Consider the following 138,014-nt stretch of genomic DNA (forward strand, 5'->3'; position numbering starts at 1 on the left):
GTTGGAGCCACTGTGTGGACGTCCAGGTGCTGCCACCTGACGGGGAACAGAAGACCCCAGAGATCCGCAGGAAGCCCATGCTGTGGCCCTGGGCGGGGACTGGCACCTCCCTGCTCTCGTCTCTCCTTCCCGGAGCTGAAGCTCAGCTGGGAGAGGGTCCCGGGCGCTGGGCTGCCCTGAGCCCAGGCCCTTAGCAGGCCCATAGGATCCCCCCAGCACTACAAACCCGTGACCGAGCGATGCCCCACCTTCAAAACTTTGGAGCAAGCAAGGGCAGTTGATAGTGTGTTTAAAAATTCAAGTTCATGCCCATGAACACGAGCCTGTGCTCCATCCCAGCCAGCAGTGCGGTGGCGTCCAGCTGGCAGGCGGCTGGCCTGGCTTTGCAGCAGGAGGCTGGCGCCCGGCGTCCCTCTTCCATCGGACCCCCATTTAACAGACAGTCCCGGGCTCTCTGAGTCCCAGAGCTGCAGAGACAGCAAATAATTACCAGCAGCAATTTTAGGATGAAGCCGCCTAAACGAGCTCGGTGAGAGTGTGCCGACCCGAGCGTGGCGTCTTCACTTCACGGCCTCACTGACAGCAAACCCAAAGCCCGATCTCTCCTGTGCCCCCCGCACCCCCCAACAGAGAGACGCAGCCTCTCACCTGTGTGCAGAAACCTGCACACCACCTTCCACAGGGACCCCCTCAGGACGGCAAACTTCTGTTCTAAGGACGCCACATAAGTCATTTCCTTAAGATCATATGGCAGATCTATAATTAATTAAACCCACCATGATATCACGGCAAAATAATTTTGCTTTTCTAAAAAGGTAAATGTAATTTGCCGATCTAGTACTTGGAAGAAGGCTTTGCCCAAAATCAATTCCTTTCGTTTCTAGAGAATAGAAACGAGGGGCAATCTCGTTTTAATTATATCTCTTTATTGCTAACAAAGGAATGATTTATGCAATTAAATTAACTGGCTAGAAAATTACCCTCAGCTGGGCTGTCCTGGTTCTTTGCTCTGTGAATTGCAGGCTTTTACACTCTCGTGTGTAGATTAATTTTTCTGATATGCAAACAATGCCTCCGTGTTCGCCTTGCCCGTTTTTTTATTCAGAAGTCCCATTTCTTCTTGCCAACGACAAGAGTAATATTTGTTGAACTGCTTGGCTCCGAATAGTTTTTTTTTTTTAATGTTAAAAAGATAAAAAAAAAGATCTTTTCTTTCCAGCCTCATTATCCCAGAGCAGAGCGAGGTCCCGGTCTTATCTGCAGTCCCGGAAAACCAGCAAATCATGGAAAACGACGAATGTGTCAGAGCTACTCTGTCGGGCTCGGGTCCGGGGGCCCCAGAAGGTGCCAGCGAGCAAACGCCCCAGGGGCCATCCTTCCTCATTGCTCCCCGTGTCCCTCAGCCTCCCCCACCCATCTGAGGCCCTCTCTGCCCCCCGGAGCTGTTCCCATTACATGGAGCAAGTGACAGCGGTGTGCGCCCCATGCCATGCCTGCGCAGTGTTGGGGACATGTCACATGGGCAGCGGACATGTGAAGAAGCAAGGGCCCCCCCGAGAGCAGTGGGGGCTGCCCGTCTTGGGGGTGACAGCGAGGACGGTGGTCAGATGGTGAATATCTTCTTTAGTGTAAATTAGGGGGTGGCACGTGGGGGGTCATGGTTGTTTGCAACACAGGGGCTCATCTCTTCCTGAAACAGAACGTCTCTCCTAATGGAAGTCACGTGCCTTTGTGTTCGATCATTAAGGCGAGGTTTTGGTTGTTGAGTGTAGCCGCCCTGAGATGGGTGGGCATCCGAGATTGGCACAGCGGCAGGGACATGGTGGTCGAGCCTGTGTTTTAGGGAGATCTGTGTGGGGCTTTGCGCGTGGGTTCCAGCATGGGAGCGATATTATCATCTCCTTAGAAGGAAAGGAAGCCACACCGAGAGGGGGGCCGGGCGAGGCCTGGGTCCAGTTCCTAAGTGAGTTGCTCCCTGTGGGGTGCCGGTCTCAGGACCAGTTGGCCCACCTGTTTTAAGAGGTGTATGGAATCTGAGCTAGAAATCCAGAACCGGGTGCCCGGGGGGTAACCTAGATAAAACAACCTAAAAAAGATGAAGTAGAGCCAGACTTGGAGCTTTGGCAGACAGACGTCCCTTCAGTGAACTCTCAGAAATTTTAAGATGCTAGTCAGAGCCTGTTTCGACATAGACAGACGGCCCCTCCGTCCCTCCCCACACCCTGCGTTGCTCCAGCCGCCTCCTGTGGCAGCGAGGGGTTCAAATCCGCACCCCAGGGGCAGTGAGGGCAGGAAGACAGCGCGTCCCTCCGCCAAAGGGGGAGCGCCAGCTTAACTGAAATAGCAGGCAGGACCCGAATTTGAAACAGAATTTCATATAAAACTTTGCTGGCCATTCTAAAAACAGGAAATTCCCGTTTGGCTAGTAGATGCATTGACTTCAGCCCGCAAAGCGCCTGTTGCAGCCTCCCTGGCTCTGTCCTGAAGGGACTGGCTCCCTGAAACGTGCCCGCTGACCTTGCCTGTTGGCAGCGAAGGAGCCGCACTGGTCAGGTGACTGAGGTCCGCCCTGCAGGGGGCGTCCTTCAAGGTCAGGCTCAGCCTGAGCTCCCTGTTGGCCCTGGCGATCAACCTCCCTGTTTATGCAGCCCCCATAGTTGTCGCTCTCAAGGAGGTTTGGGGGGGAAAATTCTAGGTTTTCTAAGTGACTCTTCAATCAAAGCAGCCGAATAGAGGTTTGAATGTGGAAGACACTGAGGGTTTCTGAATCAGGCTTCTGTCTGGGGCAAAAACAGAGAGAGAGAGAGAGAGAGAAGCTATGGAGCTGCTAGCAGATACGTTGACATTCGGTGTGACTGCGGGATTAACGTCACCCAGCCCCGTGACGGCCCCGAGAGGGCGCACCGAGCCCTTCGGGGGTCGGAAGTGACCTGGCTGTGCCCCCGCCCAGAGAACACAGCAAACAGAACTTGGCATCGCGAAGCTGGTGGGAGGATCAAACAACTGAATGGGCAGGTGTTTAACAGCAATAACACGGGCACGGAAGGAATATTCGTATCGTGCTCTCAAACAGCATGTTACCGACTGGGTGTGTGTGTCTGTCGGCCACGGGGGTGGGGGCGGCCTTCAGCCGTGGGGTCAGTTTGGACTTCGTGGTCTCCGTTCCTTCTTCCATAACGACCTTCAGGTGATCGTGGCTTTCACCCCAGCGAACGCCCAGAGCCCAGCTGCGAGAAGACGCTGGGAGGGCGGGCGCGGGGCTAATGTGGGACTGGAGCTCTGCCCCGAGCGGGCGGCTTACAGAGTGGCGTCCAGCACGGAGCAGCCGGCCCGCCTCCTTTACAAACGTAAAATACTCCCTGGGTCCCCTTGGGCCTCCTCCAGCCCCCTGGAGCAGGGTTTGAAAATCCAGAGGACTCGGCACAAGTCACCGAGGGGAGCTCATTCGCTGCTTAGAGCACCTGAGGGCTTTGCAGTGTCCGGCCTGGGGGGCAGTGAGGGAGCGTGGCCGCTTGGCCAGGTGAGCCATGGTGACCAGTACGAGGCGGGAGGCGTGGGGCCCGACACGGGTCCAAGGCAGCTAGTGATTCTCTCCAGGGTGTGCTAGCATGTCAACTGTCCTGCTGGGGTCTTACTGGTCCCCCCTGCAGGCCGGGTGTATTCCGTGCACGGAAGACTCGGTTCTGCAAGGGCCTGGCTTCCCCTGCGGGCCAGAGGGTGAGAACGCCTGCTGGCCGTGAGACCGCCAGGCTGGAGCTCCGGAGAAGTGGGACAGTGGAGTTAAGTGGGCACAATGGGGACAGGCTGCCCAGAGGTTTAACGTGGGACTGAAACCAATCCCGGGTCCCGGCCGACGCCTGGAGACCACACATAGGGGCATGGGGGGCAGAGAAGGCGGGACAATGGCGAGCAGGAGCAGGCAGACTGAAGGCAGCCAGGGGAGGGGGCGGAGCCCAAGGGAGGAAGCAGGAGGGAAGGTCGAGACTAGGTGTCCAGGACCTCTGGTGACCAGTTGCAGCTCGGGGACCTCACACACACGGTGAGTTGGTCTGGACAGTGCCGTGATGGGCAGGGGGTGGCGGAGTCCCAGGTATCCATCAGGTGTTGTGAAAAAAAAAAGTGGTAGCTGGTGGAGAGCGTTCCAGTGGGGGGTGGGGCTTCTGTTTTTTAAAGATGAGACGGGGCCAAACTATACCTGTTATCTGGCACGACTATACCTGCTGATGGAGAGACATCACACACTCCCGGACCCGAAGATGTGGTATTATCGAGACGGCGACCTCTCCAAACCCATCTATGCATTCAGCGTGATGCCAGAGCCCCCGCTGGAGGGCTCTGAGGGCTGTCGTCCCCACCCCCATCCCTGTGCCAGCCATCAGCTTGTCCTCTGTCTGTGGGTCTGTTTCCCTTTTGTCTCCTCACTTTTTTCCAGATTCCACATGTAAGTGGAACCATGTGGCACCGTCTCTATCGGGCCGACTTCGCTGAGCCTAATGCCCTCTGGGTCCTCCGTGCTGTTGCAAACGGCGTTCTTCTTCATGGCTGAGGAGCAGTGCTCCCCCGTGAAAGGCTCCCCGTCTTCGCTTCTCTGCGCCCGTCGATGGCACCTGGGCTGCTTCCTTCTCGGCCATCGTGCGCGACGCTGCACGGGGATGGGGACGCGTGGAGCTTTTTGAAGGAGTGTGGTTTTCCTCACGTGAACACCAAGAGGTGTGGTTGCTGGGCCACGTGGGAGCTCTAGCTTCAGTATTTGGGGGACCTGCTGTCCACAGCGGCTGCATTCCCACCGGCAGGGCACAAGGGTCCCTCTTGTCCACGCCCTCGCCAGCGCTTGTGTGACTTACTGATGACGGCCATCCTGACGGGAGGGAGGTGACCCCTCATCGTGGTTTCGATTTGCATCTCTGACGACTAGTGATGTTGAGCATCTTCTCGGTGTCTGCCGGCCGTTTGCGTGTTCTCCACCCCATCTCTTTGGGGAAGTGTCTGTCCGGGTCCTCTGCCCAGTTTTTGATTGGGTTTTTCTTGGGGGCGGGTACTGGCTTGCTGAGTTCTTTGTAAATCTCAGCTGATGGAACTAGCTCACCAGCTGCATCACGGGCGAAGGCGCTCTCCCCGGCAGTGGGGTCTTTCCTTCCCACGGTTTGCTGTGCGGAAGCTTGGTAGTTCCATGTGGTTCCGGTTGTTTAGTTTTCTTGTTTCCCTTGCCAGGGGAGGCTCCCGCCTCTATGGTTTCACACCTTGCATGCTCCTTTACCCCACGCTGAGCCGGGTTGTGTGTGTGGTGTAAGGACACGGTCTGGTCCCCCCAGCCCCACTCACTGCAGAGGCCGTCGTCACGGCGCTGGGCATCCCCACCCTGGCAGGACCCAACCACAGACCCGACTTCCAGGCTCTCCAGCCCACTGGTGTCTCTATGCCAGTGTCACACCGTTTCGATTACCGTTGCTTTGGAATGTAATTCGATCTCAGGGAGCATGCCGCCTCCACTTGTTCTTAACTGCCCTGGTCTCTGGGGTCACCCGTGGTGCCGTCTGAATTCTGGGGTGAGCTGCTCTGAGAATACCGCTTGTTTGCTCATGGAGTTGCCCCGGGCACAAGAACATTTTAACAGTAATGCCTTCCAACCCATGAGCAAAGCACGGCCTTCGTTTATTTGTACTTTGTTCAACTTTCCTTCAGCATCATACCTTTTAGAGCGGGGGTGTCAAACTCATTTTCCCCGGGGGCCACATCAGCCTCGCGGTGGCCTTCAAAGGGCCAAAATAATTTTAGGGCTGTGTATACGTGACTCCTCCTTAACTGCGAAGGAGTTGAGATCACATTCGGCCCCTTGAAGGCCACTGTGAGGCTGACGTGGCCCCGGGGAAAATGCGTCTGACACCGGTTTTAGAGGATGCGCTTCACCTCTTCGGTTCACTTTACTCCTGGGTATTTTACGCTCTTTGAGGCAACTGTCAGTGGGACCGCCCTCCTCACTGCCCCCCGACACACCGCGGGGAACGGAAGCCGACAGGGGCGAGCGGCTGCGAGACTTTATTGCGGGTCGGCAGGGCGCACACCAAAGACATCGCCCTGCCGACCACCACCGGGAAGCACAGGAAAAGCGGCCGCTTCAGCACTGTTTGCCGCTCGTGCTCCTGCCACGCGCTCCAGCGCCAGCCACAGACAAAGCTGACACACGGCAGCGCGGGCTGTGCACGCAGACGGCCCACACGCGGTCAGGTCAGGTCAGGTCAGGTCAGGTGGGCAGTCGGAACATCCTCCTCCGCAGCTCGGCCGCCTTCTCCTCCAGCTCAGCGCAGCCCTCCTGTGCCGCCTTCTCTACGCCCTCGTGGTATTTCTCCAGAGCCCCTTTCAAGGCCAGAAATATGTCCTGGGAGGGAAGCGAGAGGCAGTCAGTCCGCGCAGCGACCGCAAGGAGACACGAGCTACAAGAGTCTGGTGTGGTTCACGTTTACTGTTCGGAGGCTGCATGGGCTCCGTGCCCGCACGCGTGTCTCCTCTCCTTACTGAAGCTCCACTCTGCGGGCCGACAGCACGTCAGCAGAGTCGCCCCTGAAGCGGGGGCATGAGCACTGCATGGGCTCCACAACGGTAAGAACATACTTCTAACTTTCGAGAAAACACCCGCGGACGCACACCCAGGTGACGGGGAGCAGCCAGACGCCCTGCACGTGACCCCGGTCATCACTGTGGAGACACGGGGACAGATGTCCAAGAAATCTAGGGACCAGAGAGCTGCACTGCTGCTGGGCAGCGCCGTCTCAACCCACGGGGGCCAGGCGGCTCGACAAGCGACAGCGTCTGCGCACAAACCCACGCGGATGCGCGGAGTCGACAGAAAACGAAAGCGCGGCAGTTTCTACACTGAGCGTAATTTCTCCTCTCAGACTTACGATGCACTTTTGATTTTTTAAAAGGAAAACACGTCAGATGGTTTTTTTATTACTATTCTTGATTTAGAGAGAGAGAGAAAAACATCAGCTTGTCGTTCCACTCACTGATGCGCCATCGGCCAATTCTCGTACGTGCCCTGACCGGGGATGGAACCACCTCCTCGGTCTATGGGGACGATGCTCTAACCAACCGAGCTCCCGCGCTCCCCGGCCAGGGCCATCTTTGATACTTCGTTACTCATTTCGATTACACAGAATTCTCAGACCTGCTGCCAGAACGAGTGGGACCCGGCTACCGGGGGTGTTTCACCCCTGAAATGCAAGAGCATCCCTTTTCCAGCAGGAAGAAAGGGCAGCAGGTGGGCCAAGCCCGTCCAGCCATCCTCAAACCTGCACCCTGGCCCCCGCCCGTCTTCGCTGGTGGTCAGTGCAGACGCCGACTGAGCCCACAGACCACGGCGAGGGCGGCGCGCACTCCGGGGCTGCTGCCCAAGGGCACCCGCAGGCTCAGCCCCGAGGCAGGGGCAGGCGCCTGTGTGAGCATTTCAAGGCTCTACAAGTGGGAAGGGAGATGAACCATTAGGAAAATAAACCAAAAATTTTGTAAAGCTTTGTTTCTTAAATCTTGTAGGAAAATTAGGCGGATTAGTTGCTAACATGTATAAATACCCTTTTAAAAAATTAGCACATTCAGCATCTACGATCAATTTAACTTCTATAGGTATGTATATGTGCATACATGTATGTGTGTGTATGTATGTATATGTGTGTACACACACACACACACTAAAAAAGCAGCTGAAACAACGTGGTGTTATTGGTGGTAAGAGACCCCTCCTGGCCAGATAAAGGGGCAGCCGGTGCCCGTCTGAACCAGCGGTCCCGCGAGGCCCGCCCTCCGGCACACCTGTGCCTGGCACAGGCCCTGCCAGGCGGCGGTGACCTCCCCAGTGTCTCAGGTAACAGCTCAGATGTACTTAGCACTGAGGATAAGAAATACTTCTGAGGTCCTTTAGCAGGAAAAAAACCAGACATTTTTTAGAGGAAATTACTTGAAATCACAATCTAAGTTCATTTATCAGAAAATGCAGGACCACCACGGACTCTGAGTGCTGGCTGCTGTCGGGAGAGGCCAGCAGGGCCTCGGAAGGTGCTGACCGCAGCGCAGGCCTGACCCAGCCAGCCTTGGAAACTCGAGAGGTGACCCGAGGTTAATTCCTTGTCGACACTCACCTGGGACTTCAGTTTCTCCCTCTCGGTGGTCTCTCTCAGCTGCTGGACTGCAAATTTGATTTTCTGGATTTCTTGATTGATCGTGGTGATTCGCTCATAGACAGCCCCTCTCTTTTCTTGAACCTTATTGCAGTCTCTGGCGGAAAGAGACACGGCCAAGCTGTGATCCCCTGCGGCACCTCAAAAAGGAAACACCTCACTCTGATGTCCACACAAGGCGGCCCTGCGTCTGCCACACCTCGGCCTCTTCTCTGGGCAAACAGCGAGCGGAGGAAGGCCCCAGAACCACGCAACGTGGTGTTGGGCACCCGCAGGCCACACAGGGTCTGTGGCCACAGCGCCACCCTGCGTGCGCCCGCCTGCTGTCGGCGGGCCTGGGTGTCAGCGCAGCTCTGCTGCGCGGCAGAGCCTGGCCGTGAACCTAAGCTCCCAGGCTCTGCCCTCTGCTCCATCCGCAGGAGGAAGAAAGAGCAAAGGAAATCAGCCCACGACCCCTAGCGCACCTTTGAGAGGCTCCAAGTGACATCTTGGACGCCCCCGGGGCCTCGACTGTTGTAAACACTCACTCTGAGAGCCGCGGGTGGAGCCCCCACCCAGGAAACCCCAGGAAACTGCCGACAATGGCGACAAATGCTCGACGCCGTTCCTATCTGAACACAAAAGCAAGGCCTTTCCTCACACCACCGGCGCCACGAGGGGCTACGGGCGGCAGGACTAGGGGGTGGACCAGCCGGGCAACGTGGCGGAGCCCCAGGCTTGCTGGGGTCACGCAGATTCCGGAACTGTGACCCCCCGAAGGAACACCCGGCACCCGAAACCTCTCTGAGCCTAGACGCGCGCCCTAACTCCACCACTGACGCCGACTCGGCTGCCGCCTCAGCGCGGAGCGTGTGCCTCGTCAGACAGGCCCCACGCTCCCGGGCGGGGGGACGACAGCCTCTCGCACGCGGAGGCGCAGAGCAGGCCGTACTCGATCACCGTGCGCTTGTACTGCTTGACGTCCTCGTGCTTCTTGTTGATTCGGAACTGCATGGTGGCCAGCTTCTCCTTCTTCGCGTTCGTCAGTCTTCGCAGGGAGTTCTCCTCGGCCTTCAGTTTCTTCAGCTCCGACTCGCCGCTCTCGATCTGGTCCTCCAGGTTCAGGTTCTGCGTGCCACGAGAGGGGCTCAGAGGCGCACAGCCAGGGAGGGTTTACAAACCACGACGACGGCCGTCTAGGAAGAGCTACAACTGAAAACCGCGGCTCTGACCCCCGGCACCCACGGACACAGGCAGACTGCACGGCGGGGACACAGGGAGGCACGGGCGTCTCGTGTCACCTCATCAGCAGGGATGGGGGAAGGGTGCGTATGAGACCCACCACGAGGTGGGGGTGGGGGCTGAGCTGGGGGGATGCGTGGGGAGGAGGGGCCCAGAGCGGTCAGAAGCGGGAGCTCCACGCTGTCCCTCGGGCCGTGCAGCAGGGGGCGGACACCTTGGGCGTCACCACACTCCAGCCCCCCCGCCCCCCGTCCCTCACAGAGGAAACCTTGTCACGAGCACAGTGCCTGCCCTGGTGACAGGGGTGAGGACATAAGGGGGAGAAGGGAGGGGGTTCTCAAGGTCACAGCCTGAGAAACGGAGCACAGGTGGGCCCCGGCTCCAGGCCTCGGGGCCGGCTGACACTGTCACCAGCTGACACTGTCACTGGCTGACACTGTCACTGGCCTCGTGGGATCCCAGGCCGCGCCTGTGCATGCTGCTCGGAGGGCCATTTCCACCGTCTGAGTGAGTGAAAACCCCCCTTTTCCTGAAACCCGGGCAAGGCACTAGTCAGAGACGCCACCCACCCTCCCCCTGGGGTGAGGCGGGCCTGCAGACAGGCAGGGGGCCTCTTCTTCCCCCTATACGGGCGACCGGGGCGGGTCCTGCCTCTCCCCCGGCAACGGCACCGCAGACCAAAGCTCGTCCCAGGAGCAGACGTGCAAGGTCCCAGTGAGGGCAGAACAAACCTCCTTCAGGACGCCGGCCAGTCTGTCCCGGTTCTCGGCCAGGTCCTGTATTTTCTTCTGGTACAGCTGCACCTCCAGCTGGCAGGAAGGCAGGCCGTCCACCGAGTCACGGTACAGCTCGTACTTCTCCATCACCTCTTGCTTTGAAAGGAAAAACACAGAGCCTGGTTTGGCGGTCTCGCCCAGGAGGTTGCCGGGGTCTGAGTCGGCTCCACAGGCAGTCGGGCCACTGGGACACAGAGGGCCGCCCACGGGCAGGGCAGGAGCGAGCACCGTGGGGCGTGGGTCGAGTGCCACATGAGCATGACCTCTCAAGGTGACCTGGAGAGACTCCATCTCTGCCTACACCCCAGCCACTCCCGAGGACTCCGGCACCCGCGTCACACGTGCTGACGCGGCCTCAGTCCTCTGTAAGGACGACTCCTCCAGCTCCTTTCTCTCCATGAGAGAGAGCACTTCCTCTTCCCAAACCAGAAACAACCAACACAACGACAAAGGCTCCTCCCCTCCCCGCCCACCCATCCTGGCTGGGCCCCGTGCCCGTCACCTGCACGGCACAGGTGTGCCACAGCCACACTGCTCTCTGCGGCTTCTGGGTTTGCGAGCTTAATGTAAAAACTCCATCCCAGACCAAGATTACACAAACGTTCTCCTAAGATTGCTGAGTATTTTTCTTAATGTTAAACCAAGTTAACGTTTATTTTCACACCCCGCTCCCGGCGGCCTCGGAGGGCCTGCCTGTCCCGCACCCTGGGCCCGGGCACCTGTGCGCAGACTTTCTGGGTGCCCCGCCCCCTTCAGAGGCCTCGTCAGCACACCTGCCACGCCCAACGTGCAGGGGCTAACTCGGCTCCCTCCTCACCGACCGGAAACACCCTCTGCCATCTCCTGCCTGCTTCTCTCTGTGGTTCTTTTAAACAGACAGACGTCATTTTCTGGAGTTTTAGGTTTTCAGCAAAACTGAGCAGAAGAGACAGAGCGACCGCCCATATGCATCTGGCCCCCGCACAGAGCCGACGCAGCTTCACTGCGCACGCTAGCATTTGCCGCTACGCGGACATGTCACGTAAGTGTAGTTTATAGTAACAACATGACAAACACACACACGGGTGTAACAGCAAACGTTAGCGCCTCCCCCCTGAAATCACGCACCCGAGTCTCAGGAGCTCACCCCGCACAGAGCCCCGGAAACATGCCGCGCATGTGAACACAGGCCCTGGAACTCGGCGTCGTCACCCCAGCCCAGCCAGACAGAGCGGCACGCGTGGCCCGGGCCTCCGGAAAGCGAGGCGTGATTAAACTACAAACTCGTTACAGTGAAGCGGAACTCACCCTGGAACTTTTAAGCTTCTGGACTGTATCTTTCATTTTTTCTTTATAATTCTTTAACTTCTCTGGAGAATCCACAACTTTGGTTTTCAAACTCTCTTGTACTTCTTTCAAAGACACCACCGACAACTTTAGTCCATTCTGGGGAGGAAACACCCGTCTGTGTCGGCTGCAACAAGAAGCTCGGCGACTTCCCGTCGCAGGAACACACAGAATGCAGAGGCTGGGCCCCCGTGCCGCATGTGGGGTGAGGTTCAGAGGCGCCCCCACTTCCCACTTCCCATCTGAGGCTCCCGCTCTGGTCTAGGCCCAAGGCCAGGCTCCCCGGTACCATACGCAGGGCAGTCCCTCCCGTCCCCCTGTCCAGTGTCCTGGCCACACTGGTGCGGCGCTGGGGCAGGGTCAGTGGGTCCCCCTACGCTGCCTGAGGCTCTGAGTCCCTGGGACCCTGCCCGACCTGCTCCACCCCCGCAGTCAGCGGTGCGAGGACTGAGCCACACAGGGGTGTGGCCAGTCCCCTTCCTCTCCCAGCCCGGCAGAGCGACAGCACCGAGCAGGTGCGGGAGAGGCTCCGTCCCACTTTAAGGGAAGAGGACACGGGACAGACGTCCGACCTCGGCGCGCACACTTAGAGCTCCGCACACACACTCTGCACCCTCAACGCCGCCCACACGAAAGGCGCTCATACCAAGTGCTTGGCTTTCTCCGACAGGTCGGCCTTCTTCTGCGCGTGGCGCTCCTGCAGCAGCGCCTGAGGAAAAAGCAAACAGCCGCGTTTCCGATGGTCCAGAGCGAGATTTCAGCATAGCCTCCGTGCTTCCTCATACAGCAGGGACGGGAGTTAAAGGGTCGGACTCTGCGCGCGGGGCCGGCCGCCCGGACCTGCAGTTCCCTTCCCGGCTGAGTCCACAGAGGCGCAGGAGCTTTTACGTGCTGACACCCCGGGAGCCCCAGGCGAAAGCAAGTGCTAACTGCCTCTCATCCTAAACACGCAGGACCGCCAAGCGGACACCAGCCTCAGACACAGCCCACTGACGCCCTCAGGCCCTGTGCCACCAGGCCCTGCCCACAGCGATGCCGAAGGCCCAGGCTCGGGCACGGAAGGCAGGGGGCAGGGTTCACGCTGAACCTGAGCCCGCAAGAGCTGGAGTTCGAGCAGCAGGTGACAGACAGACGCTGCACTTCCTGTTTCCCTGGAAACGGTAAAGTGCCCAGAAGCCTGCGGGGGTTGGACCGAGGACAGCCCTCCAAAGTCCCAGTCTACAGAGAGCGTGTGACCTTGGCACCACCAGTGACACGGTGGCCACACGTGGCTGACGGACGTGCGTGTCCCTCAGAAGAGCCCTCGTGGGCACGGCAGTGGCAGTTCAGTCACTGAGCCCGTGGCCCCCCCCACCAGATGGTCCGGCAGATTGGCCGGTCCAGGGCTCCAGAGACAGGTACCGTCTTCTGCCGGAAGTCCTGGTTCAGCAGCTGCTGCAGCTCCCGGATCTCCTCGGACAGCTGCTGGAACTCCGCCTGCTCTTCGGCTGGAACGGAACTGAGCGCAGGGCGTCCGTCACCACGCGCCAGGGGCTCGAGACCGCAGGGCCCTCGCACGCAGGGAGCGAGCAGACGCACTCCCTGGGCTTCCCGCCCTCGGGTCTCGTGGGGACTGTCTCCCATCTGCCACCCCACCTGGGGACCGCTCCCCGCCCTCCTCATCCTCACTAACAGAGGCTCGCCTGTCCCAGCCTCTCCCACAGGAGGGTCTCAGCACTGTCTCCGAACGTCGCTGTGATTTCATTGGTTAATCTCCTACTTACTCGAGTTTCTCCAGTCTCGCCAGCGCCTCCTGGTGGGCCATATTCAACTGCTGCATTTTGTCCACTGAAGATTTCTGCAAAGCAATTCCAGTGACTTCACGTTAGTGCTTCTCAACACTCAGGGACGCGTTTAAAAACCACCGACCGCAGCCTGCAGCTCCCTCACCACCACTCTCGCTGGGGGCCGCACGCTCAGGCTGACAGAGCCCGGCCTTCAGCAGCTCAGCCCCCTGGAAGAGGCAGACCCAGGAATCTGAACCACGACACAGCTGTCACCGTGCCGAGTACAGTGGCATCCGACTCGGCTGAGGTGACGGCTGGGGAGTGTCAGAGGGCGTCAGGGCTGCGTCTTACAAGCGAGAAGAAACCAGCTGAGCTGCGTGTGCGCACATGGAGGCTTAGAGAGCACACCACGTCAGGAGACGCATGCTCGGCATGACCCCTGCAAGGGTGTGTCCACCGACCCGCAGCCCAGCGAGGCCAGGGCACACATTCTGACCGTCTGACCCCGGGCTTCTCTGGGGGCACGGGCCCCCCTCAGGACAGAGGGCCCGCACCTCCCCGAGCGCCTGACTTGTGATGGAGCGGGTTTGTCTGCGGTCTCCCTGGACCGAGCTGTGCAGTGTGACACTGGTCCAGCACGAGAGACAGCAACACAGCCCGCGGGGCCATCACTCGGGAAGCAAGCACAGGCCTGGAGCCTCAAGGACCTCCAGAACTCTCCGGAACTCTCCTCTGTTCCACTAAGCATCAGGGAGAGACGGGGGTCCTCACTGTTCCCTTCCCTACACTTCCCAACGCAGGGACAGACGCCTCAGCCACACGACTGGAACAGGAGACCCAGCCTCTGCCTAACACCGCCACGTGTCAAAGAAAATCCCCCTCGGAGACGCGCTCCGGAACAGAAGCCTGCGACTTCCTCTAGGGCAGGGGTTCCACACTCATGTTCCCCGGGGGCCACGTCAGCCTCTCAGTGGCCTGCGAAGGGCTGAGTGTGATCTCAACTCCTTAACTGTTAAGGAATAGTCACATTTATACAGCCCTAAAATTATTTCGGCCCTTTGCAGGCCACCACGAGGCCGACGTGGCCCCCGGGGAACATGAGTGTGGCACCCCGCTCTGGACGTGAGAATAAACGTGGCTCTGCCACGACTGGCGTTCCACGACACCCGCTCCAGAGACCGCTGGTCTACGCATGGTGCTGCCGGACCGCGGGGTGACCCCAAATGCTCTGAAACCTCACATATTGCCAGAGGAACTCCATGTACGTGTCCCGGCACGCTTCCCGGAAGTGGATGAAGTTGATGATGCCGCTCAGAAACCGGCAGGTCCGTTTGGCTTCTGAAACAGAGCAGGAGTCCTCCCGTGAGGCTTCAGACAGCACAGCACAGCACTGACCACCCTCCCGGCCCGCCGCGCACGGCCCACAGGGACAGAGCGAAGCTGGGCACGAGCTGCCGCCCTCCAAGGGGTGCAAAGCCCGCTCCGACTCAGATACCAGGATCCTCCTCACGTCTGTGACCCGAGAAGACGCAAACCACTTCCGGCCACGAGAGTGTGGCAGGAGCCAATTTCCCCTCGCATCTCAACCGACGAGAACACCAGACACGCAGACTGCAAGCAGGTGACCGAGGACAGCGGTCCCCAGGGGAACCCCGGAGGTGAGCGACCCCACGGACCACACACAGCGTTTCTGCTGGACGACACTCCGGCATCAGGGTGTAAAGCAGCCCCCCCCCCCCCTCCCGCCCCAGAGGGACGCCCTTTCCTCCATGGTTTCCAGAGGGGTCGCGTGCAGCTCCGCACTCACTCGGGTACAGGATGTCGGCCGTCTCGAAGTCGTTCACGCGGCAGATGGGCAGGAACGAGTTCCTGGAGGGCGCAGGGGAGAGAGTGCTCAGCAGCACACTGTGCACCACGCACGACGCTGAGGCGAGACCCCTGGACGCGTCCTCCGCATCAGAGGACCACGCCCGACATCCACCAGGAAGCACCAAAGGTCCCCTCCTGCCCAGCGCCCGCGTGCACACCCAGGTGCAGTGACAGACCAGAGACAGCGCGCACTCGGGCGGCTCGGGGACTGCGGAAGAGCCCAGTGGCCTCCCACAGCTGCCCAGCCATGTCCATGGACACTGCCCCGGGTGGGCCAGGAGCTGCGAGTGCGAGCGTCCGCCCTTCTGACCACACGCAGGGCAGAGCGGAGAGGAAGACAGCAGGAACCCCTCTCCACAGACACCACGTCATTCAGACAGCTGAGCGTCACGCGGACGCGGCCGTCTTGAGAGTGAAAGGACGCCCCACTCACAGGTAGATGAACAGGTTGCTGACGGGCAGGAAGCCTTCCATCAGATGCGGGTACATGACGTCTGAGTTCACCGGCATCTACAGGGGAAACGGGGACTCCTGAGTTACGCCGACCCGACAAAGTGGGGACATCTCCCACTGCGAGAACCCCCAGTCAGAGCGAGCGCGAATCACGCTGGCTTCCCATGGAAGGGGAAGCGCGACCCACATCCAGATGCACGCACAGACCAGCACACCTTCAGTGCCAGTGACTCCAGGTGACACTGGTGACCGTGGTGCTCATGAGCGGTCCCAGCAGGAGACAGGGCAGGGGCTGGTTCTGGTCACTGACCAGCAGCGCAGCCCCGCCAGCTGTGCCCTGGGCACTCGTGACCCTCAGGACAAGCCCAGGGCGGACTGCTGCCTGTCTGCCACAGACGCAGACGCAGCCTCAGCCGGGGCTCCCGGCATGACGCCGGGCACGCCAGCAGACATTCTGTCTCAGCACACCTTCCGAGGATGTGCCGATGAGGACGGGACCTTCCTGCCAGAACTCCCTGGCCTGTGAGGGCCCCACTGCCCGAGCGCGGCTGCTCTGCCCCAGCGCCGCCGCCCACCCTGACTTGGGGTCCATCCCGAGAGCAGTCCGTGACTGGCCTCTGGCCTGCAACTGGGGACACCCGCATGGCATCAGTGACATGAGCCCTCCGTCTCTCAGGGCAGCCCCTGTCCACCTGAAGCCGTCAACACGAGCCACCATGGTGCCTGAGACTCTAAGTGATATGTCACAGCGGCCTCCCCTGAAGCAGCCAGGCCTCACGCCCCGCCCGTCTGAGCCCTCGGCCGGCACCCACCATGTAGAAGTGCTCCAGGCGTGTGCCGTACACCATCTGCAGGGCGCGCAGGTAGATCATGTGCAGGACCTCGGGCTGCGGGGACAAGCACCTGTTAGTGACGCGGATGTGCCGCCCCAGCGGGGCCCTCACGGCAGAGGACAAGGACGAGACCGGCGCCTGCTCCCCCGGCTCCCGCGACAGCGCCCTGCACCGCTCCACATTCTGGAGCCCCCGCATGCTCGCCGGGTCGCTCAGAGCAGTGGGGGGTCGGCGAGGTGGGCTGTTCCAGGTCACAGGGTGAGAGCGAGACCGCCCGAATCCATCTGGCAGCCCGGGGGCATGGGGAGGGTCAGTCTTCCACACGGGCGTCCAGCCTGTGTGGGGCCCCTGGGGCAGGCTGTCCTTCGGAAAGGGGACGGCCGCCCGCCGTGGGGACCCGAGGCGGTACGGCCTGCTCGGGTGTCGGTCAGGTGAGCGCTGGGAGCGGGGGTGTAAACATAACAGGGCAGGACAGGACGTCTAGGAGTCTCGTCTTCTGAAGGCCCAGTTTATTTTTGAGTTTTAGGGAGGGGAAGGGAGGGAGAGGAGCATCGATGTGTGAGACACTGTCGGGCTGCCTTCCGCATGCGCCCCGATGGGAAAGGGTACGGGAGACCTCCCGGTCCGGGGGTGAGCCCAGCAGGGCCATCCGGGCAGGAGCATCCGCCGTTACCAGTGCTGGCCTGCGGGACCGCTCCGTCTGTGCGTAAGTAAGGTCATTTACTGTGAGAGGTGCACTCTCACTTTCAAGAATTAAAGGGGCCCGAGATCAGAAGGTCAAGTTCTGCATCATTAAACCAGGTCGTCCTATGTCATCACTTCGAGACCAGGGCGGGACACCCCACAAAAGCAATTCATTTCCACACTTCACAACTGCGGGAATTAAGAACATCTGTCCCAGCAAGTCAACCCCCCCTCGGGGCAGAACGCAGGAGGCTTATTAACCTGTGAGCCTCCCAGAGGGGCTGCTTCTCCCGCTCTCTGTGCCTGGGAGCCCCTGGAGGAGTTCCAGGCAGACCCTCCCCACCAGCGACCCCTCAGCACCCTCCCTAGACAACGGGAAATCTGATGTAGGTCAGTGTGTCTGTGGCTTCGAAGCCTCTTCTCCTAGAACACAAGGACCACGCCGAGGACCCGCGTTCCCAGTGGGATGCAGCAGTCGCCCCACACCGACTCCCTGTCACTCAGGTGCAGGAGCGGGGCCTGAGCAGGAAAGGGCTGGCCCGGATCGGAGGCGGGCGGCCGGAGCCTGTGTCTGGGGCGCCACGCTCGCCCCCCGCCCCCCACGCGGGGCCCACACCTCCCCTCTCACCTTCGGGTTGGGGTAAAGGTCGCTCTTGGAGAGGTTTTTGCCGTCGGCCCCCGTTAAGATCTTGTTTCGAACGTGGGTGACAATCTCCGCTACATTGTATCTGGGGAAAGACAAGGTTTCCATCCCGGGAGTCTCCCGCGGGCCTGGAGGGAGAAGAGCGGGTCAGAGGCGCCGAACAACGGCGGCGAGAGGCCCGGCAGGTGCGTTAGGGGGCGTCTGCCGCGTCCACGCGCGCTCAGTTTCCCCCCCACCCGAGTCGGGGGCGGAAATGCCGCCGAGAAAAAGACCGGCCCCGGGAGGCTCCGCAGGAAAGCCGCTCGCTCGCCCGAAAGGAGCCCCGCGCGGCTGGGGGACCCGGCAGCGCCGCCCTCCCCGCCCCCGCGGGCCCCCCGGCGGACCCCGCCGCGCTCACCGCCCGCGCCGCCGCCCCGAGAGATGCCACGAACGCGAAGCTGCCGCGAGCCGAGCTGCCCCGGCCGTTGTCCGGTTTTGAAAGCACCGCCCGCCCCGGGAGCCCCGCCCCTTCCGCCCACTTCCGGTAACGGTCGCGGCGGAGGCCGGTGCGGCTCAAAAGGCTCGAGCTGCGCGGGCGGCCCGGGCGTCGGTCGGATTCGTCCCCGCAGGAAGTGGGGCGCGGCGGGGACGGCGGGGCGCTGCGAGCTCGCGGCTGCGTTCGTGGGTGCAAGCCCCTCCGCGGCCCGGGGTCGCACTGGCCGTCGCACGGCTTACGTGCAGTTAATTGTGAACGGACAGATGAGCAGGCAGAAGGCTTTTCAGCGCTTAGCGCTGCGGCGCACGGGCGCGTGTGCAGAATGTGTCCTGTTTGGTGTCCGCGGTGGGGCCGCAGCCTCGCCGCAGACGCGCGGGGACGCGAGAGAGCAAACCCCGGGGACGCGGCGCGTGCGCGGCGCGGCCACTGGGTGGCGCTGTTGCACCGACGGAAACCCGACACCTGGCGGTTTCCTTTCCTTTCCTTTTGCACGTAAACAGTCAGGCTGATGCACACCGAACACAGTGTTCCAGGTGGAGCCCACCACGCGATTAGTCTAAACGCAGTGGCTTTGCGACGCGTGGTTAGTGCTTGGGCTCAGGAAGGAAGACGACGTTGGATTCTGCTCACCTGTTAATACCTGCCCACCTGCTCCATCCTGCCACGTGTTCATTTTCACTCGTGGGTTTGAGAGCTGAGTCAAACAGCGTTTGAAAGACTCAAAGGGAGCTTCTAGTTAGAAACGTTAAAATGCATGTCCTTTGCTAAGCTCATTTGGGATAAGCTGGAAACCAGGTCCAAGGAAGCCAGAGTGGGGGTTGTTTGACTCTAACCCCCCTGATCCTCTCCCTCAACTTCCACCTCCAGTTACATGATTTTAACATAATCAGTGGAGAGAACCTTGGGAGTTAATGACCCTTAGGAGTCGATGAAAATATTTGTCCCACGTGACTTTCTTAATATAATTGTTATGCTCTGGGTGTTTCAATGGTGGTTTTATATGACCCTGTGGTGTGCCCAGTTAACCCAGGGGAGTTACTGAGATTCTCGGGGAAAACACTGATGTTAATGCACCTTGTTAAGATTAATCATCTATCACATAAATTTTGAAAGAAAGGCAGTTTTAAAGAATGAAGCCAAGGATGGCAGTGTCACAAATCAGAGCCTCCGGGAGTAACCGGCTGCCCGTCCTGTGCAGTCCTATGTGCCCTGGTTTCTGTCACCTACAGTCAGTCCGGGAGGAGCCTGGAGGGAAATGTCTTCTAAGTTCTCGTCCACTTTTCATGGCCCCGAATCCTGTTTTCTCTCAAAAAACGGAGACTAGTTTCCGCAAAACATTTGTGTAAGTACCAAGTAACACCTAATTTCATCCTTAGTATTTGGACAAAAAAAAAGTCAATTTTCACCCCCCACCCATTTTTTTAAGCAGGCTCAACCTGGTAAACAGGTGGACCATATAAATTCAAGATTGGGACCTGAGCAGTGTTCCTGGGAGCAGCTATTAAGATGAGTTTTATTTACAATTTGCACACGGTGCTTAACAACAGCACCGGCCGCTCCCATTTGCAGATGTCATCCTAGGTCCCCCATGGGTTCCTTCACTTAATTCTCACTGCAGCGGCAGGCAGTAGTTTTATTTCCGTTTGTCAGGTGAGGAACCGAGAACAAATTCCTTAAGAAAACTCAGTGTGCTCATAGTCACACATCTAGGAAACCTACGGGCCAACATCTGAACCTGAGCAAAGGAACGGCAGAAGCTCTGACCTTGGCTGCTTACCGCGCTACCTGCTCTGGAACCCCCCCCCCCAGCACAGGGGTCGGGCCAGTGTGCACATTTGTCACCTGCAGGGATGGTACCCCTAGATGCCTTCTGGCCCCTAGCACCTCCCACCACACGCACACCACCTGTGAACACAGACCCTGGAGGGCAAGCGGATCTTATGGGAAGGATTTGGCCCATCAGTCGTGATCCAGTCACTGTGCTCCCTGGTGGTGTCCCTGGGGTGTCGGTGGGTGGGCAGCCTCTCCTTCTCTCATCTGATCCTCTCTCCCCCAAAGTGGCAGTGTCTGGGGTCTCTCCCGGCCCCGGCCCCCTGGGACCCGAGACCACTGCGAGGAGAAAGGGGGTCCCAGGCTCTCTGTTTCCTTTTATCTCACCTGGAAGCTTCTCGGCTTTGGCTGTTCGTGGGTTGCCAGCGGCCCGGGCTCTGTGCTCCGGCTCCGCTCCTCTGCAGGTGTTTTCCAGTTGACGCGCTTCCTCTGCCCGCAGCATCGATTTCCTGAGGGAGCCGCCATGTGCTCCCCCAACAGAATCCACACAGTGTTCACTTCACGTCGACCTCATTTCTTAGGGACAGACCAGACTGTGTCACGCTGGGCGATCACTCCCACCCTGTGTGACAATGAAGGTGTACCTCAAAATCTCCTTATCTCCCCCCTAACCACAGCAGGGGTGTAGTAGCATGGGGTGATGGGGACATTTCATTCCAGGCCCGCTACAATTTCGTTTTGGGCTTAGACACAGGAACTAGGTGTTAGCAGGGCTGGTTCCTTCTGAGGCTGTGAAGAACCTGGTCCCAGCTTCTGGGGGTGTGCCGGTGACCTGTGGGTCCTTGGCTCATAGAGGCGTCACCCCGATCTCTGCTCCATCTTTGCGTGTGTCTGTGCACGGCGTCCCCTTTCTCACCAGGACACCAGTGACTGCATCAGGGCCACCCTGACCACCTCACCTTAACCTGCTCACCTTCATAAAAGACCCTGTTTGCGCACGAGGCCCCACCCTGATGTTCTGGGGCGAGGACCTGCCATGTCTTTGGAGGACACAGTTCAGCCCACGACACCGGACTCGCCGCAGGGGGGACCAGAAGCCCTCCTGAGCAGGATCTATAAATAGCCAGAGGGCTCCAGCAGGACGAGCGTGCCAGCTCCCCTCAGCGCGGAGTCCGGCCCCGGGTTTAAATTGAGTCCTAATCCCTTATTATGTTTCTATTACTAATGTCCTTTGAGGGCCACATGCTCAGCCCGTGTGATTCATTCCATTTCAGTTTTCTTAGAACTCTTAAAAGGCGTGCCTGGGTGGCTTCGGGAGGAATAAACAGAACGGTGACACTCTGGCTCTCGGTCACAGAGAGAAGCGAGGGCACATTCACCGGAGCACAGAGGGTGACAAATTCACCGGGACTGGCCGAGCGCGTCCTAACACTGAGCGCTGAGTCCACCAAGATGCACGGACAGGGGTGTGACAGAGGGTCAGCCTAGAAACCACGTGCAGGACGTGCCCAAGCCCCAAAGCGCAGATGGGGCGGTGGCTTGCCGACGGTGGAGACGTCCCTCTTGGTGTCAGTGATGCTCCATCCACGTTACTGTGTACATGTCTGCCCTGAAGGGGTTTGTCTGCGGGCGTTGGGCAGTAGGGGGGGGACATGGGGGTGGCACCTCGGCATTATAGCGTCTCTCAGGGCCGACCAGCTCCGACCTGCCTAAGAAAAGCATGCAGAGGGGACCGTCAAGTAAGGGGGCAGAGAGAGAGACGCCAGCGACTGGTCTGTGGAACCGACAGGCCGAGTGGGCACACGGGGTGGGGAGGAAGGGGTGCGTGGGGACTCCCGGGAGGCCTGAGAAGGAACTCGGGAGGCGTGTGTGTGGACACCTGGAGGGAGGGCCTCTTCCTTGCTCAGATGTTCTGGAAGCAGCCAGGGCCGGTGTCACCCACGCCTGCATGGATTAGAGGCACGGAGGTGGGGACACGGGGGAACACACCCATGATTTGAGGCTCCGTGTGAGGGGTGCTCTGGCTGGGTGGGGCAGGGCCTCTGGGGACCGGGGAGGGAGCCCCCCGGGGGCATCGCATCAGGGCTGGAGGGAGACTGAACAGCCAAGCCCCCAGCCGCACCCCGGTCCTTGTGCTCACAGAGCCCGCCATCGCGTGACCTGGACGCCCTCCCGAAGGCCAGCGCCATCCACGACAGGGAGTGTTCAGAAGCCTTCCACTGGGGTGGGGGAGCGGGCGCCTCTGCAAGATGGCCTCTGACCTCCCTGCCCCCAGCTTCAGAGCAATAGACCTGGGGGGGGGGCACCCAGTGGGAGACAGCTTCCCGCTTCGCCCCCCTGGTTAAACGGACAAGCCTGCGCTGTGAGAACTGGACGGGACAGCGCGGGACGGGGGCTGCGCCGGCCTGACACTGCTGAAGAAACGAAGAAGAGCGAGCACAGCTGGAGGACAGTCAGCAGGACACAGCCCTTCACCGCCCGGATGCCGTCCTGGGAAACGCTGCGGAGCCACTGACGGCTCACCCCGGAGTCGGCCAAACCACCCGTCGGACCCCGCGGCTCTAACGGGCTCCGTTTGGCTCTTCTCGCTGCTTGGCTTTCCAGCCGTTAGTCACTGTGGGGGCTGGTAGACACTCAGGAATCCTGTTTAAATAAATGTATCCGGGACGTGACGTAACAAACACGCAGACATTGCTTACCTCTTGTGAAGCGGAGGCTGTGTTAGGTGCCAGAGGCGGGAGTGTGAAGGAAGTGTTGCCCCGTTCTTGAAAAGCTGTGTGTGCATGTGTGAACACGTGTGAGCACGCACAGCTGGCTACACCTCAACCAGGGAAGCACCGTCCTAGAGGGCTGAGGTGAGGTGGGGGCTCTGGGAGGAAGCACTGGACCCCCCACCCCCGGAGGTCGGTGGGGTCTTCCAGGAGGGTGCCCTCTGAGCTGGGTCTTGGAGGCGGTGCAGGTTAAGCCTATTAAACCTGTGTCAGCCTTTAGCACCTTGCTCAGGCTGGCTCATCAGGTGTTCCCCCCACCCCACCCCCGCAGTTACGGGGGAGCAGGGCTGGGAGCTTCAATGGGAGGAAGACAGACCGAGGGAGGAGGCCCTGCAGGGGGAGGAGCGGCGGGCAGGGCTCCCAAGACTCCGGGGGGCAGAGGCAGGGACCAGGTGGTGGTGACTCAGGTTGTCCAGGTCTGTCTCAGAGGTCTCCTTGGAACCGTACGTCCCTGAGCCTGCGGGACAGTCACCGAGCCTCAGGACTTCACAGTGTGATGCCAGGTCACTGAGCAGTGGGACAGGGGTGGCCTGGAAAGGGTCGCTGAGCCCAGAGGAGTGCACTTAGCAGGCTCGCTGGCTCGGCCAGTCTCAGAGAAATCCGTCTAAGGAGAACCCTGCAGGGAGAAGGCCCGGCTCGCTTATCACTGATTGTTATCTCGGTGGTCACAGCACTTTCTAAGCTGGCTCTGCTGGGAGGATTTGCTAATTACCCCTCTTCCGATTTGGAGAATGTGGAGGAAGTTCCTTCACCTCAACACTGTCTGGCAGCACAGCTCGTTAAATTTGAACTTCAGATAAGGAACAAAGACTTCTGAAATATAAGCGTGTTTATAGTGTTTGAATGTTTTGAACATCCAAAGATTACACTTAAAATAATTCTATTTGAAATTCAAGTGTAACTGCATTTTAATTTTTTTAAATCTGCCATCCTATTAAAAGCTGGTCTCTGCGGAAGGTAAAACAGGGAACCAGATGTAGATTCCATCCGAGCTGGAGTCAAATGAGACTCACATATAAATAACCGCATTGCCCAGTAAAAAAGCGAGGTTTACGAGAAATATGCAGCAAGAACGCTGTACAAGTGCCCAAGAGGAAGAAGTTCCTCCCTCCCCTGGAAGGAGGGGCCGCGGGCGGGTGGCTGGGCTGGGATGGTGGCAGGGACCTGGGGGCGGGGGCAGGGAGGGCGTTTTGAGTCCGGCTTGGGGCGGACAGCAGAGTATGAGGACCACAGCTGGTCACCCACTTCTCCTGCGCCCCAGGCACGTGACAGGAAATAGTGGCAGAAGAAACCAGAGAGGTGGGGTCCCCTAGCACAGGCTCGGGCTGGGGAGGTGGGGGAGGCAGGAAGGCTGATCAGGGTGCACGGCTTGCCTTGCAGCTTGTGGGCTTTTGGTGCAGGTGACGTGGCCCATGCACCTGGGAGACCAGGAGGGTGGGAAGGGTCTCCCCAGACCCCGGCCTCCAAGGAAGCATGGCCCCAGGGCTGGTTTGTTCACAGAGGAAAGCACCGGATTTGAACACACCTAGGAGCTGCGTGGGAAGGTGCTAATGTGGGAAAATCACACACTTTGGCGTAAAAACATTCTGAGTGCACATCGCACCCCCCCTACCCCGTGTGGTCTGGAGGTATTTCCCGGCCTGAGCGCCGTTTTCTGATCTACTGGGATGTCAGGCCATCTGCCCCCACCTCACGTCAGTGCCAAGCGAGGTGTCACCTTAACTACGGAGGGTCCGCTCCAGCCTGCAGAGCGTCTCATTCCTTTGCAACGGGTGAAGACGCTCTCGGGAGATAGAAAACTTCCTTCCAACAGCCTCGTTGTCTCACCGTGAAGAAATAGCCTTTCAAAATGAGGAACAGCATAATCTGAACCGGAAACAGGAAGCAGCAAGAAGCCAATGGTTGGAATATTGGGACCAAGTATGTGCTCTCAATTGCTTCCCTCAACAGCCACGTGCTGACAAGGAGCGTCCTGGGGAGAGGTCACTCAAGGGCGGGCAGGCATCTGCGAACAAGGCGCCGAGCTGGGGAGGCTGAGGGACCTCCGTGACAGGCCCCCTCCTCGTGCCAGAGCAGGCAAACCCCAAACCCTGCCCCACCCTCCACCCCACAGGTGGTGGCCTCTCGGGGCTGTTCAGGGTCACTCCATTATGGTGTGGCACAGCCCTCCGGTTCGGGGACACGCAGATGCCCGCCCGCACGTGGCTCCCTCACCCTGGGGGCTTCATCATTCTGTGACCCGAGTCCCAGCTTCTGGTGAGGCACAAGGAAACAGTCAAGTGGACGCCCTCTCGGCTGGCTGCCTCTGTCACAGAACCCTGAGTGTCCTTCCAAAGGGAAGTACGGATTTGTTTTCCAACCAGCAACCATAGGTAATTATCCATTTAACCTGCAAAAACAAGTCCTAAGAGTAATTTGGAATTGAACAAATTTGCATGTATATACATGCATGTAAGCGTCCTGCCCCTCCCGATGAAGGGACACGTAGAGTATGCACCTGATATTTCTATCTTCTTCCCCTCACCCCTCGCACGGGGCCTGAGTGAGCGTTAGTGCTGAATAAATGTTTGTGGAATCAGACATGAAATGCGAGAACCAAAAAGGCCGGTGTGCAAACGTGGCCACACTCTTCCTCGGGAAAAACAGATCACCTGTCCCCAAGCAGAACCCACCTTGGGGGCGTTCCTTAATCACTGGGCCATCAGCAATTCCCCCTTGGGAAAACAAAGTGAGAGGAGGCCAAGCATGAGCTTGGCTGTTACATTGTCTGTTAGAATACTTGGTTCATCCCGGATCCCGTTAGGACTGAGTCGCGTTGTTACATTGTCTGTTAGAATACTTGGTTCATCCCGGATCCTGTTAGGACTGAGTCGTGTTACATTGTCTGTTAGAATACTTGGTTCATCCCGGATCCCGTTAGGACTGAACTGTGTTCTTATGAAACCGCTGGGCAGGTATTTCATCAGCTCCCTGTTCTTGAGGGCTCTTCTGGCAGGAGGAAACTTTGTCCCCGTTCCTTTTCTCTTCTTCTGTGAAAAGGGAGATCTGATTTTTTTCTTTTTAAAGGAAGAAACTGGCCAAGCATAATAACATCATCAAGAGACTTTTTTTTTCCTGGCTTATCAGTGCCACGCTGTGAAGAATTTAAGGACAAAAACAGCTGCATTTCTGAACGTTTACAACATTAAGCTGATGCCTCCCCGTCGAGCCTGGAGCCAGGACATTTGCTGAAAGCCTTGAGGTTGCGAAGGTCCCCCCACCCCACGGATCTGAGAACCGGGGGAGGGGCCCGGGGGCAGAATCAGGAGAGAAGAGCCGGGAGGAAGGCCCGATGCAGAGGGAGAGAGAGAGAGTGGCTTGCATGTTGCCACCTGGGGAGCAGCTGGGCAGCCTTTAACAGCCGACTGTCCAGGACCAGAGGGCCGAGGCCTGGCCTGCCACCTGCTCACACAGGGAAGACCCCGGCTCTGCTGTCACAGAGCTGTTTTAAGGACTCAGCTCACGTGTCCACGTACATGGGGTGGCAGGCTGCCTGGCGAGTGGCAATCACTTTGTAAACGTGACCCATGTCTTCCGAGTCAGCCTCCAGTGCCTCGGTGCGCACCGGGCTGCGGACCGCCCGACACCTCACGCGTGGTGGATCGGCCGAGGGGCTGCTTCCCAGGCGGCCACCGGGACACTGGCATGGCCCTGCGAGGCCTCTGATGGTCGCGAACGGGGGACCCTCCCTGCCTGTGCTCTCTCCCCGCCTCTTCCACGGAAATCGCAGCTCGAGCCCCCTATTCCCAAACCGACATCATCCGCTTATTTCTGGAGCCAGGTCCACTGACGGAACAGGTTATCTTCCTACTTTTGGTTTTCAGTCGTATTTTTTGATATAAAATCTTCTGTCTTCTGTACTCAGAGTGCCAGAGGGCAAATGCTCGTAGCACACCACCAAGCGTTTTGAAAGGCAGGACACGGCACGGTCTGCCCCGGCGAACCCGACGGTTATACCGGACTTGCCTCCAGAGGGAAGATTCCGGGCAGCTCGCAAGTTTGCCGACGCCCGGTGCTTGGATTACTGTGCAAGCAGCTAAATCAGTGTCTAACCGTTGTGTCGCCTCCGGAACGTTACTGGAACGAGAGGGAAGTTATCGGGAGTGGCTGTAAACGCGGAAGCAGGACTAGAGAAGAGCCTGCCTTCCCTGGGACTGGCCTGCGGCCGCTCAGCACATTCACGGCAGATTGGCAGAGGGCCTGGGCGCGAACTTGCTTCGGGAGTTCCTGATTGCAGCTTCAAGTTCATTGCTGGAGTTGGGGTTTTGTATTTCTTCCTCGTTCATTCGGAAGGTGATAAACTGCGGAAACTCTATCCATGACTTTTAAATCGTCGAGTTTGCTGGCATGTAATTGTTCGTAGTATTCTTCAGGATACTTGGCAATCCTTGGTGTCCGTTGTGACTTCTGTTTTGTCTATGATTTCATTTATTGGGGTTTTCTCTTTTTATTGATGACGTTGGAAAAAGCTTTGTCTACTTTATTTATTTTTCAGAGAACCAGCTCATACTCTCTCTTGTGTTTATTCTGTATTTCTATTCTGTTTCCGCTCTGACCATAACGACTTCCTTCCTTCCGTGTGCTCTGTGTTGGGTTTGGCTTCTTTCCCAGCTCACCTAGCTGTGGAGCCGTGTGTGGTTCGGTGCGGGTCTTTCCTGTCTTGGACGTGGGCCTGCGCAGCCAGGAGCCTCCCTCGCAGCACTGCCCGGGCTGCGGCTCGCCAACGTTGAGTTTTCCTTTGCGTGTGGTCTCGGGGTAGCTTCGGACCGCCCGTGTGCCTTCCTCTTTCGTTCTGGGTTGCTGAGCGGCATGTGGCCCAGTCTCCGTGTATTTATTTGTCTTTTCTCCAGCTCTCTTCCTAGAGCTGCTGTCTGCTTCCAGGCCGTTCTGGTCGGAAGAGAGGCTGAAGGCGAATTCTGTGTCCCCGAGTCCCTGGAGGCTGTTTGATGCCCCGAAATGTGCCCTGTCCCCGAGAATGTTCCCCGGCACTTGGGAAAAGGGGTCTGCTGCAGTTTGGGGGGAAATGTCTACTAAGCCGATCTCATCTGATACGACATTTAAAAAGGTGTCATTTTCTTATTGATCTTCTGTCTGGAAACAGCCCGACTGCCCGCCACCTGGATTGGAGGTGATTGCAAGTGCATGTCCTCCCAAGAGCTCGCCGCTCCGCGGTAAAGGGGAAAATGTTCGTGGTACACGCGGCAAGGTGGGTGAACTCACACGCGTGTGACAGGAGTTGCACACGGAAGACTTTGTGGTCCGTGGGTCCATTTCCGTAGAACGGTCAGAAAAAGCAACGTTACAGAGACAGAAAGGAGCGTTTGTCGGGGAACACTGGGGAGGGGAGGCGATGGGAAGTCCAGGAGCTTGTTGGTGGCAAAGCTTGTGAAACTCTAGAAATTTACTGAAAACCATTGACTTCTGTCCTTACACTGGGTGAATTTTAAAGTAGTTAAATACACTTCCTAAAGCTATTTTAATAAGGGCTTAAAAAAGAGCGGAATGGCAAAGGGCAGGGCCTCTGGTCGGGCCTGGTTTTGTCTGTTTAGACAAAGCTGCGCCCCACGGCCCTGCTTTCTCTTCCTCCGACTCAATTAGCTCCGCTCTCAGCAGTAAAAGTTTATGGGAAATGTGAGCGCTTCCTCCCCCAGAGGACGCCTGACATTCCTGCTGTCCTCAGAAGAGAAACTTCCAAGCCGCGGATGCATGCATTGCATTCAGGGTGAAAACTGCAGAATTTTTTGAAATGTCTTTTGCAGGACGATGTGCCCATAGTTCTGTTTCTCTGCCCAATAATCTCCCTTCCCGACAAGTAAATGCGCTTTCTGAAGCCCCCACAGACGAGGTCAACCGCAGGGCTGCGTCTTAGCCCGTTCGGACTGGACGGGGCGACCGCGGCAGTGGACGGTCGTTTCTCACCATTTGGGAGGCTGGGGGACTCCAAGGTCAAGGGGCTGGCCGCGTCCTTTCCTGGTGAGACTGTCTTTCTGGCTTATGGGTGGCCCCAGTTTCTCTGTGACCTCACAATGGGGGGCTGATGCTTTCTGGCTTGGGGAAGAGGCACTGAAGACAGAGTTCTGTGCATGAAAGAGAGAGAAAGGGCCCCTGTCCCTCCTTGTCTGGTACGGTCCCAGGAAGGCTGCGTGAGGTCTGGGGGCCCTAGGAGCACGTGGACCACTTTGGAGACAGAGCCTGGGAGAGGGGACAGGCCCCCAGTGGGGTGTGGGTGCTGGGAGAGTCGAGGCGGAGCCCCAGAGGTGTCTGAAGAGCAGTGTGAGAATTCCTGCATCCCTACGCCCAGGCAGGGGGGCCAGGGAGCCGCCTGCCCTGGAGGACCCGCGGAGAGGGGCAGAGTTCACGCAGCAATGGAGATTTGGACAGCGTGTGAGGTCGGGCAGCACCCCAGGGGCGAGGCCTGCCAAGCTCTCCTCAGCCAAGTGTGGACTCGGGCTGGGGACAGGAAGGAGGCACATCCAGTGTCTGCCAGCCTGGCGGCAGCACAGAGACCAAACCCCAGCGAGGTGGACAGAGGAACGTTCGGTGCCCCGCACACCGGAGTGCAAGCCCAGCTTCGGAACCATTGTTCAGCAGCTCCTCGCCCCAGTCCCCACCTGGACACGCTCACGGAGACCGTCAGGTGTCTCACGCGTCCTCAGCTCCCGCCAGCGTCTGGTGGTCATGTGGTCATCGAACTGGTGCTCGTAGAGCACCTGCCAGCGTCCACAGCGGCGTTGTGCCTGAGCACTCGGCCTTGAGAAACCCCGAGCACCCCTCTTCCCGTGCAGGGGATGGACAACATCCGAGAGGACCTGGCAAGTCAGGTGCGCCGGTGCCGGCAGAACTGCGTGCTCACCAATTTTGAAAACGTAATATTTGCTCGCTGACCACGTTGAATAAGTCGACTGGAACTCATGTTCTTTGAAGCGCTGCCAATAATTTCCACAGGCAGAGAACGTTTTCTCCCGAAAGCCAGCGTAGGCGAACGAGAGCAGCACATGTTTACACAGGGCTCAAAACTGGAACAAACTCGCCAAAGACCTCATTAGCAAGAAGGGAGATAGAGACAAAAATCGCCCAGGACAAGAACATAATTCATTTTTATTTATTTAAGCGCAAGTGCGTCAGATGCCAAAGCGAGTGGAACGTTCTGGCTTTGGGTCTGAATTCCTGCTCCCAATCTTTCTCGTTCTGCGACCTGGGGCAAGCTGCTCGGGCTCCCTCCCTTTCCTGAGCTTTGGTCTTTGGGCAGGAAGGCAGGTCAGTGGTCCCCCCTCACTGGGACCTTGTCGGAAGATGTCGTTAACCGATCGTAATTGCAAAGTGTGAGGACCACGTTATCACGTCAGACCCCCATTAACCATGGAGGCAAACTTGCGCTCCCTCCCCACTTCTCCCGGAGTCCAGGCGGAGGGCGTGGTCAGCCCGTTGTTACCTGAGAACCTGGTGCTCGCTGCTCCCGCCCCACCTGTAGGCCCCCCACACCAGCCGCCATCCCCTCCCCTGCCCCGTGGGTCTCCCACTCGCCCAGGCGGAAGGAAGCATGTTCCATTTTCCCTTGTGCACGTCTCCAAAAAACCCCAAACCCACAGTATTTTAACTATTCTTTGGGTGTCCAGCGTGGACGAGGCCGGACGAGGGTGACGGCTCCTCGCGTGGACGGTGCTGCTGGAGAGACTCTGGGCCCAGACACAGGGCACCCACGGCTGAGTTACCTCTCAGCTCCCTCCAACCCCGAGTCTGTTGAACTCTGGTCCGAGGGCCCCGTGGTTCCCTACGTTCAAACGCGGTTCTGGGAGGGTGCTCTTCCGCCAACCCTCCCGCGCGTTTTCTCCTAGGTCTTCCGCTCGCCTGTGTCTCCGCCTTTCCCTCCTCCAGCACCAGAGTGTCAGGTGCTCAGGCAGAACGTTGCTGTGTCCCTTTGCTCCCGGATGCCAGGCGGGGAGAGAAGTGCCCTTTGAAGCTGACTCTCAGATCGCCTGGGGGCAGGACCTCTGCGTGTGCCGGTCCTCTGGGGCAGGGGCGCTGCCGATGGGTGGTAAACCAGTCTCTGGATAGGCAGGTGTGGGTGTCACCCCCCCCCACGCTCCTCCCTCCCCCTCTCCAGCCTCCCCCAGCTCTAGGTAACGTTAGGAAAGGTGGAAAGGTGAGCGCATTCCGTCCTCACTTATTCCTGAGCGCCGACTTCCAGCGTTGATTCAGAGGAGAAATAGAACAGAACCAGTGTGCAGATTTCCGAGCGTCCCAACCCGGGAAGCCTGGAGACGCCGGAGGTTTTATTTAAGGCTCTGTGAAGAAACAGAGGGGAACCCCTCGTCTCTGCGTTATAAACGGGGTCGCCCCGGGAGCTCCGAGGGTCACGGGAATGCAGCCGGTGCTGAGTGAGCCCCAGCAGAACCCCAGACAGTGTCCCCGTGCTCGAGACCTGCATTTCCAGACAGGCGGCTGCTGCGGTTCCCTGTAGCTGACCGTTAATCTGCTCCAGCCCCCTCGTTCCCCCCCACGAGGAACTCGGTCTGGAACGGGCGGGCTGATCCAGGGTCACCCAGACCGTGAGCAGCAAGTCTAGGATGACAGTGTCCATCTGTCTCTCTTCCAACAATATAGTCTTTCCATTTAGCTCCCAGGAGACTAAAATTCCCACCTTTCCAACATCTTCCGGCTGGTTTGACGTTTGTCTCCAGAAGCCCCTGACAAATGTCCCCTGTCCCCAGGGAGCAGTCATGCCGTGGACTCGGTTTTCAGATCGGCGCCAACCCTGGCGGACTGACGGTGGGACCAGAGAGAACCGAGTGTGTCAGGCAGGTGCACCTGGGGACGCGGCAGGTGATTCCAAGTCCGTGTTTTTGTGGGAAAGTTGTAAGGGGCTAAATGGCGTGATCCAGGGCAAAGCCACTGAGAACTGTTGGAATAAACAGTCAGGTGGGATGTCTCGCTTTCGCTGCACAGACGACCCTGCAGAGAGGGTGGACAGACCAGCTGCAGACGAGAAAATGTTTGCCAGCCTCGTGTTTGACAAAGAGCCAGCAGCCATAAAATGAACAACACGGTAGGAAAGTGGGCAAAAGACGTGGAGACGCATTTATGTCATCGGGTGGCGTTCAGCAGCCGGAATCCGTGTTCAACGTCGTCTGCGGAACGCAGACCCCACAGCAAGATGCCCCTGCGCAGGCACTAGAAAGGCCAGCTCCGAGGGGACAGGTGGCACCAAGTATCGGCAAGGACGTGGAGAAACCAGCTGTCCCCTAAGTGCCGATGGGGATGTGAGAGGGGACAGCCACTCTGGGCAAAGGACGTGGCGGTCCCTTCAAAACCCGAACTTGCACAACGTACCCCCCACAGTCACATTTCCAGGCACTCACCCGAAGAAACGAAGTGTGTGACCTCACAAACCACGCGTGTGGGGATGTTCGCGGCAGCTGTCTCCGTAACCACCAAACGTGGACGGCTGTTTGCGCGGGTGCTGTTTAAAGAAATGGGGCTCCCACACCGATGGGGAGGAGGGGACTTCCTACCCACGGCAGCTCGGGTGCGTCTCGAAGGAGCAGGGGGAAAGCCGGCCTCAAAAGGTTACACGTACGATTCCGATTGTGTAAAATTCTCAAAACGACCAAATTATGGAGGGCGTGTTCGTGGCTGCTGTCGGCTGCGCAGGGGTGACGCCGTCACCGGGCAGCTGGGACCTGAAATCACCAACCCAAGGGTTGGTGACACCGAGGACACCGTTCTCAGAGAGAGTGGACACAGAAAAGGTGAAGCAGCCGAGGACGAGCCCTGGGCCCGGACACATTTAAGAATCCGTGAGGAAAGGGAGAAGGTCCATGAAAGAAACTAAGATTCGGCCACAGAGAGTTCAAGTGAAGGGACTTGGGGAGGTTTTTTTCCTTGTTCTTATTTTCTTCATTGTAGTGTTATTTATTTTTTTAAAGATTTTTATTTACTTACTTTTAGACAGGGAGGGAGGAAGAGAGGGAGAAAAACATTAACGTGTGGTTGCCTCTCTCGTGCGCCCCCTACTGGGGACCTGGCCCAAAACCCAGGCATGTGCCGGGACTGGAATTGAACCAGTGACCCTTTGGTTTGGAGGCCAGTGCTCAATCCACTGAGCCACACCAGCCAAGGCAGTTTTATTGCTTTAAACGTGGAAAGTGTTCAAAGGAAAGTTTGGATGTGTTTGTGAACGTCTTGGAAACAGGGCACATCTTCTCTTGCTTGGTCTGGGGTCCTTTTCGCAAACCCCAACTCCACTGGGGAGCCCCCCTTCTCAGAGGGGGAGCCCATTAATTCACAGAATGCAGCAGCCAACAGAAATGTAACGGGGGGGAAAATATCAAAACTCTATCACTAGACAGCATACAAGATTGGACTTTCCCTCCCAGAGACACATGGCGTCCAAAGGTGAGGGAGGGACAGACCTGCCTCTCCACACGGCACCGCCACCTCACTAAGCTTCCCTCCCAGAGGAGGCGTGTGGGCCAGTAAACACCCAGAAACGCCCCAAACCTCACCCTCCTGCAAACCCCCTTGCTTGTGACGGCGCGGCGGGCAGAAACCGTCTATAAATTTTATGCCCAGATTTTTTCCCTTTTATGGGTGGACTTGAGCAGGTCGTAAATTCAAAGGCCCTGGGAACCTTAGAGGCTGTTCGTTCTTCTGCTCTCTGCCGACCGCCTGGTGATGAATTCCTGGCCCTACCAGCTTCGCTGGAGTTGGCTCTTTTCTAACACTAACAATAGTTTCCATTTTTTCAAGGTCTGTGGCCAAGAGCATCAACACTGTGAGGTGAGCAGGAAAAGGCCTTTCCTGTCCACAGACCGGGTTGTGGGAGTCTGCCCCCGGCGCCGGCCACAGCGAGGGCCCCCGGACCCTCTGCAGCCACCCACAGCCGGTATCCCGGAGCAGAGGCGGCCCTGGGCTAGGTGACCCACACCGACAAGGCGCTCGGTCCCTGTCGAGGCTGTACGGACTCGGTTCTAATGCCGTCCACTGCCTCTTAGGCCTGCTGGGCCCTGGGTCACTGGAGACGCTATTCCCGAGACACACGGGTGCTCACAGGCCACTCGCTACCCTAGGTGCAGACGTCCCTACAGACTCGGCATCGGCTCGCTCGTCCGCACGCACACTGGTGTCATTTCGCAGCCGCCCCGACCGTTTCCACAGGTGAGCTCTGCAGCTGGCGTCTCTGGTCTCTCTCCCTGCAGAGCATCAGTTTCACCGGCCAGCGGTGGTTCCCGTGCCCTCAGCCTGAGCCCCGTGTGCGGGTGGCTCGGGCTCAATCGGAAAACCCAGTGGGCACCTTGAGACTTGGCGTCCGGGTCAGCCGAGACCCACTGGTGGTTCTGGGAGCTGCGGTGGGGCCGTGCCTGCCGACCGGGACGCGTGTCCCAAGTGGGGAGGGCAAAGCAGGACACCCAGCACTCACAGGCGCTCTGTGACCTTGGCCCACTTCACCCTCACACACCCGCACGGCCTGCCATCGTCCCCCAGGTCATGGGACAGGGAGCAGGTGGTCACCTCTGCTGAAGAGGTGGTGCGGTTTCATCTGCCGCGTTCTCCCGACTTAGTGTTGTGAGAGGGGCAGGCTTCCCACCCCTCCTCCCTCGTAAGCAAGCAGACAGGCAGGTGGCCCCCACCTGGCAGAGGTGGGCCACCGTCCAGCCCCTTCCTCGCCCCTGCCCAGTGAGTGAAGCGGACTGTGCTCTGTCCCCGCACCCGACCTGCAGACGTCCCCAGGTCAGCCCCGGGTCCCAGCCACCACCTCCACTCCAGCCCTGCTGACACGCTCTGCGTTTTGTGCTGTGCTGACCAGCTGCCATGAGGCTGAGTCTCCTCCCGTGTGTCTCCCGCTCACGAAGAGCCCACAGAGAGACGAGGCGTGGAGCGCCGCTCGTGGGGGTGGAAGGGAAGGCCTCGTGCTCGCCGAGCCAGGGAACCGGTCATTCCTGACGCGCTGGGGTCCCTCTCGCCCCGTGCCCGGAACAGGAGGCTGTTCCCCTCTCCGAGTCCTCAGTCCTCATCTGAAGTGAGGACCAGGGTGGGCTTACTCGGAACAAGAGTGGTGGATGCTCTTCCCTGCCCACCCGCTTCTGAGGCTCCCCGCAGGCCACCGCAGGGCCTGGCGAGTCATCTGTCACCTCGTCCTGCACGGCCTCCGAGCTCCATCTGGCTCCAGGACACCTGAGGGGTGTCCGCCGTCATTACGGGAAAGGGCTGAAAACAAACTACAGGAGCCTTTGATCCGAGGGCCTGGCCATCGTCCGCTTCGGGACTCAGGACCTGCGCAGGACGCTCTCTAACCACATTAGAGGCAGGGCTCAGCGTGTGTTGGGGGCTGCTGGCCTGGCCCAGATCTAATAAAGAAGGAGATCATATCTCTGCTCTTCCCGCACCGTCCGCAGAGAGCGCCGGAAAGCCAGGGCCTGGAGACCAGCCAGCTGCGGTCTGCACGTGCCCCTCGGGACACACGCACCGTATCGCACGTCTCCTCTCTCCCCCAGTCTTTGTTTTCGTACAATTTCAGAGACGCAAATCCCTCTCTTCCGTGGAGGAGACGAGGTGGAGCCCAGAGACGGGGGGAAGACACGCCCAGTGTCACAGCCCACGTGGGTGACAGAGCAGGAGAGGCTGAGAAAATGTGTCAGCCGATGGAGAGAACCGTGGCCGATCATCAGCGGGGCCTGGGCGGAAAGAACAGGGTTAAAAGACGAATAAAAGTTAGTCTCTGTCTCCCCCGGAGCAAATGCAGCGTCTGTCGGGCTGTGACAGGCAAGGCGGTCCCTCGGGGGTGGCATTTTTCCAGGACAGGGTTTTTATAATTTCATAGACGTGAAATAACCCGCTTCCACCCAGACGCAGTGTAATTCTGTAACTAAAGCAGCACGTAGACGGTTTGAAGCCGGTCTGGTGGAGTCCGATGGCCTTTCATGGGTGGGTTTGCCGGGCAGCCAGTCTGAACGGGGGCTGATCGTGTTCTCGGTTGTTCTGAAACCGGGGTCTCCGTGTCCCAGAGCACGGGGCCGGGAACAGTGGCCCCAGACCCATGCCACACCACAGGGCCCGGCAGGCCGGCCAGCTCACCGACCACTTGGAACTCACCCTCTCCCATCACACGCCTGCCCCTTAAGCCACCCAGGTGGCTGCTTGATACATCTGAGAGACTCCCCGAATTTTGGGACGTTTATCGCTGCCGCAAATTCCCCGGCGTCAGCGGGGAACCTGACTGACTCCTCGTGGGCTGGGTCGCCCTGAGGCACCTCAGAGAGCTGGTCTTCTGGGGGGGGGGGGGTGCTAGCAGGGGCCTGCGTCTGTTCTTTCTCTGGAATGGCTTTCCCGCTGTTATCTGCTGCCCACGGGGAGGGCGTGACCTCGGCGAGCTCCCTGGAGAAGGGAATCGTCAGGGCGCGACCGTGCGGGACCCAGAAGCTGCTGTTCACCGAATGTGCCCCTGGTCAGGTGCTTCCGCACAGGGTCCGGCAGAGGGGGCCCTGCTGGAGGGTGGCTGGTCGGGCAGCAAGATGGGTGCGATCATTTGTAGTTTTAATTTGAACCTTCACCTGTGATGTCCTGGGGTGTGCTTGGGTGTGCTATTGCTGCGTTACACAATGACGCACTCATGACCTTGTCATCAGAAGAGTTTGTGATAAAACTGGGGCCGTCTCTGTGCCGGACTCTGTGTATCACCGTAGCTGGTCCACGCAGCTGCCCTGTGAAATCAGTATTATTCTCATGTCTACAGGGGAGGAGCCAGAGCTCCGAGAGGTGGGACGGTGTGGGGGCTGCACCCACACGGGCAGCTGGCATTCCCAACCACAACGCGGGCAGCAGGGGCCAGCCGTTCTGGAAGACGCGGCCGTGTCGAAGTGGGGGTCCCTGACCTCCAGGGTCCCGGGCCTGCCAGGGTGTCTGGGGCCCAGTGTTTGCAAGAGTGTCCATGTGTCAGAAGCAAAGTCTTAGGGGTTGTTTAACAGGAGAGGCAGCGGGAAAGGCTCTCTAAGGAGATGTGGTTTTGTGAAGCATCCACAGAAGGACGATTTCTACAAGTTATTGAGGGTGAAAGGGAATCCGGGCCAATGTGTCGGTGGCTTGGGCGTCCGTGGGTGGTTGGGTGGACAGGGTCCCCGTGTGCAACGGGCAGTCAGAGAGAAGGAGGCTTTCCGGGGGGCAGTGGGGAGAGACCAGGACTGCAGGTTAATTCCTAAGGAAAACGCTGGACAAGTTCAAAGTCAGGGAAGCTCTGCTGTCGGGCCGGATTTTCAGGCAGAAGCATCTTCACCGTTGCTGCCGTTCTGAGGGAGTCGATTCAGTAGCGTGGATTCCGTGGTGGAATCTAAGTGTTATTTCTCAGGAGATCTCTCTCCGGTCCCCTGTCCCCACCTGCCTGGGTGATTCGGAGTCGAGAAGAAGGGACGGGAAGGAACTCGCACCTGCCGTGACAGGGACAGGCAGTGGGGAGTCTGGGGGCAGAGTTCGAGGTGTCTGCTGGGAGCCAGGCCCTTCCTGGCGACTGTGAGGCCTGGGATGGGCTGTCCTCTCCCCGTCACTGGTCTTGTCACAGGTGGGCTGTTGTGACGAGAGCCTGTGGGTGAGCAAAACCCCGGGGGTCCCGCAGCCTGCTCCCGGGACCACTGCCCTCTGCAAGCGCGCTCGGCGGCTTACCCCGCGATTGGCACCAGGCACGCTGTGAACAGACGCCAGAGCTGGGGGGACAATGTCCCTGGCCGTCCCTTCTGAGTTCTTTAATTTGCTCGATTTTTTAATGTGTTGTACGTGGCCTTGTTTCTGTGGCAGCTGTTTTCTTAATGCTGCTCTTAAAAAGTGGGAGGGTGGCTTGTCACCCTTGCAGCTGTCCTTCTCCACGAGCCGGGGAAGCCGTCGAGCTCCAGGCAGATGTCGGGGAAGAGGGTGTTTGGTCAAACCTGCTGCTAGCTGCTGGGAGGGCCCTTCCTGAGCCTCTTGGGACAGTGACGTGGGCTCAGAGCAAGGCCGCTGGAGAGAGAGAGGGACGGAAACTGCTCACTGGGCCGATGTCTGGGAGGGACACTTGGAACGGACCTGGGCAGGGTCTGTGTCCTGCGCATGGATCTTGTGTAGAAACGTGAGCAAAACCGGTGCTACGGGCAGTGCGGGCCTTAGCTGCCCGCGTCCGCAAGCTTCCGGGTGCTTCTGGCCCACGCTGTCGCCAGAGCCTGGTGGGCGTGGGGCGGGACGGCGCCGGCACCTGATTACGCTGACTGACCCGCAAGGCTGTGCGGCAGGTCCTTTTAGCTCCATTTTCTGAGACAGTTTAAGCATCTTGAGCAAAGTCACCCGCCCGTGTGGGCCCCAGGCCTGTGTCTGTGTCGGGTGCCACATCTTTGTAACGCCGCGCCCCTGAGCCGTGCTGATCTTCTCCCAGTCTGGATTTTCTCCAGGCCGACCCCCTCGCATTGCGTGCTTCTGGCAGGCGGGGAGGGCGCTTCACTCACCCAGGTGAGTGTGTTTAACCCCCACTGAATCCAGAAACCCGGGTCTATAGACTAACCGCATTCTGTAGATAAAGGGACTGACTCAGAGACACTAAGTACCGCGCCCGAGGTCCCCTAGCTGGCGAGTGACGGGCTTGGACTGAAGCCAGCAGCCGAGGCCCGGGGCCTGTCCCTCACCCCCGCACACTGCGCCCTCTCGACAAATGGCTTCGGTCCCCGTCACGGGGTGACAACGTACAGACTTCCAAAGAAGGACCCAGATGACTGCAAATCAACACGGAGAGACCTCAGGCAGAGTCGCTCCGTTTTACGTGCAGTTTAAAACAAACACGCATGACTGGACTCGTGGTGTTTTTGGAGAGACACACACACACACACACACACTTGTATACAGTGAAACACACCCGAGGAAAAGCTGTGATTATGTGCAGGAAGGAAGGAGTGGCGATCAGGCAGTCTCACGTGGTTTCCTGGGAGCGGACAGACACACGTCTGAGACGCAGAATAACGGACACCAACCTCCGTGTGACGGCCAGGGTGTTTAAAACCACACGGTGCTGAGGCATCTGAGAGGTCGGGGCCACATGTCAGCCCCTGCCGCGCCCAGGCTGTGAGGGTGAGAGAGCGTGCAGACGCTCTCCCGGGACACTTCCTGGGGCCTTGTCTGGGAGGCCACTCAGGGAGGGCTTCCTGGCGGTGGCGGGGTGCACAGGCCGGTGGTCTCCTGAGGCCCCACCATCACCTTCACCAGGCTGCTTGAGCAATGGGTCTCGGGGAACAGGGATGGGTGCCGGACCAGGGAGGGCACAGGTCTGAGGTGCTGAACGGGGAGCGGCTTCTGGTTTGGGCACAATCCTGAGTGAGCCCTTGGAGGGTGAGACAAAGCCGCTCAGAAGTGAGCTGGAATGATCTTTTGGGGTGCATGTTGACTGGCCCCCCACCCGGTACAGACGTCCCAGCACCTGACAGCTAGAATGAAGGGACAGTGCAGGGGGTGGGGGGACCAATCTGCCCGGCCACGATCCCGGAGGATCAAGGATCAGCAACCAGAGCTGCCGAGACGTCACCGAGCCCGCAAGGACCCTCCCCTGGCGTTGCGGGAAGTCCGTGCAGACGCCCTCGGCGCTCACGCCAGCCCCTGTCCCCCCCCCCCCCCCGTCTTTACCGTGTGGGCCTGCGGTGACCCTCGCTGACCCCGGGTCCCCGAGACCCCGGCCCACAGCCACGGTTGTCGCTTCGGGCAGACGCAGGGGTCCCCCGAGTGCCGCCCCCTGCCCAGGGACTTCCGTCTCCTCCGCACGAGATAAGACCCTGTATCTGCGCTGATGGACGTGCCAAGGGAAAGCTCATTTTAACTGCATGAAAAGCTGGGCAGCTACGGGCGTTCCGCTCAAAATCAGCTTTCTGTCTGTGTAGGAAAGCGAGAGGGTGGACGGCATGCGGGAAGCTGGTGGCCCGGCCCCAGGTCCTACCAGCGGGCGTGAGGCTCAGAGCGGGGTCCACTTCTGGGAGCAGGGACGTGCCTTAATCTCCAAGCGTTAGTGCAAGGAAGGGAACCAAACCACCTCCTGACCGGAAAGCCGTGGGCTGTGAGCAAACAAACAAAAATAGGAAAAAGTCCCTGAATCTGAGGGGCAGTTCCGTTTCAGTGAAGTCCGGGAAGCGGCAGGGATGACGAGGGAGGAGGCTGAGGTAAGGGAATCGAGCTGGTTTGCAAAGATGGGGGCCAGAGGCGTGGGGGAGGGTCAGGCCAGCCCAGGGTCGTGAACAGCGAGGCTCAGCCGCTGAGGGGCCTCGGGGGAGGGTGTGTGTTTGCCTGCGTGGCCCAGTCTAGGTGCTGAGGTCCGTGGTACCGTAGTTCCCAGGACAGCTGGGTCACATGCAGACCTAGCGGGGGCGATAGGGGGCCCGATTCTCACGTCTCTCAGGAGGTCGTGTGGACGTGCTCTGCACAGGAGCCCGTGACCGAGAAGGGGGCTGGATGACGCTCGGCTGGGGTTCCAAGGTCAAGCAGGCCACTGTTCCTTCCATCTAATTCTCTCGACAGTGGCACCCTGGGGCGAAGCGGCCGTATGTGGATGGACTGGCCTTTATTTAACTATCTCACCTCTACAGTCAGAAGCAGAGAGTTCCTGAAGCAAGCCCCCCATCCCACGTGCTTTGGGGCCCCAGAGACAGACCGTGTTCCCTAGTTAACCTCAGGATGCTGAAGCCACACTGTGGGTTTAAGGCACGCCAAGTCGCTGTGATTGCCGGAATCAGAGCCAGCGTGTTAGACACGGCAGGGAGCGGGCGGCTGTCCATCCAGCCCCTCACCCGGACCCGGGAGCCGCACCTGCAGAGGATGGAGGCCGAGCTTCGCCAGGCCAGCCTCCGTCCACGGGGCCCTGCCTGCTCGGCGGGCAGGGCCTCCACTCCAGGGCACTTGGCTCAGAGAGATCAAGAAAGGTCGAGACAGGCTCTGTTTTTGAAACGTCCCCCAGCGCTCGGTAGGATGATATTTGTGGTGGGAACATGGACTCACAGGATGTTCTTGCAAAGGAAATTATTTATCTGGAGAGGACCGCCTCCGCCTGTGGAGCGGCCTGCCGACCTCGGGGACAAACACCCCATTAGGGTAATTACACCCGAGGAGCAGCTGTCAGCACTGTGCTCACTGTCTGTTCCCTTCGGAGACAGGAGGGGGCTCCTTGTTTTCAGCGTCTTCCCGAGGCAAAAAGCTCGGAGTGGGGACCCGACTCCCCCTGACGTCTGACCTCACATGGGCAGAGCAGGGCTCCCGGAACGTCCACGGCGTCGTCTGGCCCGGCCGCGCAGCGGTGTTTAGAGAGAGGGAGGCCGTCCCTGCGGGAGGAACATTTGCCACCTGAACAAAATGCGGAGCCCCCAGGTGCAGCTCTTCCGCAAACCCAGTGGGAAGAGCCACTGAGCGTTCCTCCGAGGCGCCTGTGCCCTCCTCTCCTCCACGGGGATGACTGAAGCCACCGCTCTCTCCGTCCTTGGCTTCCGTCCCCGTCACCGTGCATTCCCTTAGAACTGCCCTCTGTCCTTGACCTCCCACCGGGTCCCCTCCGAACCTCAGCTTCCAGCTGCACAGCTCCTCCTACCATTGCTCTCTCCCAACCACCCCCAACCTTCTGGAAAGAACTGTCTATTCTTTGCGTCACCTTCCTCCACCCCCATTCACTAGTGAATTTCTCACAGTGGGAGTTCTGTGTCATCTTCAGGTTGAGCTAGTGGGAATAAAACCGGAAACCATGTCAGCTCCCCTTCTTGCGCTCCCTCCTGCCTCAATTCAGAACCCCCATGCCTTCATGTGGCCTGCCGGGTGCACCATACGGTCCAGAGTTAAACGCTTCGTCCCCCGGCTCCAGCCAAGTCCCCAGCACACACCTGGTGCGAAGTCCGACGCTGGCCCGTCACGCCGTCTGTGGCACCCAGGACACGCTCAGGAGACCATAGTACAAAACACAGAATCCCAGGCAGGGGTTAAAGACCAGGAGCAGATTCAGTGTCGTGGAAAACAAATTAAAAACTGAACAAGAGGCTGCTCTGAAGGGAACCGTCAGCGAGTGCTTCCGGAACACACAGGTGTAACCCTGGAGCGGTCCTCGCCTCCTTCGAGCTCCTCTTCGTGAAACACACGAGCTGCCGCAACCCACGTGACTCGCTCAGTGTCACAGACAGCGGCAGGGCTGTGTCTAGTCTGGGCCCAAAACCACGTGTCACACTGCCCTGCTGGAGGGGCCGGCACAGCCCACAGAGGACAGGTGTTTTTAAAAGTGTGGAGGCGCAGCGACGCCACTTCTGGGTGTTCGTCCAAAGACACCCGAAACACCCGGGTGTTCATTCACGGCGGTGTGAGGAACGACAGACAGGCTGTGGAAGCAGCCCCAGGGCCCCGCCGGGGACAGCCGGGTGAAGACGGGCGCCTAGTCACAGGGCAGCGCTCCTCGGCCGTGAGCAGAATGAGCATTTCCGACAGTATGGATGGCCCCAGACGGTGTTGTGCTCAGCGGAGGGGGTCACACAGAGAAGGGCGAACACCGTGTGGTTTCACTCGTCAGTGGAATCTAAGGCGCAAATAAGTGCACCCACAAAAGAGAGATGGACTTGCACATGCAGAGAACAGACCGATAGCCATCAGAGGGAAGGGGCTGGGGGCTGGGTGGAAAAGGTGGAGCGATTGAGAAGGACAGATGGGTAGTTTGGGGTTATAAAGTACAGCACAGGGAATAGTCAGTAATATTGTAAAAACGGTGTTCGGTGCCAGGTGGATACTGGAAATATCGGGGAGACCACTTCGCAAGGAGTGTGGTTGTCTAACCCCTGGGTTGTACACCTGTCGACTGTAATTGAAAAAAAGTGTATCAAATGTAGAGAAATGTGAAGGCAACGAAACAGTACATTATATTCATAAAACTAGAACAAGGGTAGTTACCCAAATAGGCCCAGTGGAAGTCTTAGAAATTAAATGTATGGCTCTTAAAACTTTAAGAAAGGAAACGCCTTGTGTTAAGGGTAAATGGTAGAACCACCGTGGCTGAATTCGGAGTTCGTGGACTGGCAGAAAAGCATCAGACGGTCTTTCCGAACGTCACCCAGGAGTTGAACGGGATGGAAACATCACAAGGGAGGGAAGAGGGTGACGCCCGACCTCGCTACCCGGAAAGAAGCTGGCCTCCGAGACGGCAGAGACCCTGCGAAGTGCAGCCCCAGGCAAAGCACTGCTGGCAGCGTCTCACCCTGAAGACAGACTGAACCCCCCGCGTGGACTGTCCTCAGCGCCAGGCACCACCAGGCCTTTCTGCTGGACACGGAGGGAACCCCTCAAGCCTCCCCCACCCCGCAACCGGCAGACCTCACAGCCCCACAGCCAAGCTGACAGGCTACCTGGCCAGGTAGCAACATCATTAACAGATGTCAGAAGCGTAAACCTTACACCCTCAAAATGCTGGGTGCAAAGGACCCGAATTCCACAACTAAGGCTCTAAAGCCAGCCTACCTTTTTTGTTTTGTTTTGTTTTGTTTTGTTTTGTTTTTAAGAAATACAAGGATTTGGGAAGTCCACACCCACAGATCCTGGCTGACAGATACACCAAACCAAGAAGGAAAATGAATGGAGAAAGCAAAGCAAGAGACACAAAGTAACCACGGGGAGAAACATCAGGGTTTCTACCAGAGGAGAAGAAGCTGCCTGCAACTGTAAACACCTAGAAAAGAAACAGTAACTTACTGTCCTGTGGGGTGTTTTTCTTCAGGGATAACTGTGGCAGGAGGAGGTGAGTGTGGCAGCTCCAGCTGTGGATTTATTTGAGCAGAGGAGAGAGTTACTTAAGTGACGCTTAGACTGTAATTGAATACACGCATTAAAAAATCTCTGGGTAGCTATTAAAATAATAGAATGTGTAACTACCGAATGAGCCCAGCCTAATAGGAAGGAATAGATAAACTCAGTGTTTAGAAAAAGGAGAGACATGTTCACACAACATAGGACAGTAAAAAATACATCCACATATGTTACTGATTAATTATTAAGGAACATAGACTATTGGATTTGAAACATGGAGATATGTTTTTTTTTAATTAAAATAGACCTAGAAATGATGAGTGTAGGCCACTACTAATCAAAACAAAGGTGAGGCAGAAATGGTAACATCAGACAGGAAAGATGTTAGAGCAAAATTCACTGGAAGAGACCGTCACAGGTCTGACATACAGATTTCTAAAAGCCACTCAATGAAAAGGTACTTTGTAGGTGTCCCACAATAAAGCTTCCAAATGCATGAAGCCAATACTATTGGTCACTAGCAGAGTTTGGACAATCCGTCTCATACTGAGAATACTAAATTGTGTCCGTCACGAACTGGTAGAGAGACACAAAAAGTACGGAGAAGATTGGAATATGATGAATAATCTGAACAGCTCCAGGTGTGTGGGACCTTGCCTGCCTCTAACAAAGAGAAAATGCACATTCTTCCAAGCACATAAGGAACATTTACCAAAAACCTAATAGACAGCAAATTTCAACAGAATTTGAAATTTCCAGACCTCATTCAATTACAGGTACACAGTGAAAAGTCTTCCTTTACAACCTACACTTTTTGAAAGTAAACTACAATAACAGAACCCCCCATTTCTTAATCCTGGGTTGGAAGGATGGTACCATGAAAATTACAAAGCAGTTCCAAGTGTTGGTTGATACATTAGTCTAAATACATTGTAATGCATTCCCTGGAAACTCTGAACCTGGGACCCTGGGGCCCTGGAAGCCCCCACTGGATGCATCTGAGCAGCTTTCTGGCAAAACCAGGCTCCAGGTTGGCTCCCATCCCCAGGGGACCGGCTGGCCCTGCCCTGGGATTAGCAGCTGCCGTCCTGGTGGAGCCACCAGAGCCCGAGGCGCCCGGCTGGCCTGGGAGGAATGCAGCCTCCTCCCTTGTGCAGGCTGCTCCCGCCCCCCACCCCCCCAGCTCCCCTGGCTCTGGATTGGCCGCCAGCCCCCGGAGGTGGGGCAGGGCCTGCTTATAGTCTGCAGCGGGACCGGCCCAGGTTCAGTGCCCAGTTCAGTTCCCGAAGAAGACTCGCTCTGTTCAGACTCTGTGCTCCCAGCGGAAGAGTCAGTCGCCAACATGTGCAAAGGCCTCGCAGCCTTGCCCCACTCCTGCCTGGAGAGGTGAGAGCCGGTGCGGCTTCCGAGGGGAGCCTGCTCGGGGGAGGGCACCCAGAGGCGGCAGAGGGCCCTGCCTGCGGGGAAGCAAGGGAGGCAGGGGCTGGGTTGCAGCATGGGAGTCGGGTGTCCGGTGTGCGCCCCACGGAGGGTTTGCAGAGCTGGGCCAGGAGGCGGGGCACCCCCGTACCATGCAGCACCCCAAGCATCTGCCTCAGAGATGCCTGCTCTGTGGCCGAGAGCTCGGAGTCCGGGACTCCCCCTCACACCGCCTGACCGACCCAGCGCCCTGTTCCCGCCTGTGAGCACCTGGCAGGTTGCGTGGCGTCTCGGTGTCTCGGCTGTCTGGTTGTAGAATGGAGCCCAACGCGTTGGCTGCAGGCTGGTCGGGAGGGTCACTGGCTGGACAGGGAGCGCTCGGGACCCTCTGGCGCCCGCGGGTCCTACTTGAGCGCAGGCAGGGAGGCACGGGGCTTCTCGCCGCTCTGTGCCTCTCGACCCACTAGAAGGACGCAGCCGGAGTGCCAGACGGAGCAAGGCCCTGGGGCAGGAGGTTGTTTATTGGCCACGTTCCTTCTAGGGGGACGGACACACCCTGGAGGCCCCTGGCTCCCCTGCAGCCGGACGCTGTTCTGGGGGGTGGGGGCAGGGGGTCCCAGGTGTGCTAAGCCACCGGGGCGTGTCCGACTGGTTAGGAAATTTACCCCAGCAGTCCCAGCTGACCCACGGACGGAGGGGCTTCTCCTCGTAGTTGTGAAGAATGGGTTTGGCTCAGTTTGGGCTGAGCCTCGGTTACTGGAGGGAAACGGACAGAGACGCACCTGCACACCCCGACTCCGTCCCGCGAGGCCCCGGCCGTGTCTGCCTACGAAGGCCGCGTGGTCCGTGGGCAGCTGCCACTCCGCAGGTCCCCAGTTCAGGGCTTCTTTTTGGCGGCTTTACCCTAGAACCAGCCCCCAAAGGATGTTTCAAGAGACGGCCTCGTAGCAAAGGGGTTTTTCTCCAGGGACTCTGTGACTGAACACAGAGCCCGCCCTTACTCCCTGTTGTCAAAAGCAAAGGTTATTTTTAAAAGAGATACATAACAGTAACTCGTTAAGCCGTTGTGGTTGGATTGTAACCAGAGAGGTGATATTGGCCATCAGACCAACCTGGGAGGGCAGGTGTCCCTGTTGGTGGCTCTCGGCCTGTCCCTCACTCTCTAGAAAGCCCGAGGGCGGGAGAACTGGGTGTCCCCGGACGTGAGGTGGTGCCTGACTGTGTTCCCTCCCAGTTGTGCAACTCTGAGAATCGCAACCTGCCCCCTCACAACTCAAATGGGCGCCTTTCGCCCGCTTGTCACCCGAAACTGTTCCGTCCTTTCCTGTCATGGCTAGAGCCCACCTGGTTGTCTGGGGACCAGGTGACTCTGCAGCGGGGGGTGACATCAGCCCGTGGCACACTGCCTGGCGCTGGTCAAAAGCTCGGCATCACGGCTGCCGTTGCCTTTGTGTTCCTGTCAGCCTGCATCATGGTCCCCGAGACACACGGCGGGGACCTTCCTGTCCTTGCTTCCTCCTGGCGTTGAATAGCTGAGGCGCTATCACCACTAACAGTCACTTTTTGTGTCTTTTAATGAGGCCAATTCTTACGCTGCCGGACGTAGCTGCAGTTCATGGGGAATGTCGCGCTCGCCGCGGAGAGGCTTTTCTGGAATCAGGCTCCCGCACCTCTCGCTCTCCTGGCGAGAGACAGAGCAGTCCATTATCGGGTGTCTCTCATCGTCTGTGACCGTGGTAAATGGAGTCACCTTTCCAACCACTGTGCTGCCGGAGAGGTGTTGTGGGGACGGGGCATCGGGGAGCAGCGGAGCTGATAGCTCATACCAGGAAGGGTCCCAAACCTCCCGTCCCCGGCTCTGCTCGCCCCCTCTCCTTCCCACGCCCCTGCCTTTCCTGTCTTCTCTCCAGGCTACTAAGGGAGCACCGGTGAGCCTCCAGGCTTAGGTCAAGGCGTTTAAAATCCGAATAAGATAAACTAGAACAGCACACACGCGTGCGTTGCAGAGCAATCCGTTCCTTACGGCCAGCTCTCCGTGGCCCGGGAGACAGTTCTGGCCCAAACGTCCGACACGCACGTCACGGTCTGTCACGGCCGCGAGAGCACCTGCTCGTGGTCCCATCTGCACCCACGAGCCCGTCACTTCTCTTCCTGGGGCTCTGTTTCCTGAGGTGCGACACGAAAGGTGGGGATGACTTGCTCCCTGATGTCCCTCGCAAGTCTCTCCTCGTTTACATACAGTGAGACTGAGCTGGTGTCAGTGACGAGCGAGAGATGGGCTGAGAGGGAAGTCTCCTGATTAATTTCTCCCGACAAGTTTGGGAGCAGGAAGGAGCCGATGACGGACGCGCCACCCAGGAGGAGCCCAGCCCCGTGCCGAGCGCACAGCTGTGGTCGATTTACAGGAACGCAAACGCTGCTTCCTCCAAAGAGAGCTCTGATCTTAGGAAATATTTCCATCTCCACGTTCAAAGTGGCGTCTGAACGTGGACCCAGAGTCAGGCTTGATGTGCGTGTAGGAACTATTCTTTCTCTATATATTTAGATCTCTGAGACTATCGCTTGTGAAAACTCAAAGCTGACCTCGCGTATTTTTATACATTTAAAGAGAACAATAATACTCTAGCATCTGAGCCGCCAATGGCCACCCCCCGCCCCGGGCTCGGGCCACCCTGGGGCCCATGGGAATCCGTATGGGGGCGGATCAGACCCGTTCAGGGACAGAGCTGAGTCAGCTGAAGGGCTTATTTTTGACCAGTGATTAATCGACCTGCAATGTTAGCCTTCTTCTGAAAAGTCACTTTATTTCCAGAGCCTCTTGAACTTCTCTGAAGGAGATTAATTTTTCAAGTGAACAGTGCTCTTTGGGAAATGATGAGTATTCTGACATAGAAAGTGTTATTATTAGGGTTCCCAAATGTCACCCTAATAGCAGGCAGCCAGCGCGATGACGGCTGTGTTCGCCCACCGCCGTAGATGTGCTGACACCAGGCGCGTGGTCTCAGCCCACGCGGGCAGGGAGGGACGGCGGAGGCTGAGCTGGGGATAGTGTTTGCCCTGGGGTGGGGACGGGGTGCCACAAACCCCTCGCCTGAGCTGGCGGTGGGGGGGTGACCCACAGTCACACGGGCTCGGCCGTCTCACACGGGGCACGCTGGGACGTTCGGGAGCTGCTCACAGTGTATGGGGAAGTCGACGCTGCTTCTGTATTTTACTAAACGTTCCATTCCCCCGTAACCCCTCCCCCGCTGTCATCTCTGGTTATACGGGTCTCGTGGGCAGTTTAGGGTGGACAGCGCCTGGAAGCAGGACCACTAGTTAACGACTCTTCCTCAGGGCAGGGGGTGTTCAGTCACGGAGGGGCCGAGGCTCCAGGGTCTGCAGAGGTCGACAGAGACTGCTTCCTCCCCAGCCGGGAGCTCGCCCTTGGGTCGGCTGGAGAGAAAAGATGAGCGTGAAGTGAATTGGAGGCTGTGGCAATGAACTCCAATGAACGCTGGCTCAGTGAGGACGGACCCTGGACCGTCCAAGGAGCCAGGAGGCAGAGACAGCGGCCGGCAGAGGTCCGGTTGAGTGTAGGGTCACCCGTCCTGGGAACAGGTGTGAACCGGGAGCTCGCGGTGACCGAGGGGGAGCCTCGTGATAGATCTGGCTGCGAAGGTTTCAGCTCTGTGATGTTGAGACAGTGAATGAGCCGTTTAACAAAAGGGGGGTCGTTGCTAAGAAAGCCCCCGTTTCCATCCTCATTGATGGAACAACGTGGATTGTTTGTCTGGGTGCCTCTCAAACCTCCGCGCTTGCCTTAGGTAGGCCGGCCAGAGGACTTGCTGGGAAACTTCGCCCGTTCGGGAGAAACGGGAGAGAGTGCCCTGGGTGCTGGGACCCTTGTGGAGGCGTAAGTGCACCAGGTGCTAAGCAGGCAAGGTGGGGGGGCCTGGGGGCTCAGGGAGCTTCCGGTTCTGGGGAAACTGTGCCCGACGGTCACACAGGGCAGCTCCTGAAGGCGCCAGCGGTCGGCCAGGTCCAGACAGAAGGACGGGCGAGGGTCCAGGCCGTGGCCCCACGCATGCGTACCGCTCCAGGGTCTTCGCACCATCCCCACCTTCTCTCCAGGCCAGCCCAGAGGGAATGCTGAATTTCCGGCCCTGGGCCCCTGCCCTTAACTCTTGAGATTTAAGAGATTTGCACAGGGGGAAGACTTTTTATCTCCTTGGTCTAAAAATTAAATTACTGGGAAGACAGCCTGTCCTTGGCACGCAGTGGGTGCCCGAAGGTCATCGAGGATGGCGGGCCTCCGGCTATCGTTGGGCGTCACCAAGCCAAGCTGCCGTTTCTCAAGCAGGCCCTGTCCAGCTCCCGGTTCTGACCGGTCGCTGCCTCCTCGCCCTCTTTCCTGGGTCTGGGCCGGGCCAGATTGCCAGAGTCCAGTTCCGGCCGCTGTTGAAGCCCAGAGCCTTAAGTTTGGGAGGGCCCTGGACAGATGACCTAATTTGTTTTCCTTCGTTCGGCCGGGCCTGCACACTGTCATGGGAGAGATGGTATCAGGGATAGTTTGGGTTTCGGGGGCCAGCGTTAATGGCGTCCGTCCGTCTGTCCTGCTGGCCGGAACGCAAGGACCTGAACCTTAATTAGTCGGGTCAGGATCCCTCATAACAGGAACCAGGATGTGGCTGGAGGCCAGAGACACCGGGTCCCCATCTTTCTCCTTCAAAGTTCCAGTCAGTTCTCAGACAGCAGGGGGCTGCACGGCATTTTAAAGGCGGAGCCCCCTGTGGGTAAAGACCACGGAAGGCTGACGGACAGATGGTTTTCCGGCTGCCTTAGACGGCGACTCCTAAGATGACACATTTTAGGAACGTTGAAGAAACCCAGAGCAAGGAGGGATGTGGGTTCAGCCTTCGCCTGGCCCGGGGAACAGCAGTGAGGTGCAGGAGAAGGACCAGGGGGCTGGACCCCCACCTCGGTCCTTCCTCACTGTGCTTGGGAAAGCCTCCGACCTCTCTGGGCGCTACCTGCGCAGGAGGGTGTTGGGAGAAAGGGTGTTCTCTCTTCCCTGGGGGAGAAGCTACAGAAATCCATGAAGTGGTGGTCGAACTGATTGCTTTCCGTGCTTCCTCGTCATACCCGCATCTCTTATAAACAATACGGAGGAGTCCTGGCCGGATGGCTCAGTTGGTTGGAAAATCATTCCATAAACCAAACCAAACCAAACAAAAAAAAAAACAAAAAACGCACAGCTTGGGGTTTCGATCAGGCACATCCAGGAGGCAACGGATCCAGGTCTCTCTCTCCCTTCCTCCCCAAAATCCAGACAAACATGTCCCCGGCGAGGAGTGATGACGACAACGGTGAATTTGTAAGACAGCACAGTATTTTTACCATCTCACCCATAATTCTCTCAGCAGGTCCCTCTTTTTGAAAAGCACGCCAACTCTCCTAAAACATGCGGAGGCATTAAAAGCCACACTTGTGCTTCTAACGTCAGGAACTGTGAGGGTGGCGTCTGGACTTCCTCACGCTCTCTCGGCAGCTGGAGTGTTTGAATCAGGAACCAGACCGGGTCACACGGGGTTTTTCTGGTGTTAAGCTTATCATCAGGCTGATAAGTACTCACTGTGGACGAGGGTTCTTTCTACCGGTCATTGGGCTCCGGTTACGTAACCCGCAAACACAGTCAGGACGTGGGGCAGAGAGGCCAGGGCTTGTAACCGTGCGCCGGGGATGTTAACCCTCCGAGTTTGGAGTATTTGGCAGAGCGGGTGGGGGAGGCGTCCACTGTCACCGAGAGTGTGACCTGGGGGCCTGCTGCCCACCTTTCCAGTCCTCTTACTGACTGCATGGGGCCTCTCATCTGTTTGCTGAGCTCTTCCCCCCTGCCTCCCACTGCGGGGGACCCAGCCCCTCCCCAAGCTGGCTTTCACACAGTCAGCCCTCCCCCAAGGCTGAAAGGGTGGCTCCAGCCCCCACCCCCCAGGTACTCCCACTGAGGTGGGGTGAGAGTCTCTTCAATCCCCTCCGTCCATAGGCTTTCTCTCCGTCACTTCTTCCTCCTTGTGCGTATTTGCCAAGCGGGCTTCTCAGATCCCCTGGAACAGGCTCTGTACACCGAGGGGGGGTGGGGCCCAGTGGTCCTGAGCAGGAACCTGCTTCCACGCCCTGTAAGCTGGGATTTTCTCAGCACTCTCATCTACGGGGGATCAAAAGGCTCTAAATTCTTTTTAATTGTCCTCTAACATCCACCGTCCAGAGCCACAGAGAACAGCCGTGGGCCCCTCCTGGAGCAGACGGGGCGTGACGGCTGTCACAGTGCTGAAATGGGCGGGCGGGCGGGACCCCCGCTCCGAAAGGCTCTGCCTGCCTCTGCTCCCTGCAGAGCCGAAGGGGACGGTGGGAAGGGACTCAAATATGGCCCTTCGCCTGGACGTTGGGAAGTAAAGGGGACAGTGGGTGGCAGGGCCAGGAGGGAGGGGGCCGCAGATGACCCGGAGCCCCGGCTGGCAGAGTGTGGCCACCTGGAGAGCACGTTTATTCAGGAAGAGGACACGGGTTCACGCCTGTGGACTCCGACCTCTTCCTGCGGGGATTCTTAGGTGAGGCCAAGTCAGAACGCCTTGCCCCCGCTTTCCGGGACAGTGTCGTGTGATTCGGTTTGAACAGGACATCTGTCATACGCACGACTCCAGGGAGTGGCTCCCAGCAGCTGCTGTGAAAAGGAAGCCGGCCGACCCCGGTCCCACCTGTGTATGCAGAAAACTGAAGCCACAGGAAGGACCCGGAAGATTCGAGGCTCCGAGAGCCAGTGTGGGGGCTGGGGGCTGGGAGAGCAGTCTGGGGTTGAGGTTAGAGAGCACAGCTGGCCCAGACCGGTCAGCCAAGGCCGAAGGATCCAGATGGCCGGTTAACAGAAATGAGGAAGAAGGCGTGAGCACGAGGAGAAGGTCTGACCACATGAAGCATGTTTGGTGGTTAACCAGGCCTGAGGAACCAAAGCCGGAGGCTGGAGTGGTTGCCCGCCACTGCTGGAGCCATCGTCACGGGCTTGGTGGCCCTCAAACAGCACAGACTGGTGGCCCACGTCCTGCCCGGGGGACAGAAGTCTGAGATGACTGTGTCGCCGTTCCTTCCGGAGGCTCCAGGGGAGCAGCTCTGTCCCCGCATCCTCCAGAACCACCTGCCTTCCTTGGCCCCAGACCCCGCCCCTCACCTCGGGTCAGCATGTGGCACCTTCCCGTCACCGTCACCGTCAGACTCTGCCCTGGTGGCTCCTCTTCTGAGGACCCTGGAGGGGGCGTTGACCCCCCCCCAGAGAGCCCAGGGTCACCTCCCCACCTTGAGGTCCTGAACTGGGTCACATCTGCAGAATCCCTTTCGTCCCCTAAGGTAGCTGTGTCCCAGGATTAGGCGTGGCCACCTGTGGGGGTCATTTGGGAGTCTGCCACCGAGGGAGCAGTGCGAGGTGGTGCCTGCCATGGCACCCACTGCCCCTCCCCCTCCCCCTCCTCCCCTGTGCCTGTGCCTGTGCCTTGCAGACTGTCCGTCTGTCGCCTCAGGGGGAGGGCTACGTCCCACGGGTCCGACTGGACCCCTTTAGAAGACGCCGCTAGTCCCTGGTTCCCAAGTCCTCGAGCCTCTTTTCCCCGGTTGCATCTTCTATCCGCTTGTCTCCTAGCGGCCGCGACGCGTTGACAGCGGGCATCGCTGCCCTTGCATCTGCCTGAGGTCGCTGTGTCCTCCGTCGAGGGGGCTGCTCAGCCCACAGACCCTGGTCGGCCCCTTGCCGCTGCTGGGCAGTCCTGTGCGGGTCCCTGGACTGTGTCCCCACCCTGAGCCCGGACCCCTAACTGGGCACCTCGCACCCAGGAACAGACCGCCCGGGAGCCCTCCTGCTGAGGGTCCAGGCTGTGAGTGCCCCCAGGCAGAACGCGATGCTCCCTGGGAGGAAGGGAAGGAACCGGCTGAAAACACCCAGCAACAGAGGCGGGGACCTTGATCGCTTCTTCGGAATTTCTAGAAGATGTCTTAGGAAGATGTGGGCTTCTCTGTTAGCTTGGGAAGGACACCTGAGGAGCTGGTGGGAGCAGCTGCTCTGAGATCCAAACCAACACCCTCTCCCCCGGCCCTTGGGGCCTAGCCTCCTCACACACCCCAGCACCACCCCCGGCCGCTGACCCTCTGGCCTTCGGCCTCTCGCAGAACCTTCCAGTCTTCCTCGTAGCTCACACCCGCCCCTTCTTGCCCGACGGTCCTCAGACTCAACTTGGGCTGGGCCTTTGAGGTCATCCGACTTCATTCTCCTGCTAACCCTGCGTGCTGGAAATCGTCGACCTCGCTGTCTTAGCAGAGGAGAAGCACAGAGAAATGTCACGGCTGGCCCAAGGTCGGGCAATCCACTGCACGGCCAGTGGGCTAACTTCTGGGGGAGGACCCCTCCCCCACCTCGGAGCTGCAGCCCCGGAACGAGGAGCACCTGGCTTCTCCAGAAGGCAGAAGCCATGTGAGGTCAGGAGTAACATCTCCTTAACCTTGGGAAACATGCCCCCCCACTCTCTACTGTGCCCGACACACAGTGGTGGCTTTATTAGAGACTCAGAGAATGAACGGAGAAACGAATGTCTGAATCAATAAGTAGACCTTGAAAACAGGAACCTTGAGACTAACGAGATGCTGGAACAAGACGCTGGGCTGGGAAAGGGGGGGCGGTTTGAAATCTCATCTCGCCCTGCAGACAAGAAAGTCATCCTGGGTCAAACCTTGCTACCAATTTGACAAAGGCGCTAGTTTACCCAGCGCCCTGAGGAGCCGAGGGGATGCGTCGGCATCTCCGTTACCCCAGTTCATGGGAGAGGTCATGCTACCCCGTGGAACTCAGTTTGATTGAGGGATGCTGTCTGTGTGGACGCTAACGAAGGTCTCAGTGAATTGTGTCCTTCTTCCCTCCCTCCTCCTCCAGCACCCTTTATTCCCACTTCCACCTCCTTCTTCCGCATCACAGACAACGAGTTAATGAGGTGAGGCCGTGTGCAACGGGAAACTGAGTCTGGAGTCCCTCCTTGTGACTGAAAGCCGAGCGACATGGGGCCGCGCAGCAGCTGATCCCGCCAGGGCTCTGAGAAGCTCCCGTGGGAACGCCTGCTGACCCATCTGCCTTTGGAACTCAAAATAAACCGTAAATTTCTGTCTTCATCCGCTGCAGGGCCACTTTCCCACTGGTCGTTCTCTGGCTTCCCAGGGGAGCTACCGAACCCAGCAGTGCTGCCAACAATACTGGGAATAAGACGGGGATGGAAGGTCGAAGGGACCAAGTGCCTCTGTCCTGTCCTGTCGTGACCCCTGACTCGCTCCTTCATCACCCCGGTAACCTCTCCTGATTGATGGATGAGGGGGTCAGGAGCAGGCCACAGCGCCATGCGAAATAGCTCTCTTTCCACGGGCAGCCCTGCCTAGGGCACGGCTATGCTTGGAAAAAACAATACTCCTTCTCGCTCTTTTATCTTATTTTAATTTTTTTAAATATTTTATGTATTTATTTTTAGACAGAGGGGAAGGGTGGAAGAAAGAGAGGGAGAGAAACATCAGTGTGTGGTTGCTTCTCATGCGCCCCCTACTGGGGACCATGCCGCAACGCAGGCATGTGCCCTGACCTGGAATTGAACCGGCGACCCTTTGGTTCGCAGGCTGGCGCTCAATCCACTGAGCCACACCAGCCAGGGCTGTTTCATTTTTAAATCACAGTTCAGGGCGGGTGACGTGGCTCGGCCAGGCCACAGCGAGGTCTCAGCGTGGCGCTCTGTGCCCTGCGTGTCTGGGCTGTGCGTCCCCTCCGTGCCGCCAGAAGTGGGGTCATTAACACCAGACTCTTGCTGAGCACAGTCTACTCTGGTGGGTTCTGGTCTGTGTGCTTATCCTTTTGAGAAACGCTCATTAGCCAACGTCCCCGTGCGAGACGCTATCGGGGAGGACAAACCACCTGAGTGGGAATAGAAAAGGAACTGGGACAGACTACTCCCCGTGGCCCAGTGCTGTTCTCAGCTCCTGAATGCGTTAACTTATTCAGCCTCATACCATATGTATATGTACACACACACACACACACACAGGTGGGAGGCAGAAACTACACCGCTGCCATTTCACCTAGAAAAACGGCAGCTCAGACTTGAAGAAACTTGCCGAAATCACTCAGCTGATCGGCAAGAGCTGGCGGCATAGAGTTCATTCACCCAACCGCGATGCAGTTAAGTATTAATGTTCCAGAAGTTACGAGAAACTGCTACACACTACAACAGGCGGTGTAAACTGGGTGTTACAGTAGAGGTGATGATGGAGGTGATGATGGTGGTGATGGAGGTGATGATGGTGGTGATGGTGGTGATGGAGGAGATGATGGTAGTGATGATGGTGATGATGATGGTGATGAAGGTGATGATGATGGTTTGGATGGTGGTGGTGGTGATGAAGGTGATGATGGTGGTGATGATGATGGTGGTGGTGGTGGTGATGAAGGCGATGATGATGGTGATGGTGATGGCTACCGTGTTTTACCTGTTGTGTTCGGGCCAACGCCAGGCCCTGGGGTGAGACCGGAACTGTGAACAGAGCAGGTGCTGCCTGTGCACTCCTGGGGACCAGACACTCAGGAGAGAGACCGACATCGCTCCAGCCATGTGAGGGCCAGAGACGCAAGGGCCGGGGAGGAAACCCAGGCTCCGGCAGTGCAGCGGGGACAGCCGTACCACCGCACGGTCTTCCTGTTGCCACACGAGTGTGCGGTTGAGCTCCTTGAGGTCGTGGCCTGTGTTCTTCACCATCAGCATCTCCCGCCCACTTCTGTCGATGACCAGGAAATGCCTAGCATACAATTTACACGCGTGTGCCCCACGGCAGCTGTTCCATGTGCGTCCAAGGCAAGGAACATCTTCGTAACCCTTGAAACACCGAGCACAGGACTTTATAAATAGTTGCTTGTGGATAAATTTTGCTTGAATGTCATCGTATTTTTAACACGTCAGCTATGTTTCTGCCTTCACTGACCTGGGCAGTCTTCCGCACAGTGCACGGTAAGGTGGTAACGTCCACTCCTGGGCTCACCCCCGGGCAGCAAGGAGCCAGGCGGCCCAGGACCTTGCAAGGTCGGATTTCCCAGCCAGCGTCCCCACGCAGGGCACAGATTTAAAATTGCACCATCCTAAAATTATTCAAACCCTTTGCAGACTGAAATCTCTAACATGAGTCATCAAAAGAAAACATTAGCTTCCTCTGAACTTTTAATTAAAATTTCACCCAAAAGGTGGGGAGGGGGTCACACGAGAGGAGATGGAAACCGTCGCTTGCTCTCAAGCAGTACCGCAGCGCGGCCAGGAGGAACGCCGGCGTGCGGCACGGCCGCCCCAGGCTGAGCTAAATCGTGAACACTTAGGAAGTGGTCTTCTCGGACGGAGTTGTGTGAACATGAAATTACTGTCGGATGCATCCCCGCGTGTTTGAAAGAGGAAGATGAAGCGGCAGGTTCGAGCTCTTCTTGGTTTCATCTTCCATTTGGTGCATTTTTCTCCAGCGTTTGTCTCTGTGTGGCTGCTGTGGGGGAAGGAAAGGGGCGGGGGGACCGTGTTCCAGGAACTGCGAAGCAAAGGTAGAAACACTTGGCCCTTATATATTAAAAAAAAAAAAAGCAAAATATTCAGAGCGCTTTCCACTTCAGCGTTTAGAGCTTTTCAGCTGTTAAGCTTCTACTGTTCCGTGCAACCCACTAACGACATTCCTTCTCTGCGTTCTCGCAAACTCCTAATTAAGCCGGTGGACATTGTGATGCGCATAGTGTGACTAAGATTTTATTAATTTATTTTAAGAGAGGGGAAGGGAAGGAGAAAGAGAGAGAGAGAGAGAGAGAAAGAGAGAGAGATAGTCTAACTTTGTAACGTCCGTGTTTGAGCCCGTGCAGAGCCCAGAGGTAAGCCCCAAGAGAGGGGTTTTCCGAGGACGGGGTTCCTCTGTCTCTGCACTCCGGGCACGCAGGGGGACCAGGCACCTCGGAGTCTGTGCATCTCAGGGGCATGGGCTCCGACTTCCACCAGCGATGACCCCAGAGCCAGTGGGCTTTTAGGTCAGCCCAAAATCCCCCATAAGCAGTGACACGGGGAATTCAGGTGCTCTGGGGTCTGATCCATGCTGGCCCTGAAAGGGTTTTGTGGATGACTTGTCATATGACCACCACGTATGGACACTGTAGTTCGGGGACCCAGCACCTGGAAAGTGAGCCGCAGAAAATGCTGGAACAGGTGGAGTCGGCAGGACAGGGTGCCACCTGTCCCCAGGGAGGCGTCTTTGAAGGCAGCTGTCCTAGTTTCTGTCCTTTTTTGTTTGGAGCCAGAATTGCTGGAGGCTGGCACTCCACAGGGTCCCCATCCCCGCCCCTCCATCAGGAGGGGACAACATGGGATCACTCCATCGTCCCAACCGCGGGCGAGGCCCCTCTCCAGGAGCCTGGAAGGCCTGTCCCTTCTCGTCCACCAGCTACCTGCTGCTCCAGCTTCGCCACCGCCAACAAGCCCCTGAGACTCGCCCTCTGGGCACTGGGGTCCCAGCCCGTGCCCCGCTGCCCTGCGGACATCCCCTCCTTGGGAAGCTTCTCGAGACTGCGTTGCAGACCTCGGCCGACTCTAAGCTCCCCGAAGGCGAGGACCCACCCGTGTGAGTGTTCGTGGGTGCCGTGAGGTGACGACTCGTGAGTGTGATCCCAGAGTCAGTCAGTGAAGCTGGAGGACGCTCACCTCCTTCGCTCTCCTTACCCCTCCTCTCCCACCTGCCGCTGCGGCAGCGGAGGTCACACAGCCACCTCCCTGCCTCTGACAAAAGCGAACGGCTCAGATGGAGCCCAAGAGGGAAAGCAAAAAGGAACGGGATGGACAGAGGAAAAAGCAAAATGAAAACCTAGAAACCAACCAAGCTAAAGGCCAAGCCCATGGGTCGTGTTCAGTGGCGAATCTTTCCTTAAATATCAGAGAGCAAACTCCTGGGTGCGGGTTGGAAGTGGAGACAGGTGTGCACCGTGTGTCCAGGGGAGGGGGGTAGAGACGGGGGTGGGGGCGGGGGGAGTTCTCCCAGAGGGCAGGTGCTGTGACCCGGCGGGGAGACGGGCCACACTCTCGCGCACAAGGCCGGCAAGTGGCCACAGCTATGGCCTGCCTGCCCCTCATACCGCAGGCAAATATAATACTGGGGGTTCCCACCTCCGGGGGCGGACTATGGGAAGGGGCGGGTGTAATTCTCAGTAACCAGTGGGACCCCGGGGGCAGGTTTAATCGGTAACTGACGCGGAGGAGGGCACCGAGTCCGGCTGGAGAAGGACCGCGCCCCTGGGACTATCTCTGAAGAAGCGGCCCGTATCAGCGCTCCGTGACTCCCTTGCGTCAAGAATCTCTTCCACTCGGAGAGGCTGCTCTTCAGTCCCAACGGCAGAGAAAAGACTAAACGGGTGACGTGGGCAACACGCAGAGCCTGGGCTCAGAGCCACACTGGCCTCTCCCTCCTGTCCCACCTGAGTCCCAGCTTCACCCGGACGCTGGGGCTACTGTCGTGGGCCCCCCCGTTGGCGTCAGCCACAGAGAGCGCGCCGGGGGGAGTCGGACGCACAGGACCCGAAAAGGAGAAGGATGTGTGCAGGTGACTCAGCCCAAGTCACAGTTCTGAAGTGGTGTTGACGACGCTGAGGGAAACTGGTGTGATTGAATGCTGCGGTGTTTTGTGAATTATCCGGCAGCTCCTCTCGCCTTCCTCCCCCTCCCACCCCTGACGGCTGCTCTCCGGCGTCTTACCTACGACGGCCATCCCTCTGCTGTCCCCTGTGAATGGGTGCAGCATGCTCACAGCTGCAGAGCCTCTCTGGCCGCAGCCTGTGTCCCCCACGGCCTCTAAGGCTTTGCCTGCAATCCGCCTTGCCCGGGAGATGGATGTGAGGGGATTTGTGAGCAGCAAAACTGAGATATTTTTAGTCCGCTGTGGCAAATATTTTTGTGTGTGGACTCTGTTGCTAAGCACCGGGCTACACACAGGGGTCAGGAGGTAGTGAAGACTCAGTTTCCCTCTTCGGGCCGTTCTCGTTGCAGCTTGGAAAACAGACACACACAGCGATAACCGTCAAGCAGTGTGAGGAACTCCATGGATAAAGCCTGTGTAAATGCTGAGGTGGCAGGGGCAGGTGGCTGTCTGTCTCCGCCCGTCTACGACGGCTTGTCCTGTGGACTCGTGTTTAAGATTTGCTGGGTTTCGGTCGTTCTGGAGCAGTGGGTGAGGGGCTGGGGAACCCAGATCCAGTAAACGGGTAGCACGTCCCAGACGAGGCGGTCGTCAAGCAGGACAGGCTACGTTCGCAGCGGGAAACGGCCGAAGAACACGCCTACACCGCTGTTTCATGGACGACAGAACCGAGGCCAGGCAGTCGAAGGGGATTATTTGTTTCATGTGTTGGGCATCTCGCTGCTGGCCGAGCTGGGGCAGAGCCTGCAGAAGCCCTACGGGCAGTGCGGCAGGGGGGCCGTCTGTGGACCCCAGAGTCGCACAGCCCGGCCCACCCTCATCCCTCGTGGGCTGGGTCCTGGTCCGCAAGGGACTTAAACTCTCCACCATTCAATCTGTTCACCTGCAAGATGGGAACAGCGCTGCCGCCTCTGCCGTGTGTGAAATGAAGTGACATGTATGAAATACGGTGAGGGTGGACGACGCGTGTTAACCAGGGACACGGCACGGGTTCGGTGACGCTGACTCTCGGAACCGAGCGCCCCGCTTCCTGCAGGGGCGTCCTGGCTGCTGGGCAGTCAGGCGGGGCCTGTGCCTTCTGTGTCGGGCACAGGGGTGGGGGGAGCGTCTGTTTCATATCCGTGCGCTCACGGGCGCCCTGGTCCCCGCTCTCCTTTCAGGGCCAAGGAGATTAAGAGCAAGTTGGGGACGCTCCTGCAGAAGCCAGACTCGGCCGTCGACCTTGTCATTCCGTACAACGAGAAGCCGGAGAAGCCAGCCAAGCCAGCCAAGGCCCAGAAGTGAGTCATGGGTGTGAGTCACCCCCCTGGGTCCCCAGAGCAGGGTGGGGGGTGCTCAGTGCTCAGCCCCCCTCCTCTGAGACCCCCCGGGCTGCTCACTGAGCTCAGGGGCCCTCCTCGAACTGCTGGTACCTGAGCATCTGTCGACTCTATGTCTGGAGCGTAACTCTGCACGCAGGCAGGATACTTAAATGTAAAGGGGAGCCCACCCCCGCTCGGGACCTCGTTGGAGAGATGGACCAAACCTTAAAAGGTGGCACCAGCCAGCTCGTCCCCTGGTCTCTTGCTGCCTTGGAGTAGAGATTTGTGGCCCCGTTAAGGCGGACCACTAGTGCACACCTTCTGGGGGTCTCCGAGCCCCCCTCCCACGCAGGGATGCGCCAGGGGGAGCCTCCCCTTGAGGAAGATGCCCAGGTCAAGGCAGGCCATTTAACCCCCACGATATCGCGTCTCCCGGCCCCACAGGGGGACAGAGGACTGTTCCCAGCAGGAGGCCTGAGCTCTGGACCTGCTATTTCAGTTCAATGCACGTCGAGCAATTTCCCCTCAGCCCCTAAATCGGAATCCCAGACAACGGGGCTTCTGCAGCCGCACCTCACCCCCAGCTCCCTGCACGCACCCCCGTCCATTTAGCGGGGGAACTGAGGCTCTAAACACCGAGCTGGGAGGCAGGGAACTTGGCCCACCTTCGGCCCTGGCTCCACCTGCCTTAATAACACAACTCCCAGCATCCACGCCATTGACCTTCGAACTCGGGCCTGTCCCCGCCCGACACAGGCAGTCTTCCCTTTGAGCCCCCGGGGCGGGGAAGGTGGAAGGAGAGAAGCCACAGGCATTCAAAGTCTGTCCCTCCCCCACCCAGAAGCTCTGAGGCGATCACAGGAGTGTGGTAAAAATAGAGGAATCCCTTTTAACCTCCATCTCTCTTTAGATTTAACAATTTGTATAAATTGGCCCATTTTGTCTCTGTGCAGACGACCTTGGACTTCACAGAGCTGCCTTGTGGGGAGGCAGATGGGTCGTTCTTTGTTCATCCTTTTCCATTCACCCAAGTGGCTATTTCCACTCTCCTGTTTTTATTACTTCAAAGCTGGCCCCCCCCCCCCTCCGCCAGAAGGGAGGCATCACTGAGTTTTCTGCCCTCAGGAAGGGGACGCTAATGCCGGTGAGGTGCGGGCACCAGGAGGAGAAGACCCCGTTTCAGAGCGGTACCGGGTCAGAGAGTCTGTTTGGAGGTCAGCGGCGTGGCGCTGGCCGATCCGCTGGAGTTCACTTCACCAGTGAATCCAGGAGCACACTCCCCGCTCGGCCTCTCTGCTCGGGGGCCCGCCACGGACACTTGGACTCCTGGAGGCAACGGAGTTCAGGGAGGAGCACTTTGGGAAGAAAACCGGGGGCTATTATTGGATTGTTTTCTTGCCTCCCAACCGTTCTCTTGCAGAGGTTGGAATTGTTTCGGAAAACTCATCATGTCCCTGGAGACTGCGTGCTCCGCGGAGCTTTCCCACACACCCCAGCCCCCAGGCCACCCACCCCCAGCCCCCAGGCCGCCCACCACCTGCAGCCGGGCGGGTTTCCCAGCCTCTCAGCTACCGAGCCAGCGGGGACTGCGGTCCAGGTCAGCTTGACGATCTGCCTGCTCCCCGCTTTCAAATTTCTCTGTGTTGTTTCTTATTCATGAAAACAAACCACAGAGGATAAAATAAACCCTCTCCAGACGGAAGGTATTTTTAACCCCTTTCATCTTTCAAAAAAAAGCAATCCTTTTTTTAAAAAAAGCATTTTCTATTTTTTTTGAATATATTTTTATTCTTCTCATTAGGAAAAAAAAATAGAACCATGGAAAAAGTAGAAAATTGTTGCCTTTGTCCTTACCACCCAAGCCGACCTCCCTGCCCAGGTCAGAATGGCCGGGAGTGGCGGTCCCTCTGGCCCCTGCCCCATGGGAACAGACCAGTACATGCTCTCCCAGCCCCTAGACCCTTCCACGCCTGTCCCTGCTCTCTCCTGCTGGACAGCTCTGGACGTGGAGTGCAGCGCGGTGAGGAGAGAGGCGTTAGGATGGGCTGTCTGGCCCGCAGACAGACCCCAGGAAGTGGCAGGTGTTTGCATCTGCGTCCCACCCCGGTGCCTGGTCCCTGTTGGCGGCAGGGTAGGGGCTGCGTCTGTGCCCGTGGACCTGAGAACCCCTCGCTCTGCGGGGAGGGACTCGAGGACAGAGAAGACACTGACAAGTGCCAGCGAGGGGCTGGAGTTCAGTTTCCCGGGCCACGAGCAAGGGCGCATGGGGATGGCACCGGAAGTGTCCAATAGTTGTGGGGATGGGGACGGTGCAGCTGTTTAAGGAGGACAGAGACCCCTGGTGCTCAGAGAGGCTGAGACGCATTCCCTCAGTCACAGCCACGAAGTGTCAGAGTGGGGACTGCTCAGGACTGGACATGTTCACATCTAAGTCAGGGGTTACTCTTGGCGGTTGGCACCCAGGTTCACTGTGGGCAAACTGAACCCTGGGGCAGGCTGCAGGGAGGTGCCACAGGATGGAGTGGGAGGAGCTCTCTGTGACGGACAGGCTGCAGGGAGGTGCCTCTGGATGGAGTGGGAGGAGCTCTCCATGATGGACAGGCTGCAGGGAGGTGCCACAGGATGGAGTGGGAGGAGCTCTCTGTGACGGACAGGCTGCAGGGAGGTGCCTCTGGATGGAGTGGGAGGAGCTCTCCATGATGGACAGGCTGTAGGGAGGTGCCACAGGATGGAGTGGGAGGAGCTCTCCATGATGGACAGGCTGCAGGGAGGTGCCACAGGATGGAGTGGGAGGAGCTCTCTGTGACGGACAGGCTGCAGGGAGGTGCCTCTGGATGGAGTGGGAGGAGCTCTCCATGATGGACAGGCTGTAGGGAGGTGCCACAAGATGGAGTGGGAGGAGCTCTCTGTGATGGACAGGCTGCAGGGAGGTGCCACAGGATGGAGTGGGAGGAGCTCTCTGTGAAGGACAGGCTGCACCTTCAGGCCAGGAGCCCAGCACCACCTGAAAGGTGCAATGAAGGGAGAAACGTCACCTCCTGGACCAGGTGGCATTTGCACCTGAGCATCCTACAACACCCAGCCAATCACCTCTGTACGGTTTATTCCGCCCTCTGCTGGAGCCAGCCTCCTCCCACCTCATGCCCACAGAGGCTCCAGGGCCAACTGTGCAGTCGGCCACCACCTGGCAGGCCAGGGCACTCAGTGGTCACTCAGAGCTGCACTTGTCTTGTTCCTGAAGCAGTCAGACTTAATGAGGGCTGGCAGACCCGGGGAGCGGGGACAGGCCGCTCATCAGACACCTGGCCTCGTGCTGCCGGCGGCCGTGTCTTGCTCGGCTGTGTCCTCGGATCAGTTGGGACTAATTGATCCCCGAGCAGGCTGCGCACGCATCCTTTTCAAGAACGGAGTCTCGGCTGTGATGTGCCGCCGACAGTGAGCATTAGTCCGGTTCTCCCAGACGCTCAGGGACAAATTGGACCCGGGGACGCGTCTGAGACAGGTGCACCTGTTGGTAGCATGTCTTGTTCCTGTGCCCGCCGGGAGCCACTGCGGGAAAAGGACAGGAAAGGTGACTTCATGAGAACACGTATAAAATCAGAGATTCGGGGCAGGAGGCAGGCATGTTTCTTTCGTCCAGAGATTTCACGTCCTGCTGTATCTGCCGGCGATCAACAGGGACTCGGCGGCGTCTGTCACACGCAGAAGACTGAGCCATGGCCCCGAGGACATGAGGGTGCGCGAGGCTGGCGCCGAAAACGTAGGTGTGACACAGCACGGACGAGGACGAGTTCTCGGGGCGAGGCAACACAGAGGAGCCGGGACAAGCAGTGACCCCAAGGAATCAGGTCCTTTTCTGGGCAGCGATAAAATGAGGCAGAAAAACGAAGGGACATACTTCTAGCCCCTCTGTGCGTCCTTTCTCCTTCCCCTGCTGCTTGCACTGGGTGGAGAAGGCGGGGCGGGGAAGGCAGTTCGTTAGTGGAATTAAGTTTCCAAGGACAGGGGCTGCAGTTTTGACCTGGGACACCTGAGCTCCTCGCCAGGAAACGAGAGGAGACTCCTCCCAGCATCCCGTGTAGGTGGTCGCCCTCGGGTTTGGCATGTGCGACCTTCGAATAGTAAACCTGACTCTTCGTGAGAAGTCATGGGATTGAGCGTCCAGGTCTGTGTGTGTCCTATCACGAGGCAGAGGCGGGAACAAGTTGTTCACGGGACCTTCGCCCAGAATGCCAGGGCCCCCCCCCAACTACGTAAACGGAGGCCTGGTCGGAGCCTGGAGTCTCGTCAGCCTCTGCTTCCCATCTGCATCATTACAGCCCTAAGATACCGGTTTTTAAAACCAGAAGCAGGGCTTTTCCTGTTCTGTCTGAACAGTAAGCAAATACGAGCTACGGAAAGTCCGATCAGGAAACACGCCTCTGCTGGCCTGAACATTTTAACGAAGGCCTCGTAGGTCTGTGTCGATGTGACGACGAAGAAGTCACGTCCTGGCATGAGCGGGTGAGTCCCGAGAGCACAGCCAGCCAACCTCCCCGGACAGCCCCGCCCGCCTTGCCCGGGCCTGCGGGGGGCGAGAGAACTGGGTGGGTAAGGCGGGATGGCCGCAGGGCGCTGTGCGTGCGAATGGTCGAATAAACGCGCAGGGCAGGGGCCTTGGCTGCGTGGCCCCCACCCTCCCCTTGGAGTGGAGTCTGGACCCTTGGTGTTTGACTTCCTGTTCTCCACGGAAGATCTGTTAGAAACCACCAGCCTGTCCTACCTGGGCAGGAAAAATGCAGTCAGATTTTTAAGAATGAAGACTCACCCCCAACACACTTTCGGACGTCGCCGGAGACCTGGTGGGACTTGGGTGTGGCGTGGGTGCCCTCTGCTGACTCCGCCCGGTGGTGGGCCCCACCCCTGGGTGGGCCCTGATTTCATTCAGTCCCATTTAGGGGGAAAAAAACCCACAACTGGAGACACCGTTACAGTGTCTACAAGAATGTCACACACAGCTTCGTGACAAATAGACTCTACTTCTAAAAGGGGCCCAACCAAACCAAATTGTCCAAAAAGAGGTGAAAATGTTCAAAATCTGTGTCCAAGAGCAAACCCAGCTCCTCCCACCCGGCTGTCAATAACCCCCTTGTGTTGGGGGCGGGTCCCGGTTGTGCCGCTTCTAAGAAAAGCGGGTCTGCGGTGTTGTAGGTGCTGTCGTTTAACTCCCTCTAACCCCGTCCCCGCGTTCTGTCTCTGCCCCTTCGCAGGCCTTCGCCGGGGGAGGCTCTCCAGTGGCGTGACTCCCTGGACAAGCTGCTGCAGAACAACTGTGAGTCAGTTTTTATAACGTTGGCATTTCTGAAACTTTCCAAAGTGACCTCCACAAGGGGAGGTGCGAGGGGGTGTGCTGGAGAACCGGACAGCGGGGACTCAGGCTTACGGGCCACGCCCACTGTCCCTTCCACGGGGACATCGCGTGTCCTGACCCTCACGCCCCTGAACCCTGCGGGGGTCATGGCCAAAAAAATTACAGCGTAGGCGCGTGTATCTGAGAGATACATTCCTTACTAGTATGTGCTAAAATGTGAGGAAAAAATTTAAAAAACTGCAAATTTGCATTTATTATATTTATGTAATAAAATACACGATTTTTATTTATTTTCAGCTAAGGTCTGGAAGTCATTAAACAAAAAAATGTAAAAACATAAAGAATACAGTTTTTTTCAAGTAACGGAAATGTGGATATTGTTAAAAAATGCAGCCAAAAAATGTCTTCAACATTAATTAATCAGTATCTTCAATAACCGGCTTTGCAAACGTTTGTATCAGTTCCGCAGACAATGTTGCTGTGCTCGGGGCATGAATACTTCCCACAACACTTGCAAACCTATTTTGATAAGCAACTTGAGTAGCACTCGCTGAAGTTCTTCAGCTTCTCTTGCATTATCAAGCTTCTCTTGCATTATCAAATCTGTATTTTTGCAGCCATTTCAACAGTAAATGGGGGGAAAAAACCCACAACACTGACTTTGAAGTTCATAAAAAAAAAAAAAAAAAAAAAAAAACCCTACAGCAACACGGACTTCAGAGTTCCTGGTATCTCCAGGTTAAAGTCTACTCTCTAAAATCACACACCCTTACGAAATACGTGTTATAAGCAAACTGAGAGCTTCAACGTCGTGGCCTAACGCGCAGCTAGCCACGACCTTGAACCTGTGCACCCGAGAATACACGCGAGAATATTTAAGAAAAGAGTTTGTCTGAATCTCTCAGATCAGCCGCGACCTCCGCAGGTTAATACCTTCACCGTACCAGCGATCCTGCCCTCTCGGATTGGGCCTGGGGACGGGTCAGCAAGGGCTGAAAGAGCATGGGGACACCCTGGGACCGTGACACCGGCGGTTAGTGTGTTTATTGCTCCCGGGACCGGACCTGGGTGGTCGAGTCCCCAGCCCCAGTTTCCTCTTCTGGCAGCTCGCAGTTCAAGACGTGACAACACTGTCGGGGAGAAGGCCTTCCCAGGCCAGCGCCAAGACACCTGAGCCCACCTTTCCCCCGGTCCCTCATCCTCAGCATTTCCAGGGCCTCCCGTATCAAGTGCCAATTTCCAGTGCTAAATTCTCTCCACAGTAATGCTGGGGCTGGTCAGCTGTCTCACTGAACTCTTCTCCCGCCCTCTGTCTGGATGCTCTGTTTGTCTGTCTATCTATCTATCTATCTATCTATCTATCTATCTATCTATTTAATTTATTGATTTTAGCCAGAGAAATATTGTTCTGTTGTTCCACTTATTTTTGCATTCATCAGGTGATTCTTGTATGTCCTCTGATTACATGTCTTTTCTGTTGAAATTCTCCCTCTCCCATCAAAGCTAATCTAAATACGAAATGTCTGGTCTTTCTTCTTCCCTCCCAGCTTGCAGAGACATTCGTGGGCACATCTATTATGCTGCTTAATCTTGCAACTTTGTACTCAGCGTTTGCTACTTTGTATTCTCTTTATAAATCAATTTCTTCCAGCGAGAGATTATAGACTCATTAGCATCCGGGACTTGGTCTTTTTGGTCCAGAAAATTTCACAACAGGAAATGCACAGTTTGGGGAAAATAAATATTTGTTGAAGAGTTCACTCTAAAAAAATGAGTCTACTTAAGACATCCACCCCATATTTCTCCATCTTCACCACAAGAATGGAATATGAAATTTTGTTAGATGCTTTGCAAGAACAAGGATTTAAAAACCATTTCTCACAGAACCTGCAAGACCAATAAGCGCGGGGCAGATAACAAGTAACGTGTGTCTGACCGCATGTGAACATTTTTAACTGCTTTGGTGGGTAAGCGTCTGCCTCCCTGCAGCAGGCTGAACATCTTATGTTCCGAGGCAGAACGCCGACACCCCCATTTTTGGAACTTTCTCAATCTTACCCACTTTTGATCCTCTTCTTGGGTTTTTTTTTTTTTTTTTTGGTTTTTTGGGGTTTTTTTTTGTGTGTGCTAAACAGAGTCCCCTGCCCTGGCACATATAAAGTGTCCAGTAAATGTTTACCGACTCAGTGGATGACAAACGAATTCATTTTGCTTCTTGAACCCCAAATTCCATGAGGTTAACTCAGAGAACGCTATTTGAGTGTATCAGGGGACTCACTCCCTGTCTTACAGAGTGGTTTGGGGCCAGCGGCAACCGACAGGGGACACTCACGCATTCTGAACGCTAAGTACCCTGGGCCCAGGTGTTAGTTGCTGTCGTCAGGAAACCTGAGAAGTAGCAGCAATAGTTCCACGTTTTCAAGCCGTTAAGGAGAAGGAGGTACTTTACGTGCCCCCACACCGCCCGTTGCAGCCACACCGATGCTCAGGGCCCTGTGTCCATAGGTTTGGGGCTTTGAGGGGACGGAAGCTTCGGTTGGGATGACAAGGACAGCTGGGAGGTGTGCAGAGGCGGTCAGTGATAACACCTCTGCGTCTCTGGAGGGACCGAAGTCTTTCTGTTTGCAAACAGAGGCGAGCTGAGGCCCGAGCTTCTGTAATAGTTTCCACTTCTCAGGGGGGACAACAGACACGCAGGAGCCTGTGTGTGTCCTTTGGTGAGGACGCCACCGGGGTGGGGGGCAGGGGAGGGGAGGGGGCGGGCAAGGAACACAGGCGTGTTCCGTGCAGAACAGAGACGCTTGGCCGGGAGTCTGGGTGGCTCAGAGCCAAGAGGACGCCCCCAGGGGGAGCGGGAGTTGAACAGAGAGTGTCTCTAAGAAACGGCCCCTAGAACACCTGAGAGTCGGGAGGAAAAGGCGCCAGGCAGGGCTGCAGAGGCCACGTAAGGGCCTCTCGGAGAATCCGTGGAAGGCAGGTAACACAGGGGCAGATTTCACCACCTCCCAGACCCGCAGAGCACAAAGCCGTGGCATGGGTCTCGGTTCAAGCCGCCTGTCGGCAGAGAGACAAGATAGGAACTCAGTGGGCGTGTCTGTGGGGCCCAGGGGTGGCCGCCGGCCCCGGGAAGTCCCGTCCACGCTCATCCCTTGGACGCTGTTGTTGGGGAATCCAGGCGCCTGGCCTCAGGGTGCAAATTACGTTCGGGGACTGGAACTTTCCCTCTCCCTTTCACCAAGAGGCTGGATGACTCCCGGCCTGCTAGGGGACAGGGAGCTGAAGGCAGTGAACCAGCCACAGACCCCTTCTGTGCGGTTGATTCCTCCAGGCCCAGGGCAGGCATGAGGGACCCATCAGACTCTGCCCTGCTCTCCCGCCGGCAGCGAGAAGGTGCTCAAGGCCTTTGTCTCAGCAACAATGAGGACTCCGGCGCAGGCAGAAGCAGGCCTGTCCCTTCTCTCTCCTCCCTCTGGAAACCTCTGTGCCTTAGATAAGAAGTGGGCGTGGAATCTATATGTATATACCGATTTATGAGAATTTTGGTGTTAAAGGCATGCGTCTGTGCAGAGAGGTACATGTCGTTAGCTTTGAAGAGGAAGGAAATTATGAGGGTGTAGAGGGGCTCCCTGTATTCTCCCAGCAGCCCCCTGCACCCTCAGCCACCTGCTCTCACCTGACAGCTGGAGCCTCCAGCAGGAGGATCAGGCCCCGAATCTCCCGTATACGTGTTCGTATGTAGATGTAAACCCGCGTGTAGTTTTAATTATGAGCGGAAGTCACATGAGCAATAGCAAACTGAACACAGGGTCAGAGTAGCTACAATCATGTTGAATTTACTCCATTTTATTATTTTTTAAGATTTTATTTATTTATTTTTAGACAGAGGGGAAGGGAGGGAGAACAAGAGGGAGAGAAACATCCATGTGTGGTTGCCTCTCACACGCCCCCTACTGGGGACCTGGCCCACAACCCAGGCCTGTGCCCTGACTGGGAATTGAACCGACAACCCTTTGATAGGCAGGCCGGTGCTCAATCCAGTGAGCCACAGTGAATTTACTCCGTTTTAAAACCGATGTGTAACTGGTGAGCACAGCCTCTCCCCTGGAGCTCTCTCGGCCTCAGGCCCTTCCCACGCGTCCTTCAGGGCTGAAATCCAAGGTCACTTCCTCCTGGAGGCAGGTGAGGGCCTTTCTTCCTGTCTTCCTGTCTATCTATCCCTCTGTTACTATGTTTCTCACTGTGTTCCTTCACTGTGCACACGTGTTTTGTGTGGTCATTTTCCTTCTGCTTCCCCCACAGTCTGTCCGCTCATCAGGCAGGACCACGCTTATGTCACTCACTTATGACCTGTCACAGGGCCTGATTTGCTCAGAAACCATCTGTAGAAAGAAAAACAAAAGGATTGTAAGTCATTTATACACAATAATCAACACTCGTATTACTTACACTCCCAAGCCAAGTTTTAAATGTATTTTTTTCCTACTTGTAATCCAAAATTAGGAAATACCCACTCAAGTCACAGCACGCCCTGGGGCCGTCTATAGGTGAACCCCCCTCACCTGCAGACAGACGGCCTTCGGGTTTGGATGGAGCTCTGCCTCCCACCTGCTGAGCAAGGAAGGGCAGGTCACGTGGCCTCTCGGCCCTCACCTGTAAAGTAGGGTATTAGTCACACCTGCCTCTTCAGTTTGTAAGCGGAAGTAAAGGAGGGAACTCCGCGAGGTTCTTCCATCAGTGACAGAATATCAATATGTAGCAAGCGAGCCCAGGCTGCACCGCAGGCGACAGTGACAGGTGGGCAGGTAAATGGATACACAGATAAATGTATCTATTTTATCAACGGCCTTTCTGCTCGCTAGACGGACTTGCCAGCTTCCAGAGTTTCCTGAAGTCGGAGTTCAGTGAGGAAAACCTGGAGTTCTGGATAGCCTGTGAAGACTTCAAGAAGACCAGGTCCCCGGACAAGATTGCAGAGAAGGCGAAGAAAATTTATGAAGAGTTCATCCGGACCGAGGCCCCTAAGGAGGTTGGTCCCGAGGGGCTGGCGGGAGGGCATGGCCCGGGAAGGTGCGGTGGGCAGCAGCCACCCCCTGGAAGGACTCACCTCTGTCTCGAGGTTCGGGACACCTGCCGGGTGCAAAGGCAGGGCAGCGTGGCCAAGCAGGTGTGAATTTGAACCCTGCTCCAGCCAGGGGCCCTCGGCGTGGTCTTTCTCGGCAGCAGGTGGGAATGACATGCATCGCATCCTCTTGGCTGGATTTGTGAGTCTCTCCCAGCCCCGTGACCTCCTTGGTGAGAATGAGGACCAGAAGATGGTTCTGCAGGCTGGGGAGGGCAGACTTACACAGCGGGTGTCTCCATGTCTGGACTAATTAATGCTAACGAGTACTCCCACCCCTCCCACCCCTCACCCTCTCTCTCTTCCCCTCCCCTGCTCTTTCTCTTTACTGGACTATCTGCTTCCCCTCAGCCCCCCTCACCCCCCTTTGCCTCTCCCTGGGCCTCTGCCGTGAATTCTCTGGTGGGGACGGCAGGGTCCCTGCTCACGGAAATCCGCTTAGCACCAGAGAGCACAGAGCGAGGGACGCTGGAAGACAGGGTCCCGTTGACTGGTTACCAAAGACAAGATGGGTGTTGATTTCAAAGAAGCTTTGGGGCAGTTTATTCGCCCTTTGCTATTTATGAAAAAAATTCCACCCATGGGATTTTAGAGAAAGAATGTGAAGCCTTTTGGGGGACCCCCAGGCGGCCACAGCGGACCCTCTTCATGAGGTTTCGGTCACATCACCCCGGTTCCGCACTGTGCCCCGCAGTCCGCTCTGGGTGTTGAGTGTTTCACGAGATGTGGAGCTGGCCCAGGAGTGGTCCGAGCAAGCCCCGGGGTGGCAGCCCACCACAGACATGCTGTGAGAGGGACCCCCCTCACTCCCCCCACAGTGTGACTGTTCCCTCATGGGCTCTCTACGCTCTGGCTACTAATTAGTATGGATCTAGGCTCTGGCTACTAATTAGTACGGACGAATTATACACCTGTCCGCCACTGGGGGTGGGGTGGGCGCACTCCCTGACGTGGAGCTGGCCGTCCACAGCCGGGTGCGTAGGGAGCCATGGGGCGAGGTGGAGAAAATGAGGGTCCCGAAGAGACCTGGGTCCAGCCTTGCTGTGGGGGAGATTGACCCGGGACCCTCTCTGGCCTCCTCCTCTGCCCCTCAGCTTCCCCCCATTCCTGAGGCCAGGAGTGCTGGGCCGCCCTTTCTCTGCCACCAGGAGTCTCTGTTTGTGACGTTAGCGGGGAAGTAATGAGGATGCAGAGGGATATTTCCTGCTAACTCCGCTCCCCTTCATGGAACTCTGGGGTTCGCTGCAGTGTCTGCGCGTGGCGGCCGCCCGTCTGGGTGAGGGGCTTGCTGGTCTGCGCCCCAGGAAAACGCTGTCCTCGGGGCTCCTCACGCAGACACTGGCGTCATCTCGAAGCTAGGACACGCTGAAAATGGCGTGGCGAAGCAGACCAAATCCTGGCTGAGTTTCCAGCCCCAGCAAGCGGTGGCCCCCTTTCGAGGGACCTGTGGGCTCTCCCGTGGGGCGTGGCCTGCGCCCGTCCTCTGAGCTGTGAGATGGACTCACTCCTGGACTCAAAGTCCAGGGCTCTGGTTTCAACACACCCATTAGCTCTGTGACCTTGAGGGAGCCATGTCACCTGGACACGTGTGTCTGTATGTTCCCTTCCCCCTTAGGAGGAAAGGCTGAGTGTCGGGGTCCGGAGGGGTCAGCAAGGGTCGCGTGCATACACAGCCGTGGGAACTCTGGCACCGGGGACCCATCTTACACTGGCTGCGTCTTAACCTGAGTCACACGCGTAACCTGAGTCACCGGTGGCCGCCCCCTGGCCTAGAGAGTAGAAATGTTAGTTCTCACTTATGTTTTTAACCGTCACCCAAGGAAGTGTGTATGGATTTTAGAGAAAGAAAGAGAGGGAGAAACATCGATGCAAAAGAGCACCAATCATCTGCCTCCCATCCGCACCCGGACCGGGGATCGAACCCACAACCTTAAGGTGTATGGGATGATGCTCCCACCCACTGACCCACCCGGCCAGGGCGATAGTTCACACTCTGTGACTCTCCCCCTGTGTGTTTTGTTGGTGAGAAGTTTCACTTCCCCGCCCACGCTCATAGTGGCCCGGTTGCCTGGCCCACAGGTCAACATCGACCACTTCACCAAGGACATCACGGTGAAGAACCTGGTGGAGCCTTCGCTGAGCAGCTTCGACGTGGCGCAGAAAAGAATCCACGCCCTGATGGAGAAGGATTCGCTGCCCCGCTTCGTGCGCTCCGAGCTCTATCAGGAGCTCCTCAAGTAGCCATGCAGCGGCCGTGAGTGGCTCCTCCGCAGTAGCTTGGCCTTCCCAGCAGACCAGCTGCCTTCCCTTCCCCGCTTTGCTCCCACCCACACAGGGGCCCGGGGGTTGCCTCCTCGTTTGGCCTGCGTGGTTTTGGACGGTTATTGTCTGAAAGTGTTCCTTTTCCGGTTTCTTCTTCCCGCCCCGACCCTTAATTAAGCTCCACTCAGAATCCCAGGAAAATTCTGCCCAGGCAAGGAAGCAGAGACAGGTGTGTGAGGCCCCCTGACTGTGGGGCTTTGGTTTAGGTGACAGGTCACCCGACGTTCGGAAGGGGCACAGGGGTGGGGGGGCCGACTGCCAGTGAGATGAATTGTTCTCATTTGCTGTTTACACTGTGGGTCGGGGGCATCACCCGCCTGACTATTTCTCACCTTGGTTGGTAAACAGTGGTGAGCATTTTACGAGGCAGCCACTACCCGATTTCCTAAGCAAATCATTTGAAACATTGTTCTTCCCCTTAGAGAATCTTCACGTAGCCGGAGGTTAGAAATGAGGCATACCACCGTGAATACGCTGTGTTAACCTATCTGAACACAGTTAACATCGATTCTTCCTTCACCCCCCTTCAGACACCCCCACGAAGTCACCGAATTCTGTACTAAGTCATGACCTGAGATTGACAATGGACTCTTTTATCAACACGTCGAAGCCCCCAGTATGCGGGCCCAAAGATGCAATGTTCCCGTTATTTTAAATCTGTGTAAGGGTAAAATTCTGAAAGTTTTAACTCCGGAATGTAAAAACAAAACAGTTGCTGTTTCTCACGTCAAAGTCTAGAGGGCTGGGGGCTGACACGGGAAGCTCGTCCGCCGACACGGTTAATGACACGGTTAAGGATCCGTGAGGCTGCGTGTGCAGTAAGTGACGATTGTCTGAGAAACAGGAAGTCATCTTGGGGAAATCTGATCGGCCCGCCCCCCAGGCTTTCTCAGCGAGAGGCAGCGTTCAAGGTCCCTGCGTTTCGCGGAAGCACAGAATCGTCCCGCAACCCCACTCGCTCCCTGCGTCAGTAAACTGTCACCCGCAGGCACGCTCACCCCGACCCGCCTCGCACAGCTCGTCGCTCGCCTTGGCACTGTCGGCAGTTCACAGTTTTCATTCTGTATTTCACCACTGTAAGTGTTGCTAGGATATCTCCTTAGCATGAGTAGATGCGGTCAGGTGAAGTCACAGTTTAGTAATGAGGAGAACCCCATGGACGAGGGTGGCCAAGATGAGGCGGCTGAGCGAATTAAAAAGAGAGCGTTCTCAAGGATGAATAAAACCCTGAAGTGTTTCGGTGGAAGGTCTCATTGTCCAGTTATGGTTTCCTGGGTTTTTGTTCCCTTCACCCACTCCTGGGTTCCCAGGTTTGTAGCCCATTTTCCCAGTTATTTCCTGAGAATTAGGAAAGGGGAGCCATTCCCTTCCGGGGTTCGTCCAGCAGACACCCAGAGGGGTCGCTGGGTATCCCCTATTTTTGTTACTTCGGAGGCTGACCCGCCGTTCCGGGCCTGGACGTCCACTTCATGTTCTGCATGGGGGCGGGGCTGCGGGGCAGTCTGTCACATCTGTCACTACATCCCGCTCCAAGGACACTGTCTCCATGCCGTGGACAGCCAGGCCCGGTCACACCCCAACACGAAGCCGCCCTCACCCCATGCACCCACCCAGCTGACCAGCAGCGGGGGGGATTCCTGGCACCCCCTCCCCAGCCCCCATTCCCACGGCCCCAGCAGCCAACGCCACCGGCAGTGCCAGGAACCTGGAACCCGGGTCCATTGTTTTTCCCTGGATGCCAAAATTTTTTTGAGAAGATGCTTAACGTAATTAACACTGGGAATGTTTTATTCACACTATTTGAAAGAGCTACACGTTTGAAAATGCCCAGAGAATTGGCTGGACATCACAGAGCTCACCCAGAGCGTCGGCCTTACAGAGACTCGGCCGACTGGATTCCCTGGTGGTGGGAGGGCTGCGGGTTCACTTCTCACAAGCTGGACCCAGGAGGCAGAGGCAGAGGCAGGGAGACCCCGGGGGCGGCTGTGACGGGACAGAGGGAGGGGCGCCCTCCAGGTGAACGGTGATAGGGAGTGGGATGTAGACACAGGGATGTGAGCTTGGATTCGAAGTGGTGGACACACAAAACCTCTTACAACCTGTGAACGCAGGGAAAAGGAACGCACCCGGCTAAAAACCCAAACACGTCGAAATTGCCCTAAAAAGTTCTTTGAACTCTTTTTGGAAATGTTTTTAAACTTGGGGGGGAGGGGTGGGGAAGGAAAAGGAAAATAAAACTGTGTTACTAAAGTCTCCATGGTAACACAGAGACAATACATTTTTTAACTCTGGGAAAGATGGTCTGGGATGATCTTTCCGGGAAGGAAACTGTGTAATAGCTGTTTCAGGCTCCCGTCCCTCCCCTGCCCCCCTCCCCCCAGGGCGAGGCCTGGGAAAGTGGACGGCCTCCCGGGACGGGGCAGCTGCAGCTGAAAGTGCACCTGGGATGTGACAGGCGGGCCATGGGAATGCGTATCTGCCCCTCCTTCTTGGGGGGAACCCAGGATTAGGCCAGGGATGGCCCCTGACTGAGTCTTTCTCCCCCGGTCTGAGGCAGTTAGGGGTTGGGGGCACAGTAGGACTAACGTGGACCGAAAGGAGGAGACTGACTGTGGGCTCCGTGCTCCATGTTCGTCCACCAAAGCTGTGCTCGTTCTTGTGGACGCCCCCACACACGTGTTCTTTGTCCCAGACAGACGCCTTCTGAAACCCGGAGCTCACCGAGGCGTTTCGGAAACTTTGTCTCCGACCGGTGGCAGCGAGCGTCGGGGAACACCCTGGGCCCCACCCGGCACCCTGCACTCCCCGCGCACCCAGTTCTCTGCTGCGGCAGTCACGCTTTAAGTAGGGGTCAGGCTTCAGTGCGTAAGGAAGGAACTTGGTGAGGGAAATGGCTTTTATTTTTACCCTCTGCCAGGCCTTGCGTTTGGCTCGACTGGGGTGTTCTCTGGATTCACTCCCTTTCCACAGGATGGCGCGAACAATTATTTCCCAAAGAATAGCAACTGTGAGGAGTTTCCGTAAAAACTGGACCATCAGCCAGTCAACTGATGAGCTCACACGCATCATCTGGCTGGGCTTTGTCCAGACGCCTGCCCCGTCGCGATCTGATAGTCTGAGAACCATCTAAAAGGCTAATCACATTTGAGGGAAATAATTTCAGCCCCTGAATCACTCCCTCCAGCAGGCCATCGGCCCCGCTTCCTGGGAATGCAGCAGGTCTGAGAGAGAGCAAGGGCCAGGAGAGCAGGAGGGAGAAGGAGGGAAGGAGGGGTTGCAGGGTGAGCACCCAGGCCAAGGGATTCAGCGTGTCTGTGGGGAAACAGGCAGGAGCCACTTCAGTATTTGAAAAGCAACCCTCTCCCGTCAGCCAAAATGGGGAGGAAGGTGTTTCTGAACTCCCAACGCAGCCAGATGAGAAGCTTCCTTCAAAAACCTGGGGAGTCTTCTTTCGTCTTTACTGTGTTGCAGGGGGCCTTGATCAGAGAAAAGAACCATCCGGAGTGCCCCCTGCCCCCATTTGCCTCATACGGGCCACATGGCAGCAGGTGGAGAAAGCGGCTTCCAACACCCAAGCATCCAAACCCAAGGCCAGGCCACCGGGCAGGTCCCGGACGTGATGTGCCAACGCATCTCCATATTCTGTCACCCAGGTGTGCAGTTCACCTTCGCCTGGGACACGGCTCCCGGGGAGCTGCACGTCCCGCACGCAGGCCCCGAGGCCAAGCAGAGGGCTGTGACCCCCAGGGAAAGGCTTCCCCAGGCTCCGGGATTGGCCCAGGGCCGGGCAGGGCAGCAGTCCTGGCCGAGTGGCTGGAGACCGGCAGAGAGTGAGGGCAAAACCCCCAAACACTTTGTGGCAGTATCCTGACCCCACAGTTGAGTAATAATCATCTTGTTTTTCCAGTAGAGGAGCTACAAACCAAACTCTTGACATTCCTGTCGGTTCAGCCAGCCTCACGCAGGGTGCCTTCCTCCCCTGTGATGCCCCCGCCCCCACCCCCGCCTCCCCTGCGAGGGGGGACATCAGCAAGGTCAGCGCTAAGCACAGTTATGGGGAACACACGTGACACATGCCAGTCACGATTTATCTGCACAGACGCAGCCCCGAGAAAGGGGCGGAAACGGCGGTGATGGGAACCCGTGTTCAGCGTTTACGCCGTAGGATTTCGTTGAGGGGGAGCTGTGTGCACCTGTGGTTTTGTATCCGACGCCGTGTGCTGTGTATATGACGTGTCCTTCCTGGTAGACAAAGCACCAAAGTGCATCTGTAACGCGATCCCACGCAACCAATAAAGCATCACGTATCCGAGGCACAGCCGCACTCGAGTCCTTCTTCACCCTCAAACATTCTTCCTCAGAGACTCTCCCTGCAAGGGGTGCGTCCTTCACTGTGCTGCCAACGTTGGGGAGCCCTTGGTCAACGGGGACCACTCCTCACTGACCGGCAGCCCCACTCGTGGGCCCGGACAGGAGCTACCCACCGAGGGCCCATTCTCTCCACGCCACTGACCACTCTCCCTCTGCTCAGGGGGACCCAGCTCTCCCCTGTCAGGAGGGACTGAGCGCCTGGTGTCACATGGCTCCAGCACAGCCATCCCTGTCCCCTCCGCCCAGTGGGGCTAGAGGGAGGTCTGAGGTTACTGTCACTGTGAGCAGCTCCGTCCTCTGGCCTTGGTTTGGGGCCCGGACAGCTTAGGTGACAGGCTGAGGTCCTGCAGGTGCAGCAGGAACAGGTGTGTGCAGAAAGCAGCGGGACCACTCGCGGAGGGACCAGGGAGAAAGGGCCCTGTGGAGACAGTGGGGTGGACGGAGAGACGGGAGGGGCTGGCGGGCTGCTGACCGTTCTGCCTCACTGCGCCTGCCTCCCTCCAATCCTCTCCTCCTCCGCCTTATTCTCACGGCCGTGGATGAGGTCCTGAGTGTGTCCCCCCGGGAGGGGTGGGAGAGCCAAGGTCGCTGCCGCTTCTCTGTCCCGCCCACAGAGCAGAGGCGACTCCCTCAGGGTCACCCTTTGGACCAGCGGCAGAGCTTCTAGGTCAGGCTGACCCCTCACAGACGGTGGGGTCCACGAGACCAAGGGAACGCCACTCGGCCCGTCACAACAGGAGGAGTACCCTCCGTGCAGCCGGGCAGGGCTCAGCGCTCAGCTGCTAAGCGTTGGCCACACCAGTCGGGCTCCGGAAGCCCTGTGCCTCCAGCCACGGTGGCCTCGGGCTGCACATCCTCAGTCAGGGAGTCAAGGAAATTACTTCGCCCGCAAATCTCTTTCCGAACACCTTAACGTGTTGTCGGCCCCCCAAAACCCCCAGCGTGAGCTGCGTGTGAGGCGGTCTCATCGGGCACATCCCTGGTCCCGTTCCCAGGTTTCCCACTTTTCGGTCCGATCCAACCGTCTCAACGTTTGAACTTGCTCAGGCAGTAAAAAACGTGGGTGGAAATTGTGTTAGGAAGCAGCACTGGCGAGGAGCCAGTCTCTGCTCGCTGGCCGTGGGGCCGGCACCCCCTGCCAGGCCTTGTTAATGAGTCACGGTTCCAAACCAGCCCCCTTCGGAGGGCGCGGTGGGGGGGGGGGCAGAGCAGCCAAGGCCTCAGCGGGGGGCGTCGATGTCTTAGCTCTGTCTGGAAGAGCTGCCTCGTGACTGCTGGGAAGGGACTGCCTGTGACATGTGACACCTGCCTCAGATGCACTGAACCTCCTGGCTTCCATGCGGATTTCTTGGAAAACACAGCAGACTCAGAGGTGCCCGGAGCCTTTCGTGAGGGAGGGTGACTAGGCCGGCATTTCCTTATTTCCTTCAACCGAGCGTTTGTTTTGACTGCTTGGTGAACAGCTGCCGAAAGCACAGCTTCTGCATGTACTTGACTTTCCTAACGAGTTACTGACTGAGAGCAGGGAGGTGACGATGGGGAAGAGCAGAGCTGGAGGGACGGTGACAGCATAGGTGCCCCCGCGCACCGGGGACGGAGCTCCAGCCCTCCTCTCCCTGCAGGTTCTCTGCAGCTGAGACGCCAGCAGTGGGAACGGCAGGAGGCGATGGGGGCATACAGACACTCTGGGCACCAAGGAGGCATCCGCCCAGGGACAGCCGCCCCCACAAAAGCGCCCGCCGTTCTAAGAGGTATCGGTGCCCTCCTCGCTGTCAGGAGGAGGTGCTGAGGCCCACGGACTCGAGAGGTGATTTGTCTGAAGTTGCGCGTCTGGGTAACGGCAGGCGTGTCGCAGATGTGGTCCCCCGTCCGGGGTGGTTCCCCCGGAGCACAGTACGCAGGCCACACATCACTCTGTGTCTTTGATGGCGGTAGATGCTCCCAGAGTGGACGGCAAAGAGCTGCAGGGTGTCAGGGGAGTGGCGGGGGGCAGGGGGCCCAGGAAAACATGCCTCTCAGAAACAGATGCCTCTCTCTCTCTCTCTCTCTCTCTCTGAGAATTTCCCCAATCAGATAACCTTTCAGGCTAACAAACTTCTTTCAAAATAAAATAGCCGATGGGAAAGGTATCTTCGCACTGTAACGTAACTCCAATAGGATGGTACACATTGCTTGTTTCTTACAACCTCCGTAAAAACAGCCAGAGGGAAGGGCCGTTGACTGAGGGGGAGCAAGAGGACTGCCCAGTGTGCTCGGACTTCTTTGGAAACTGGCCATCCTCGTGTGTGACCCACGGCCCCGTCTCCCGGGAGCACAGGGGACCAGTCCAGACGCGGGGAGACCCGACCAGCCTTTCACGCTGCGTTACCCCAGCGACAACTGTATGGTGTTCCTGTCTTTCCTGGCATTCAAGGACCGGCAGGGTGCTCATGCTAAATTTCCTAACTAAGTACCAATCGTAAACTGTCATTGGCCACTCATCCCACTTTGTTAACCAGTGTCCATCACGTAGGAGTTCCTCCTTAGCCCCAGCTGGTGTGGCTCAGTGGATTGAGCACTGACCTGCAAACCAAAAGGTCGCTGGTTTGATTCCCAGTCAGGGCACATGCCTGGGTTGTGGGCCAGGTCCCCAGTAGGGGGTGCAAGAGAGGCAACCACACACTGATGTTTCTCTCCCTCTCTTTCTCCCTCCCTTCCCCTCTCTCTAAAAATAAATAAATAAAATCTTTTTTTAAAAAAAGCCGTTTGTATTTCACATAGGAGGGGAGCAGGTGTGGGGCTCGCCTTGGCCATTGGAAACCACACTTTATTCCTCAAAAAAGGCTGAATGACCTTGTTTGTGTGTCTTTCATCTTGACAAAGCTGCCCAGCCCGGTCCTTCTAGAAAGACTAAGTGTAGGCAGAGGAAACCAGAGCACGCCTGTTTTCTGTGGTATTTATCAGCCCTGCAGGGGGTCGGCCCCAGGGAGATAAAGCCTTTTGAAATCCAGAGGAAAGTATTCATTCAGATCTTAGCCGCTGGAGACTGACCAGAGAAGCACCAGCGGGCATATTGTGATAAAAACCAACTCCACGTCTTTTTGGAGAGTGAGTGCAGACTCCAGAACCTGAGGCTTTCCAGCCGGAGAAACGGCTTTCCTAGTCACAACCACCATTCCCCTCCCTGCGGCTCCACAGCTGTGGCCCGCCGGGCCTCCGTTTGCCCGTCTGCACGGGCGGGACTAGAGTTTAGGGCACACGGCAGTGGAGAGGAGTGACCGGGCTCCACTCCCCACAGAGTAGGGCGTTTTCTCTGAGCCTTGTCCGGCCCATCTGCTTCCTGCTGGGCCTCGCTGACCGGCCCTGATCAGAGGGACTAAGCGTCTCTCAGGCGTCACCAGGGCAGCAAGCAAGGATGTGTCGTGTTCCCAGCCCACTGCCCCGCCCAGCCCATTCCTCACCGTGAGCTGGAGACACACCCCACCTTAGTCCTCGCAGGCTGGGTGGCCCGAGTCTAGAACAGACTCCAACCAGCTGACCCGGCACCCCGGCCGAGTGGCGTCTGCCTCCGGTTCTCTGACTTTTGTGCCAGGCTCCGCGGCAGCGCGGACGCTCAGCCGCGAAGCCTCGTTTCAGGGCTGGCGACAGAGGGGGTGACCTCAGAGGAGACCCATGGGCTCCTCCGTGAAGATCCACGACCGCGTGTGGGTGCGCGCATGCGTGTGAATGACACGGTTCTTCCTGTTAAATCCTTCTCACGGGCTGCCCACCAGCGGAGTCGGTTTACCTGAGAGGGCGAGAGAAGGGTGCTGCGTGTGGACGTGAAGACTTTGCTCCCATCCGTGATCAGGCTCACAAAGCCTCGTTCTTTCGTTTAAAGACTCAGACACACACAGCACAGACAGACAGCTGTCAGAGGGGACGGGGGGCTGGGTGGAAAAGGTGAAGGGATTAAGAAACGAAAAAGCCCCACAGACACAGACAAGAGCATGGGGACGACCAGAGGGGAAGGGGGTGGGGAGGTGGAAGAAGGTAAAAGGGGTGACTGGTGACGGAAGGAGACCTGACTTGGGGTGGTGAACACAGTACAATATACAGATGATGCGTTAGAGAATCATACACCTTGAATAAATTCAATTAAAAAAGAAGACGTTTGATCTCAGATGACAGCCAGCTGTCACGTCGCCCGGGGATCTGGAACTCGATAGCCATCGAGGTTAGACGTTCGCATCACCTGTGACGGCCTGATAACCGGCTTGTCCTGCTCAGGGTCACATCGAGTGAGCATTTCCCAACTTCTCACCTCTGGAAGCTTCCCTCACACTTTCGAATCCTCTCCACCACCCGCGTGCCCCCACTGCCAGCCTCTCACCCACCGGGGCCTCGGCGGCTCTGTCTCTGGGGTCACACACCCCACTTTTGGTCAGATGGCATCAGTGCCCTTGGGACTCCTTTCTTCCTGTCTGTTCCCTAACTTCCTCTTTTCCACTCCGTTGACTCACTCCTACATGTTTCCTGAAATTCCGTGTGCAGAGCACCTCCAGTCCCCAACATTCCCATTGTGTCCCACACCTCTGCAGACCCCCCGATGCCTGCCTCCCCCCGTGGGGGCTCATCACCTGGGGACGGTCCCGTGGGCCCTGAGGGGCTCACGTGTCCTTCAAGCACAGGACAGAAACGGGCTACGCCAACAGCAGCCAGAGCTGGCAGAGATTTTCCAGGACAGTTGCCGTTTGGGCCTCCTCTCCCGCGACTCCCCAAGTGCGCTCGGCGGGGGTGCGTTCCGGGCTGCGTTGCAGGACCTGCATTTCCCCCCGCCCAGCTGCGGTGCCGCCCACCCGGACCAGGCCGCTGGGGACCCAGTGTGTGAATTAGCCGCTGTAGAAACATTCACTCCCAAGCTCTGAAGGTCAAGCAGCTGAATTTCCCGGATCCTGCGGGATCTCTGTCGCAGGTCACATGCTTTTGGCCCAGGACACTGTCTGTGAGGACAGGTGGCCTGGCCGGATGAACACAAGGGCCCTGGTGCGGCCCGGGTGGCGCTGACCGCGGTGACGGACCCTCTCTGGCTCCTGCTTCTCTGTACGAAACGCTTTGTTCCAAAAGCTGCATCCTGTGGTCCGGGTCCCCCACTGCTGAGGACACAGCCCAGCTCTCTAAAGGGCTTGGCATCCAGTGGGGGGGACCCTCGAGCCTGCCTCAGCCCCACTTCCTGTGACACTGGGCTGCTGTGCCCAGCTGCCACTTTGGTTTGGGGGGCAAAAACCCCCAGGTCCCACAGGGCTGCTGGGCTCTCCCACTAACTCCACGGCCCTGGCCAAACTCGCACTCTCCGTTGCGGCTGGGCACCAGGCCTGAGCGCACACGGGCAGCAGCTCCCTCGTTCTCTGGCAGAGCTTCTTGACTTCCAAATGCTCTGCAGGCTTTCGGCTACTTGGGTTACGTTGGATTTGAAAAAAGCCACTGTTTAGAATGCCATCCCTCTTTCCTAGAAAACTTTTCCACGTGACTTATGTCATCAGACCTCCGCATCGTTCGCATCTGCTGTTAGAGCTTCCCGTCTCTCTGAGTCCTTTCCATTTGCAAAAACGTGGGGCCATCAGACCGCACCCACCCTTTGCTTTGCTCCTGCGCAAACTTTTCTCTCATGGTCCGTGAGCAAAGTTCCCGCCTGCCAGCCTACACCCTGCCTGGTACGCAGAAATCGATCAAAGGCGTTGCTTCAGATAATAAAGGTCTAAAACGGAGTGTGTGTTACCATAAAGCCGACAGCTGCGAGTCAGCGAGAGTCGTAGGTGGACAATGACGTGCCATGGATGCCCAGGTGCATCGTTCTGGGAGAGAATTATGCTGCACGTGTTAGAGAAATAAAGCCTCTGAACACGTTTCTTTTTTAAATCTTTTTTGTTAGTTTGTTTTGTTTCTTTTTTTTTTAACGAAAAGGTACCATAACACTATCTGATCTATTAACCTTCCAGAAAAACGTGTTATCATCTGAAGCAGCGATTTTCAACCTTTCCCATCTCAGGATGCATGTAAACTAATTACTAAAATCTGCAGCACACCGAAACATATACTTCTTGCCAATCTGACAAAAAGTAGGTATAATTGCGATTCATCCACACCGATGGCTACCGTGGTGGTGTGCGTTGTCATTTTTCTATTTGACAATCTAAGACAGGGGTGTCAAACTCCTTTCCACCGGGGGCCACGTCAGCCTCGTGGTTGCCTTCAAAGGGCCGAATGTAACTTTAGGACTGTGTACATGCAACTACTCCTCCACTAGGGTCAAGGAGCTCGGCGCTGCTGCCGCGTAGAAACAAGGGGCAGGGCCGGATACGGCCCGCGGGCCTTGTGTTTGCCACCTGTGATCTCGGGGAAAAGCGGTCAGGACAACCAGGTGTTGCCTGTTTTAGACATTCTGGTGACGCACCGGCTGAAAATCGCTGCTCTAAAGTGTTACCACAGGTCATCATCTAAAAGACGGAGACGGTTCTCAAAATCTGAACTATGTCATGACCTGTGTGCTTGCAGGTGCTGCAAAGGCTTCCCGTCGGAAAAACGAGGGGGGTGGGGTGCAGAGACCGAGGTGGCGATGGGGCCTTGTGGGCAAAAAGGGCCGTGAGCAGAGGGGCCGGGTGCACACAGGACAGGAAAGCGGAAGCACCCAACGGGATTGAATCACCCAGGGCCTCAGGCTGTAAAGGCAGAGGCCCCTCCCAGGTGTGGGCAAGGTGCCTCCAGGCTGGAGCTCACCTGCCCCCGTTCCTTCATCAGAGAAGGAAGTCTCTCTCTGCTCTGCTCTTCCGAGCTCAGGCCCGTCCCATCAGCGCCCACAGTGAGGGGCAGGAGGGCCTTGGTTTGGGTCCTGGACCGGAAGGCGGGTCGCAGAGCCCATGAAATGTGAGCTGTGTTATTATCAGTGCCGTCCCAGCTCTCTTAGGCCCTCGGTTCAGTTTACTTGAAATACAGCTCAGAGCAGACAAAACAACTTGGGGAAAAACCAAAACAGCTTCAGCGGGAACTGTTGCTCCTACATCTGCCAGAAACGATGAGATAAGCCAGGACTCCATGTCTCAATAGGCAAATCAAATCAGCGTTTTATTTGGGGAAGGATCAGTAAGAAATTCCACTTATCATAAAGAAAACATGTGGCTGGGCTGCTCATTTCCGTCCTAGGGCACCGGCTGCGAGGCCAGCAGAGTGAACCGGGAATGCTAAGATTTTCCAAAACAAACACTACTTCTCATAGAAAGTGGGATTCCTATCTAGAAGTTTCTAAGTTTCCAACCGGAAGCCTGGCTTGTCACCAGCATCCAAACCCGCTTATGTTTAGACTTTTCTAAGCATTTTTAAAAAAGGGTTTAGTTATTTATTTTTAGACGGGGAGGGAAGAAGACAGAAACATCAGTGTGTGGTTGCCTCTGCACGCGCACGCCCCCTACTGGGGACGAGGCCGCAACTCAGGCCTGTGCCCTGACCCGGCATCGAACCGGCGACCCTTTGGTTTGCAGGCCGGCGCGCAACCCACTGAGCCACACCAGCCAGGGCCAGTGTCCTGAGCATTTTAATGTTTCCTTAGATATTTTATAGAGTTTGCCTTTCCGGGGGAAAAAATGCTTGCGAGGCACACAACAAGCGGTGCAAATAACTCTCCCTCCGCGCCCCCCAGGGCGCAGGGCAGGGACGCTCAGCGCAGGGAAGGCCCGGAAGCAGGCGCCAGGCGGCCGTCCCTCGTCTGCACCGCGGCTGCTTCCCCTTGCGAGGCTCGCCGCCCGCGCAGGGCCTGGCGACTGGACGGGCACCCCGAGGCCTCACAGGCAGCTGGGTGACCCGCGTAAAGCAGGGGTCGCAGGACTGGGAGAAGCGATGCGGCGCCGCGCGGAGAGCCGGGTAAACGGCGCCGACACCGGAAGCCGCCCGCGTGGGAGGGTCCGCGGCGGCGTTTGGCGGAAGCTGGGGGTGCGCGGGGCAGAGTTACAGCTGGAAGCCGGAAGCTGGTGGCCCCTGCCCGTCCCCTCCGCGGCTCCAGATGGTTACGGCGGCGGCGAAGGCCGCATCCAGGCCTGCACGCTCCACGGAGCCCAGAAGCAGAGCCTGGGGCCGCGGCGCCCCAGGCGGGCACCCCGCGTGTTTCCCGCAGGGCAGCGGGAGGGCAGATTTGCCGCTGAGCAGAAGGCGGTTACCGATACGCGGGGATCGGAGGGTCTCAGTCTGGAGGCTGAGCACCGGAAACCAGGCCCAGGCAGCAGGCCCTGCCACACTCGAAGAGCCTGCGGCGTCCCAGCCGGGTAGAGGCGGGGGGCGGGCTCAAAGGGCCCCCCAGAGGGTTCTGCAGAGCGGGGCTGTGGGGGTGTGAGTGGCTGAGAAGGAGCCGGGCAGGCGTCTGGAAACTCCAGCCGGAGGGACTCCCGGTCGGCGGAGGCCGCCTACAAGATGGGGGTGAGAAGGGACCCTGGCCTGGCTTTGCAAACGGGCCTGGCAGCGGTCTTGCTGGCACCCCAAAGGTACGGAACGACCAGGGGTGAGGCGAGGGCAGCGAGCATACTGAGTCCTACCGGGGGGGGGGGGATGGGGGGGGGACGGTGGTGCCCCTAGGTAGGGGGGTGACAGAACACTGGGCGGCCTGTCTCTGCGATGACGTAACTACAGCCGCTTCCCATCACGCGCTGTCACCGCAGCCACGTCTGGGGACGCCCGGGCTGGGAAGCAGACAGCTGCAGAGAGGCCAGAGGCCGCGGAACAGGCTGGGAACGGGACAGACGATGCTCGAAAAAAAAATCAACAGAGCTCTGTCTTCCTTCTTCAGAGGCAACGACCTCAAGTCACCCTGGAAGGTCACCGCTCACCCCTTCCCACGGCCGAGCTCTGCTCACTCGTGGGAGCAGTGGCCTGGAGCAGACTTGTGGGGGGTGGTGCCCTCTCCCTCGGGCCCTGGGGTCACGGCTGGTGTCCCTCCCAGAGGAGAGGCAGGAGCAGGGGGACCAGGACCCCATGTCTGCCCAGCGTCTTGTCCCCGTGTGACTCCTGCAGTGGCCAGATGACTGGGAGTCCCTGTGCGCTGTCCCCTCCACTGCAGATATGACCTGGGACCCAAGGAGAGCGGAGCTTTTTTTTTTTTTCCTCTCTCCTTCAGGCGTTAAAATAAAATTTGAAAGAAGACTTGCGTGGAGAACAGTTCAGGGTCCGGCAAACTCAGAGACAGAGAAGGAAACGGGGAGTGATTCTTAGGGAGGAGTCTGGCCTGGTGTTCGCCCCTCGCTTCCAGGCTCCCTGTTCACGTGTCCCCGAGGGACCGTCACCTGCCCCTGCTTATTTGTGTCTTTTTCTCCACAGATGGTCCGTAGCTCTGATCTGATTGGGAAAAGGGCCTGTTACTGCAAACAGTTCAAACCCTGGGTGCCTAACCCCTCGCAGGTGTGGCTCTCGTGGTGGGAAAGGAAGAATTCAGGGAACAGGGGCTTGTGACATCGTGGACCTGGGACCCATGGCCATGAGGTGAACATCCTGTGCCCTCTTTTCCAGAGAAGAGAATCTGGGAAGGGAGGAGGGCAGGCTGAGCCACTGGGGATCCGCCCCTCGGGCACCTACAGACCCTCCACCTGCCCTCCCCTAGCTGGTGACCCTCGCACGCTCGCTGAGCACCTGTGGACGAACCAGCAAGTCTCCAAGCCAAGGCGCCCCGGCTCTGTGACCAGAGGGAGCGGCGCGGCGGCAAGCACAGAGAACACACTGTTTGCGCATTTTCTGCTTCGTTCCCAGAGCTGGCACGGGACGGAGGAAAGAGAGGCTACGAGCCCTTTCTGGCTGTCACCCCCACCCTCATGACATCTCTGCAGGTCATCGTCACGCCCACAAGCAGACAGTGCACACGAGTGTGTGTGTTTCCCGGGCAGCACCCACCTGTGGCACCCGTGGGTGGGCACAGAAGGGGTGTCAGCCCGCGGGCCAGGACTGGGGCCTCTCTCTGTCAAATGCCGGTGAAATGACGAGACGCAGTGGGAAAGCACGCGGAGACGCACTCTGTAAAACCGTTTACTTCCCACGCGGACCGGCCTGGGAGGTGGCGTGGACGCGCCTGCAAGTCCTGAGAGCTCTGCAGCACCGCCTGCCCGCCCGGATCCTGGCGCCCTCTAGAGACAGAACTGTGGCCGTGCGGGTGTCGCACACGGGGCCCAGGACAGGACAGCACGGCTGCTGGGCGCACCGTGGGCACAGCCCAGGCCCTGCGTCTTTAATATGACGGGGCTCGCGCAGACGCACGCCGGCAGCTTCGCTTTGCAGCCCAGTCTCTTGGCTTCGAAGCACACGGGTCGCACGCATGTGACAGGTGTGGAGGGACTGGGCGCGTGGGTGCTTCGTGGGCAGTGGATTCAGGAGGAGGAGAAGGATGAGACTTTGTGCTCAATCGTGAACCGCTCAGGGGGTGCTGTGCACCTCCGTTTATAAAAGAACAATAAAAACATGTACAAAACGGCATCATAAATAACACAAGTGAGGAGTCTTCAAGTATTTCACATGCCTCGGAAGGTTCCAGCGGTAGTTCCAGCAGTTCACACCCTGATCTTCCCTCCCCCCTCATTCATTGTCTTCTCGGAGCCTGGGAACACCAGCCCCGTCGGCCCGACATGCAGGATGCCGGGAACGGGTGCGGTGAACGGGCGCCCCTCAGAACAGCGACTCCCGGGGCTCTCGGCTTGTAGAAGGGTGTTCCGTAGACAATGCCACCGTTCCCCGGGACGGTCTGGAGCCTGGGCTACAGCCTAGAGCCCACAGAGCGTGAGCACTGGGGAGTCAGCCCCGTGGGATGGCTGCGTTCCCGGGAAAACAGCATGAGAAGCCCACCTCGGTCAGCAGAGGTGGGTGGAGGTGTAGACCCGGCCTCTGCGTCCCGAGCTCTCCCTCAGCCCACGTCTGACGGCCCACAGAGCCCATGTATCTCACGCAGTCCAGCCCCACGCCCACCCGGCTGCTGGCCGCCGTGTCTCAGGCACCCAGGCGGAGGTGGGGCCGTGAGTGACGGCAGCCCTGCAAGGCAAGGACAAGACCCTCGGTGACCTTTGCTCTTTAGACTACAGCTCAGCGGGATGGTGGTCACAGTCGAGTCAGGTATGACGTCCCCTGGAGGGTGGCAGCGGGCCCACAGGTGAGCCAGCAGGAGCTAGCTCAGTGCATGCTGCTCAGTCGCAGGATGGAGACCGGGAATCACATGCAAGTGTGTGTTCACCAGTGCAGAGTGCCTGGGGCCTCTCCGTCCATTCTTACGGGCACGTGTGTGCGTGTGGATGCACACACACACGTGTACACACTACCGATCGGCCCACCTAAACGCCCCCGGTTTGCAGAAGGTACTGGCCAACATTACCCATGAGCCTGTGGGTGTCACATGTGTGGACCCACCGACTGACCCACCTGAGGCCAAACCACTGGGCAGACAGAGAGGCCAACAATCTCTAAAAACCCAGGCCTACTGGGCTGGTATTAGGAAACCTGCTCCCATGGCACCCTAGAACACTGGGGGGAGGGGGGAGGGGGGGCACGTCAGACTGGAATGAGGGGCCCGATGGACGCGGAAACACAGACACGAAATCTAGCGAGTGACACGGGGCAGGCCCCTGCTGCCGCAGACCAAAGCTGGCCTCGGGGTCTCCGGCACGAGTCTCGGCCACCCAGTGGGACTAGGCGCACTGGGGCACCAGGGAAGGGCAGTCCGCAGGGCGCTTGGCCCCCTTCTGCTTCCCGGACCCACAGGCGGAAGGGCAGGCCAGCTCCAGGTAGAAGCTCGACTTGAGGAAGCGGCGGTAGGAGTCCTTCTCCATCAGGTGGAAGATCCTCCTCTGGGCCTCGTCGAAGCAGGTGGCCGTGGGCGCCCGCACGTTCCTGCTGGTCTCCTCCCGGGTGCAGGCGTCCAGGTTGACCTGCGGGGCAGAGGCTGGGCGGGTGAGACGCTGCGTCGTGCGGAGCACAGGCCTTCTGTGTGGGCCTGTGCCGCTCTTTCCCCCAATCGGGGAGACCCCTCAGAAAACCCACCCAGGTCATCTGGGGGAAAGCTGCTTCCTGGACTGATGCTCGGGGGTGTCAGGGTTAGAATGAGCGGGTCCCCTGCGCTGTCTTTCCCTTAGACCCAGTGACCCACCGGCCCCGGGAAACCTCGCTACGACCCCACGTCCGTGCCGCGCAGACCCACCTCCTTGGCGGCCTGGACCGCGATGAACTCCTCGTAGATCTTCTTGGCCTTGGGACTCCGTCTGGAGGGCGCCTTGGTCCTCTTGTAGTCCTCGCAGCTGACCCAGAAGTCGATGTTCTCCTCGCTGTGCTCGGACTGCAGGAAGGCCCTGAAGGCCGCCAGCCCGCCTGCGACGGAGGAGACGGAGCCGGCGGTCACCCCGGGGGCCCTGCCCTGTGTCTCAGACACAGCCCAGGGGCTGCAGGGGCCAGGGCAGGGCCCGGGCGACCCCCACACCCCCCTTCTGTGGGGCCAGGTTGGGCAGGTGGCAGGTGCCCGTAGTCTGTGTCTGTATGTGCTGGGTCCGGCCACACCCCGTGCTTCAGTGGGTTTGGGGGAGAGAAATGGAGGTTGATTCTTCCGGGAATCTCAACATTTGTGGTGTTTCTCCTGCCCCGCCCCCCACCCCCGTTTCTGCGTGAACCTCCCATTGTGGAGGGACAGAGCTCAGTGGCACGTCACACGTCTGACAGGCTGACGGACCCTCACGTCTGCCACACATCGTGTGTGACAGCGTGAGTCCCAGGCACCTTTACCCCATCCCCGGGGGTGTGGGGGGGTCACACTTACAGTCATGGCTAATCAGGTTTTCCAGAGATTCGGCCCACTTTCTGACTTCCTCTTGGCTCACCCTGAAGAAAAAGAACACTGTGAATGCCGTGATCCAAAGCTGGGGGAGTAAATTTAAGATCCCGACTAAGATGCAGAGATTTTATCTTCCGCCTTAGGATGAGGCCTGTTGCTGACTCAGGCCACCCTTCCCCCACGTCCTCGGTCATTTCAGACTGGCCCAGGGTCCCCCGTCCCCTCACCTCTGGCAGGCGACCAGCTTGTCCTTCCTGCCGTGAGAAGAGCCGTGTTCGCAGGAATCTGACTTCAGCAGCGCCCCGAGCCGGTGCTTCATGTCCTTCGCGCTGCACAGGAAAGGAGAGAGTCAGGGTCACGGGCTCCCACTCAGACGCCCTGCCTGGCTGCTGCGGGTGCAGCTCTCCCAGGACAGGGGGGGGCCCCTCCTGCGTGTGCTCCTGCCTGCGGCTCGGGACACGCCCCACAGGCAGCACGGCCACCAGGAGGCTGGGCCTCCGGCCACCCAGCAGCCTCTCCTTGAACCTGTCACTGTCACCAATGGCACAAGGCTGGGGCGGGGGGAGGGGATCTCCAGCAGAAGCTCAGGGAACCTGGCTGACCTTGGAGCAGCAGGCGCTGAGACAGGCACCTTCCCGTGGCGCCACCTCCTGGACAGCGGTCGCTACTGCCACTGCTGGCCCCTGGCCTGGGGCCATACAGGGATCCCAGCCTCTTGGATGGCGGGCCAGTGACCTGCGCCAGGTGTGTGGCCTCCACAGAGGGGCAGGACAGTGAGGCGTGAACCCTGCAGCCCCAGCTCCCCTCGTGCCACCTGCACGGTAGGGACATTTCCACCCTGAGGGGAGAAGCAGGCAGAGCCCGTGCAGTGGCTCTGCCTGGGGACCGGGGCAGCCGGGGGCACAGGGCACAGGACTCAGACACCGGGACCCTTCGGCTCAGCCTCCTCGTCTTTGTTAACTGCTCCTGTGCTCGGATCCCCTTCCTTACAAAAGCCCCGCAATCGCTTCAAAAGAGAATTGGCCTTTTACGCGAAGCAAGTGACAAGAGGTCCCCCTCAGAGGGAGAGACCGGAGCCGCAGCTTGGGGACTGCTGCACTGAGCGCTCCCCAGAAAGCTTGGGTTTCCCTCTGTCTGGGGCCGCCCCCCGGACAAGAGCGCTTGCCTCCTCTGCACCCCTTCCTGGTCACAACCGCGAGCTCCTCAGTGACAGAAGCTGTCACCCCAAGGATGCAGTGACTGAGCCCGCAGGGACAGTGTCAGTGGGCTGTGCTCAGCCAGAACAGAAATCGGCTCCCACTTCTGTGAGCTGGCCGCCGAGCTACGGCGGGTGCTCCTCAACACGGAGCCCCCACACGCAGAGGCACCTGCCCTCGCCAAACCATGCACCCAGAGGGAGGACAACCCCAAGGCCCCATGGGCCACAGCGGTCAGGACGCCTGCGTTGGCTCATCACTCTGTGCCCCCCACCCCACCTATGTGACCTTGAGCCTCAGTCACAGACATGGGAAGGAGGGGGTGGACCAGGTGCCTGCAGCTCACAGGAAGGACAGAGGCCGGCAGCTCACCCTGCAGCGTGGGGTTACCCCCAGGCTGGTCAGAGCATCAGGGTCTCGTCCACCTGCCCAGGTGTTCACCAAGCACAACCCTTCCCCACGCCTGTGCTTTTGCACGATCGATTTTCTGTGAGAGTTAACCGGGGCGTGGAGGGCTCATCTTCCTTTCTGGCAGGCCCTCCGGCTTCATGTCAGAGCCGCCAGGTAAGAGGGTGGGCGGGGGCCATTCCTCCTGCTCCCCGGTGACCCCGGGCCTGAGCCATGTGTCTCGAGAATGCTCAGGACGACACTTTCTGGGAGATTCCCAACTTGAAATCTAGGTGATTTCTCTTTGCAGGCAGGTGAGGAGAAGGTGCTTCCCCGGCCACCTGGCTTCCCATGAGACTGGCTCCTGGAAGGAGCCGGTTTTTATCTCACTTCGGCTGGCCAGCACAGAGGCTGCTCTGGAGGCACTTACCCCCCGTTAAAAAGCCAAAGACGTGTGAGTAACTGCATCACTCCACAGGGTTTTAAATCGAGACGCAGCACAGGACACAATGATGTATTCAGGGTGAGACCTTCCACAGAGCCCTTTGCCGACCTGTGACGAGCACTACTTCCAACCTCCACCCACACGAGACACTCGGAGACCCGGGCGGGCGGCGGGGCCGAGATGGGGGGGGTCCAGTTCTGGAGTCACATGTGGTCATAGCACTGGTCCAAAAGGACACAGACTGTGACCGATACTCAGCCCCACCCAGGAGCATAGTGCCCTTCTGTTGGGGGGGGCGGAAAGCTCACGCTGGCTGGGGTGTCTCCCCCTAAACGAGACCCAGTGTCTGCAGACCGAGACCCCCAAGTGGGAGACTGTGCCCGTGCAATGCTCCCTCAGCACCGGTCACAGCCGAGGCGCGACAGACTGCAGTGTCCCCTGCAAACCCTCGCCTCGCTGCCCACTGGGGGCTGACTTGGCCGGAGGAGGGTCACAACGGCACTCAAAGCCAAGGTCAGCTGCAGAGACTCCGAGGTGCCTGAGCTGGGGGAGCACTCACATCCCCAGTCACAGCCGCACGGGGACGGGAGCCGTGAGGCCCTGGGTGAGACGCCGCTAGGCTGAAGGTCACCTTACCTCCGCAAGCAGGAAGCCGGCAGCCCTGCGAGGCCCTTGCACATCTTTGCAGTGGGGGGTGCGAGTCCGCAGGGGGGAAGGCGGCGGTGGAGCTGGTGGCCTGCAAGCGCTCTGGCCTCTTCTGCTCTGAAGATGCTGTCAGGACTGCGCTCTGTCCCCAGCCGGCAGGTCCCTTTTAAAGCCCAGCCAGCACCGCCGGGCAGCCAATCAGCGGCGCCCGCCCAACACCCACCCTCCGGTGGCTGCAGCCTCCGCAGAGATGGGGGGCGGGACGGGGCTTGCACCTCGAACAGTGAGCCAGAGACGCCTCTGGCTGGGCAAACACTCAGAAAATAATTTCCTCCGCGTCTCTACGGTCCTGCGAGGCTTTGAATTTCTAGAAAAGGGAAAAGGGCTTACGGTGCCACACACCATGGTGTTTGCTCACTTTTCTCTAAAAACTGTCATGGGAAGTTGCCTGGGGACGGGAGACAGGTCCCATCAGAGCTCAAGGGCTTAGCTGGGGGGATCTCCCCAACTTGCTTCTTTCTGATTTGAGACAGAGGATCACGGAGCCCCCGCTCACACCCCCACTGCTTCCAGGCCAGCACCTGCAGATGGGGGCCTTCCAGGGTCACGGTCACGGCCACACATGGCTGGGAGGGACCGCTGGAGCGTGGGCCCAGGAGGACGTTTCTAGAACTCTTACTCAGAACAGATTCAGCCCAGCTGTGACAACCTCTCTGCCTCACACAAAGAGCCGCAGCCCGGGGTGGGGGACGCACGCAGACAGATGCCCCTTCTTATTTGCAAATGGACTCACATCCTAGCATGTCTCACAGCTCCTAGGTCTACAAACCAGATTCTAAAATATTGAGAGAGAGAGAGAGAGAGAGAGAGAGAAAGGCAGCTTGCTCTGCGCACCTGTCACCCGCCTGCAGGGTGAACGGAAGACAGTTGGAGCCTGTAGACACCGTGTGACAGACTGATTCCTTCAAAGACCCGGGCAGGTGTTCCAGCAGCCGCTGCCCCAGGGCCCCCAGCACAGCGCAGACAGGCCGTGTCCGGCAGAGCCCGGGGTGTGGGAGGAAGGCTGAGTCTCTTTCATTTGGAAAGCAGACAGGCACCCGGGCTGGTGTAGCCCAGTGGGTTGGGCACCGTCCTGAAAACCGAAAGGTCCTGGGTTGGGCTCCCAGTCGGGACACATGCCTGGGTTGCCGGTTCGATCCCCAGCCAGGGCGCATGTGGGAAGCAACCAATTGATATTTCTCTCCCCTTCCCTCTCTCTCTTTCTCCCTTCCCCTCTCTCTAAAAAATCAACAAACATATCCTTGGGTTATCCTTTTTTTAAAAAAGGAGCAAAGACCTCAAGCAATTAGGTGAAGAAGGTGCAAAATGGATGGTGTCCCAGTGAGACCTGAAGGTGCCTGAGGGTATGGAAGGCGCAGGGGTAGGACTGGTCCCCCACATCCGAGACTCGAGCACCCCACACGGGCCGCCTCACCCGGCCACGGCGAGCACCTCGAGGAGATGGCTGAGAAGTATGACCCGGTAGAGGGGCCGTGATCTCCAGGAGAAGCATTTAAATTACAGGAAAATCTCCGGTGGTGGTAAGAACTCTTGCTAGATTAGCTCGCGGCTACTTCTCCTCGAGGTGCAGCAGAGGAAGCATGCCCGTCTCTGGTGGCATCGTAGAAAGGACGAGGGCGCAATGCAGAGTGACCATCAGTCCAAGGCGGGGGGCAGGCTGGGGAGAGGAGCCGGTCAGAAGTGGCCTCCGAGAGGGGGGACAATCGAAAGGGAGAAGCGGCCACCCCAGAGGGTGGCCATTCCAATCACTAGCTGGAGGCATGTGAGTGGGGACCATTGAGAAGCTGCCATCTTGGACTGAGAGCGAAGGGAAGCCTACCTGTCCTGCGTTAGGTGTAAACAGCTCCAACAGGTGAGCCGAATGCCAGGCCGGGACAGACACCGTTGTCTCAGCGGGAAGGAAGCGGGCGGGGGCGGGACTTAACTCACCTGTGGAAGCCCCTCACGTTCATTTTCATCTTCAATGATTTCCTGCTTTCTTAGGCATTTTAATACTTTTGAGAGTGTTTGGAAAAGCTTCCCGTGAGCCGGCCGCGTTTCCACTGTGGGACCTGAGTGTGAGGAGGTGGGGACCAGCCCGGCGTGAATCCCGGGCGATTTCCACCCTCGCTGATTCGCAAAGCACTGGACTGGATCACTCCATCGTGTGTCATTCCCGACGGTGCTGGCGATGTGGAAGGCGATGTGGCTCTCCAAAGATCTCGTTCTTATTTACCCCTGTATCTCAGACAGGTCTGAGCTTCCCCTCCACGACAGGCTCTGCGTCCGTGCAGGGACCCGCGGACGGAGCCCACCCCGGGGCGTCCTCACGCCCATGGGGTGGGTCAGAAGACAAAGGAATAATTCCAGACTTGGGCCCCTGCCCTCAAGAAAATCAGCAAGTGACGGGACGGAGGGTCACAGGGCAGCAGAGCATTCGTGTGGCCAAGGTGGCCAGGAGAGGCCGCGTCAGAAGTGAGATTTGCGGGGGGAAGTAGGGATGGGGGAGAACCCAGGAAACAATATTCCAGACAGAGGCAGAGGCAGCTGAGCCTGATCTTTATCTCCGCTGGGTTGGGGAGGGATGAGGGGGCGCGGCTGGGGAGCAGAGAACGAGAGACTCTCTCGTGAAACAGACATGGAGAGGCGGCAGCCGGTCCTGCGAGGACCTGAAGGCCAAGGTCGCGGGCTGGGCCCACTGGACGGAGTGGGCGTCCGCCAGAGGGAGCGGAGCCGGTGCGGCTGGCCCGTGAGCCTCTGTGTTGCAGACGGGTGTTTACTGACAGTCCCTCGTCAGAGCCTGTGTCCGAGACATTCCAGGAGGCTCCAGGGACCTAGATACGGAGCAGAAACGGCTGTGCCTTTCTGGGCTCACCCTGCCGTGGGGAAGACCTTCGAGTCAGTGGAAAGCACGTGGCAGAGTGCCATTACCGCGAACTCCTGTTCCCGGAATCTGAGGAAAGCACAGGGATGGGAACAAACACAACCTTCGACACCTGGAGCTGTGATTTCACAGAGGAGACTGTTCACAGGCGAACGCAGACCCCACGGGCGAATGGAGAAGGGAGAAGGGAGGGCGCGGTGGTGCCAGCCAACGCCACAGGACACTAAGGCACCAAAAACTCACGCGTTCCCCCAGCCCGTCCTGACAATGACCCTGCCTCACGGAGGAGACTCACAGGGTTGAGGTCGGTCACCTGAGGGCACACGTGTCCTGAGCGGCGGGGACGGGAGGCCACCCAGACTGTCCGGGCCGCAGCTCCTAGCGCCTGTGCTGTCGACCAGAAAGGGTCCAAGTGCGTGTGACTGTCGGTGTGGGGGGCAGGGGGAGGAATGGAGGGTGCCCTGAGACCCAAAGGCTGCTTCTGGTCACCCTGGAGACCACATCTCACCCCCTGGTGGCCCCGAGGGAAGAGATGGACGAGAGAAGCCACACCGTTCGCAGGCTGTGGCAGCTGGACACACTCAGGCTGCACCGTGGGTGTCCTGCCGGGGGCCACGAGGCCACACCTGTGGGGTGTGAGCGGCGTGTGGTCTGCAGGTAAACGGTTCCCTGCCCTTTGCTCAGTGAGGACAAAAGAAAATGTGGCTCAAGCCCTGAGGGGACCTGATACAAGGAAATCGCAGCTGCGGCCAGACGGGGCTCTTGAACCAGGGTCCTAAGGGGCACCCTCTCCGCTGGGCAGGACACAGGAGGCTCGGCTGCCAGCGGTATCCACACCGTCTTCGATGACGACTTCCTCTCAGCGGTCAGGGGCCACCCTCCCCTGGACCGTCCCCACAAGGGCCTGTTGTCAGGGAGGACTCACGGTTGTTGACTTTCCAGGTTACAAAGCAGACAGGTCGGCTGGAGGGTGTGAAACACCAGGGAAGTGGGCGGGGACTTCCCAGCAGCCTCACCTGGGGCACAGGTGCCCAAGTTTGCAGGAACCAGCAGCAAATCAGAGCAGAGCCCTCCCCCGACACTTCACTGCACCAGGTGACGGTCACACTGAATTAGTGGGATGGGGGTGGGGGATCCTTTCTTTCCCAAGAAGTAAAGGAAGCACCAAAACACCCTGTCCCCAAAGATTTCGTCTCTCACACGCAGACCCCACAGCTCACAGCAGCGTCCCACCAGAGTCCCTGTCACTGGGCTAGTGGGACAGACGGCGGTGTCACGCGTGTGCCCGAACTTCGCAGTTGGATGGACTCGGAACCTCGGGCTGGCTGCCCTGCGCGTGGCCGGGGGTCCTGCCTGCCGCCACCCCGTGGGTAACCAGGGTCACGGTAGCCAGCGAGTGGCGGGGCTCCGGAGTGTTTGCTGAGCGCGTGCTGTGGGGATGTGACGTGTGCCCAGGTCACCAGGAAGACTGGGCCACTCAGGACGGACAACTTCAGTGATGAGGAGACGAGACAGGTGTTTACATTGAGCGGCACCAGCATCGTCATTGAAAAACCAACTGTGGGAGCCCCGGCTGGTGGCCCAGTAGGCTGGAGCGTCTCAGTTGGCTGGAGCGTCCTCCAGTAAACCCAAGGCTGCAGGTTCGATCCCCAGTCGGGACACATACCTAGGTTGCGGGTTCAGTCCCCGGTCCGGACATAAATGGGAGGCAACCAATCGATGCTTCTCTCCCACATCAGTGTTTCTCTAAAGCAATGAGAAAATGTCCTCAGTGAGGGTTAAGAAATCAGCCATGGACGTCCACTTGCCCTCAGATGTGAACGCGAACGCTAGTGTGTGACCCGCAGAGCAAACTCTCACCGTCTGACCTCAGCTCGACCTCCCCTCCTCCCACGCTTCTCCACCGTCCGCCACCTGCCCTCGTCCAGGCTGCTGAGCCCCCGACGCCGACCTGTGTGCTGTGCCCACCCGGTGCCCCAGAGGGCCACAGCTTGGTCCCTCCCTAATCCACGCCACTCCTGCAGCAAGGGCGAGACCTCAGCGTCCAGGAAGGAGTCCGGGACGTGACTGGGGACAGGGAGGAGATGCCAGGGGTGCTTGGCCTGAGTGGCCAGGCAGGGGGCTTTCCACCCTCCCCTAGGAGAGAGAAGCGCAGAGGAGAAGTGGGCAGATGGACAGACAGCTGAGCGGTCTGCGTCTCTGTCCAGAGCAGGGCCCACAGTCCACCACTCACAGAGGCTCTGGGCGCCCGAGAGCAAAGCACGCGGCTAGTTTTTAACAGGTTGTGAACACAACCCCGAAAGGGGAAAGGGACACAGCAGAGTCCGCGGGGCCCTGGGGGCCGGGGACCTGCTGCCTGGTCCTCAGGGAGAAGCCTGCAGGCACAGAACGGCCGTGATGGGGAACAGTATTAGATCAGAGAGAAATGTCGGCGGCAAAGTGAATAAAAAGTTCCCGTCAGTTGGATTTAGAAGGGACGAAAGGTGTCCAGAATTTATCCTGCGTTTCCCCCAGGGGTGTCGAGATGCCGTTTCCCGACAGGGGTGGGAAGGAGGGACTCAGGGAGCCCGTGAGCGTGCACAGGGCCGAGGAACTAACTCTCCCACCCTCACGACATCCAGTGCTGTGTCGGCACCACGCGGACACAGTGAGTCTTCGCCACGGCCTTCAAGAGGCCTTACAGTCTCCTCATGGGAGATTATACAGGCGGAGCTAAACCTAACTCAGGACGAAACAGATGGGGGGGTTACAGGAGAGGAGCAGGGTGCCACCAGGGGGCAGAGGAGGAAGAGACAGAGGCCACGTCCACTCGCAAATGCAGGGAGGGAGGGTGTCTCTGCAGAGCTGCCGTGTGGGGGGCCTTGAGGAGTGACTGGCTTCCAGAAGTGCGCATGACTCAGCCTAACGCCAGGCCAGCTGGGTGCTGCAGGTGAGCACCCACAGAGAACCGGGCAGAAGGGTGGAGATTAGCTCCACGCATACGCGCTCCTGATTGCTGACCAGCAGCGACACTGGTGAACACCTCCTCCGCCCACTTAACAGGAGCCTTGGGCAGTTAGGACTCTCCGCCCCACCAGCATCCCCGCCCCTGACCTTGGCCTTGAAGCACTTGGTGTTGGGTTTGGCCTCTGGGAGTCTGAGAGCTGTGTGCCCAGGACAGACCTCTGTTCAAAGGGTTGGGGTTTGGGTGGGAGGCTGGGGGCTCACCTGCCTGAAACCATGGGGGTCTGTGTTCTGGGGAAGCCCGCTGGCATCTGGGTGGGCAGAGGCTGAGCGGACCGGCAGCGTGACTTCGTCTCACGGAGCGTCTGCAGGTGTGGCTGTGTGGGGCGGAAGAGCCCGTCACTCAGACGCGAGAGAGGAGTGCCTGAGCTCGCTGAGCTGGAGGATGGACGAAGCGGGCAGGTGACACCCACGTGGCTGGAGTCTGCCCACCTTCACTGTCTGCTGCACCGCTGAAGCCGTGTTCAGCTTCTAGGAGGCAAAGTCAAGTTCTCCGGGGGGACATTGACATAGGAACCTCTCTCTGAAAAGCTTCCAGAGTAGGATCTGAAATCCAAGCCCCATCTCTGGGCCCTGCTCCCTGCCCCCACCCGAGGACCCCAGTGCACCCACAATGGGAATTAATGTCCCCGCAGAGCCAGCTGACGGTAATCACACCCTTTCCTGCTTCCCCTCGGGGCGGCAAGGGTCTAATGCACTTTGGAAGATGTCTGGCGATAGATAAGTCTTGCAGCTGAGCTGTTTTTCAGGCTCCATTTCAGGTAATTGGGAAATGAGGCCATGGTTACCGGCAGCTGCGTTTCCGTTCCAGTTCTGAGGGAGAAGTGCAGCGTGAAGACAAGGACGACAGGGCTGAAAAATCGATCCAGAACTAGGTTAGCTGGGGGCAGGGCGGCGACGCGGGGGCTCTGAGGTCTCGCGTCTCGTTTCCAACACGGTGCCGGCTGGCATCTCCGTGTTGAGCCCCCCAAACTGGGGTGAAAGCTGTTCTCCGGTCATATGTCTGTCACTCCTGTGCAGCTCTGTTGCGCTGAGTGAATGGTGGGAGTTAAGGAGGAAGGATGGACGTGGGAGAAAGCTCCCTGTGCACACTCTCACGCCCATTCCCCTTCCTCTTGGCTCCCTGGACCCCCGTCCCGCTCTCTGCCCGGTCATGGCCGGCCGCCCACCCACGGGACGGGCATTTGCGGAGAGCCGGGTGTCCTCGGGCCCCGCTGGCCCTGTGGAGGCAGAAGCCGCTGGGTTACGAGGCCAGGGGCAGCGGCCTCGGAGAACCTGCGTTTTCTCAGTTTCCAAAGCTATTCCACGTTCCCGTCCAGGAAACCTGTCTTGTTTTTTCCGTTTGGAGAGAAGGGAGATGGGTTTGCCTGTAAAGATCTTTGAAAAGGAAGTTCATTACTGTGTGATTGCTCATCCGAGAAAGCCACCTGGGGTCTTCTCGTCCCACACGAAACTTGACCTTCCAGATCAGAAGACCCTCGGCTCACGGACGGGGAAGGGAGTGACCAGTCCCACAGCCAGACCCCTTCAGGTCGGGAGGCCTGCGTGGGCCGTGCCGGGGGGCTCAGCGAGAACAGGCCCCTCCTGAGTCCTTGCTGCCCAGCACCTGCTTCCCACCCGCCTGGTCCCAGGCAGCCTCCAGGAGGAGGGGGAAGGAAAGCAATACTCAGCCTGTTGTTCACATAAGAAAAATACACTTCGGAATATTGGACATAATATTAGTAAGTCATTACTGATAAGAAATCTTGGTTCTGACTCCAATCCTAGTCCTCCGATGACTCACAGCTGCCCCCGAACCCCAGCCTCCGAGCAGCCAGGCTGGGGACCCGCACAGGGACAGCATGGCCCTGTGACCCCAGCCACCCGTCTGCGGCACTTCACAGAGACCGAGCGGGAAAGGCTCTCAGCGGGTGGAAATGATGCCGCCCGAGCTCCATCAATGGGCCCGGTGGGCGATTTCATCCACTCGAAGATGCCGAACAACATCCCGTAGCAGGTTGCTGTGGCAACGCTCCTCTCCTCTGAGTGGCTTTAAACAAAAATATCTCAAGGGCAGAGTAATTAGGTAAGTAGAGCAGCCGGGCGGCAAGCAGTCATTCCCAGTGATTACCGTTCTGTTGTGTCTCGGGCGCACCGGTCCTGCCTCACACACCGGTTCCCCCTGGGGGCCGGCGTGCACATCCGTGCAGGGGGTGTGCGTGTGCGTGTGTGCGTGGTGTTTGGGTGTGATGGACGGAGGCAGGCTCTCTGAAGAGCACCTGCCCCAAAACTCCGTTAGCCAGCGGCACCAGGCGACAGGTGAAGGTGTGGGACGGAGGGGCACACTCAGCCCCCACACGCCTGGGAACAGCTCGCCTACGCCTGGTTCTCCCCTCACAGTGAAGTTCATGAGCATCTCAGGGTGGCTGGTTCATCCCTCTGACTCAGTCTCGCCCTCCCCCGGCTCGCGAGCCTCTTCTGCTCCTGTTCTAAAGCCTGGCCTCCCTCCCGGCCCTGCCCCTCCGAGAATCACTCATTCACCCGGGAGACAGGCGGGGGAGGACCACACTCCGGGCTTTCCTTCCACAGCGCCACGGAAAAGGTACAAGGAACTGGTCTCACTGACAACCTCCCACAGGCCCGGCCTGGTGTCCTCGGGCAAGCTGGATGTTTTCTCCGGTGGCTCGTCCTCCCAGTCACCCAGATGACAAACGAAGAGGCGTAGGAATTAAAACAAATCCCAGCCTCACTGGGACATAGCTGAGCCTCTGGGCAGCTGGGCCGCCCCCGTCCCGGGCTCTCCAGGCCAGTCTGCCTTGGTCGGAGGCTCACAGACCTGGGACAGGGGCTCCCGCTCAGCCTGCCCCTGGCTCAGTGGCCACTGTCTCCGTCCATGTGGACCAGCACCTCTCCTCCAGGGTGGTGTTGCCCCCCTGGACACGTGGGACAAGGTCTGGAGCCATGTAGGTCTCCCACGGGGCAAGGGTTGTCGGGGGGCTGCCGGTGCGGCTGCTCATCGCCCTGCTGCTCCCACAAACAGTCACGACCTGGAATTACCTCGTCCAGCTTCCAACGGCGCCCAGGCAGGCGCCCTGACTGAGAGAGACCTTCTGGTCGCAGGAGTTGGTAAAGTTGTGTACGGAAGCAACCGGAAGAATCAGCTGCCTTCTTTTAAGTCAGGCCATGCAGGGATTTGTAAAAAATATACAAAACCACATTAAAAAATATCACTCTCCTCCCTAACTGTTTTGTTTTGAAAAATATAGCATTTTGCATTAAAATGGTGTTTATATTAATAGTTGTGGGCTTTTTGTTGTTATTTTGCAATGTTTTTAAAAGGTTGTTTTGTTTTAATTTCTAAAATGATAACTATGAATAGATATTGTCCTCATGAAACAAAAGGCCTTGGTGGTCTCTGATCATTTTTAAGAGTGTGAAGGGGTCCTGAAGCCGAATGTCCTCGGCCACCCTTGGGCCCAGGGGTGCCGACACGCACGGCAAGGGCCACACGTGGAGGGGGACACTCCGCGGGGACCACGCAGGCCCGAGAGCCACGCTGCGGGCTGGGTGTCAGGTGCTCGTGGTCTGGTTTTGTGAGGAGGCGATGGAGCCGGTTGCAGGTGGCTATGTCCCCGCGGCCCGTTGTCCCTCAGAGGAGGGACTCTGGGCCAGGCTCCTCTGCCTCTGATCTGCACGTCCCCGTCCTCGTGGGTGATGTCTGGTCCCTGAGCTGCCCCTGCGGTCCCTGTGGAACAGGGACCCGCGGCCGTGAGTGCTGAGTGATGGGTGTTGACGCCGATGCTGAAGTTCTCCCTTCAAACTCGTCTCAAACTTGGAAAAGACCCCAGTGTCTTTCCGGAGTCATTCGTGGCACTCCACGCTCGTTAGAACTCGTTCCGGCTGCGTATTAGTGAAATACCAGTGCCTTTGGTGCGACAGAGCTGACTCTGGAGACGTGGTCCAGCCCTAGGTCCCAGACTCACCGGCCCGCCCCCCACGCCACAGTTTCTCTCCAGAAAAGTGACCTGAGAGGCGCCCCAGGTGCTTGGAACGAGAGGAGCCAGCCGCAGCCTCTCTAGGCCAAGGCCGGTCTCCGTGTGGCAGTTTTCCGCCACGCTGATGGAAATAGGGTAGGTCCCCACAACCCAGAAGGCTGTGCTCAGCAAGTTGCAAATGACAAATCTGCTCTTAGCTAAATGTGCCTGTGTCTGCCGGGTTGAATTACGACGTCCAGCCTCTTTAAAACAGAAGAGGAAGAGCTGGCTGCCTGCCACTCAAGGCCCGGCCGTTCGGTTTCCGCGCCCACGCCGCCTGGAACCCGGCCATGGATAGGGACCTCCTGCATTCTGAGGTGTGGGGATTTCTCTTGGGTGTTCACGCCCTAAAAACGGAAACGCATGGACCTATTTGAAGAGTTTCAAAGTTAAATATTCATGAAACGATGCCAGAGCGTAAACATGTATAATTAGCAGGATTGAAACGAGCAAGTATGACTGCATTTCTATGGAATGAGAGAGCATCTCTCAAAGATCCTAAACCAGGGGGAAGGAAGGAGGCCTGGGCGCCGTTTACTTTCCCAGGAACGCACCGGGAGCCCCGGGAGCACCGGGAGCCACGGCGACGTCTTAGTGCGTGTCTTTCTGCGCTGTCTCCAGTTCTGTTTCGCTGCCGGCCTTTTCGATACAGCTGTGCATCCAGCTTACAGCCGTCTCTGCAAATGTCTCCACAGCCGAGAGCAGCCAGCCCCTGTGAAGGGCCCGTGTTAACGCCGGCTCCGGAGCCCCCTGCCCCAGACCCTCGCCGGGCGTGGCCAGTCCCACCACCATCGTTTAGGAAGAGGCCTGTTTGGCGGACACAGTGATGTAACGCACGCCTCTAGCTCATCATTCACGCTCCACAAATTACCGAGGAAGTCCAGGCGCATTTATAGTAACCGATCTCCAATTTCATATTAAAAAGCAATTTGCTAGAATGAGTCTCATAAAGTGACGAGAAAAATGAGCCTGAGCTTTTGTTCGAGCCGACGGTGCACTCGCACCTCTCACTGAAATAAATTCCTGGCCGCAGTGCGGCCCGCGCCGTGCGGGGAGCACCAGTGAGGAGGACACCAAGGTACGTCCGCTGGTCTCTCCCAGTGGCCTCTGTACTCATGATTTCCCTCCCAGTAAGTGACGTCCCTGTGGGGAGGACCCCGTTCTGCTCGTTTTAGCTCCGACACTCACGTTATTTTATCCACAATCTCTTCACTCCCACCCCCTCTGACTGAAAACGGCCGAGCGGCTACCTGGACTGTGGCAGGTGCTTCTTGAATCACTTCGCGCCCTTTGTGGGGCAGTGAAGCTGGGAGAAGCCAGTCTGTCCTCTCGGTGCTGTGCCCTCTCTGCGGGTGGGGCGAACTCTGAGGCTGTGCCCCGTGGCCTCTCCAGCGTCTCGGACCCACACGGCCCTCCCCCCGCCCACCTCGGCCCCCCCAGTGTTCCCCACTTGCAATCCCCTCTTGGTGGGTGGGGGTCTCCAGGGCAACAGAACCAAAACACAGTGTAGACATAGATACAGGTATGGGTAGAAACAGACACAAATGTAGCGCCTTCTCACATCGCTAGGGCACATTTGTTACAATGAAGGAACCGTTACATATGCTGAGATCGAGATGAGTTCTCCTGCCCCGGACTCTAACCCCTGAAGCCTCTGCCCTTGGCCGTGCCCCTAGGGGAGGCTGCCCCAAACACACGTGCATGGACAGACAGAATTCCTGGTGGTGGGGACCTACAGCCGCCTCCCTGCACCCTGGGCCCTGGGCCTCCTGTCAAACACACACACAATCAGGGCCCCACACAGAGCAAAGCTGCAGCAAGTCCCAGTGAGTCCACCGAAAGCTGCCCCGGCCCCACCTGTCAGCAGGCACATTGGCCCAATGAGAGCGGGGAGGTGGGGGTTGGGGGAGAAGGCTGCGTTCACTCTGTGTCCCCAAGGGCACAGACGGAGAGGAGAATCCATGAGGAAAATAGTCATGCTCTCGGTGGCTTAGCAACTGGCCCGTGCCCACGAGGACGGGAGGTCACACGGGACCGCGCCTCCGGGGGGCAGCCATCGGGCTCGCAGAAACAGGCGGGCACCGCTCGGGTGCACGTGAGGACTTTCGGTTTTAACGGCTCTGTTTCTAGGAAGCACGCTCTTGTTTGGCAAAACAGCGGGGGACCAATTTGCTTCTCTGAAGCGTGTTAGTGAGCAGAAAGGATGTCTTCCTACAGCAGAAGGAAGGGGAAAAGGATAAACAGCAGGTTCCCCCGAGGACAGAACAGACAGTTTTTAGTAAAGAGGTAAATGGGATGTTTGTGCTGCAAGGAGGTGCAGGGACTAGATGGAATTTTGCAAAACCAGATAGTGCTGTCCTAGAACACAGCCTCTGGATTTCTGTGCAAACAGCAAAAGCGATAAAATGTGTTTTTATTCTTGAGAGCAAATAGAGTGTAGTGCAGACCCGGCGCATCCAAGGTCTTCCTCAGTCTGAGCTCGAGGGCACCTCCATGCCTCGTGGCCTCTTTATCTCCCCACCCTCTGTTCCGCCCGGCTCCACGGCTCACTTTTCCTAAACATTCTAGAGGCTTCCATGAGTCTGACTTTTCCATGCTGTTGCCTCCCCTCGAAATGCCTCCCTCCCCTCTTCCCATACTCCGCTGTTAGTTCCCCAGCTCCAATGCCACCTCCTCCAGGAAGTCTTCCTTAAATCTTCCCAGTACTACAAGGCATGTGCTCCTCTTTGCCCCCATACACATGTGTAGCACTTGCTGCTTTGACCCCGGCCAGGGCCAGCAGGGGGTCTCGTGCATCCCGGGGTAATCTTCACCTTCGGCGCAGCTCCTGCACAGTGTCTGGGTCACGGTCAGGTGCTGTGCTGACGTGAATCAGGTTTATCCAAGAAAAAAAGGGGGGATTTACGATATGAGGTTGATCATCGTGGAGAACCTCTTGGAGGGGGGGGAAGGGAGAAAATGTGTCGTCCCTTGGACGTGAGCTTTCTGTTACACAGCCACGAGGTTTCACCCGAGCGGTGTTGTCCTCTAGCACCTCTCTCCAGCTCTCCCTGAGATCCGAGATCACCTCGCACCCGACGCTGGGAGGAGTAGCTCCCCAGTGGGAGCAGAGGAAGTCCCGGTGTGGCCCTGCACCCTGGCCAGGACCTGGGCCGCGGGGGACGGGGGCGGGCGGGGGGTGGGGGGGGGAGGGATCGAGTGCGTTTCGGGGGGGGCGGGGGCGGGGGCGGGGAGGGACCGAGTGCGTTTCGGGGGGCGGGGGCGGGGAGGGACCGAGTGCGTTTCGGGGGGCGGGGGCCGGGGGGGAGGGACCGAGTGCGTTTCGGGGGGCGGGGGGTGGGGGGGGAGGGACCGAGTGCGTTTCGGGGGGCGGGGGGCGGGGGGGGGAGGGACCGAGTGTGTTTCGGGGGGGGCGGGGGTGGGCGGGGAGGGACCGAGTGCGTTTCGGGGGACGGGGGGCGGGGGGGAGGGATCGAGGGCGTTTCGGGGGGCGGGGGTGGGCGGGGAGGGACCGAGTGCGTTTCGGGGGGCGGGGGTGGGGGGGAGGGACCGAGTGCGTTTCGGGGGGTTCAGATCGCATTCGTCCGGACCAACCCCTGGAGGAGCAAGGTTTCCATTTCTATCAAGTAACGATGGTCCCACAGCGGCCGCCGCCCAGCCGCCACGTGCAGGGACTTGCACACGGAGATGGGCCAGGCCCACCTCTCCTCCCTGTCCTGGGGGGCAGGCTGGGTGCCCGACCCCCCACGGCCTCCCTGCGTTCTGTCTGGCCCCGCAGGAGGGTTAAGGTGGAGCCCAGACATTTCCACCTGGACCAGGAACACAGAGAGAGAATTTCAGGGTCGGACTGTTCACGGCCCGTTTCCTCGGAGGTGTGATTTGTTCCCGGCTTCTCTCGCCCTGCTCCCAGTGGGGCTGCCATCCCATGTGTTAAAAGCATTGACTTATTTATCTGTTGAACAGTTATTTATCTACAGGCCTGTGGATTTATCTACTAAATACTCCGATTCTCTGTCTGTCTAAGTGGCACCCACCACGCACACTGGCAGCTCAGTCAGGTGGAGCGTGGCCCGTGCACCAAAAGGCCGTGGGTCCGGTTTCCGGCCCCGAGGTTTGGGCCGCAGGTGGGCCCCAGCTTCAGCTCTGCGAAGGGCTCTGGCGGTCTTCCACGGCCGTGAGTCACAGGTTTGCACACTCTCGTCGTCAGGCTCCTGAAGGACACAGTCACCACGTTCTCTGGGCCACTTAACTTCCCTCTCCTAATGGATGGGAGCTGTTCGTGACCTAGTTTTCCGAGCACCCTGAACTCTGTGAAGCTGCAGAGAAGAGCTCGGCCGAAGAGGCTGGGGGGTGTGGGGGGTGCGGGGAGGGGTGAGGTCTGTGTCCATGGCCAGCAGGGGGGTGGCTATGAGCACTCACTCGTGTTCAGGGGGGAGACCCCTTGCTTCCAGGTCCTACTCCAAGGGGCATGGGGAAGGGGAGCCCCGGCCTCTGAGTGGGGAAACCGTCTGTCTGGCTATGCAGTGAGAAATGTGTGTTTTCATAAAACTCTGGCTTTATGTGGCCTGAACTAGAAAATGGCATTTTGACCCACTGCCCAAAAATTCTAGCAAATTCCACACAGGCGGGGGTGGGGTGACAGTCGGGGAGGAACGAGAGACAGGACGGCCTCCCGCCTCGCTCTCCCACTCAGCAAGGGGAAGCTGAGCCTCTCCGAGTTACCATGGGAACAGAGAAAGGAGTTCCTGGAAGCGGAGTCAGTGCCAGCTGCCTCCCCTGTCACCGTCAGTGGCGTTCGCAAATGGGTGTCACCAGGCCCCAGCGGGCCACCTGCGAAGAGGGTGACTGCGTTGCTGTCGCTCTGCTGAGCTGATTTGCTGCAGGACAATTTTTCCAGTTTTGTTTCTGGACCTGAAATGTCCTCGCCCTCCTGTAGGAGGTGCTGCTGCGCGGGTCCAGATGTGCGCTCACAGCAGACACCCACCTCAGGGTCCCGGCGAGTGTCAGGGTGGGCGGGGGAGGGGGGTATGGCGTGATTTTGTAGGACGGACATTCAGCTGACAAACACGGCAGACTCCGTGGGCCCCTTCACCCCATGAGATACACGTGTGTCTTGGGAGAGCTGGTGTGAACGAAGATGGTGTCAGCCCTGTCCACTAAGGAGCCCGGAGAACCGGAACCACAGGCCTGAAACGTGGGACTGGGTTCAGCTGGTCCTGGGCTGTGCGGCCTGGCAGGTGGTGGGAGACGTGGAGCCCCAGGCCTGGCCCGACCGATGGAACCAGCGCCCACACTCTAACAGGACCCTGGGGGTTTGCGCACTGGAGTTTGAGACGCACGGGTCTGGGACCCCCCTCAATTTCGCAGATGAGCTGACTCAGTGTGAGGACAGGTGTCCCTCCTGAGGCTGGGCTGGCAGTCGGTAACGGCACCTGAACTGAATGCGGGCGTCTCGGAGGTGACTTTCTCTCTCCACGTGGCTCTCACAGGCCGCGGTCGGGCGGGGTGCTAGGGCTGCCATCCCGGCCCCTGCAACCTCAAATTCGCCCACAACGCCGGCCCACGTGGCCCAGGCTGGCCGCTCCGAACACCAGTTTTGGGAGTGCCCAGCAGCCCGTGGGATATCACCGCACACCCGTCAGAACAGCTGCCGTCAGCCAGCAAGCAGGCAGTGCCGGCGACAGCGTGGAGCGAAGGGACCCCTCACCGTGGAAACAAGTGTGAGGCTTCCTCAAAGAATTAGGAATGGAGCTACCACATGGCCCAGCACCTTCCCTGCGGGGTATTTACCTGAAGAGAAGACGTTCCCCCTCCATGTGCACTGCGGCAATTTTTACAACAGCCGGGAGAAGGGAGCGGCCTGGGGGGCGGTGACAGAGGAGTGTATCGGGAAGACGTGGGGTGTGTGTGCAAATACGCACGCACGCACACACCACGGAATACTACTCGGCCATAAGAAACAGCACACGGCCGGCTGAGATGTCAGGCACGATGCTGTCACGAAGGGCAGCGTTTCGCTCAGTGAGAGGACCATGCTCAGTGCCGCTCGTCACATGGAAGAAGACAAAACCCATTACGATGGCACGTGGCTGGGACACCAAATGATACCAACCAAGAGAATAGAACAAACTCACCTAAGAGTGTCTAATGGACAACACAGCGCTGGTCCCCAGAGGGGAAGGGGCTGGGGGGTGGGGAAAGGGCCAAGCGTGTGGAGAAGCACACTGTGGCAGGTCCAGATGTCACTGCGGTTTGACCCCCGGGGTCCCGAGGCCTCCCGAGCTCCTGCTTCTCTGCTGGAGCTCTGGGGAAGCTGCGTCTTACCAACTCTTATCTCATATCTTTGTTAATCATCCGCTCCAGAGCGAGACCCGGGCGGAACGCGGAACCCGAAACGCGACAGGGACCCTGAGGGACCCATGGGAGCCAACCACAAAAGGGCCGCAGGGGTGGGGCCGTGAGTCCCTGAGCAGAGCGCCTGCGGGTGCCTGTCACCCCACACACTCGCTCTGCCCCGCGCGCAAGCCGGCACCATTGCTGTCGGAAGGCAAACACCTGTCAGAAAGGCAGGTCGGGGTGTGGGTGTGAGGAAGGACCGTCCTCGGCAGGGGAGGTGGGGACGGACAAGATCAGGAGTACATTTCTACTCAGCTCTGTTTTCCCACAAATTAACTGAATCGTCTTCTCTCCAGCCACATGGCTCTCTGAACACAGCGAGAGTCCCACCGACGCCCTGCACAGACGGCCGGGTGGCCGGGGGCTGGGTGTGCAACACGTCCGCTCGAACAATAGTTCGTGTGAGCATCAGGGCTCGGCTCCTCTGTGGAGTCACAGCTGGCCCACTTTGTCATTATTCTGGGTCTTAGCTAGGCCAGCGCCGACGTCTCGCACGAGCGAGCGGACACTCCAGGGACCCTGGGTGCGTGGACGAGCGGTCACACGACAGGACCTTTACAAAGTGGAACACCTCACGAGTGCACCCTGACTTTTTGCTCGGGCCCCATCCCGCAGGGGCCATGACACAGGAAATGCCATGATCTGGGGGGATTTAAACGGCCATTACTGCTCCCACAGTCCAGTGCAGCTGCGTTCAGGCCCTTCTCTGCCACCTGACACAAACCTCGCACACTCGCACACACACACGCACACACACACACGGGCACCCTGGTGGCTCCCAAACCTGCAAAGCTCTGGATGGAGCCGTGAATCGGCGACTCTGACTTCTTCATACCTGAGATGCATTCACGACTTCTCTCCTGGCTCTGATGCGGCCTCTCACGCTCCCAGTGAGAACAGACAGAAAAGGTGCACAGACTTTAACAAAGAACCTCGCCTAAACCACAGGAGGCAGTCGGGTTGGCTGGACCCCCGAGGCCAATACCCCGAGAGAGGGCAGCTGTCAGCCAGAGGCTTTTCTTCGGAGTAGTCTCTGGCTTGGGGCTCACAACAGAGCAATGAGGAGCTGGGAGAACAAAAATTCGCATCCAACACACAGCCCTGAGGGACAGCAAGCGGGACAGGCTGTCATCGGGGCCCCTGGCATGCTCCGTTGCAGGAGTGGGGGGCACAGAAACTTGGGGTTTCACTCCCGGGCCAAGTCCTGGCCCTCGGCTGGAGCCCGAACACCAGCGCACATCCTCAGGGGAAGTGATTCTGGGCCTCAAGGAGGGAGAGCGCCGTGTGATCTCGGCCTCCAAGCAGCTCAGAACCTGACATTTTTCCTCCGCCTGGATTCAGGGTCCGCCCGCTCTGCGCACTCTAAGTATTGGGGATTAAGTGTCACCCCCGAAGTCAGCACACAGCCCCGGCTAATCAGATGCATCAGGGACGGTGGCCGGCCACCTGGCTCGAATGAGGTCCCCGCTCTGAGGCTGCACCCCACGGGCCGTTGCTGCCCCCCACCTTCCTGCAGAGAGAGCCCGTTTCCCGCACCCCTTTCCGGAGACGCCCCAGAGGGCTGGCCGTCTGGAGACCTTTGAGCCCTTTGCTGAATATTCATGGCAATTCCCTGCAGGCTCCTATTTCGAACAATTCCCGAACGTGTTTGGTGTGTGACTGAGGGAGAGTCACAGGAATTATCTCTTTGAGTCACCACCTCTTCGAACCAATTTGCATGCAATCGGAAGAGCTGCCACCTGCCACCCCCCTTGTCCGATGCTTGTCCCTTAACGCAGGGAGTCGGTAAGGACATCTCCAAATCTGGGTCAAGCAGAGCTCCGGAAGCCTCCCCGCCCCACAGCTTCTGCAGCTGGTTTCTCTTCGCCACGAGAGCCCAGACAGGGGAGAGGAATCCAGCAGGGTGTCGGGGGTTGGGGCCTGCGAAGGAAAAAGGCTGGAAGGGCTGAGAGGCACCGTGGACGTGGCGCCTCAGGACAGCCAAGGGCTCCTGTCACCCCGGCCTCCTGTGGCCCTCCTCTCCTGCACCTGCCCGCCCACACCCTCTCCAACGTCCTGGTCACAGCCCCTCTTCTCCCTGCAGCTAGTGGGAAAGGGTTACATCTGGTGTCTCAGTGCATTTTGCAAACTTGGGGATGAAGAGGCCAAGCACGGGGTGCGGGGGCGGGGGGTCCGTGAAACTGCTGGAATATGGTGCCGCTCGCTCTTTTAAAAACAGTTTGATTTTAAAACACAGATGTATTTTCTGGGAATGGAAACTTTACACGGATTTTTAGGATGAAACATGGGACTTCAAAGAGATGACTCGGTCTTGACCTACCCTTCAACCCAACCCCCAGACTTCCACCCCCGCCCCCCGCAAGGGGAGAGCGGGAAAGCTGGATTCCCTCTTTGATCTATTTTCGAGTCTCAGCCACGACGCAGCAACATTTGGCTCGTGGACAGCGAGCCGATTTCTTCAAGAGGGACGTACGTTTGTGAAAGGGAAACCGTGGGCACATTCCGCACGATCGGCACGTCCGCAGAAGGTTTTCGAAGGGCCAGCGTGTGGAAATCTCACAAAGGGCCCCGGTCACCTCCTCCGCCCAGCAGAGAACTTGACCCCATAAGCCAGGCCCCATGCATGCAAGGCCATTGATTGCCTGGGACGAGGAAAACATGAGAGGTTGCCTGGTCCTCTCCCCGAGGGCCTGTGCGGGCAGCTGGGCAGTGAGACCACTCTGGTGGCGGCGCCCTCTGCAGAGGGACAGCCAGCGCCCACAGGCCACACACCAGCTTGAATCCCAGCCCTGCCGCTTTGTCTCTGGGAGCCTCCGCCTCCTGGTTTGAGAAAGGCGATGGGGGAGGCAACACTTGCTTCACACGGGTATCGGGAACCTTCAGTAGGTGAGTGTACTGGGTCGGAACCAGTCGTCAGAGAAACGCAGCCTCACCACCATCGCCATGCAGGGGGGAGTGGGAGGGCGCCCGGGACGTGTCCGATTGCGGTTTGCTGATTCCCGTCTCCTCCGGTGTCAGGTCGCGGCAGCCTCACCCCAGGAGGGCTGGCTGATGCCCCCAAGCGCGTGATTCCCCCCGAGACCCCCTTTCTGCTCCGTGTTGACCACTGCTGACTCCCCACTTCCCTCCAAAGTCCTCGTGCATAGCAAGTGCTCAAAGGACACCCGTGGAATGAGTGAACACATAGATAAACACCAAAAATGTATCCGATGAGTAGGTGGCATCGCCTTCGTTTTACGGGTGAGGAAACCGACATCCGGGTCAGGGCCGTGGGACTGGTCAGCAGTGAACCAGGGCTGAGACCCGGGCCCGTGCGGCACTGTCTTTCCGGGGGTTCCCCGGGTTTCCCATTCGTGTGGTGTCCCGGGTGTGTCTGCGGACCCCGCGTGTGTCCTCTGGGAGGTGCATTTTCACACACCCCACGGTGCCTGGGCAGCGCCAAGGCCTTGCCCTCCCCAGGTCCCCAGCACACTACTGTCCCTGATCCCCAGAGCCGGGTCACATCCAGTTCACTGTGCTCCCCAACGTGATTCACACGCTGGTCCACGTCTCTCCAGACGCACGGCTGAGCCCCATGAATGTCCTCGCTATCCCCATCCCCGGCCTCCTCCTGCCTGGGAGCTGGCCTCGAAGCCACACACAGGATGCCCCGGCGGCCGCTGACTCACCAGCAGCCTACAAGGCTACACACTGCAGCATTGAAATTTAGAATGCATTGTTTCATTGACAAAAGAAAAATAAAGAGTCGGTGCACTTCCGGGTTACACTTCGGGAGGTCGTTCGGCACACAGGTGGCATGGGTTTCTGTCCCAGCAGGCCTTTGCTCCTGGGACCTGGAACCGAGTGTCCGTGCCCAGGGAGGAAAGTGCCAGAAAGTCTGTGAACTGAAAAGTCCAGAGACACCAGGTGTCCACAGGAAGAAGGGGGCCCAGACACTGCAACAGAACGCCGCCCTGTTCCTGCTCGGCCCACGGGGGCTGGACACTCAGCTGGCACTTTCCCACGCCCCGGAAGATGAAGTGGGGTCCCTACCATGCAGAACTCCTGATCTCGTAGAGAGTAAAAAGCCACTTTAGGTGAATGAGCCAAAAACATAACCCCTACAAAGTTTTCAGGGAGTCTCAAGCAGAATATTCTTTGTAAATTAAATATATGTACACATGCAAAGTTCCTTTTCAGGGAGAGAAGACTTAATCTGAGAGGAAATGCAGACGCAAACAAAGCCAGTGAGGGCCCTGGCGTGACCGGTGACAAGGTGGCCCTTAATCAGGGTGCATGTGAGGTCTCGGAGTAATCATGTATCAAACCTGATTAGGCCAATCGAAGATGGGGTGGGAGGGACCGGGCACAGGGAGCAGGCACCCTGGCAGGTTACTGGATGAAGACGCTGGGCACACACAGGTGGTGTGGCCCGAGTCCAGGTCCCCAGACGTCCGGCCCAGTTCCCTTTCACGGGGCACTGCTGTGAGGCAGAAGTTCCCTTCTAAAGACCCTTCTGTGACTTTACGTGACCAGACATTAGGTAACAGAGGGGACTTAATTTTCACCGCGGTGTTGGCCAGAGCAAACAGTAATTAAGCAGAAGCAATTAAAAACGTGTTTATCACCTGTGTGCCCAGAGCATGCAGTGTGTACACAGCTTCCCAAGGGGCTGGGTGACCTGGCCCTGCCCTGCACCTGGCCATCAGGTGTTGGAAAATCCCCGCAGGGAAGGCTCAGCAGGCCCTGGGTCTCCGAAGGCACCAGGAGGGGGCGCTGTCACCACACACCCACCTAGGGTGCCTGCCACATTGCTGGCTCTGCAGACCACCAAAGAACAAAAGATTCTCTTGGAAGTTTCCTGAGGATGGGCCCTCTGTGGACTGAATGCGTCCCCCCCAATTCCACACAGTGAAGCCCTGGGCACCCTTCCCCTCCCCCCAGCTCATCAGCATGTGGCTTCCTTTGGAAACAGGGGTGTGGCTGGTGTGACTCATTATGACGAGGTCCCAAGGGAGCTCTGTGGGTCCCTAACCCGACAGGACCACTGCATGGGAGATGGAGGCAGAGGGTGGGGTGATGCTCCTCGAGGCTGAGGACCTCAAGGCTGCCCGCAGACACCAGGAGCTGGGGGGAGAGGCCGGAGCTGACTTCCTCAGGAGGGGCCACCGCTGACCCTGACCTTGGACCTGTGCCTCCAGGACCAGGAGACAGTCAACCCCGGTTGTTTAAGCCACGGGGTTTGGGGCCCCTTGTCCCTGCAGCCGAGGAAACTGACACAGGCCCACAATTTAGTGACTGAGGAGCAGCACCTAACTGGGGGAACCCGGACCGGGCTCTGGCTCGGGGACCGGCTGCCTGGGGACAGAGCCTGGGTCAGTCCCTGGAAAAGCTATGGAGCCACAGAACATGGCTCACCTTGGGGCACCTCCGCTTCCTCAACTGTGAAACAGGTGTAAATAGTCCTGTTTTGTAAGGTGACAGGCGCTGAGGCCGCTCTGGGCACCAGGCCTGGCCTGTGACATCACCCGATGCCTTGGTGTGGAGCCTCTGTGAGCAACAAAGCCCCTCCATGTCACCTTCCCCCAGACCCAGGAGGTGGAGCACTGATTCACACATCCCACCTGGAGGCCTGAGGCCCAGGGGACGGAAGCTGACCACAGGGCAGGTTTGGGATCCAGGGGGATCTGAGCCAGAATCCCAGCCCTGCCACCTCCTAGCTCTGTGGTGTGGGGGACGTTCCACACCCTCCTCCAAGTCTGCTTCCCAGATTCCAACTTAAGACCCATGCAGAGACAGACAGGCAGTGTCTGGCTTACGCTTGGCCATAGATCAATTATTGTCGCTATTCCACGGCTGGGGCACGGCTTGGGCCTAAGAAGCTTCATACTTTTCCGCTGCACCCCCCTGAGATGGTAGGTGGGCAACATCAAAACTGGCAGAAGGTGGCAGGGTCCGGGACCAGCCCCCCACGGGACAGAAGGACAAGAGGTGGCCTGGGCAGAGGGCGTGGCCCGGAGTGGAGCAGGGAAGGCAGAGGGAGTCCCTGGGAATCCACGTGCCCCTGGAGCCTCACTCGCCCCTCAAACCCCAACAGTCAGGTCCTGCCTTGTTCTCAGTTCTCCCCAGAACAGAGAAGATCCTCATCATCCCTATCCTATTCACTTCAGATTTGTGACTGTTACCCTCAGCCTTTCGTTTTCTTTCCCCAGTGGACTGAAGACCCTGGCGATAGCCATCCAGGGTCATAGTCTGGTAATCTCCATCCCCCCAAACCTCTCTGAGAGCGGGCTCTGCTCGGGTCAAATGTCCTGGTCAGACACTCAGCCGCCCAGCTGCCCTGTCCAGGTGGGCTCAGCTCCCGCAAGTCTGGATTCTCCCACATGCTATACTTAGTTACGCAATACTTTGTAAGTTTCCGAGTATCTTTTAAATCCTCACCCAAGGATATACTTACTGATTTGAGAGAGAGAGAGAGAGAGAGAGAGAGAGAGAGAGAGAGAGAGAAACATTGAGGTGAGAAAGAAACATTCATTGCCTCCCATATGCACCCCAATCAGGGATCGAACCTGCAACCTTGGTATGTGCCCTGACTGGGAATTGAACCGCAAACTTCCGGTGCATGGGGACGATGCTCCAACCAACTGAGCCACCCAGCCAGGGTTCCTATTATTTGTGGTGGGTCTGAAGTACCTAGTCTGCTGTTAACAAAAGCAGAAATCCCATTTTTCCACATTTTTTAATGCCGTCTCTTTTTTCTTAATGATTAGATGGTTCTTTGTAAATGAAGAGTATCAGTCAGCCATCACGTCTGCTACAGAAATATCTTCTCCATTTTTGGTTTGACTTTTAAGATTATTTGAGGCATTTCTTCTTGCCAAACAGAATTTTTTTTAAGTTCCTTATGTAATCAAATGTATCCAAGATTTTTTTGTGGGGATTTTGGCTTCTCCCTCTTGCCTAAAGGCTTTGCTCATTCCGAGACTATCAATACATCAACCAGCGCTTTCCTGTGGAAGTTTTGTGAGCTATTTTTAGTGTTTAAATCTTCAAACCATCTGTGATGCCGGTTTCATTTTTCACAGGAAGAATAAGGGGAATTTATGAGCAAAATTCCTAAAATATTTTGCATTTCATTGACAGTTCCAGATATCCTTTCTGTTTCTCCCTTATGACGTTTTCTAGTTAAACAACAAATACACCTTTTATGGTAGAAAATGTGGAAACCACAAAAAAAAACCTAGGAAGAAAACAAACAACAAATAAACAAAATCGATAGTAAGCCCAGCAGTCAGAGACAATCTCTGTTAGTGTTTCATTTTATTTATTTTAGGCACAACTACAGTTTTTATAAAATTTGGATTGTGCATTATAATAGATTTGACTCGTGATTTTTTTATTTAATGTTGAACCATTGGATTTTAGCTCTATATCATTACAGGTGTGGAGGGTCTTCAAAACTTAATGGGTTACATTACATTGTATTGTATTAGATATTTTTATAGTATGTTGTTATGTTACATTATATTCGATTGTATTATGTATTCTTCATATTTTATATGTTATTATATTACATTGTGTTACATTGTATCATATTATATGTTACATTATACTATATTGATGAAGCACACTGACAAACACTCCCACAGTTTGGGAATGGGGTCCATGAAAGTTAAATTATTGAACAAACGGCTTGCACACAGTGAAAGTATTTTCAAATGACCCTTCCGATCAGTTAAGCCAGTTTCTACTTCGACCACCTGTGTGGAAGCGCACACACCTCACACACGTGCACACGCCTCACACACGTGCACACGCCTCACACATGCACACCTCACACGGACCAGTCACTCTTCCTCTCTCCAGCCTGGACTCACTGTCGGGGCCTTTTCCAGCCGCGTCTCCCCGTGGGAGGGGGGCCCAGCACCAGTTAACAAAGGACCTGAAGGCCTCAAGTCCCCAGCTGCTCCAATCCCAGGAAAACAAAGAATCCCTCCCCAGATTACCCTCTGCTCTTGCGAGCCCAGGCGCCAAAGCAGGACACGCCTGCCCCGACCCCTCGCCCAGCGGCTGGGTGCAGAGCAGTTCCCTCCGGAAGGCCGGCCCTCGAGTGTCTAACGGGCAGGAGGCCGGGGCAGGGGCAAGCGTTTAGAAACCTGGCCACCGGGCTGCTGTGCGTTTGTGGTCACAACCCGGGAGGACCTGTGACTCAGCATGTCATTCACTCCTCCGACGGTGTCGTCACAGTGAGCGGGATTGCACGCAGGAGATAATGGACTCTCTTTAAAGCGTCATAAAGGGAACTAACTGCCTAAGTCTGCTCGCGTTTCCACCCACGACTGGCACTCTAAGAACCCCAGATGCCCCACCCGAACCCAGGTGGCGCCCACCACTGACCTGTCCAGAAGCCGGAGGCCACCGGCCGGGGACCCCGTCTTCGCTCTCTGGGCCTTTTTCCTCCCCGCTCTCTTCCTCCTCTGCCCGCCAGAATGCGCTCGCCACAGGGCCGGCAGCAGGTGCTGGCGGTGAAGGGAAATTTCCAGCTGTGCTTCTGGGTATTTAAACGGACTCAGGACAGGTGTCCCGGGAGCGAAGGGGAGGGAAGGGCGGGGGAGGCAGAGGAGCTGGGTTCTGTCCATGATGCTGGTGGTGATGTTATTGTTCAACCCACCTGGCTCTGAGGGAGACAGAGGGAGAGAAGTACGGTTTCTCTTTTCTGATAGAAACGTGGCAGCTGCCCTGGCCGGGGTTTTCAGTGGGTTGGAGGGTTGCCCCTGATACGCCAAGGTTGCAGGTTCGATCCCCGGTCAGGACACGTACAAGTATCAATCAATAGTGCATAACTAAGTGAAACGACAAATCGATGTTTCTCTGTCTGTCTGTCTTCTGTCTGTCTGTCTGTCTGTCTAAAATACATCAATTAAAAAAAACAGAATGTGGGCAGAGACCAGAGGTGAGGTGCGAAACACCGGCCTACAAGTCCGAGGTGTGGCACTGGGCGTGCCAGGGCCTCGCATCACCTCGCGCCGCAGGCAGGACGTCTTCCCGTCTGGGCCGTTGCCCCGCCAGCTGCAGGGGCGGAGGCTGAAGCATGAGGTCTGAGGACGCTGGGCTTCGAGTTCCGGAGCTGTCACTCCTGAGCGCCCTTGGCCTCCCTGTCTGTGGACAAGCGACTCCCATGCTTAGGACAGAGAAACAAGCAGGAGTCCACAGCTGGAGCACTTCTGACCCCGAGCTCCAAAAGCAGACGGTCCCCTCTTCTGGGACGCGAGATCGGTCCTTGCGAGCCAAGGTCAAACCGTCCTTGGCTCTTCACCCCAGCGCCTGCCTCTCAGGATGCATTGTTCCCCCCCGCAGGCTGGGGTGCCTCCTGTTGCCCTCAGGCCTCGTCCTCGCCCTGCCCCACCTCCCCCCAGGACCCCCCATCTCACAGCCAGTGAAATCAGACAGACTTCCGTCTCTTGCCAGATGCTCGACGTGAAGCCAGGCTGAGGGACGAGGGGGCGGTGGTGCTGCACACGGCACAGGACTCAGGGGACCGAATGGAGCCAGCAGGCAAAAGCCGCCCAGGTGGCAAAGCCTGTGCCACGGGGCCTGCACAACGATGGGGACAAAGAGAAGACGACGTTTTCGTCTCCTTTCGGATACAGAGTCTTGGTGATGGGGCCGCGGCACCCTCTCCCTAATCTGTTCGGCACCACAGAGCCCTGTCCCGGCCCTTCGTATCCTCTGTCCCTCCCCTGCGCTGTCAGGGGTGAGCGAACACCTGTGATCGCCTTTGCGTCCAAGTGTGGAGGCCGTGTGACGCCGCTTGTTGAAATAAAAGCCACATTTGCTGTGTTGGTTCTACGATAGACATGTCGCCTCTACGTGAAAAGGCCCGGGTATGCAGAGAGGCAGCCGGGTGCTGCACCGGGGTGAACCCATCAGGCCCCACGCTGCATAGAGCTGCGGTCAGGGGAAGCGCTGGCGCTGGGTCACTCCCACGGCTGCCCCTCCCGTAAGCGCTTCCCCCAAAGCCCCGGTGTCCCCTCCGTAATGCAGAGGTGACAATTCGTGCTCTCCTTCAACACGGGTGGTTCAGGCCGTGCATCCGAGTGTCTGTCGTCCAACCAGCCCACACCGACCTTGGAGAGCCTCCGTTATTTTCCCTCCAATTACAGCAGCGGGAGACTAAGACAGCAGGTGCCCCTGGGACTCCTGGCCAGCCCGTAGCAAGGCTCACACCCACACAGGTAGGTGCTGCCTCAGAAGCCCAGCCACCCTGGTCATGATAGAGTCACCGCCTGAGGGTCCGCCTGGGCTCCCTGCCGGTCCTGGCAGCACCAGCCCCTGTCTGCCTGGTCCCATCTCCTCCTGCGCACACGCCGGGCTGCCGGGGGCAGGGCCCAAGCTCCTGTCCCAGAGCAGACAATTAGGGAAGCATTACGGCCCCTTAATGGGCAGAGGGACGTGACGCAGACGCAGCCCAGACCGGGGCACTCTGCAGAGCCGGGCCGCCGTTGGCAGCCAGGGCCCGCGTGTGACCTCTGGTCGAAACTTAAGTGACCATTAACAGAGCTCATCTGATTAAAAACAGGGGTAATTAAGCACGGAGCCGGAAAAGCTGCCCGGGTTTAGGGCTTGGAGGAAGCAAAGTGCGTTTGCCGAGGTCGGTGAGCCCGGACTTAAGAGCATATTCCGTGGCTCCCTGTCCCCTATCGGGTGAGGTGCCCCCCCACACGGGCCTGGACAGCGTCCCCACAGCTGGGCCCCTGCTCCTCAGGATGTGGACAGCGGTGGCCCTGGTGTCCCCATGCTTGGACAGGAGCAACAAGGGAAACCTTCAGAAACACGGCAGGCCAGCTGCTGCCGTTTAAACACGGCATGTCCCCTGCGGGGCCCCTGGCTGACAGGGGCGGCCGAGTGAGGAACAGAGGTTCATTAACTTACTTTTTCTGCATTTCAAAATGAAAATGGAACCGACCTGCAAGGAGGAGGCAAAGTGCAGGAGACAGAGTCGCAGAGAGGTCACGTGGCTGGTCTGGGGGCCAGGCTTCAAGGCAACCCTGCCTCCCCTCCCCTGAGGCCGGGTGTGGTCCACAGACCCAGCCTTGCCCTATCGGGATGAGACAGTGACATCCCCAACCCAAACTCGACAGCACCATCCCTAACATGCCCGTACGGCGCCCACTCAGGGCTGTGTGACGTTGGGGAGAGACCGCAGCGCCCGTCCCCACCCCACGAAGAGTCCAGGCCCGCTGACCACAGCGCAGCTCAGACGTCAGCCTGCCTGACCCCTCAGTCCCCAGCCCCACCCAGGGACCACCCTCCACAAACCCTCCGGAAGAGGAGCCCCATCGAGCTTCCCGGAGATGCAGTAAAGACATCTCATGTTAGGAAGACAAGTATTTTCTCAGCACAGACGGGTCATTGTTAGTGATGGGCCAATACACTGGGCATCGGGACACTGTCTGGCACCCTCGCTGGACAGCTGTCTTGGCTTCAGGGGGTGGGGGGAACGCAGGTGAGACAGGAAACCCGATTCGACGTTTTGAATGCGATGTTTTCTCTTTACTGGGTGTGAGTGTCTCTACCTGCCTCACGGACAGAGGCCAGGCAGGACGTGATGACCGATCCTCTTGCAAAACTGTCCAGCACGGACAGGACACAGGGACAGACGTCGACGCAAGGCGGGCTCATTCATCATCTTCTGCCGGCACCAGGGCTGTAAATGAGAAGGGCCACCGCTTAGATGTAGGGGGGCACCGCCCGAGGTCCTCAAGGCACGGACCCGCATCGACAGCCCCGGGGTCGCGTCGGGACACACACATCTGGGCCTCACCACAAAGCTGCCGTCCCAGAAGCTCACGGGAGACCCAGCGACCTGTGTGGGCAAGCCCTGCAGGTGACTCAGATTCCACAGCACTGAAGGAGGAGTGGTGGCGAGGCCTGTCCCCACCCCCAGGGACATTCCGACTTAATGGCTCTGGGCTGTGAGCAAGATTGCGTAAGCTCCCCTAGGATTCCCAAGTGCACCAAGAGTCCAGAGTCGAGCCCTCGACCCGTCTGACAGGCCCCGCCCGGCCCTGCAGCCACTTCGGTGGGACAGAGCAGACTCTCGAGGCGACAGGCTGCCCCGGCGGGACAAGGGTGGGGGGCTGCCCTGTGGTCACACATTAAATGACCCCTTCCCACCTACTGAGTCCGAGCGACCCTGTGCTCAAACACAAAATCCACTTGACCGTGAACTTGCTACTCCTTTTTAAAAAAAAACAAAAGCATGCTTCATCGAGCCATGGAAACATCGAGTGTTAAACAGCCCCTACTTTAAAAAGCGATGCTTCAGAGCAGTGACGACATGTGGGTAACCCTCTCACTCATGTCTGGCCCTTCTCCCACCAACTCCACCTCCATCTTGTTTCAGAATCACAAACACCCTCCGTGACTTCACCTGGACATGCTGACCACGCAGCCTGGACGTGGCTCTCGGTGGCTGATTTCTGTGCTGCACCCGTAAGAGGCAACCGGACCCCGGGTTCTGTTCCTTAAGGAAGGGACACACGGCTTTGCCGGGGTGGCAGAAAGGTGGGACACCCTGAGACATGCTGGGCTAGGGGGCAAGTGACCCCTGGGGAGGACACAGGGACGAGCCTCGTCGCAGCAAAGCAGGGTGTGGAAGCCGAGCACCTGGTCCGGGCACACGGCGGGAAGGACACCTCAGATCCAGGAAGTCAGCGTGAGATAGGGCTGGAAAGGAGGCGGCAGCCAGCGGGGACACGGACTAACCAAGGTCAACGTTACATGTGACATCACAGGAAATGTAACAACAGCCCTGGCTGGTGTGGCTCAGTGGATTGAGTGCCGGCCGAAGAACCACAGGGTCACCTGTTCAAGCCCCACTCAGGGCACATGCCTGGGTTGCGGGCCAGGTCCCCAGTTGGGGGTGTGTGAGAGGCAACCAGACATGGATGTTTCACTCCCTCTCTTTCTCCCTCCCTTCCCCTCTGTCTAGAAATAAATAAATAAAATCTTTAAGAAAGAAAATGTAACCACAGCGGGACACAGAGTAACAAGCGTCAAGAACCTGGAAACACTGTTGACAACAGAGGTGTTGGCAACCAAGTGTCCCCACCCCAGGCCTGGCTCCTCCAGAGAGCCCAGGCACAGAGCCCAGGGACTGGCAGGCGGGGCCTGCTCGGAACAGGCAGGTTTGAAGAAGGAACAGCTCTCCACGTTTATTCCTGGTTCTCCTGGGCGATTTTCTGTGTTGGCGACCACCCACTGTCAGTGGTGCCCTGTGAGAAACGAGTCTGTCACAGCAGCTGAGCACGCAGAGTGGCGCTGAGGGTGCTGAGGGTGAGATTCCAGGCTGCGGGCCACCCGGTCTGGGCTCTGGGAGGGTTGTTCATCCGCTGACCCCCGGCCCCCACCCCCGGAAACTGAGGCAGCAGGTGGAAGAGCTGGGTGGTCTCTAGACAGTGTCTCGTTTCTAAAGCCAGTGTGGCTTCAGCAAGTAGCTCGTCCCCGAACATCCGCGTCAAAGACGCGTGCATGCCAGACTCCAGGTCAGGGCTTCCCGGGGCTGCTGACTGCCCGGGCTTTCTCAAGGGTCCTGCCTGTGGTCAGCGGGAAGCAGGTCTGCTCTTTTAGGCTGACGGTGGGATCGAAGGGCAAAGAAGCCACAGGGTGTTCGGTTTCAGCTTTGGTCTTCGTGCCCGGGGCTCAGAGGCAGGGTGGGGGGTCAGAAAGGGGCCCTGGACACGTGGAGAGAGTGGCATTCCCTTCAGCCTCCTCTCTCTTTGCCTCCCGAGGGAGGGCCCGGCCACCCGGCTACATGCTGCCCTGTGCCCAGCAGAGGTAACGGGGCCAGGGGGCCGCCATCTGGCTGGGAAGGCCCATTAGAACCATTAGAACAGGCAGCCGCCAGCTCAGGCTTAAAGTCACACACTTAGCGAGCGTGTGTTGGGACCCGCCACCCCTCCCCTGGGGCCACAGCAGGAGAAAGCAGGGACGTGAGCACCAGCACAGGCAGCTGCCAAGACTTGGGCTCGGGGCCCCCGCTCCCTCCTCCCCCCATCCACACGTCCACACGTCCACACAGCCTTCTCCCAGGGACCTGGCCGGAAACGCAACCCACCTGAGGCAGGGACAGATGAGGGACACCAGGACGTCACGCAGAAAGCCGCCTGCACTGGAAACTGTTGTCTCTGCAGACAGGCTGGCCTGAGACAGGAGGAGGCTGCGCTGGGGCTCGTGGAGGTCCTGGGTCGGGCTGGGGGGCGGGGGGCAGCCGCAGAGAATCCCAGTCCTCGCTGCCCAGCCCCGCACCCGCGAGCCCCCAGCGGCCAGCGTGACAGCAAAGGGCGAGGCCCCACTCGGCTCCCCCGGTTTGTGCCCAAACGATCCCCCTTCCCCAGGATGGGCCACCGTCCCCTGGACTCAGCCAGCCTGATGACACAGAGAGGGTTAGGGCGAGAGACGTCCTGAGAAGTCCTGCGTGTCACCGCCCCTCACACAGCCGCTGTCTCCCTCACACCCGGTGGGCTCCTGTGAAGACCCGAGGGCCGGGCTCCCAGGCCCAGCCGGTCTGTCCCCTGGCTGGACACCCACTTCCCAGGAGGCCACCCTGAGGGCTGGGACTCCTTAGCAGCTGCTCCCCACCCTGTTCCCTTGTCTCCTGTCCTGGAATCCAAGGACGAGGGGACAGCAGCGTCCACACACCATCTTCAGAATGAAATGGTCGGTGTCAACGAGAGATGAAACCAACGCCCGGCCTGTGGGAAACACGGGTGGACGTGGGGCACGGCCGGCAAGGGGGCCGACCCTTCTTCCCGCAACTCCTGGTGCGAGGGGCCGTGCTGCTCTCCGAGCATTTTCACACACCAGCTGCTCCCAGCGCGGGGCTCCGGCCTCTGGGCTTCCCGGAGCAGGGACGCCGACTCTGGCTGTCCCGGCTCCAGCACCAAGGGCCTGCACGGCAGGCATTTGAAAATCCGTGCGTTGGATTAACCTGGATGAGACACTCATCTCCTACCTTGGTGGGTGGTCACTGTGCCAGGCCCGTTGCCAAGATGCTTATTTGTGTTAATAAGTAGTTTCTTTTTAATTTTTATTAATAAGTAGTTTCTCTAAATGCCATCTCATGTGTTCCCGGCTTTATTCCACTTGAACGGGAAAGAGAGAGAATGATGTCACGTGTCAGTTGTATCCTTTAAAAACATTTCCTTACTTGTCCGTGAAAACAAATAGCCTCAGCTTAAGTGGCCATAGACGAAAGGAAAGGAAAAGGAAAGAGGAGAGAAGGGGAGGGGAGGGGAGGGGAGGGGAGGGGAGGGGAGGGGAGGGGAGGGGAGGGGAGGGGAGGGGAGGGGAGGGGAGGGGAGGGGAGGGGAGGGGAGGGGGGGAGGGGAGGGGAGGGGAGGGGAGGGAAAAAAACCCAGTTGCACAGAACAGGAGCGGGGACTTCAGGCGCAGCCCCAGTTGTGAGTAATGGGAAGGGGCCTTGCAGGGGGGGCTGCCTGAGGTCGCACTTCCCCGGCCAGGCCCTCTGGGCCCCACCCCAGGGCCCCAGCGCAGTGCGTGGTTTAGGAGCGCCACCCTGTGTCACACACAGAAACTACAGGTCTTCCCTCCCAGAAGCACTGGACCGGGAAGAGTCCACCTGAAACCTGAACCCTGAACCGCCAAGGCGACCTCGTGTCAGGCCTGCACGACTTCCGCCGCCCACGCCGCTCCATTCCAGCACAGGGGCGACAGTTCTGCGTCGGTGGTTTCAGAAATTGAAGGAAACAGAGCCAGGGGATGGACACCCCCTCGTCACCATTGTCCTCACCCCATGTCTGGTGACAGCATTCGCTGACTAAGACACTGTCTCAGTCCTTGTCTCCCGCCCCGGTCCCCATCCTTAGGTCCCCGACCCTCCACCACCACCTCAGGCGTTAGTGACTCTCCAGGACGCTGTCCCTGGTCCGAGCGATGCTGAATTAGAGTCAGGGCAGCCGAGCTCTGGTCCTGGAGGAGGGGCGTGCTGGTGTCCGACAGGAGTTGGGATGTGGGGAGACGCGGGCGGCAGACACGCAGGCGCGTCAGAGCCAGGACTCCTCTCCTCCCACGCCCCTAAAATGCCCCCTCCGCTGCCTGAGAAATTGGCTTCTTCCAGTGGCCGGCCGGACAAACCTGTACATTCCTGGTAGAAACCAACCAACAAAAAAGTCTCTAAGTCTACCTGTAAAATAATCCCCCTGACCCTGCTGTGTGACAGCCAATCCGACTTCTCCCTTCTTGGTTTAATTACCAAGGGCCCCGTGTTCACAGAGAGGTGCCTGCTGATTCCAGGCTGTCACAGTCAGGTCACGCTTTCCGGTCACTGTTCTCCCGAACACGTGACCGATCCTCTTGGTCCGCGCTGCTTGATTCAAGAGTGTCTTAAAGAGGGGAACAAACTTAACTTCGGGGCTCTTCGTCTTCCTACTTCTCCCCCTACGTGACTTCACGCCTCTCATGTAAGAATGGGGGGTATGTTACAATAGGTTAGTAATAGGATGTGTTACCAAAGACTAATGGGATATGTTTGGTCATTAAAACAGTGTCGCTTCCCAAAATGACTATAAGAAATATTGAGATAACAGCCATTTTTAATTTAAAGACTATACAAATTACCTATTTATTAAAAATGGAAATAAAAATCGGGTCACACGTCCCCACAGAATGGGCTGAACCGCGGCCCCAAAATGAAATCAGTCCTAACCCCGGCACCTGCGGGGTGACCTTGTTTAGAAACATGGTCTTTGCCGATGCGACCTGTTTAAGGTGAGGTCGCGCTGAATTGGGGGGGCTCTAAGCCAACAGGACCGATGTCCTTGTAAGGTGAGGGGAAGGGCAGGGACCGGACTGATTTGACCACACGCTGAGGAGCGTCCGAGCCCCCGGGAGCTGGGGCAGGCACGGCCAGGTCCCACCTGGAGGCTGAGGGGCCATTCCTGGCCTTGACCACACCCCGCCTCCAGCCTTCCCGCCTCCAGCCTTCCCGCCTCCAGCACCAGGAGAGAATACAGTTCTGTGGTGTTAAACCCCCAGGTTCGTGGGACCCTGTTTTGGTGGCCTGGGGGCTCTCAGGGGAGGGGAGGGGTGTTTGGTGTGCAGGCCCGGGGGCCACCGTGGGGCCTTGTCACCATGGGGCGGGGTCCCAGAGCGGTGCTCCCTCACCGTGCGCTTTCCCCTGATAAGGGTGCCCCAGCTGTTCCCTGATCGCTGGGAGATGCAGGGGAAAACCCCGGTCCCCCGGACATGGCCTGCTTCCTGGCACTTGCTGTGCCCCAGAGAGACACGTCCCGGCAGCCGGTTGCCGAGGCTACTGGGTTTCTGAAACCCAACAACTCAGAACCTGTTTACTTCGAGATAAAACGCAAAGAGGAAGGACAGGAAGCTCAGCATTAAGCGGGGAATGAGCCAGGTTCACAGGGAGCGTGAACAGGGAGTGGGGGAGGGCACCGACCCACACCCCACCTGAGCGCCCCCACGAACACATGGATCCCCCCAGCCTGACCCCCCCATCAAGAAATGCCTGTAGGAGCTCTGGCATGCTCTTAAAAACACACCCCTTTTTTCAGGTTGACCAGAGAAGCCTGAAGAGCTCTTGGTTACTAACTTAGCAGGAGGATTAAAAGTCTGAGTTAGGCAAGTTCTCAGGGGAGACGTGTTTCCCCTAATTCACGCTTCATTCAGCAAACACTTGTCCGACACTTAGTAAGAGCCAGGCACTGAGCTGCATGTGGAAGAGACCAACATGGACTTTCGAAAAAGAATCCCTTCTCTCAAGGCGTTTGCAAATGGGCACAGACGCCTTTCAAGGCACAGAGGTTTGCAAATTGCCTCGGAACAGCGGCTGGGGCTGAAGGACGTCGCAATGCCAGTGACGGCAGCGGCAACAATGTGCCCAAGTCCCTGTGCAGAGACAAGTGTCTGCCCCTCTCAGGACGTCCCTGGTCCTCCAAGGGGGTCCTCACGGCAGGGCGGGCGGGCTGGGGACAGAGCCTTGGGGTTCACACTGTCCGGGGGGGAAGGGGGAGGAGAAAACAGGGCAGATGGGGAGTGAACAGTAAGATGAGTAATCAGGGAAAATTCAAGACGAGGCCAGGGACAGATTTTGTTTTCCTATCCTCGTCCAAGGACATTTTTTCACTGCTTTAGAGAGAGAGGAGGAGGAGGAGGGAGAAAGAGAGATGTTGATCAGCTGCCTCTTGTACACACCCCGACCAGGGATCAAACCCGCAACCTAGGCACGCACCCTGACCGGGAGTCAGACCCGCCACGCTTTGGTGTACAGGGCGATGCTCCAACCAACCGAGCCGCCCCGGCCAGGGCGAGGGGCCAGGTCCCGAACGTCATCCGGGCAGCTCCACTCTCAGACCCAGCTGTCTTCACACCGGCGTCAGCCAGCCGAATGGCACTCCTGGATCTCTCTAAGAGGACGTGTGCCTGCGTGGGCTCCTGCTTTCTTTCTGGTCGAATCTAAAGAAATTCATATCAGCGCCCTGGCTGGTGTGGCTCAGTGGATTGAATGCTGGCCTGCAAACCCAAGGGTCACCAGTTCGATTCCCAGTCAGGGCACATGCCTGGGTTGCAGGCCAGGTCCCCAGTAAGGGGCACACAAGAGGCAACCTCACATTGATGTTTCTCTCCCTCTCTTTCTCACTCCCTCCCCCTCTCTCTAAAAATAAATAAAACCTTAAAAAAAAACAAATAATGACATTTTAAAAAATTCACGTTAGCACATGACCATCTGGACGAGCACCTCGTAGTGAGTCCCGCCGTGCGGGAAGAGACAATAACTCCGCACCGTCCCCGCCTGTCCCACACCAAGGGGCGAACATCAGCGACTCCGAGCTCCCAGTCGCCGCAGGATCCGCCAGGCCAAGGCGCCTCCTAGAATAACTGAGCTCCCCTTCCTCCACAGCGACGACACCCCGGAGCTTCAGTGGGCACGTAGCCACCCAGGAAAAACAGCACACTGCCCTCTGAATAGGTCCAAGGTGATGCATCGTGAGCAGAAGCGCCTTGCGGCAGCTTCTGGAACCTTCCTACAAGCCAAGGAGATTGTCTGCATACAGCCACAGGGGGAGCTGGCATGGCGGTGTCCAGACGCCGCGCATCCCACCTGCTTCTTCAGTGAGTCTCCTAATTACTGATCTGGGCGGATTAACGTTGTCCAGGTGATGAGGGACAGCTACCCTTTCTTACAGTTACTTCAATTTTCACCTTTTTATCTCCGGTCTCGGTTTAGGGAGCAATGTTAAAAACATTTGGGTCAGCTCAGCCACCATCGTGGAATTGAGAAATTTCAGAGGATTTCGCTATTTCCATTTGCATGTGTTTTGATAATCGTTTTGGGGTCGAACATCCAGTCTGGTAATTCCTGATTTCTAACCCAACTGCTCAGAAACTTATATACATCATTACTGCTACATTTGGTTGAAGATTCCCATCTTATTTTGTTCTTTTTTCCCCTATCTCTCGCTCTTTAATCCTGTTAATACTTACCCGGGGAATGACCACGTGGACCTCAGTTTATGGAGGGAGAACGTTGACTGATGTCTTCACTCGGCGGGAACGGAGCCCCAGGTCATTCGGCCACTCGGCTCCTTTGGGAGCCGGAGCTGTGCTGCCTGCAGCTGCCTCACCGTCTGGTGCCCCAGGTGCAGGGCGGCAGGCTGGCCTCCTTCAGACGCACCCCCGGGCCGCCATTCCTTCGCCTTCGCCCCACCCTGCCCCTGGGAACGTTTCCTTCCGCCTCGAGAACATCCTGCAGAGCTTTATTTAGTGGAGAACAAACTCTGCCTTTCTGTTATTTGTCTGAAAATGCCCTCATTTTACTGCGTATCCAATTGTAGGTCAAACACTTACTTCCCTTCAAGATACTGAAGAGACTCTGCTATTTTCTGGCTTCTATTATTTCTGTGGAAAAGTCAGAACGCAAGACCGTCCCTCCTGGGAATATAATAAGTTTCCCCTCAATCTGGTTGTCTCAGAAGAATGTTAACTCCTTGTTATGGAAAATTTAAAACATTTCCAAAATTAGGAAGACTCAGCTAATAATCCCTTTCGTGCCCAAACCCTGGCTTCCGCCACCACCGCTTTGCCACTCTGGCAGACAGCCCTACGCATTGGAACTCCGTCTCATTTTGCTGGACATTTCAGAGCAGACACCTGCTTCCCTCGGTCTAGACATCAGGCCGAATCTCTGACCGGTAAGGATTTTATTAGCGAAGCACTGCGCCATCATCACGACCAGCAAAAACAGCAAGAACACGTGAATGTCTTCTGACACCCATGCTCGGCTCAGGGGTCCCACCTGTCCCAAAGGGGCCTTCTGCGGCTGGTGGGCGGGACTTGGGTCTGGACGAGCCCACCCTCTGATCTGGTGTTTTTTTCTTGCGACGGCTACGTGACAAGGGGCCCGTTCTCCACGTCACCCCCTCGCTCTCGATTTGCCAGAGAAACCAGAGAATCGGATAGAAAGGCCCACACTCCGATCTGGCGTTCTCCGAAAGGCTGTCCTGTAAGTCCTTCACAATTCTGGACGTCGGCCACAAGACATCAAGGTTTGAGGAGAGTCAGGTGAACTTTGCTTCAGGTGACGTTTGTTCCAAGGTCTTCATGACACTGGGGAGTTTGGTCTTCCTTCTCTCGGAAACTTGGACATGGACAGGGGGCTCGAGTGGTGTCCCCGGGGTCACCGTGAGTCCCTCCCTGGGCAAGGACGGCTGCCCAGACCTGTGACTTCCTTAGAGGCAGAAACGATGGCTTCCCTCCATCATCCCTCTGCATTCTGCTCCTTGAGGGTGTCATCGGGGCAGATTCTACACATTTCTGGCCCCCATGGTTGTGACACAGGCCAGTCCACACTGAAGGTCCGAGCTCACAGGCATTTGGTCCCTGCCTCGCTGGGGTGCAAGGGACAGAGAAGGGGGGTGGCCTGCTCCGTCCTTGTTCCGTCTCTGGCCCCTGGACAGGGTGGGAGCAGGTGGGCCCTGTGTCCTCCCCTCCCAATGCTGTGCCCCTCTGAGGCTGGGGACCAGCAGGAACAGACGAGGCAGCGTCCTTCCTCAGGGACAGCATTCTGGTCTGTCCCCGGCCGGTCCCGGTCCGTGGGCCCTGCTATCCTCTGCTCTCAAGACGTGTGGCTGTCAGGGGACACTCACCTGCCGTCGGCCGCCTCCGGCCCGGCCTGATTCCGTGTTTGCTGCGTGTGAAGCATGACCTTATGTGCCCTAGAGTCGCCCAACAGCTTCTGCTCCTTCCTATGACCCCCCCTTCACTTGGCCCCGGAGCCCCTGAGGTCCCGCCGTCACTCCAGGGCTGGGCTGCTGCTGCCCTCCCAGGGACACCTTGCTCGGGTCATTTCTGCAAACCGCCTGTCAGCTTCTTCTCAAGATGGCCTGGAGTGACAGGCTCTCCGGACATCCCTCGCTGTCCTCAGCTCCAGTGGCCGCCAAGGTTGGAGTGGGGATACGCTGGGTCCTGTCAAGTCCCCAGATGACACCGAGGCGCCCGCTTGGTCTGGTGACCCTGCTGGGACCCATGCTGGCGGGGCACCGAGATTCTGGGGGAGAGGATCCCGTCACCCGAAGGAGGGGAGGGACAGGCCCTGCCACCCCGCAGCGGTCTCCTGGTAAAGCCTGTTGGCCGGGGTGACTGTGGGTGACAGGCCGGGCTGGCTTCCGCCCAGGAAGCTCTGGGGACACTAACAAACCCGGTGGGACGTCGGTGCCATTTGTCCTCAGATGAAGCCTGAGGCAACGGCAACAACCCCACTTAACACCCGCTCCACAGCCCGACGGTGGCCTGGCCGCTGCAGCCCGTCCCCAGGGCACGGTTTCCCTTCGCCTGTGGTCACAACTTGGGGACCCTGAGTAGTTGGCACGAAAACACAGGAAGCGCAGCTGGGAGGTGCGCGGCTGACGCCAGGTAAACAGACCCCCTCCCGCCCCGCAGAAATGTGCCCAGTTGGAGGGCGGCGAGGACGGGTGCCTTCGTCCCAGCCTGACCTGGTTTCTGAGACGCGGGGGTGGGGGTGGGGGGTGGCAAACTGAGGAAAAGGCGGGGTGAGAGCTCAGACTCTCCTGCTTTCTTTCACTCTCTGCTCCCATGGACACAGTCGGGGGGAGGAGGGCGGGCACTGGCACCAATGCCACTCAGAGCCACTCAGAGCCTGGGACAGGCCTGCCCAGAGAGCCCGCATTCCTGAGCGGGGCAGGGGTGCGGAGCACTTTCCCGTGGGGCACACACTCTGCGGCCCCTCTTGGGCAGCCCAGCACCAGCCCCAGGCGGACGGGAGGAAACTGCTCCTTCACCCAGACCCCGGAAGGCCCCGCGGCCCCCTCGTGGTAAACACCAGGCTTGCAGGTAAGCGCTGCTCACCCGTCCTGTCCAAGCTCAGACTGCAAAGCACGCTGCTTTAACAGAAACTCTCCCCCACCCTCCACCCCCAGCACAGGGCTCACAGTACTGTGAGAGGCCCAGGGTCGGGGGGAGGCGTCCCTGCCTGTTAGGGCGGAGGGAGAAGTCGCCCTGGGCTCGGTCCTCAGGGTGGAGAGGGCGGCAGTTCTGGGCAGACAGCCCAGCTCGGGCCCAGGAGCCGTGTCCAGTCCCAGAAGGGCCCCCAGGGCTGCCCAGACGCCCCGTTCCAGAGGTCTGTGCTCTCCGGAACCCTTCACACTTTCTGAAAGATCGACTCTCCGAATGGCTCCCGTTACCAACCTGACGACTCCTTGGGAGTCGGGGCGCCGCCCTACCACTGGGACCCTCTGTCCTTCGAGGAGGAGCCGGTACGGGGCTGGGGCTGTGGGGCCCACCTGTTTCCTGTCACTGATTTACTGGCAGAGAGACCGAGGGTCCGGGGAACGACTTACCCCACCACCCTCCTGGGTCCCCTGGAAACACATTTCTCTACAGAGCAGAACCCCACCCCCCCCAGAGTGGCTTCACCCTGCCAGGTCGGCGTGGAGTCAGAAATACGCAGAGTTCATACCCTGACTTCGGAGAAGAGCCGGGGTCAGGCTCCCAGCCGTGCTGCGCTGGGGCCTCTGGGGTGCTCCCGGTCTGCTGTCCGCAGGCCTTGAAGGGGATGGAGGGGCACATGGCCCGGGGACGGCTGCACAGGGACCTGGATTTGGAGAGGACACACGCCAAGCAGGCTGAGGCCAGGCTGCGCCAGCACCTGCAGAGACTGGAGCGCACCTGCCTGCACCACCTGAGGCTGCTGAGCTGGGAGCAGAGGCAGCTCCGCAGAGAGCGGGAGAGGCGCGAGCAAGGTGAGCACCCAGGACTGGGCGGGGTGGGGAGGGCTCAGGGCCAGGCCCTGGGACCCAGCAGCACACCCCACACCCCCCAGTTGCCCCTCCCAGTCCCTTCACTCTGCCAACTGGCTCTCTCTCGCTCTCTATGAAGTGTCCATAGGGAGGGACCTGAAGTCAGAGCCCCCAGTATCAGGGGCACAAGTGTGGCACAGACAGGTGGCCTCAGGCAGCTGAGCGAGGGTCCAGCGAGAACTCTTGCCCACCCCCCCCACCGCATCGCTCACACCTGGATTATTTTGTTTTGCAAACACCTTGCTCAACAAATAGAACGTTCAAACAAAACCTCCTTGGCCAGCCTGTTGGGACCTCTGATCGGGGATTTCTAAATGCTGGTTGACATGCTTTGGGTAATCACCATGGGCCGAGTTTCTGCCTGTCCGTCACCGGCTCTGCCCATGCGCTGTGACTCGGGCGACCTGCATGCAGGCTCGGAAACCCAGCTTCGGGCTCCTCTTCCTCCTCCTCCTGTCCCAGGTTTAGGGCCGGGACCACCAGATGCCACAGACTGGGGCTTAAACCACAGAACTCGCGACTCGGTTCTGGAGGCAGGGACCCAAGACTGAGGTGTGGGCGGGGCTACTCTCCCAAGGCTGCAAAGGGGAGGCCTGTCCAGGCCCTGTCCTTGGTCTGTGGACGCATCCCCTCGCTGCCTTCCCTCTACATGTGTCTCTGTCCAATGTCCCCTTTCCTCGGGGACACCAGTCACATCAGGTTAGGGACACCCGAGTGACCTCATCCTAACTTGGTCACCTCCGTAGAGGCCCTGTGTTCAGAAAAGGTCACATTCTGAGCTCCAGGGGTTAGGACTCAAATGTATGACACGGAGCAGGGAACACAATTCAACCCGTAACACTCAACTCACTCCAAGCAGACGTCAAGAGAAAGTGGCCCTCCTCTTCCGGGAACGGATTCCAGCAGAGACCAGGAGATGCTGCCGAGTGCCCGGCACAGGGAGGGAGGTGTGGAGTCCCACGGGCCTCGGAGCTCAGGTGAGAGGCGCCCTCAGGGGTGTGCACACCCGCACACCGCCCCCACCCACTGTCCCCTCCCTGAGGAAACTCTGCCCCCTCCTCCAGCACAGAGACACCCCCACACATCACCCAGCCGCACTCCCCCCGACTGTTCCCCCAGCTCACACCACATGCAGGGGCCGTGGGCCAATAACTTGAAAATTCAAACTATGGGCATCTTCGTCAGTTGTCGGAGAACTTTCTTCTTTCCGCCTCCTTTCCCAGAGCACCGGCAACCAACCTGACCCAAGGAACACACAAACCCAGGTCCCAGGAGCCCCCTTCCTGTCACACCAGCCTCAAGGACCCCATGGAAAGCAAAGAGCCATCACCGTCCCAAAGCAGCTCGGCCTCCAACGTCACAGAAGAGAAGCCAGCAGACCAAGCCGCCTCCACTGAGCCCGAACACCCAGGCCGAGGGGCCAGCCCCGCAGGAGACCTCGGAGGGGCCCACGATGAGAAGCCCAGGTCGGAAAACACCACCCCTCAGCCGGACGACAGCACTGGGGAACCCATGTCCCCAACGGCCACGGGGTGCAAGGGAAACCCCAATAGCGAGTCCTCGGCATCCTCCTTCCGCGAGCTGTTTGCCAGGGCCGCCAACGCCCGCTACCTGAGGCACAGGGTGCCCCCCGAGTCTGAGAGGGTGCTCAGCCTTGCAGAGATATTCGGATGTGGGGACCCTGCGACCCAGGGCAGGGTGGCCTCTCAGTCACCTCCTCTGTGACCGTCCAGTACCACGTCACAGTCACCAGAGAGACGTGTCCTCTGTCTCCATCTCGTCTCGATCCCTGTTTTCTCCGTCACTGAATCCACAACGCCAGCCCGAAACAGGAGGGGATGCGAGGCTTCTGAGGGCAGGTTAGGCCACGGCCTGGGCTGGTTGCTAACATCAAAAATACGGGTGCACAGGATGACCACCCAGTTTCTGAGACTCGTGGTGCCACCTGCTGGCCACGAGGGAGGCCCTTGTTCCTGTCACAGCTGAGGGCCAGAACAGGGACTCCCTGAAAACCGGAAGGGACAGGGGCTGTGACCACCACTCGCTCCCGGTGTGGCCCGTGCCGACCGCCTTCCCTTCCGCGTGGTCCCACTTAGGTTTTCTCGTTCCCACCTCCAGCTCACACCCAGCCTGCACCCACACTGTGAACCGTGGACAAGAAACGCTTCACCTGCCTCCAGCATTTCCTTCCAAGCAGCAAAGCACCAGGGCAGGCCGGCCAGGGCACCACACCACCACAAGCGTGAACTTGCTGATAGTGGCCTCGGCTGGGCCTCCTCCAGCCTGCCCCCTACACCCTGTTGTCTCCATCATGACCCCCCGAGGCTGAGTTCTCCACTCCACCCGGGTCTTTCTCCTGCAGCCAAGCTGGAGGCCACGGCATGAGCCACCTCAGCAGCAGAGTGTGGCTGCCACCCGGGCCACTGTGCCGGACAGAACCCATGCACATCAGCCTTGGTCTGCGTCCGGAGACACGCACACTTTGCATGCCCCTCCCTGCACAGTGCTGTCTTCACACACCTCGGGGACCCAGACCTGCCGCACATCCGCCTGCAGAATTTCACCTGTTCGGTGTCCAACCACATTTCACTGTCGCCACAAAATCAGGCGCTCACTCGGCGCCCTGACGGCAGCGTCTGGGCCACGACGTGTGACGTACCAGCCTCTGGCAGAAGCCACACGGTCACCGTGCTCAGAAGGTGCTTCTCCCCTCACAGATGTCACAGCACCCAGCGCTCGGCCCCCAGGGACAGAGGGAGCCAAGGGTCTCCGCCCCATGCAGACCGCCAGGTGCTGCTTCCCAGCCCCGCCCGCCCTCGGGGCCCCCGCTTCACCCGCCTGCCACTCAGAGTCCAGCCCTCGTGTTTTTGTGCAGAACATTGAGCTTTATTGAAAACACCTGCAGTGACAAAAAAATTTCATACTTCAAAATATAGAGCAATTCTATTTCTATATAATTTTCATTTTTATTGACTCATCCAAAACTTCACTCACTTTATTATATCCCAGGTATGGGTTATGTTTGGGGTCAAAACACCTTAAGCATTTTAGCATTTTGTCTTCACGTCACGGAAGTGAAGCCTGGGCCAACCCCCACCCGCCCACAGTAACTCGGCAGAAAGCTTTGCTGAGACAATGTGAGCAAATCATGTTCTGTGCAAGTTCACATCCAGGGAAACGGGAGCGTGAAGCCATGGGCGGCTCAGTTGGTGGGAGCATCACCCCAGGCACCAAAAGGTTGTGGGTTCAGTCCCAGTCAGCAACTAGTCGAAGTTTCTCTCTCTCTCCCCCGACCCCCTTCCCGCCTCTGTAAAACTGATGACAAAAACTCCTCGGGCAGGAATTAGAAAACCGGAAACCGGCTGGTCAGCGATGAACCAGTGGCTCACGGTGCTGAGTCAGACCCACCTCGACTACAATGTCAGCGGACGCTTTTCAAATCAGGGAGGAAAGCCCGGAAGTGGCCCAAACATGCCGGTCCCTGAGCTCCTGGGCCTGAGTACCTGGGCACCTGCAGGGGGGGCCGGGGCCCTGAACCCGGGATTGTCAGAGGCAGCAGGAAGAATGAGGTACGAGACCTGAGAAAACGCTCCCAGGAAACACGCAGAGTGGCCGTGACCCTCCCGCAGGGACAGGCCTGCAGGAGGACGGGCGGGCCTGCGTCTCGGCCACTGGGGGCCACACCCCGTCCCGGAGCGTGGCGTGGGCTCTGGCTAGCAGGACACGCACCGCAGAGGAGGTGAATGCGGGGTGACTCGCAGAGTGTGATAGAACACCATTCCAGAAACAGGCACCCGGGGTCTCAGAGGGAAGGGGGACAGCGGGAGGTCCCCGCTCACCCCGTGCTGTGTGACCCCGCCCACACGCCAGGGAGGACAGAGGTGCACGTGTCCCGTGGCCGCCCGCCGCCCCGCTAGTCTGCGCTCGGGACGGTGGCCCGAACGTGCTGCTCCAGCTCCAGCAGGTGCTGGTACAATTGCTCGGCGGCGTCCTCGTCAAGGTCCATCTGGAAGAGAGTCAGAGACGAGGATGACCAGACGGGGACGTGGACAAGGACAGGAACGCTGCTGTGGAAGAGGAAGGTGCTCAACATCGGGGAACAGAGAAGCGGCAGCAGGGAAGGGCCAAGGCTTCTGCCCCCGAGACCCAAGCACATGGCAGCTCTCAGCCCCACCCCCACACCGCCCGTGGATACCCAGGGCGACCCAAAGAGGAAGGGGTGCCCCTCCCTCCTCCTCAGGCTGTGCTTGGAGCCAGGAGAAGGGGGGTGGGCAGAGCAGTGGCAGGCACCGAGCAGCTGACTTCTGCGGAGCTGCTGCCCCAGCCGGGGCCGTCTCCCCAGACTGCGCCCACGCCCGAGGACCTCGGCCTCCACCTCGCCAGCCCCACGGCTGAGGCTGAGAACCTCACTCTAACCAACACGCAGTCTGTAAATGAAGCAGTGAGTCCTTTCAAGCCCACACAGAGCCAGCCCTCCAACAGAGGCTCTTTCCCCACAAAGCTGGAAGGCTGAAAATCAAAGCAAAAATGGTTCACATTTTGGAAACAGCAGCCACACTTGTTCAATCACAGAGGTGTCCGTGCTGCGGGGGGCGGGCTCGGCGGTCTCCGGCCGGCCTGCCCCTGCCCAGGACAGAGAGCTGGCCCATGTTAATCCAAGGCCGACACACGGCCTTCCTGCAGCTCCACAAAGTGCTTGTAGAATACCCCAGTTTGCAGAATTCAGCGCCATCTCCCCTGAATGAACAGGCCATTCCCCCGAGACTGACAAGTAGGACATTCGGACAAACCGAGGGTCCCGAAGGTCGCTGAGTTACCACCGTTCCTGAGGAGGGCTTGGGGGTGTTACCACGTTTTACGTAAAGCGTGAAGAAGAAAGTCGCCGAGTCCAGGACAACCTGGGAACCCGAGGTCAAACCCTGGACACACACGTCCTCGTGGTGGACATGCAGCCTGCGGGGGACCTGGCCCTGCGCACTGGCCGGGTGAGGGGGAGGACCAGACGCAGCCCTCACTCCCGCTTGCCACCAAGGCTCTTTGGAACCCTGTCGAGGGCCTTGTGCCCGCGGAACAGGCTCCGGGAAACCTGCAGGGATGCCGGTGATTTCAGGGGCAGGTGCTCTGGGAAGCAGGGAGCGCCACTCCCCTTGGCCTCGGTGGGCAGACAGGGTCACTGCCCGCCACGCCCCCGAGCTGAGACAGATGAGCCTCAGGCCGACTTCACTCACACCTGGGCCTCCCACAGGAAGCCGGGCGGGAGAAAGGGCGGCTGAAACGAACCTCACTCACGGCAGAGACAAAGACAGTGTGTGTGGGTCGGAGTGGGTCTTCTCGTGCCCCACTGGCACCTGTTTGGTTTCTGCTCGGAAGACAGCGGCAGGGTCTGAAACTCGCAGCGCGGACTGATCTCCACGCGCGGCCCCGCCCCCGCAGGACGCCCGTCCCTCAGAGCCGACAGCGGGCTGTCCTGGGTGGGCCGCACCCAGAGGGAGCCGATGCCACTCCGAGGCCCTTTCTGAACCGTCCAGCGTGCAGCCCCCGCCCCCCAGAGCTCACATTCGGACAGGGGGCCCCCTGCGGAAGGAATGCGCGCAGCCCAGGGTGAGCTGCCGGCAATGCCCCTCACGGAGGCACTGACCGCAGGTAAAGGGTCACAGAGGCCAAGATACAAGCTGAGACCTGAAGCATAAAACAGGAGAAACCAATG

At 58.4% G+C, this 138,014-nt stretch overlaps 5 protein-coding genes and 1 long non-coding RNA gene across 9 annotated transcripts in view; 3 read left to right on the top strand and 3 right to left on the bottom strand.

Moving 5' to 3' along the window:
* Window positions 1–6,027: 6,027 nt before the first annotated feature.
* NUF2 (NUF2 component of NDC80 kinetochore complex) lies at window positions 6,028–18,230 on the bottom strand. The gene is made up of 14 exons (XM_053915391.1): window positions 18,140–18,230; window positions 17,728–17,870; window positions 16,395–16,469; window positions 15,563–15,639; window positions 15,068–15,129; window positions 14,501–14,598; window positions 13,258–13,331; window positions 12,896–12,992; window positions 12,141–12,203; window positions 11,456–11,593; window positions 10,124–10,264; window positions 9,103–9,278; window positions 8,133–8,268; window positions 6,028–6,376 (listed from the first exon to the last, which is right to left on the bottom strand). Exons 2-14 carry the CDS (start codon window positions 17,848–17,850, stop codon window positions 6,242–6,244), a joined length of 1,395 nt encoding a protein of 464 aa, XP_053771366.1. The 5' UTR covers window positions 17,851–17,870; window positions 18,140–18,230; the 3' UTR covers window positions 6,028–6,241.
* Window positions 18,231–44,809: 26,579 nt separating this feature from the next.
* On the top strand, window positions 44,810–77,126 carry RGS5 (regulator of G protein signaling 5). Its single transcript, XM_024552014.3, has 5 exons — window positions 44,810–44,934; window positions 59,877–59,996; window positions 65,267–65,328; window positions 70,227–70,393; window positions 72,566–77,126. The coding sequence occupies exons 1-5, from the start codon at window positions 44,891–44,893 to the stop codon at window positions 72,725–72,727; spliced, it is 555 nt and encodes a 184-aa protein (XP_024407782.1). The 5' UTR covers window positions 44,810–44,890; the 3' UTR covers window positions 72,728–77,126.
* Window positions 77,127–85,170: 8,044 nt separating this feature from the next.
* Window positions 85,171–86,906, top strand: LOC123479049 (uncharacterized). Its single transcript, XR_006654515.2, has 3 exons — window positions 85,171–85,665; window positions 86,495–86,656; window positions 86,775–86,906. It is a non-coding gene; the product is annotated as an uncharacterized lncRNA (long non-coding RNA).
* Window positions 86,907–88,697: 1,791 nt separating this feature from the next.
* On the bottom strand, window positions 88,698–92,792 carry RGS4 (regulator of G protein signaling 4). Its single transcript, XM_024552026.4, has 5 exons — window positions 92,634–92,792; window positions 90,197–90,298; window positions 89,955–90,016; window positions 89,346–89,512; window positions 88,698–89,076 (listed from the first exon to the last, which is right to left on the bottom strand). Exons 1-5 carry the CDS (start codon window positions 92,675–92,677, stop codon window positions 88,837–88,839), a joined length of 615 nt encoding a protein of 204 aa, XP_024407794.2. The 5' UTR covers window positions 92,678–92,792; the 3' UTR covers window positions 88,698–88,836.
* Window positions 92,793–131,158: 38,366 nt separating this feature from the next.
* Window positions 131,159–135,169, top strand: CCDC190 (coiled-coil domain containing 190). 2 transcript variants are annotated; one of them, XM_053914704.1, is made up of 4 exons: window positions 131,159–131,342; window positions 132,052–132,250; window positions 133,167–133,284; window positions 133,531–135,169. In XM_053914704.1, exons 2-4 carry the CDS (start codon window positions 132,064–132,066, stop codon window positions 134,030–134,032), a joined length of 807 nt encoding a protein of 268 aa, XP_053770679.1. In that variant the 5' UTR covers window positions 131,159–131,342; window positions 132,052–132,063; the 3' UTR covers window positions 134,033–135,169. The 2 variants fall into 2 exon arrangements, with proteins under 2 accessions (XP_053770679.1, XP_053770678.1); XM_053914703.1 differs by lacking the exon at window positions 131,159–131,342 and having other exon boundaries at window positions 131,919–132,250.
* A 9-nt stretch (window positions 135,170–135,178) lies between these two features.
* The window catches only part of HSD17B7 (hydroxysteroid 17-beta dehydrogenase 7), a 9,826-nt gene continuing 6,990 nt past the window's right edge, over window positions 135,179–138,014 (bottom strand). The window contains exon 8 of one of the 3 annotated variants that reach the window (XM_045190087.3): window positions 135,179–136,313. In XM_045190087.3, the coding sequence (XP_045046022.2) occupies window positions 136,221–136,313 (93 nt within the window). In that variant the 3' untranslated portion in view covers window positions 135,179–136,220. The remainder of the gene's footprint in view (window positions 136,314–138,014) is intronic. The other 2 variants (XM_045190091.3, XM_024553938.4) reach the window with 2 other exon arrangements.

The sequence above is a fragment of the Desmodus rotundus genome, chromosome 12 (genome assembly GCF_022682495.2).
Source record: "Desmodus rotundus isolate HL8 chromosome 12, HLdesRot8A.1, whole genome shotgun sequence".
Taxonomy (NCBI): domain Eukaryota; kingdom Metazoa; phylum Chordata; class Mammalia; order Chiroptera; family Phyllostomidae; genus Desmodus; species Desmodus rotundus.

What these genes read in the sequence shown, in the direction of transcription:
- NUF2 (XM_053915391.1), bottom strand. Translation starts at nt 17,850, where the DNA reads ATGGAAACCTTGTCTTTCCCCAGATACAATGTAGCGGAGATTGTCACC. An exon ending in TGGCCGGCGTCCTGAAGGAG is followed by an intron (nt 9,279 to 10,123) that starts GTTTGTTCTGCC and finishes CGTGGCACGCAG; the next exon opens with AACCTGAACCTGGAGGACCA. An exon ending in GGGAGAAACTGAAGTCCCAG is followed by an intron (nt 6,377 to 8,132) that starts GTGAGTGTCGAC and finishes CTTCCCTCCCAG; the next exon opens with GACATATTTCTGGCCTTGAA.
- CCDC190 (XM_053914704.1), top strand. Translation starts at nt 132,064, where the DNA reads ATGGAGGGGCACATGGCCCGGGGACGGCTGCACAGGGACCTGGATTTG. An exon ending in GCGGGAGAGGCGCGAGCAAG is followed by an intron (nt 132,251 to 133,166) that starts GTGAGCACCCAG and finishes CACTCCAAGCAG; the next exon opens with ACGTCAAGAGAAAGTGGCCC. An exon ending in CCACGGGCCTCGGAGCTCAG is followed by an intron (nt 133,285 to 133,530) that starts GTGAGAGGCGCC and finishes CTCCTTTCCCAG; the next exon opens with AGCACCGGCAACCAACCTGA.
- RGS4 (XM_024552026.4), bottom strand. Translation starts at nt 92,677, where the DNA reads ATGTGCAAGGGCCTCGCAGGGCTGCCGGCTTCCTGCTTGCGGAG. An exon ending in AAGCTGGTCGCCTGCCAGAG is followed by an intron (nt 90,017 to 90,196) that starts GTGAGGGGACGG and finishes CTTTTTCTTCAG; the next exon opens with GGTGAGCCAAGAGGAAGTCA. An exon ending in CGGTCCAGGCCGCCAAGGAG is followed by an intron (nt 89,077 to 89,345) that starts GTGGGTCTGCGC and finishes TCTGCCCCGCAG; the next exon opens with GTCAACCTGGACGCCTGCAC.
- RGS5 (XM_024552014.3), top strand. Translation starts at nt 44,891, where the DNA reads ATGTGCAAAGGCCTCGCAGCCTTGCCCCACTCCTGCCTGGAGAG. An exon ending in CAAGCTGCTGCAGAACAACT is followed by an intron (nt 65,329 to 70,226) that starts GTGAGTCAGTTT and finishes TCTGCTCGCTAG; the next exon opens with ACGGACTTGCCAGCTTCCAG. An exon ending in GGACCGAGGCCCCTAAGGAG is followed by an intron (nt 70,394 to 72,565) that starts GTTGGTCCCGAG and finishes CCTGGCCCACAG; the next exon opens with GTCAACATCGACCACTTCAC.